We start from the raw sequence: 144,179 nt of genomic DNA on the forward strand, positions 1-144,179 counted from the left end.
CAGGCGTATCCAGGACATGGGCTACAACTGTCGCATTCCTTGTGTCAAGCCACTCTTGAACCAGAGACAACGTCAGAAGCGTCTGATAAAAAGGACTTGACTGTAGTTCAGTGGGCCAACAGGGTTGTTGTTTTTTTTTTCAGATGAAAGTAAATTTTGCATTTCATTTAGAAATCAAGGTCGCAGAGTCTGGAGAGGCTTGAAGTCAAATGTAAAGTTTGCACAGTCAGTGGAAACTTTTACAGTTGGGTCCAAAGTCAGCGCAGCCGTCTACCAGGAAGTTTTAGAACACTTAATGCTTCCCTCTGCTGACCAGCTTTATGGGGATGCTGATTTCATTTTCCTTGGCACCTGCCCACTCTGCAAAGAGTACTAATACCTGGTTTAAGCATATGGTATCGCTGTGCTCGATTGGCCAGCAAACTCGCCTGACCTAAACCCAATAGAGAATCTAAGGGGCATTGTGAAGAGGAAGATCACGATACCTACAGTAACAACGCAGAAGAGCTGAAGGCTGCTATCAGAGCAACTTGGGCTTTCATAACACCTCAACAGTGTTATAGACTGATCACCTCCATGCAACGCCGCATTGCTGCAGTAATTCATACCAAGAGAGCCCAGACCAAGTACTGGGTGTTGTACATGTTCATACTTTTCAGTAGATCAACATTTGTGTTAAAAATATTTTTTCTAAACTGAATTTTGGCCTCTCATTAGCTGTAAGTCATACTTATCAAAATGAAAAGAAATAAACACTTAATAAATATCAGTCTGTGTGTAATGAATCTATAAAATGAGGTACATTTTTTGACTGAAATAAATAAACTTTTCAATTAGATTCTAATTTATTAAGATGCACCAGTCCATAAATATCTTTTATTTAAAAAAAAAAATCTAAGAGCTTCAACAAAATAAAAACAAGAAATGTCTTTTCAATTATTGGAGGCATTCTTTTTCAGAATATAGGCAATATGGACAATTTTTTTTTAATTGCTTGGATAAAATTAGCAGGATTACTTTCTTAAAGTCTTGTTTTCTGTCAGTGTTGGAGGTTAACATTTTATCCATGCACTACTAGATTTAAATGGAACGTACCTGTACCATCAGGTAAGAAAAACTCATCATAACACTGTCTCCAGAGGCTAGTACAGTGGTCACTAATCATAATGGATGCATCGCTTCATGCACTTCTTACCCCGATGGGCTCATCACTCTGATATAGGGTAAATCCTTACTTACCAGGCCACTTGATCTTTTTCCATCGCTCCAAAGACCAGTCTTTATGCTGCTTAGCAAACCGTGCAAAATGTGCTAAATGTATTTTTAGTGTCAAACAAGTTTCCTTTATTTACGAAAAAATGCAGAAAGGGTTGTCCTGTGCATTTCTCTTTGAAAATCGAAGTAAAATGGGTTGTCCAGACATTGTTCAGAAGAATAGCGTACTTTGATTTAATAGTTGATTAGAGATGGGAAAACATACAAAGAAGTGCAGATAATAAAAGGCTGCTCTGCTAAAATGATACCAAATAATTTTTAAGCTTGAAAATGGAGACCAAAACCAGAAAGACGTGAAAGAAAACGGAAAACTACCATTCGAATGGATCGAAGAATAACAAAATTGACTCAAAGAACATCTAAAGTTACCTGTTAGTACTGGTACTTTTAGAAGACGGCTATGGGAAGCCAAGCTATCAGCAAGAAGCCCCATTGTTTAAAAAAAAAGACACGTCCTGAAGAGGTTACAGTTTACAAAAGAACACACTGACTGGCCTAAAGAGAAATGTTTTGTGGACTGATAAAAGCAAGATTGTTCTTGTTGGGTCTAGAGGCCGCAGACAGTTTGTCAGGCGACCCCCCAAACATTGAATTGCATGGAGGCACAAGCATCATGACATGGGAATGCTTCTCGTACTATGGTGTTGGGCATATTTATTACATTTCAGGGATCATGGATGAATTTGAGTACATCAGAAAACTTCAGGTCATGTTGCTTTATGCCGAAGAGGAAATGCCCTTGAAATGGGTGTTTCAACAAGACAACGACCCCAAACACACCAGTGAGCGAGTAGCATCTTGGTTCCAGACCAACAAGATTAACGTTGTGGAGTGGCCACCCCAATCCCCAGACCTTAATCCAATAGAACACCTGTGGGCTGACATTAAAAATGCTGTTTCTGAGGCAAAACCAAGAAATGCAGAGGAATTGTGGCGTGTACAGTAGTACAATAGTTACAGATGTGAAAATGTGTTAAACTTCAAGCATTTTTGTTTAAACGGTAAATTCATCACTTTGTAAAGATGAGTGATGACAGTGCTATTTTTTTGAACAGACTAATATTTGTTTTTCTTCACTTACATTAAATTAATAATACATTTAGCAACTTTTTTTCATGTTGTGATTCAGAATAGAATGTGCAGGGTGTTTATGCATTATGTGATTTAAATTATTTATCATATGGATATGAAACTTTACTCACTTCTTTCAACACACTGCTATTGTTTTTAACGTCACTGTGTGTGTGTGTATATATATATATATATATATATATATATATATATATAGTGGTGTGAAAAACTATTTGCCCCCTTCCTGATTTCTTATTCTTTTGCATGTTTGTCACACAAAATGTTTCTGATCATCAAACACATTTAACCATTAGTCAAAGATAACACAAGTAAACACAAAATGCAGTTTTTAAATGATGGTTTTTATTATTTAGGGAGAAAAAAAATCCAAACCTACATGGCCCTGTGTGAAAAAGTAATTGCCCCCTGAACTTAATAACTGGTTGGGCCACCCTTAGCAGCAATAACGGCATTTTGTTTTTCTACAGCCATTCAGAGCTGGATTTGCTGGTGTGTTTTGGGTCATTGTCCTGCTGCAGCACCCAAGATCGCTTCAGCTTGAGTTGACGAACAGATGGCCGGACATTCTCCTTCAGGATTTTTTGGTAGACAGTAGAATTCATGGTTCCATCTATCACAGCAAGCCTTCCAGGTCCTAAAGCAGCAAAACAACCCCAGACCATCACACTACCACCACCATATTTTACTGTTGGTATGATGTTCTTTTTCTGAAATCCTGTGTTACTTTCACGCCAGATGTAACGGGACAGGCACCTTCCAAAAAGTTCAACTTTTGTCTCGTCGGTCCACAAGGTATTTTCCCAAAAGTCTTGGCAATCATTGAGATGTTTTTTAGCAAAATTGAGATGAGCCTTAATGTTCTTTTTGCTTAAAAGTGGTTTGCGCCTTGGAAATCTGCCATGCAGGCCGTTTTTGCCCAGTCTCTTTCTTATGGTGGAGTCATGAACATTGACCTTAATTGAGGCAAGTGAGGCCTGCAGTTCTTTAGATGTTGTCCTGGGGTCTTTTGTGGCCTCTCGGATGAGTTGTCTCTGCGCTCTTGGGGTAATTTTGGTCGGTCGACCACTCCTGGGAAGGTTCACGACTGTTCCATGTTTTTGCCATTTGTGGATAATGGCTCTCACTGTGGTTCGCTGGAGTCCCAAAGCTTTAGAAATGGCTTTAGACTGATAGACTGATAGATCTCAATTACTTTTGTTCTCATTTGTTCCTGAATTTCTTTGGATCTTGGCAAGATGTCTAGCTTTTGAGGAGCTTTTGGTCTACTTCTCTGTGTCAGGTAGCTCCTATTTAAGTGATTTCTTGATTGAAACAGGTGTGGCAGTAATCAGGCCTGGGGGTGACTACAGAAATTTAACTCAGGCGTGATACACCACAGTTAAGTTATTTTTTAACAAGGGGGGTAATCACTTTTTCACACAGGGCCATGTAGATTTTGAGTTTTTTTCCTCCCTTAATAACATAAACCTTCATTTAAAAACTGCATTTTGTGTTCAATTATGTTATCTTTGACTAATAGTTAACGGTTTTTGATGATCAGAAACATTTAAGTGTGACAAACATGCAAAAGAATAAGAAATCAGGAAGGAGGCAAATAGTTTTTCACACCACTATATATATATATACAATGGTTGGGCAACGAAATTGTCTGGTTTTAAACCACAATAATTCATTGGTATGGTGTAGGGCCTCTGCCCGGCCATGTACATTGACCCCGTGGAGCTCCCGACGAACAGTTTTGGTGAAAACAGGAGAGTTGAGGTGCACATTTAATTCTGCAGTAAGTTGGGCAGCCGTGGTTTTGCGTTTTTTGGAAACAATTAGGGTTAGCACTCGGACATCCCTTTTAGACAGCTTCCTCTTGTGTCCACTGTTACTCCTGTTGGATGAGGTTCCTCCTTCTTGGTGGTATGCTGACATCACCCTGGATACCGTGGCTCTTGATACATCACAAAGACTTGCTGTCTTGGTCACAGATGCGCTAGGGAGACGCGCACCAACAATTTGTCCTCTTTTGAACTCTAATATGGCACTTATAATGTTGTGTGCATTGCAATATTTTAAGCAAAACTGTGCTATTACTCTGCTAATTAAACCTTCACACTCTGTTCTTACTGGTGAAATGTACAATCATTGAAATTTGGCCACCAAGTTTTTTTTTTTTTTTACATGTATTTATTATTTTTCCCTGGAAATTTTTTATATTATGTAATATTTACTTTATGTATGTATGTATTTTAATTTACTTATGTGGAGAAAAAAATGCAAATACCTACCAGCATGTTTATAAACACCTTTACAGTGTAGTCCTCTGATCCTGCTATGAAATATTTTCTAAATATACTGTCATAATCAACAGTCATGATTTACTAATGAATGTCTATACATTATCCAGCTGTTTGAGACTAACACATTTTTTATTATGGGTCATTCACTTATTTATTAATTATTATTATTATTATTATTATTAATAATAATTATAATAATAGATTTGCATACATTTGGTGGATAAGTGTTATTAATCCTGCTAATGTTTCGAAAGTGACAGCACAGGAAAAAATATTGAGCTTTATAATTTACTTAGTTCTTCATTTATTTTAATCACTTTTGGCTTCTTCATCACTCACAATACAGTCAGCTTTAAGACACTGAAATATAGAATAAACATCACACAAAATATTTAATAGCACATTTTATACAAAAATCTAAATCTTTCTCTTTTTTATTTATAAAACATGTAGACATAATCTAAATGTATTTAATACAGTCAATCTCCTGGCAAAATATTCACTGAGAAGAAGGAAAACACTTGTTAAAATACATATATATTAATTCTCTCCAATATATTATTAAATTTTTTTATATTTAATCACAAAAACACACAAAAGGGATTTTCTCCTATGATTATGGATTATATATTATTCTCTCTCTCTCTCTCTCTCTCTCTCTCTCCTGTTTTCCAGTACCATACACACCCTCGTCAATGTCCCCTCAGGAAGAGACTGCTTCTTTGAAATCACATACAATTGGCCACTTGCTCAATGCTTAGGAATGGTACCATACTAATGGTTTTTTTTTTACTTCAAAATAATCATTTTCATGAGATGCTGAAAAAATAATGTAAGAACTGAAGCACCTATAGGGGACCTCCATCTTTTCTTGCATATAATGACATTTACATGTACGGCAACCTATTCTCACTTATAAGGAGCCTATAGGGCACTTAATAAAATTTTTCGTTTATGTGGGAAACCAAGAGCCATGAGTGCACTTCATTTCACTTTCTTGCATGCAAGGAAGTTTACCAGTCACACTGTTTTATTTTCTTACATGCAAAGGAGACTTCAGGGCACTTTATCTCCGTCATTCTCTGGGATGCAAGGATATTTAAAGGTTACTACATCTTCCTCATTCCTTGAATGTAGGGATGGTTTGGAGGGCATGCCATCTATTTTCTTACATGTAGGGAGTCTATAGGGCATTTACCTCTCTTTTTCTTACATCCAGATTAAACTATAGTGCATTTCAGATGATTATCTTGCATGTAGGGAAGTTAAAAGAGCACTTAGTCTCATTATGTTTCATGTAGAACAGCTTATAGGGAACTCCATCTTATTTTCTTGCATGTAGGGGTGTTTACAGGGCATAATCTATTTTGTTACATGTAGAGACATGTAAGGATGTTTGCAGGCTGTCATCCCATTTTCCAGGGCAGTTTACAGGGCATGGCATTTATTTTGTTATGTAGGGAAACCTTTAGGGCACTTTGTCTTATTTGCTCACAGGTAGTTTGTTGCATAGCCTGTAGGGAACTCCATTTAATTTTCTTGTGTGTAGAGAAATTTACAGAGCACAACATCTAATTTTGACACTCGTAAGTAGGTGTAGATCTTATAGGGCAATTATTTTCTTATAAGGAAGTTAAGAGAGCATGTTGTCTTATTTTAGGGCACCTCAAGTCATTTTGTCATGTGGGGGAGCTCATTGCCAATTCTTCTTATTTTCTCCCTTGCCAGTGCACCATAGTTTGCATTTAAATGTATAACAACACCTTGTCATAGAGTGCATGCTATCATGTTTTATCCACCATAGGGTACATTTTATCTGCCATAATAGGCACTTTCACTTCCGTTATGTGACGTGTGAGACGACGGCTGTACGAAACCCAATTTCAGGAGCAAATTAAATATAAATTATTATCTTATTGTTTTATGGGGGGCTTTGTGGGGAAAAAGTCATGTTGACTCTCATGTTGATTAGATCTTTCCAACACCTCAGCGCTCGTCTAACAAATTTCACCCCTGATAATAAGGTGCTAGAACAGATGGGAAGAAAATCATATGGGGAAATGATGAGGGGTAGTACTGGAACACAGCCATGCTCATTGTCACTCTTTCTTCCTTCTTCCTGTACTTTTAATGCTTTTTACTCTATTTATAAAATGTCACTATGATTCTCTGTATTTGATGGCTTCGACTAAAAACATATAGTGCTTTTTTTTGTAAGGGAAATATTGGGTTGAAAAGAAAAGATCAGGCAACAACAAAATTTAGGACACTTGGATGCCATGTGCAAACACGGTAGAGCAGTTTCATCATACCAAGCAATAAATCATGTGCAATTGTTGATGGAGAGCAACATCTCTATAACCTATAACAGTATTAAAATACCTATTAAAATAGTAATAACAATAATAATTATTTAAAAAATTGGACCCTTCATCATACTGTAATTGGTTTGTACAAGGCACCTTTAGATGCTTCGAAGAACATTTTCATCTCTGAGGTAAACGCACAAAAGTGACAGTGTTCAGTGTGTTTAATACTACAGATGACATACAACCATATATCTCAAGAAATGGCTTCACCATCATGTATGTCATATTATCATCAATTTGTCAAATTTAAACCTTCAGACTCTGGACATGCTCGTCTCTGTGTTTTTTAACATCTAATCCAATCCCCAAGGCTATCGATTTGTGTGGAAACAACAGACAATTGTCTATTCAATCATCGTTTCACTTGCTCATTATATACAGCACTGCTGAATTCTTAAATCTGACTGGGCAGGAGTTTTTTTTTTTTTATGCGCATCATCTAAAATGTTGCCATTTCTATAATAACTGCTTAACCGCAGGGAATAATAACTGAATTTAATGTTTGTATTTAAATAGCCGATTTTTTCTTAGAAGTTGTTTAACATTCAACATCTGTAACTGTCAGAAAGTTGGTTGTGTTTTTTCCCCATATTAGTAATACTTTTTAACTTTATAGGAGAGAAACAAAACCCTAAATGTATCCATAAAGAATGACATGTTAATTTATATATATATATATATATATATATATATATATATATATATATATATATATATATATATAAAAAAATTCAAATTGTTCTTAAATTGCTGTGGTATGAATAAAATAAATTGCATCAGGCTGTGGTGTTTTAGGAAAATAATCAACATTGAGGTTTTTCCACGTTTCTGAATTTTATCCCAAGTTGGTGCAATTTTGAGAAGTTTACAGTAGCAGTTAAATAAAAATTTAATTGCTGCAGGTCTAATTTATAGTGGGTTTTTTTTTTTAGCACTTATTGGTGCTTATTGTCTCTTTGTAATGGATTGTAGAGTCCAATAAAATACAGAATTCCTTGCTTGGAGCTGCTACTACTATAGCACTTGTAATCACCTCTTGAGAGTTTTTCCTTGCCACCGTCACCCTTGGCTTGCTCATGAGGGACAATCTGATAATTATAATTTAAACATATTTTCTCACATCTTTTACATTTTTTTCCAGATTTTTGGAAATGTACATATAAATAAAATTTAATCGAATTGAATAGATACTAATCGCATGGCTAAGTTTCACCCTGTGCACTGAAATACTAAATAGCACACTCTATTAGATATTAGATATTACAGAGTGTATGGGGAGGTTTATTACAAAAGTGTGCTGCAGGTTAGTAGCATCTGTGGTCACAGGTCTCTAAATCCTGGTGGCTGGTAGCAGGTGAGAAATTACAGCAGGACTTGACATTTTGTAGTGTAGTAGACACTTTACCTAGGTCAAAAGTGTTAAGCCAGGTTGTGAGAGTTCAGCATGAGTTTTGCAGGATTTGTAGTGGAGTTATACCATTTCATAACTAATTCGTAGCCAATTTGAAGGTAATTTAGGGCATGTGAGACAAGCAACCAAATGAGAAGAGAAATAATATTGGAAATCCCACTGACTAGACTTCTTTACATAAGCCTGTTGTTGATTATTCACCTACAATCGCACATGTCCTGTGTTTCACCTGACTTATTTTATACATGATTACTGATTTGCATTCTGGAAACCTTGTCTTTAACATCTGTAACAAAAATTTTATTTAACCCTGATATGAGTTTTTGAATTTGAAAAAAATTTAAAAAGAAAAGAAAAATCTAGACATCTACTGATATTATTTAATTTTAACTTTTAAATCTTTGAGAACATGTCCCTGTATAACTGCGACAGACTTTCCAAGTTTCTCATGAGCATAAAATTTGTTTACAATTAAAGGAAAACTCCACCCTGGTCCATGTTTAATGTGTAAACTTCTTTCTTTCTTTCTTTCTATCTATCTATCTATCTATCTATCTATCTATCTATCTATCTATCTATCTATCTATCTATCTATCTATCTATCTATCTATCTATCTATCTATCTATCTATCTATCTATCTATCTATCTATCTATCTATCTACATTATATTGAAATATTGGCATTGTGGGTAAACCATTAACAAACATGAAAACAGATCAACATGTCAACAAAAAAACTGTAAATATCAAAAGAAAAAACAAATAAGCTTTCAGAATTTAATTCTAAAATTAATTTGGGCTTCATTTGTAGATTATATTAATTACAGATATGATTATACATGTTCTTTGGGGTGGATTTGTCCTTTAATTGATTTTATACCATGATACTGTATTTCTTTATTTTTTTAATGGTCATAAATATGATCCAAGTAACTTTTAAGATAAGTGTTAAGATTTTTATAAGATTTTTTTTTTTTTTTTTTTGTCTTTACAGTTTGAGATATGAGTGTTGAGGGAGCACAACAGGGAGCTACGAGTAATCAGCTATTCTTTTGTCCAATTCACTTAATCAACAGTGAATTGATTTAACTTCAGTCAGCTGTGAGTGTGTGTCCAGTGTGTGCTAAAGTAAGGAGGTTTTGGGATACAGCTGGGCAGTTTGCTCAGATTTACAGCCATTTTCTTCATTGTGATGATCTTCCTCCTCCATATATCAGCTGTTAGAATATACTTTGTCGGCGGTTCTTTCCCCGACCTAAAATGGCAAGAAAAAAAAGAAGTTAAATCGCCATGTACTGTATCAGTGTACTGTATTGTTCTTTCTCAGAGGTTCTTTGTAGCTGGTAGGGAGACAATGGTGGGTTTCCATGCTCTCCTGACATTTTAAAGGACCTGATGACATTAAAAGAATTTCTGGAATAATTTCTAATTTCTCACCATCATTATTGCGTGGCACTTCTTAACAGTACCAGCTTCATCACTTTTACGCTTGCTTTCGGACATCCTGGAAGATTTAAAGCTCTGAGCCTTTTGTTAGGTGGCAAGAGCAGACATGTGGGCGAAGCGATACTACACACTCCAAGAACTTCAAGGCGAGTTACCTGAATAAGCCATTTGATCACTGTATGGCTAAAAATGTGGCTAAAGGACTGCATGCGCTGCCACAGCACTTTCTCTGTGCCAAGCACTAACTTTTGTGATCCAGTCACCAACAAGGAAGGCACTGTGTTCACTATTAAGGCCCCTTCCCAGTCGGAGAAGAGCTCACGTTGAGGCCAAGTGTGCTGTTGACCTACAGGGTGCCGGTGGAAATTGGGCTACTGTTGGTCAAAAAAGGAGAGGAGCAAGGCGTGTTAAAAAGTGGAGAGAGAAAAGGAAAGGCAAGAGTTTAGAAGTGATAGTAGGGACTATGACAGGAAGGGGCAAGAGAATTGGTTGATATGATGCAGAGAAGGAAGGTGGATATACTGTGCGTCCAGGAGACCAGGTGGAAAGGTAGCAAGGGCTAGAAGCTTAGAAGCTTAGGATCAAGGTCCAAATTGTTTTACCATAGTGTGGATAAGAAAAAAAGGAGTAGGAGTTATACTGAAAGAGGAGTTTGTTAGAAATGTTCTAGAGGTAAAAAGAGTATCAGACAGGTTGATGAGTATGAAGCTGGATATTGAAGGGATGATGTTAAATGTTGTTAGTGGCTATGCCCCACAGGTAGGATGTGAGTTAAAAGAGAAGGAGACATTCTGGAATGAGTAAGATGAAGTGATGCAGAGCATCCCCAGAGGTGAGAGAGTGGTGATTGGTGCAGACTTCAATGGACATGTTGGGGAAGAGAACAGAGGTGATGAAAATGTGATGGGCAGGTTTGGTCTTAAGGACAGGAATGTAGAAGGACAGATGGTGGTGCACTTTGCAAATAAGGTGGAAATGGCAGTAGTAAATACTTTTTTCCGGAAGAGGCAGGAACATATAGAGGGTGACATATAAGAGTGGAGGCAGAAGCCCTCAGGTAAACTACACCTTGTGTCGACGTTGTAATCTGAAAGAGATTAGTGACTGCAAAGTGTTGGTAGGGGAGAGTGTAGCCAGACAACACAGAATGGTGGTGTGTAAAATAACCCTGGTGGTGAGGAAGGTGAAGAGGACAAAGTGGTGGAAGCTAAGAAAGGAAGAATGTTGTGTAGTCATTAGGGTTATGGCTATGCGCATCACACACTTGCTTCAAGGGGATGCCTCTTGCAGAGCAATCAATGAGGCAAGCCCCCTGGTTGAATGGGCCCTAATTACTAGAGGCGAAGTCTTCCACGCGCCTCATAGGGCAATAACATCTCTCACCAATGTGACAGAATTTGTCCAGTGGCCGCCGCCCTACAGCTGCGGTCCCCACATTGTATAAAAACCTGCTCTGATTTACATCACTGGCTAGTGCAGTGGATGTACTGTAAATCTGAAGAGCACAGTGGAGTGAAGTCTTTACTGCTTCAGAGCTGTAAAGGCGGAGGAAAGAGGCTTTAAGAACAACTGGGTGCATAGTCGAAAATGGAACCTTCGGAAGATGGTTGGGGTGAGGATGCTGAATAGCTTTGACCAGCCTAGGGGCCAAGACCCGACAAGCTGAAATAGCGGCTATGTACATTCTGAGAATACTAGGGCATGAGCCCAAAGTCAATTTTCTTGTAGGAACTCCAGCACTAAAACAATTTGGCAGTGGACTGGGTCTACATCTTTTGCTGTGCACCAATTTTTAATACATTCCATTTGAGGGCATAACTTCTTCTAGAGGATTGACTACTTCGGGGTGGGGTTTCCAAACACTGTGTGTCACAGCTTGCCTGAACAGAAAGTCTGCTCCCATATTCATCTGCCCTGGAATGTAAATCATCCTGAGGGGCAGGAACTTGTCCTGTGCCCCAAAGCAGAATCTTGGCGGCGCGAGCACAGTCACTAGGACATGGTAGCCTCTTAACTGCTGGAGGGAGTATTTCAGGGCCAGAAATAGAGTCATCGTTTCAAGGCAATTGATGTGCCATGTGAGAAGATGACCCCTCCAGATCCCTTGGGCTGGACGGCCATCTAAGACCGCATCCCAGCCTGTGAGGTAAGCGTCTGTCATTAGCAGCTTGCGACGACAACACGGACCTAGAGTGGGACCCAGAGTCAAGGACGAGGGTCTGAACCACATAGAAAGGGTACGAAGCTCTCGGCGCGTAACCCATATTGCCTCTGGGGATTGGCCCTTGGATGAAATCCCCTGGCTTTTAGCCACGACTGAAGCAATCTCATCTGCAGAACGTCCAAGGGTATTACCGTGGAAACAGCTGCCATGAGACCGAACACTCTCTGAAAGTAGTAAATTTACTTTCTGGCCTAGCTTGATCTCCTTTAGGGTATTGAGAATGGATTCGACACAATCAGGAGACAGCTGTGCCCGCATTGCGGCCGAATCTTATATGACTCCCATAATATGTTGTGCTTGAGCAGGAAAGAAATTGCTTTCTGTGGCGTTGAATCTCAATCCTAAGAATTGAAGTGAGCTAGGATGACATCTCGATGTCGAAGCGCTAGCTGCTAAGACTGAGCCAGAATCGGCCAGTCGTCTGGGTAATTCAGGATACAGGTGCCCTGGAATCATAGAAATGGAAGGACCCAATACCGGTAGGCTTCGCCCGAAAGCGAACCTCAGGAACTTCCTGTGTTGTGGCAATAAAAATATGCATCCTTCAGGTGGATTGTCACAAAACCAAAGCTCTGGTTGTATTTGAGAAACAATCATTTTGGCTGTCAACATTTTTATATTCAGCCAACAAAATGTAAAATTGGACGCAACCCCCCGTGTCCAAGAAATACTGACTATAATAGCCTGATTCTCTGTCTGGCAGGGGAACATGTTCTACCTAACATTTCGCTGGAGACCACTGCTCCCCGAAACACCAGTGGTGGCGAAGATTGAACCATGGCCTCCCTGAAACGGACTGCGAGGGGCGGCGAGTCCCGCCCCAATCTACAAGTGGGTGCTTGGCTCGGCCAACCCTATGCGCTTCACGCCTGGCGCGAACCGGACCTGGTCAGGACTGGGTGGCCGACAGTTCTGACCCCTTGAGCACGGCAGGGAGAAACCTCTCAAAGGCCTGCTCACAGAGCTTTGAAAAAGCCCGGAAGGCAAGATGGTGGCATCAAGGAGGAAGATACGATCCCTGTCCTTGATGTCTGTGAGGTTAGGTGACAGCTGTCTCTCCGTGGCGACCATGGCAGCCATAGAATGGCCGATAGCACAGGCCGTCTGATCAAAGAAATAATCTGTGGTTCGGCGTAGTTCTGCAAACGCCGCATCATCGACAGACCCGTCTGTGCTCAGATCTATCAGTAGGTCAGCCTGGTATGCCTGCAAAGTGGGCATACACAGGCTTGTGTGCAGGGCAGCACCAGCCCTACCCGCTGCCTGAAAAAGCTTTTCCCACCATCGAAGATGTTAGTCTGCACGGCTTGGTGGGGAGTGTGGATTTTTTTTTCAGGAAGGATGAGCTCCCAGGAGTGAGATAGCCTGCAAGCGTCTCTTCAATCTGGAGCATCATCATAAAAAAAACGCGCTTTTTCGCATCAACGACAATCGAACAAATCAATGTCGATAGCACAAAACACGGGATGAATACGACTTATTCCATGGAACAGTTAACTTATCATGGAAGGCGCCAAGAAGGGGAGGGGCAATCGTTGAGGCCCCTCCTCCGGCCGGCCAACAGAAACCTGTCGTCTAACTTTGAGCGTTTGCTGGATCTTATTATTTATTTATTTATTAATTTTATATATATATATATATATATATATATATATATATATATATATGTATATCGAGGTGTACGCGTTAGACCGCGCGTGTTATCACCTCTAACAACAACTAATACCCTCGCTCATCATTAGAGGAGTGCTCTGAAGTGATAGTTTCCATTTCCGCAGAAGCGAGAAAGACAGTTCTTCCCCCCTTCACAAGAAGCGCCGAAGCACGCTTGAGAAGTGGACGGTAAAAGGCTCATTATTCAAATGCGCCGCGGCTCGCGGTTTCGTTTTAAAGACGTCGAGCCGAGCGCGAGGGACTTTAATCGGGAGAAATCGCAATACTTACCTGCTCCCTGAAGCCCGAGGATAGCGTGCTCTTCCCCCAACACTGAAAACAGAAACGTGGAGATCGCTTTTAGCGAGATATTCTTCTACACAGAGGGACGGACTTGTGTCTAACTCTGCCATCTTTCTGGTGAGTAATAAGACACTTTTTATTTTCACTTTCTTTTTGAAAAAGTGCTTGCACACACACACAAACACAACAATGCAGTCCTGAAGACAAAAAGACCTGAGGATGTTTCCGGTTCATGCCTATTTATAACCTTTTGGTGCACCCAATCAAATGACGTCACCTGACCACGGTTATAAAGTATATGCCAAAATCTTTGAAGTGTTTGACACACATGCTTCAACAACCAGTCACACGGAGAGTGTTCCCATAGCGTTTGTGAAACTTCAGCTTCACACGCACACAAGTCTGTTGGGAAACTTCTTTAACAAAGACTTCGTGGTCTATTAAGTTAAAATTCATTAAAAAAAATTGTCTGTCTTGCAAAACGCTCGCAGACCAAGTTACTCGCAATTCAAGGTTCCACTGTATTATAATTATTTATGTTAGGGTTTCTCTGCCTGTCTCCTACTCTCTCCATCTGTTTCTCTGCCCATCTGCCGCTCTCTCCTTCTCTCTCCGTTCGTATTTCTCCTGCTCACTTGTCTCTTATTGTATCGCTCCGTCACTTGCCTCTTCCTAATCGGCCTGTAGTGTTTTTGCCACCTGAGATGCACAGATTTATTTGGCTGTGTAGAATCACGTGAACTGGCTTTACTTGCATTCAACTGGTTTCCGGGTCCACTAAACCAGTACTGTAAAAACAGGAAAAGCTGCAGCGGTTTAAAATGGAGCGCCTCATTAAACGATTAATTATAGGTCCGGGTCTGTACAGGAAGCCATCTGGATCTGGACCGCGGTCCGCCTGTTAGTGACCCATACAGTATAGTATAGTATAGTATAGTATAGTATAGTATAGTATAGTATGCAAAATGTATTTTTTTGTCTTTTTTTTTTTTTTTTACATTACTCAAACCCCCACCCCAAGAATATTCGGTTCTGGTGTTCTCTGAAGGTGCGTGGCTCAACAGTAGCTTATTTACAGTACACAGACACCAGGCAGAGAAGGAGTGAAACAGAGGGAGGTCGAGGTATGAAAAAAATGCTCCCGGGGGTATTTCATCTGGAGTATTAACACGCCCACTTTGTGGGAGCATTGAGTTTTACATTTTTAACATTTTTATTTTTATTTTTTTTTACATTTTAAAGCTTTAAGAAAATTTTGATTTAGATGTAAATTTAGCCATTCTGTCTGAACATCTGGAGAACATAGAATACATAAACATATAACCCAAATAACTTCTAATCATGCAACATTACTGGGGGTTTGTTAGCAAACTGAAACTTTAAGATCCATTTTTCCAGCATAATAGAAATGCCTATAAATAGCCTCATCTTCTTCTTTGTCTTTCGGCTGTTCCCTTTCAGGGGTCGCCACAGCGAATCATTTGCCTCCATCTAACCCTATTCTCTTCATCCTCTTCTCTCACACCAACTAACTTCATGTCCTCTCTCACTGCATCCATAAATCTCCTCTTTGGTCTTCCTCTAGACCTCCTGCCTGCAGTTCCAACCTCAGCATCCTTCTACCGATATATAAAAAGCCTCATCCTATATTTTATATATGCTATGATATTGCATATAACTACACTAATCAGAATGTTTCTGTCATGATTGAGTTTGTCCAATGAATAGTTTGCACTGTTTAGATCTCCACCCAGGAAACCAGAAAACCACATGTCATGAGATTATGGATATTCCACCAAACCCGACACTTTCCAGTTGAAAGCTGTGCCAAAACTAATGAGACAGGGATTTTAGCAATGTTAAACGAATTCACAAGGTAACATCAACTGTCTGAGTTATTAAAATGTAAACTGCACTACCTGGATGAAAAACTGAGCTCCGGTGGCCGGGATCCTTCTGAAGCTGCACCTCCTTTAGTGAGAACACTGAAGAAGCTGCATAAAGAAAAAAAAAGGAAAAAAAAAAGTTAAATGATATACAGAGACCAAACTGAATATTTAATAGCTGTAGTGTAGTAAAAAAAAAATAATAATGAAGTGACTCACTGTCTGATAAGGAATGAATGTTCTCTCCCAGACTGAGGAAGTATGTGTGTCTTAGAGACGTCTCGGCAGAGATCCTTTTTTTGGTGTCGTACTACAATCAGACAGAGAAATCCAAAGACTTAATGAACCAAAGACATCCTTAGAAAAAATAAATAAAGAGAGAAGAAATTGAGCCTCGATCATTAAATGTGCCTCTAAATGGTTAGACAAAAAGAGTTACAATGTTTTGGATTGGAAATAAAAAATTTGCTAATGGTGATTGTTTTTTTCACAAGTCAATAATGTCTTTGACAAGATGCAACTTAAAGTCTCAGCAAACAGTGCCTAAATTATTAAGCATTGAGTCAGACGTAATCCTTATGAAACATTTTATGGTGGTTATTGTATACTAGATTGAATTTCAAAGGACAAATTGCACCATCTCAGATCAAAGCAGATTAAACTCTTACATTAAATATAGAAAAAATTCAGAAGCACCAAAAAAATTCATACACACACACACACACACACACACACACACACACACACACACACACACACACAAAATGTGACAAGATCAGAATACACACTGGTTTTATTTCCAGATTATAACATTTACTAATGAAACAATAGACATTGGAGAACATTAGCTAAGGATGGTTTGTCCTAACTTTTAACAATAGCTAGCATGATAATAAGGTGATACCTAGCTAAATGCTTATAGATAGGTACTAGATATAGGAGGTGGTATCGAAACGTTTGTGCACTACAGATCTGGTTGGTTTTGCCGTACGTCCTCCCTTAGATGCCTTAAAACCTAGCAGTGGAATTTGCTATTGATTGTCTAGCCCCTGGTGATGGATTGCTGATGCACAATGCCGCGAATTTCCATAAAAAAAAGTTGATAAGCGGACCTGCCTTGCCTTTTTCAGTTGTGACGATGCATCCAAGTTTCGTCACTCGTAATGATCCTCTACATGAGGAACAGGTCATCCAGGGCATGCTGACAGAGTTCTTGGCAGATTTCAATGCAATGTTCCTTTTGCCCCTGGGTCAGCAGCCTGAGGATGAACTTGGCAGCAGCAACATGGTGTATATTCAAATTACACGTGAGGATTACCTGGACTGGTATGGACTTGTTTCACACAGAATTTCAATGTCACTCTTTGTTCCAACTTGCTGTCCATGATAAAATCTCAGAGGTAGTAACACGTGATTATAATAGCACCAGTTGCACAGCTTCTGAGATACATAGGGCAATTTTGGCACACTGACTTATGAAGGCTGGTGCTCCCTGTGATTGTGCGTGCAGCCTTGTGCTGCCATCTGTTCAGACCAAAACTTTTTGATACCACCTCGTTCTGTTGTGATACAATGCGGTCTCTTTTCGATACGGTCATCAACAAGATCATGATCATTATCTTATAGATCATGAAATAACCTAGTCAGGTCCCAAGCTTGATTGCATTTTCGGAATCCCGGTCCAGGATTTGTTTCAAAGTCTCAACGGTTCTGTTTTTATTCTGGATTTCTTTTACAATGCGAAACCATCTATCAACAAAGAAACACTACGCACGTTGCAGTTATTTTACCGTGAACATATTAAACATTTTTCAAGGTGGAGATTTTCTGTAAGGTTTTGCATTCCTGTTTCCAAGTCTGAAACAAGCTACAGGTTTGAATGAAGAAGTGTTTCTGAGGCTGTGTTTAACACACTTCTTTCCTCAGGTTTGTGTTAACAAGCTCCAGCACTGCGGATCTTCCTCCTAGTGCCGCTCTTCATTACCAGCCGGACGGTAGAGTTAGCCTAAGCACGTCGACCCGATCAATCCCTCCGCCATGCAAATGAATGCAACAGAAAATGAAGCGGCCGTCACGCAGCTGTCATGTTTCACGAGGTATAAAATTGGCTCGCGTTAGAGCAATCGTCTGCTGCGCCAACGCTCGGCGGGGTTTGATGAGAAACAGGTGCGAGGTTTGGACTCATTAAGGGCGCCGTCTCTGGTAACAGATCGCGCGCTCGGCGGCACGCGCACGGTCCTTTATCACCGTGACAGGTCACCTTTCTCTCTCGCTGCATGTGGTGAAAAAAGAAGAGGAGAAAGAGAGAGATGGAGAGGGAACTAGAAAAGAGGAGATGAGGAAGGGACGAGAAGAGAAGAGCAGGAAAGAGGGAGGGAAACAAGACAATATGTTGATAGGAAAATGAAAGAAGAGAAGAGAGGAATGGAGAACGAGATAAGATGGGCAGATAGTAAAGGACAGAAGAAAGGAGGGAAAAATAAGAATAGAGGAGAGGAAAGGAAATGAGACATGAAAGAAAGACAAGAGAGGAGGAAAGAAGTAAGAGTAAAATAAGAAAAGAAAAGCAAGAGGAGGTGAAAAGAAGGAGAGAAAGTGAAAGCAGGAGAGTGAATGAAGAAGCATGGGCTAGAAGAAGAAGTTGTGAAAGTTTGTGAAAGTGGCAGAAGTGATAGAAGATTAAAAATGGAAAGGGGAGAAGGTAAAAAGAGAAGAGAAGTAAGGGAGCACATAAAGAGGAGAAGCAGGAGGTGAATAAAAGGAGAAGATGAGGACAAGCTCTTGGACTTGAGGAAGGCCCTTAGCTCTCAACTGCTCAGATGTATAACAAAATAAATTATAATTGGCTCTGGATAGGGCCATCTGCCAAATGCCCTAAATGTAAAGACAGAGGATGGAAGAGAGAGAAAATGAGTTGAGAAAGGAGATGGGTGCAGCCGGAAGGGGATGGAAGAGAAGAGAAGAACAAGGTGAGAGAAAAAAAAGCATAAAGGAGTAAAGAAGAGAGAATAGAAGGTGAGACAGGAAATGAAGGAGGTGAGAGAGAAGGTAAAGGGCCCCTGACTACACTGGGTCATCTGCATGGGGATATCAGTAGAAGTAAAATTGAGAGAGTATAAATTCTTCAGTATTCAGGACATGAGATGGAGGATGTGCAGAGTGAAGTGACCTTTCCCCAGCATAATCCCCGGGTACCGTCCTCAGCACAGCACACACAATGCTGGGCCTGTCATAGCACATCCATCCATCCATCCATCCATCCATCCATCCATCCATCCATCCATTCATCTATCCATCCATCCATCCATCCTTTTGTCTGTCTAATGCTACCATATTCAGTAATATCATCACTGATGTTTTTCTTTACTTTTTCAGGAAGTTGATCATCTCCTCTCTTCATCTTTAGAGATGAACACTTGACTTTACATGAGGCAGTGATGCTGCTCCATGGGATAATTATTTATTTATTTTTTTTACCTAAATGATCATTTTCAGTAAAACACCTCAAATTAAAGTGAGTATACCATGTGTCAGGTAAAGCATTATGCAGGATGCGTTTTTTGTTCACTTCTGTGCACTTTATTAACATGTGAGCTTGTGCACCATGGCTCAAAGCAGAAATCAGAAACTGCCTAATAACATCTTCTCCCTTCATTCTTCCAGCACACGTGTCTCATTAATAACTGTGGTATTAATAACAGCAGCTCCACCACAGTGCTGAGGGCTGAGGGACCCACGGCGTCGTAAAGTACATGGAATCTTTTTTTTTTTTTGCTGTTGCAGATTAGAACTTCCTGCTTGCTTAAGGTCTTTAAAAACTTGCCTGCTTTGATCATTTGCTGAGATAAACAGCTCACACTCTTTAAATCTGTCTAAATCAAGCAACGCACTGTAGCGCTCTTCAAACGGCTTAACTCGCAGCAGTGGTTTTCCTGATTTCACTCTCTTTCACTAAACTCACACACTCGAAATCAAAATACATCTCGGTGTATTGCATGATGTCTCTTTTTTAATTGGGCTCAGTTGGTCGCTAGCCTCCAGGCTGATGAATAAAGTGTGTAATTGATGTACTCTGATGTAGAAGCTGTGGGAACCAGACTGTATTCCCTTCCCGGGTAACTTTTACTCAAATGTAGCCAGTTTATGGCCATTAGGAACTAGTTGCGTGTCATTTGGTCATGTAACGTAATGACTTCATCCATGTGTCAAGTATAAATATAGTAATATTTATCTCCTGGATGGGGTACCAGGCCATTGCTGGGCACACTCATACAATTTGGAAATGGCATTTAACCTAATCTGCATGTCTTTGGACTGTTGGAGGAAACCCACCAAGTATGAGGAGACCAGGTAAACTTCATGCACACAGACCCGAGGCAGGAATCGAATCCAGACCCTGGAGAGGTGTGCAGACACAGTGCTAACCAGTGCTGCCTTGAATACTATATATTTTTCAGGTCATGTGAAAAGTATAAAAAAAATTTAAATAAATTTTCACCATTATGATTTTTTAAAATTAGATTATAGTTTTTATATATACAATTTTTCTTTTTGTTGTTTTCCTTTACTTTTCTCCTCTATTCTTTCCTTCTCGAATGCAAATTAAAATTTTTGTTTGTCACGTACACAACCATACACTGTATAATACGCAGTGAAATGCTTATATAGCTTTTTTTTTTTCGTTTATTTACTTTTAATTTAAAATTTTAAAGAATTGGGGATGAATTTACAATCTACAAATTTACAGGTTTATAAGTTACAATAAAATAAAAGTAAAATGAAAATATATATATAAAATTTATGAATTATTTTTGTTTTCTTTTTACTTTTCTTTGGGTTTCTTTTCTTTATAAATATTGTGAATATTAGCAATGAAAATGTCAGATTGTCAGAATAATAGCATATGTATTTGAATCAGAAAAGAAATTTCATGGATGTTTTATTAGTTTATTAGTTAAATTAGTTGCAGTTTTATTATATTTAATACAGATGTATTTATGCTATAACTGGGCTAAAAGGGAGGGGAAGATAATAATAATAATAATAATAATAATAATAATTATTATGATTATTATTATTATTATTATTATTATTATTATTATTATTACTATTATTATTATTAATAATAATAATAATAATAATAATAATAATAATGAACTTTTTATTTATTTGATTTAATATAGCACATCACCCTGCAGTAATTAATCTTTAAAAAAGCTTTTAAACAGGTCTGAAAAAGTTTTTTTTTTTTGAGCAGAGGCAAAGCTACTGTACAGCACAGATAAAGTTTGGAAGCTTTAAGCTCTTGAGCTAGCATGTGGAACTCTTGTGCTATATTTTATTTGGATTGTTAAACATTTCAGAGTGAGGAAAAAGCAGAAAGAGGATGAAAAGAGGAGGCAAAAGAGTGATAAGTATATCAAAGATGAGAACTGTAAGCTGAGCTGTAAAGTACAGTAGCACTAGCTAAAAATCAGTTTGCATAAAAGCTAGCTAATGTGTCATAGTGAAATATATACTGTAACGTTTTTATAATTTTGCATTTGGCTCAATATGTCTTAGAGTCTATACAGAGTGTAAAAGCTAACATTTTACCAGAGGTGTTTGTGTGATATAATGCTGGTTTATTTAATTAGGAAGATAGTTCTAGAACTGCATCTCGCACACAGAGAACAACGCTAACACCCTCACATTACACGGTCACTGCTTTGCTGAAGAATAACATAAAAAAACTGAGATCCATTATATACAAATTATATCCACAGGATTAAATACTGAGCTTCAAAAGGAGACAGCTCAGTGGTTATGTACATACGCAGGATTAATTATTATAACACTTTCAAGGGACAACTCCATCCAGGACACAAGCATACATACACTTACGCACCCAATCATACACTAATCTACAATGCCATGACTTTGGAACCTGAGGCAAGATGGCGACAAGATGGCGACAAGATGGGCCAAGATGGCGGCGCACACTGTTGCAGTGGCACAGTGCTACTCTAGGTGCTTGTACGGTTTGTGTTTTTTTTCAAGTACATCCTGTTGGGCAAAAAACATCTACAGCCGGCATGATCTTCTTAAGATAGAAGTCCATTGCAGCCGAGTTTCTACACTCACACAAGATCCCAATGGACGTAGTGAGAAGCCCCAGCTGTCCATGGATTACCATCCCCGCGGTGAGGGGGCGAAGGCAGCACAGTGAGAGAAAGCAGAAGCGAGGCTGCAGGGCCAGCGCGCTAGCTAGGCTACGGAGCCAGCCACACAGACCACCGCTTCCTAGCTGGCGAACGCCAGATCACTTACCAACAAGATGGATGAACTGTGGTTACAGATGGCATCTAATAACATTGTGAAGGACAACTGTATTGTATTAATTACAGAGACCTCGCTTCATCCACTCATCCTGGACTCTGCTATCAAGCTAGCAGGCTACACAACACAGCTTCATGACAGAACAAGGGACAGGAGCAGGGGGGGGGCTCTGTGTTTCTGTCAATTACGGCTGTAGACACTGCTCCCTAGACCTGGAGTATGTGACTGTTAAATCCAGGCCCATTTACTTACCGAGAGTGTTTAACGTGGTCATGATAACTAGTGTTTATATTTCACTGGATGCTTATGCTAGCTCGGCTATAGGACATTTATATAGTAGCATTAGCAGGTGGCAGAGCATGTATCCTGATGCTGTACACATCATAGCAGGAGACTTTTATCAGGCAGACCTAAAATCAGTGCTTCCCAAATTTCACCAGCATGTAAAATGTTCTACTATAGGAGCAAACACACTGGACAATATATACTCAAACATCAAGCTAGGCTATAAGGAAAGACCACTACCACACTAACTGCTCTTATAATCACAAAGACTGTAACAACATGGCCTGTTGGAGCCTCTCAGCAGCTACAGGACTGTTTTAACAGAACAAAATGGGATGTCTTTGAAGATCCAGACCCGGAGGTGTTCACGGACAGTGTTCTGTGTTGCATTAAGAACTGCATAGACACTATCACAGTGGACAAATGGGTATGGAAAGCCCAGGATGAACAAGGAGGTCCGACCGCTCCTGAAGAAGAGGAACACCTCCTTCAAGTCTGGCGAAAGGGCTATCTACAGCACAGCCCGAGCCATCCTAAAGAGAAGCATCAGAGAGGCTAAGTTGAAGTACAGGGAAATCGAGGACCATCTGGACAGTAACAGCAGCAGGCAGGTGTGGCAGGGAGTCCAGCATCTTACCAACTTCAAGACCAACGTTGTTGTTGCTGATGGTGATGCCTCGCTGGGAGAGGAGATGAACTACTTCTTTGCCCGTGTTGAGGTGGATCAACCAGATGCACCCATACTTACACTGGGCATTTATGGAGCATGGACAGTAGAAGAGTGGGAGGTGAGGCGTATCCTGCAGAGAGGCTGCTGGACCGGATGGTGTCTCTGGAAGGGTGCTCACAAGGACTATGTGGACCAGCTGGCTGGAGTCCTCACCAGGATTTGCAATCAGTCCTTGTCTCAGTCCACTGTTCCACCCTGCCTAAAGTCCTCGACTATAGTCCCCCTGCCTAAAAAAATCACAAATTAACAGTTTCAGTGATTACTGGGAAGTGGCTCTCACTCCTGTGGTGATAAAGTGCTTCGAAAAGCTGGTACAAAGTCACATCATTTCATTTCTCCCACCAAGCTCTCCAGGCTGCACTTTCCCATTTGGAGCACCTGCGAAGCTACCTATGGCTACTTTTTGCGTTTAATACCATCCTCCCCCACAAACTGATAGACAAACTAGGGGACCTGGGACTTCCATATTCATCTGCGTATGGATTGGGAGCTTTCTGTGTGGACTCAGTCAGAGGGTGCGAGTGGGCCCCACATACATCGCCGGCCATCAGCCTCAGCACCAGGTCACCACAGGGCTGTGATTTGAGCCCTCTGCTCTACACCCTGTACACTTACGACTGTACAACTGTCCAGCATAGTAACACCCTTGTCAAATTTGCAGATGGCACAACAATATTAGGGGTCCTCTTTGGGGCGGATGAGTCTGCCTACAGGTATGAGGTGGAACGGCTCACAGCCTGGTGTGGAGAAAATAATCTGCTCCTCAACACCTCTAAGACCAAGGAGGTCATCATGGATTTTAGGAGGAAAAAAATGGACATTTCACCACGGTTCATCAGCAGGGACTGCGTGGAGAGGGTTCCGTTTTTCCACTTTTTGGGAGTACACGTTGAGTGTAAACGGATGCAGCTTTCATGATTTCTATCCACATTATCGTGGAAAAAAAGAAAGTGTTTTAAGTAGTATATCTTAATCAGTGAATTTAGACAAATTTAACAAAATTTTGACAAAGTTAAAAAAAAAATTCAGTTAACCAAGAAAAACAAAGACATGCTCGGTTAGTGATGAGCGCTGTTGCCTCCTACCTACAGGACTCGAGGTTCGAATCTCCCCACTGGTCTGCATGCATTTAAAGTGTGAATGTTCTCCCTGTTTTTTGTAAGTTTTCTCCAGAATAGAATAGAATAGAATAGTCTTTATTGTCATTGCAACAAGTACAATTAAATTTAAAGTGCCATCCCTCAATGCAAAAAATAAAAAATCAAACACACACACACTCCCACAAAACATACATTCCGTTATTACATGATCCACAATAATGCATTTTTTGCATTAATTACATAAAGCAGAAAAATGCATAAATATTTGAATCTAATTGCACATTATTTGCATTTTTTTTAGCAGTATTCAGTACACTTATTGCAATAGGATAAAAACTATTTTTCTTTTTTTCTATGATAATGTGGATGAATCTACAGAAATCATGAAAGTTGCATCCATTTACACTTAAAATAAAACTTCATTTAATAGTGTTTTATTTCTGAAGGTTTGCATCACTATCGACTTTAATGAGTTAACTTTTATTAAAACGAGGCTCATTAAAATGTCTGATGACTAAAACAGGCCGGATGTGTTTAATCTTTAATTCCAAGTTAAGACATGAAATTCAAATAGGATCAGACTGTCCATTCAGTGCAAGCAGTTAGGAGTTGGTATGCAACGTCAGCCATCAGGATATAAAATGGAAAATATTGACCTTTTAGAGAGCTGTAGAGCTGGAGATGGGGATACAAAAATAGTTATAAAAAAAAAAATGTTTATAGAGAACATAGTGACACCAAAGCAAGAAGAATAAAAGCTCAGATACAGAGTGTATTAGGAATAAAATTGTGCTGTTATGGAGAAATATATAGAAAACCACAGCCTTAAGTGTTTCATTCCTTTTATGTATTTTTTAACGCATTTAGTGCTACATGTAATGTCATGTAATGTGATACTGTAAGTTATATCTTTTGACAGTCTTTTCATTCTCAGCTTAACTTTTCTTTTCATTCTTGATGTTAAAAAGACAAAAAAGAGACGGAGAGGAAGAGGAACACCACAAAACCGGAACCCTTTTGGGCTTTGACTCCTGTACTGACCCAGGAGACTTCTTTCACACATGCTTTCATGCTGTAATTTGTCCATTTTAAACAGCAGCGATATATTTATCACAAGCCTTATACCGAGCACCTGCTGCTAGAGGGAACATCTAATTGAGATTTTATGTTTTAAAGTGAGGGTGTGCAAACGTTTGCACTCAATTGCACACCTCTATAAAGGTTTAAATCATATGTGTAGATGTGGTTAATTTGTCTTAGCAAACACAAAGATGAAGGATTTACTCTGGAGCATCACCTGCCAGGTAATTGCTCGTACCATATGTAGCGGCGTATTAACATCAGTCAGCACGCCGTGGATTTCAGTGTTTGTGTGTGTGTGTAAGAGAGAGAGAGAAGAGAGAGAGAGAGAGAGAGATTTCTCTAAAGTTGTTGTAACTGTAGCTATCCGCATTATCTCTCAGGAGGTATTTGGAGATGGATGTCTATCGCTATGACTCCTAATTAGTCTATGCATTCATCTGAGGAAATAGCGCAGATGCCGCAGCTTAGTTATGGATTAAAAGGAATTTTCAATAGACGAGTTGAAGAGCTGGACCAGTTCGGGGTCATTTTTAAATGCCTGCGTACTTTGCCCATGAAGTTTTGGAATAAATTTAAAAATGTTATTTATATGCCGATTATAGTTCAGTAAAAAAAAGAAAAAAAAAAAAAGTTTGAAGACCCTTAGGATAAGATAAAGGAGTTTAATTATCCTTAATGTGAGCGTGTTAGGTTTCAAAAAAGTTCCCCTTCTTATCAGAAGTTGCAGAAAATATCTGTAATATTAAAATTTATATATACCGAAACTCGTGATTAAATTTCTTGTGAATGAAGGCATAAAAGTGACTGATAATTACAAAAGACTTCAATCACAGTATGGTTATGAGACTCTTCGCTGCAGTAAAACATTTAAATGGTGCAGATGTTTTAAAGAAGATTCGCTACGGTACGTTTATCCTGGCTGGGGTGGCTCAGAGCCCACTGCAATCATTCCCGTGAACGTTCACGGAGTGGAATGCAAGATCCTTGAAAAACGTCAAAAATATCTTCTCGCCAACTTGTGGGACAGGCTCATTTGTCTTTGGGAACTGTACAGACAATCATTCATCAACACCACTTGCACATTACAGAAACTCGATTGGGAGTTACTGCCACATGTACATAAAGTCATGACCTCGCTACAAGCCATCTCCACATGTTTGGGCCATAAAAAAGATTCCGGGTGGCCATATGTGAAGCAGGCAGTCTGATCATGGCTCTGGTGTACTGAGGAAACTTTCTATCTTGATGGTATCCAAGCACGAGAGAAGGCTGGGATGAGTGCATTAGTGTAACAGGGGATTCTAAAGAGAAATAAAAGTATTTTTAACTCTTATAATTTTGTTCTGTTATTCTGCGCAATTAAAAGTTCTGCTTTGACTTGAAAGTAATCAAATAGTAAAAATGAAAAAAAAAAAGATGTATGTATGTATTACTTTTTGTCAGTTTTAGAAAGTCTGCAGACGAACAGTGCTATGGTCCCAGAGATGCTTAGCAAACCTCAGCAGCTAATGTTCTCGTAAAGCTGCCAGGAGCATCTACCTAAGACTCATGATGCGTAACAAACAATTTTAAATCGATTTTAAGGCTGTATACTGTTTAGTACTCATTCTAGTACATTTTTTTATGTATAAAATATTTATTCCATTAGTTTTAAAGGCATCTTTTAAGATTTTTTAATATGTAATGTACTACTTCAGTTGATGTTTGTGGCAAAAACAAATTTTCTATTACTTTCCGACACCACATAAACCAAGGCGAGGAAAACTTTGATTGATAAATTAAAAAAGTTTACATTGTTATAAATGGATTTAAGGAATTACAGATGCAAAGAATCTATCTGCTTTCATTGGTAAAAAAAAAAACTTGCTTCATAAAAGGTCGATTGTTTTGTAAAGCTTTGAACTCACAAGCAGAAGAGCTGAAAGAAGATCGATGCCCTCAGTGTCCAGTCTAAAAAGAAAGGAAGAAAAGGATTTCTGTTGCTTTTCCAAACACATCATGTCCTTTTCTGATAATGGAAAAGCCTTACACATGGGGGGAACAAAAAGAAGAAGATATATAACAGATAATTATCTTACAGATAATCTCACAAATACTAACAATGTGTTACGATAGATACACAGACAGACAGACAGACAGACAGACAGACAGACAGATAGATAGATAGATAGATAGATAGATAGATACAGTGGTGTGAAAAACTATTTGCCCCCTTCCTGATTTCTTATTCTTTTGCATGTTTGTCACACTTAAATGTTTCTGCTCATCAAAAACCGTTAACTATTAGTCAAAGATAACATAATTGAACACAAAATGCAGTTTTTAAATGAAGATTATGTTATTAAGGGAGAAAAAAAACTCCAAATCTACATGGCCCTGTGTGAAAAAGTAATTGCCCCCCCTTGTTAAAAAATAACTTAACTGTGGTTTATCACAGTTAAAAGTTCAATTTCTGTAGTCACCCCCAGGCCTGATTACTGCCACACCTGTTTCAATCAAAAAATCACTTAAATAGGAGCTACCTGACACAGAGAAGTAGACCTAAAGCACCTCAAAAGCTAGACATTATGCCAAGATCCAAAGAAATTCAGAAAAAAATGAGAACAAAAGTAATTGAGATCTATCAGGCTGGTAAAGGTTATAAAGCCATTTCCAAAGCCTTGGGACTCCAGCGAACCACAGTGAGAGCCATCATCCACAAATGGCAAAAACATGGAACAGTGGTGAACCTTCCCAGGAGTGGCCAGCCGACCAAAATTACCCCAAGAGCGCAGAGACAACTCATCCGAGAGGCCACAAAAGACCCCAGGACAACAACTAAAGAACTGCAGGCCTCACTTGCCTCAATTAAGGTTAGTGTTCACGACTCCACCATAAGAAAGAGACTGGGCAAAAACGGCCTGCATGGCAGATTTCCAAGGCGCAAACCACTTAAGCAAAAAGAACATCAAGGCTCGTCTCAATTTTGCTAAAAAACATCTCAATGATTGGCAAGACTTTTGGGAAAATACCTTGTGGACCGACGAGACAAAAGTTTAACTTTTTGGAAGGTGCGTGTCCCGTTACATCTGGCGTAAAAGTAACACAGCATTTCAGAAAAAGAACACCATACCAACAGTAAAATATGGTGGTGGTAGTGTGATGGTCTGGGGTTGTTTTGCTGCTTCAGGACCTGGATGGCTTGCTGTGATAGATGGAACCATGAATTCTACTGTCTACCAAAAAATCCTGAAGGAGAATGTCCGGCCATCTGTTCGTCAACTCAAGCTGAAGCGATCTTGGGTGCTGCAGCAGGACAATGACCCAAAACACACCAGCAAATCCACCTCTGAATGGCTGAAGAAAAACAAAATGAAGACTTTGGAGTGGCCCAGTCAAAGTCCTGACCTGAATCCTATTGAGATGTTGTGGCATGACCTTAAAAAGGCGGTTCATGCTAGAAAACTCTCAAATAAAGCTGAATTACAACAATTCTGCAAAGATGAGTGGGCCAAAATTCCTCCAGAGCGCTGTAAAAGACTCGTTGCAAGTTATCGCAAACACTTGATTGCAGTTATTGCTGCTTAGGGTGGCCCAATCAGTTATTAGGTTCAGGGGGCAATTACTTTTTCACACAGGGCCATGTAAGTTTGGATTTTTTTTCTCCCTAAATAATAAAAACCATCAATTAAAAACTGCATTTTGTGTTCAATTATGTTATCTTTGACTAATAGTTAACGGTTTTTGATGAGCAGAAACATTTAAGTGTGACAAACATGCAAAAGAATAAGAAATCAGGAAGGGGGCAAATAGTTTTTCACACCACTGTAGATAGCAAGCACAGCCAAGGACTTGATAAAGATTAATGTCTCTAGCAGAGTGCCAGGAAGCGAGTGCAAAAGCAAATATTACGTGTAAGAGTGACAATTACTTAGAAAAAAAAAAAAACAACAACATAGTACTACTTCTGAAACATTGCTCATGGTTTGAAATCAAACCCATGTTCTTGGTAGATTGGAACAATGCCACAGCCAGAAAACAGAGACACAGAACTGGCCTGCTCACCCGGTGGGAGGGACATAATCACTCTACTGTACATCAGAGCAATCCTATGTACTGTAATCATGTGCATCTGTTGCTTTATAAAAGCCAGACTTTCTTGTATTGTTAATATTGTGTTGAGGAATAGTTCTCCTTCCAGAAGGAGGGCTTTTTAATGTCTCTGGCCCTGCACCTGACCAAGTACAGACCACCATTAAAAAAAAATAAATAAATAAATTGTATCGTTAGGCCCTGTGCAGCCTGTCACAGTAAAACATTTGTTCTCATTTCTTTAATTGCATCTTTGTTCTTTTTAGGCCGTACTTGTTTTGTCATTTTCTAATTGAGCATTGCATGGTTTGGCCTTGGGATGAATATACTGGGATATCCACTCATGGGGAGATTGGCAGCTGTCTTGAATGCTTTCTACTTGTGAATCTTTCTCACTGTACATTATTAAACTCCAAATTGTTTGGAAATGGTTTTTATAACCCTTTCCCTTAAGACCATTGTCTTGTGGTAAGACACACCTGAATTTATTGTTTTTATGATTTCTCACCCCAACCCCTGTCTAATTTATTACTCTTTTCCTTTCTTCATAAAAAAAGGTTAAGCAACTGTAACCAGGGCAAAGCAATTTCCTTATGTGGTTAATAATGTTCCTTGAATCTTGAATCTTAAATGTTTAAGACCAGCGAATGTCTGCTTTTATAGAGGTCTGCAGACTAGCTGATGATCAAATAACCAGGGGCTGATTAGCAACGCCTGGCTACTGATAAAAAAATACTGTGTAATCACACATTTTCCATTACAGTATATACTGTAAGAAATGTTAATACTTTATATATTCAATTCAACACATTTTTTTAAAGGGTGACAATAATTCTGGAGTTTACTACTGTATAAGTGACAAAATACAGAGACCAGACTATTGTGTTACCTGGGAACATGGTTTATCAGCGCCTGGGCCCTATACAGAGGGAACATGTACGACTTGAACTCCTCGTTAGTTGAAATCCCAGGCCAGGTCTCTTCAGTCGGGGTTCCTTGTTAAAAAAAACACAAAGAAAATAATATTCAGTTAGAAATAACGATCAGAACACAAGGTTACTTCTCAAATTGCTAAACAAATAAGATCCTATGGGGAAACTAGGCTGGTGCTCTTCAGAGCTTTGGAGCTTTTTGTACAACATATGACACGTCTTAGAGTAAAAAAAAAAAGATTTTTTTTTTTTTTTTTTATTGTAGTTGTCAAAACCTAAACTTACCCATGAGACGAAAAACCAGGTGCAGCTCCTCTTTGACAGTCGAGCCTGGGAACATGGGGCGTCCCGTTGCCAATTCATACAAAATACACCCTACGCCCCTGAACGAGAGACAAATAATGCAGACACTCTGCCTAATTACATTATATTTCAGGCAAAAAAACAACAACATTCATTTTAAAATAAATGAATAAGTATTTGACATTTAAGCACAGCAGGGATAATTCGCATGAAAGAATGGATTTGAACAGATTTTCCGGCTCGTTTTTTCTTCTTCTTCTCCTTCTTCTTCTTCTTCTTTTTTTGGTTAGGGCGAATTAGAGGACGGCTCCCGCGGCCCATGTTTTGATTTCTTGTCATTTGGATGGCGGCCATGGGATGTCTGTGAGCTGGAGATATCGAGAGGAGACATGCGGCTGCCGTCATGCATGGATTGATTAGGCTACTGGGCTAATCCCCTGGATTACCGCCACACAGGGGTTTTTATTGAACACTACAGCCCAAGTAAAGAAAAAAAAACATTTCTGACACCGAATCAAAACTGGAGTGCTCTGAGGCATAAAAGTCAGTTTATTGTGTGGGAGAGAAATGTGAGAAAAACAAATGGATATTTGAGATGTAAGGTCTGAAAGTTGGTCAAAACAGGAAGTTTTTTTTTTCTTTTTTTCTTTAAATCCATAGGTACTGTAACGTGAGAGTGCACTTGCTTGTTTGGTCTCCCTAAATAAGTGTTTCAGGCTCATAGGGGAATCTTCTGTTGACTCTACACCTGATCCACTTCATCGAGAGCCCTGTTCATACTGGATTAGTGTTACATGGGGATTTTAGTCCAGAGAAGCCTGTGTGATCATTTTACAGAGCAACTACATACCATTAATGAAGGATTTCTCCTTTTTCTACTAGACACTTTACCACCGTTGGACACAGCCTTTTGTCTTGTTAGTTGTTATGCAATCAGTGATGTAGGAAGAACTCCTTTATACTTTATGTTATGGAATGTAAAGTTTACTATAATTGACTATAGTACATGCAATAATACTCCAGACATTACCATGGTAGGCATTATGTGACTACTGTATATAGTGCACCAGGGTAGGTACTATGGCACTGTACTGGTACTATGGTGTGTAGATGTTGATCAATTCCTAAGGAAGCATTCCTTACACTGTAATGTAACTGTGGAAATCCTGTTATGAGAAAAGATGAGAAAAGATGTACCGCAAGCATGAAACTATTCATTTAAAAAAAAGAATCCTCCCAGGACGATTAACATTTCCCTCGACACTTTATGGTTTAATTGTAGTGAAAATACTGTTATGAGGAAGATGTGTGATATAAAGGGCAAGACCTGGCTGGAACAGTTTACCTTTCTATTTTTCTTACATTCTTTCAATTTAATGTTGTAGTGATAATAAAATAAGATTCGTATTATTACACTTTTTTCAGATGTGATGATATATGTATATATATATATATATATATATATATATATATATATATATATATATATATATATATAAATATTTTGTACAGCTTCAATTAGACTATAATTTAATTTAGCGCTAGTATAAATTTGAAATCTTATGGGGTAAGCTATATTGGAAAACATATACGTTATGCCCTAACTGCAGAATTTTTTTTTTTAACTGCAGAACTGCTGAATGGTATTAAAAAAAAAAAAAAAAAAAAAAAAAAAACCCTTTATAGTCAATTTTTTCAATGTTCCAACAGTGCAGCCAAGAACATTACCCAAGAGGCGGCTGTGTCACCCATGCTTGGAAATAAAGTCTAAATACAGGAAATAGAGTTTAAATATAGCATGATTAGCATCAGATAATTAGTTGGCTATCTCTTATAATTTATATTGCTTTATTTATATGGCTAAGGTAAAGCATTTTTTCCCCTTTATCACCGTCGAAGGAATTGTAGAGGAAGAAACTGTCACTGTCCCCTACGGCTTAGGTTGTTAGCACATAAAAGCAAGTGTTTGGATCAGCAAGTCCATACCACATGTCTATATGAGTCGAGTATTCTGTGGAACCCAGCAGGACGTCTGGAGGACGGTACCATAAAGTTACCACCTCATTTGAGTAGGTTTTCGTCGGCACAGATTTCGCTCTTGCCAGACCTAAGAAGCCAGAGAGAGAGAGAGAGAGAGAAAGACACAATAAACATTATTCATCTGAGGAAGAAACGTTGCCTGGTAACCCGGTAATTGGCGTAGCGCCATGTTGAGATTTATATCATTTGAAGTTACTAAGTCGTGCTGTTGCTGAGGGGAAAAGAATAAGGGATCTGTGTTATGGAGTTTGAGATCAGATGAAAGAAAGCCTCGTCTGGTGTAACGTTCTGAAAGAGTCTCACCAAAGTCAGCTAACTTCAGTTCTCCCTTCTCGTTGATGAGCAGATTCTGTGGCTTGAGGTCCCTGTGTAGAATCTTTCTCTTATGACAATAAGATAAACCACGCAGAAGCTGGAACATAAATATCTACAAGGAGAGAATGTGAGATCGTTATTTCTTTATTACAAAATTGGAATTGGATTTTTTTTTCAGCTTGGAAAGATCAATGAGGCACCTTCACGTTGTGCATGCTCATGAGGTTTCCACAGTTGTCTAGGTACTGCTTCAAATCGCTGTCCTGCAAAACCAGAATACATTTAGAAAAAAAGAAACAGCGAACATATTTTCAAGTTGAACATCTAAGGTTGCTCATATACATGTCTAATACTGTATGCTGACATTTCTGTAGTAGCAGCTGGCACAAGGATATGTTTGGTGGTTGTGAAATAGAGTTGTTTGGTGGATATGTATGAGAGTTGATAAGGTAAAGGTTTCTTTAAGAAGAAATGCATTTGACATTTACAGAAGGAGTATCCAGATTAATTGTTGGCAAACTGCTGTGGTATAATAACACTACATAAAAACACTACATGTTGTTATAGCATAGTAATCAAATTTCAATTTCTGGGTAAATTACACTACTTCATTAAAGATTAATTTTCTATAAAATGGTATGATGCAGATTGTTCTATTCTTTCCTATTCGGCACCGTTCTTGGTATCTCTTAAAAATCAAGCTTCTGCATACGCCACCCGTCTAAACTAGTTAGATCTCTAATAGAACTGGCTGTGGGCCACAGCTGGACTGTACTGATGGAGGTCAGCAGTGGTAGATTTGATGATGCCTCCACACTTCCCCCATCCCCATCATCCATATGTAGCTCAAGCCTTGGAAAAAACACCTATTTTGTAGAATTATGAATTCATCAAGCAGAAGGTAAGAAATCTTACCAGATATTCGAAGACCAGAGTGAGGCAGCGGTCAGTATGGATGATGTCATGCAGAGTCACAATGTTGGCATGTTTCAGGTTTTTCAGCAGCGAAACTACAGCAGCACAAACACAAAATGAATGAAAATAATTACACTCTTAAACAGTCTTATAAATAAGGGCCCGTAAAGGGTTAGTGGGAGGTTATCAAGGCTTGCTACTTACAGTACGAACCTACCTGCACTGGTTTATAATGATGCCTTATGGATCCTTAGTAGGTTAAAAAAGGCTTTTAAGCAACAATTAAAAAAATGTTTTGCTACAATTTTAATATAATTTTCAGCCATTTTGATATAATTTTTCTAAATCATTAAAAAAATTTATTATTTTTTTTTTTTACAATTTTTAATTAAAGAATTGCTACAGTTTTAATATACTTTTTCACAATTTTGATTTCATTTTTTAAGTGTTAGTGAGAAGTCACTGCATCAACTTCCCTAAATTATTTTGCCACAGCAAAAACAAATTTGTTTAAGGGTTTATATTCATTTTGCTATGATTTTAAAACAATTTTGCAAATATTAAATTTTTTTTTTTTGATACGATTTGTTTCACAATTTTATTTTATTTTGCTGCTTCAATTAAAAATGTTGCTACAGTTAAATGTTGCTATGTTGCTAAAATGAAAATTTTGTTAACAATTTTGGCAACAATAAAAATAACAAAGTAATTATCTTTATGTTTCTGTATCCCTGTTTAATAAGCATTTTCATTGTAAAAAGCTGTAACAAAATGCACAGTTTGCCAATGCAGTTTGGTAGTGTGTAAGGGGAAACGATGCATGATAGATTACTTGCTAATTTTTTCAGGTAAGCTTTCTGACAATGAAAAATGTCATTGGACATCAGGCCGTGTGAGCTTGTTAAAAGTTAACACTGTGAATAAACATCTATCTGTGACTTTTCTATCCTCGTTGTAACCATAGTAACAGTATTAATGAGAAAGCAGCTTGTTTCCCAGATTTAAAAATGCACAGGTAACGGACAGATGTGTCATAACATTGGAGACACCCTATTCAGTGCCCCTGTTCTTTGCCATCTCTTTCCATTTTGGGTTTTGATGCGTAAAGCTGTGCAAACTGAGCGCTGCCTGCTTGTCACTAGCCTCGCATTCACACTGAAGTGACTGCTGGCATCGTTGGCATTTAGGTTTTGATAGTTGTGTGATGCAAGCACCTGCCACGTGAGGGATTGTTACAGCGTGAAGCACATTTATGATGTGATTCTCACTGCCGTGTCAAGAGATCGAGGTGTACAGCTTGAGCGGTAGACGGATAACAAGATTTCTCCCGCTGTACAGCTTTAGGCGGCTACCTGGGAGGGTTTTTTCATCACATAATAATTCTGCAGTTAATGGAAATTTGACAATTTAACACAGACTGCATTTAAATCTTTTTTTAACACAGCCTCGTTAAGTTCCCAAAGTCATTTAGCATGCAGACTAATCTAGCGCTCACGAGAATGATACTAGCCTCTATTACTATCAGTACTTAATATGCGGCGGATTCTGCCAGAGCAGGATCAAGTACCTCTTACATTTGGAGTTATTTACATGGATATGACACATCTGCAGCTTTATTTATTTATTTATTTGCTTCATGGAATATCTTCCTTTCAAAAATTCAACCGACCCATTTCAACGACACTCAGCTGGTAAATGTTAATTATAGAATACTCATGTAATCAGCCGACCAAGAATTTTGGAAAGGGTGGAAAAGCCAGCTGACATTGTTGTAATATGGGCTGTTGGACTGACTGTTACTGGGTGTAAATTTTTCCTTTCCTCTCCTGCTGCTGGATCTCAGCTATGTTCCAGTATCCCATATTTTACACTGTTTTTCATACTGCTATTATTTGTCCATACAGTATGTTTTGTTCCTAAGTAGTTCTCAGGGATGTATTCATGCCAATTCCAGTGCTTCATACTACTGCTTCTTCTCCTACATCAAACCCAGCAAGCCCACTGGGTGGCAGCCTTGCTTCATGGTGACACTCCCTTTTTAGCCATTCTTGTCACGTCCACGTTCTCTCATTTAGGAGAGAGATTTAAGCCCGGGGGAGAGGAAGCCTGCAGCTCACTAGTCTAGGATTTGCACTCCCGACCACAAATCTGGAGTTTTAACAACCGGGGAGCTTAAAAATGGCCAGTTATTGTGAAGTTGTTCTAGAGACGGACACTACCTTCCCTGATGGCGGTGCAAGGGGCGCCTTCTTCATGCTCGAGCCGGATCTCTTTCAGGGCCACCAGGTTTTCTGTCAGCTTGCTGCGCCCCTTGAATACTGTAGCATAAGTTCCCTGGTGTAGAAACAAAGATGACATGGTTCTAGGTTTTAAAACAGTGAAGAAAATTTACTTTAAAAAGTTATATTTAATACAGAAATAAACAGTGATGCATCCAACTGCCTAACCTGTGAGAATGTATAAATATTCCATGATATTTTTTATTTTTTGTATTTACATACATCATTTAATAAAGCTTATTTTACAGGGATGATGACTAACATACATACATACATACATACATACATACATACATACATACATACATACATACATACATACATACATACATACTTGTATAGTGTGCTCAAATTAAAGTGGGACTTTGGGTTACACAGAATAACACTGAGAGTAACAGCTCTAAAAGTATAAACTCCCTTTATTCCTGTGCATAATTATATATGTATAATAATGCACTCATCCCAGTATTTCACTAGTACTTGGATATCATCAAGATAGAAAGTTTTCTCAGTACACCGAAGCCAAGATCAGACTCCCTGCTTGAAGGAGGTCAGGATGTTGTATAGGAGATGTTGTTTTAACTCCCAGACGAGTTTTTATAATTTGCAAGTGGTGTTGGTGAATGATTGTGTGTACAGTTCCCACAGACAGAAGTGTCTCTTTTTCCAGTTGGCAACAAATTATTAGTCGATTTTTAAGGATCAGACGTTTCACTCACTGAATGTTACAGGAACAACTGCAATGTGCGTCGTTCCCTTCGGCTGAAATCGTCATTCACGGATGTACAGCATTCTTTAAAACACTTGCACCATTCAGATGTTTTACTGCGGGTAAGAATCTCATCACCCTACTGTACTTAAAGTCTTCTGTAAATGTCAAATCACTTTTATGCTTTCTTTCACCAGTTTCATCACAAGTCCTGTTTGAATTTGAACGCCCCTCAGGACTTCCCGATTTCACAGTAGCCTGACAGGCTCCATTGTTTTTTTGTTGTCGTTATTGCCTACTGTAATTAGTTTTAAGTTATAAAAAAGACTCATGGTGAGAAAAGACTGTGTTAATAATTTGATAAATGAATAAAAATTGCAAATTTTAGTAATGGCTTAAACATTGCAATCACTGGCAAACTGCTGCTGTGCAAAAGGAATAAAACACTCCAGGACAATTATTATAGGAAAATAATCAGCTTCAGGGTAGGAATGGCAACTTGTTATGTATTATATTCCCATATCAGCATGTCCCCAGGTGTTTTATTCTTTAAATTTTTCATTTGTTTAGCTCAGATACTCCTACTCTGATAAAGGAAGGGTAAAAAAAAAAAACCTTCATTAAATAATAAATCTATAATACATTAAAGTCCTTGCTCAGATTTAGTATTCACTTTGGCACTCTTCTGCTTGCTTGTTAGTGCCTCTCAGATTTTTCCACAGAGTCTTTTCTTTTTTTTGGGGGGGTATCCCTCAGGGCTGTATGCTGGATACATTGTGTATGTTTTTTCCCCCAATAGTGTGTGTGTGTGTGTGTGTGTGTGTGTGTGTGTTTTTTACAGTTAATGGAAAATGTTCATATTCTGTGTAGCATAGCTTTGAGAAGTATCAGATCACTGAGCTTTCTCAGAACTTCTCAGAGTTCCAGCTAGAATCAGGACACAACAACAATGCTGCTGTTTATAGTAATCACAGAGTCTGCATCAATCCTGTTTTTAATTTCAAGATTGTGGAATGTGCTTGCAGTCATGCTGCAATGAAAAAAACATGAGATATCTTAAACTTACCTCTCCTAATTTGCCCAGTTTCACGTACGTCTCCAGCTTCCCAAAACCGATGTCAGACTGAAGATGAAAGACATTAAATTGTGTTTCATTTCTCAGTTCATTGTGTTTTATGGCCTTGTTAAACCATTCTTGTCTGTAATATTTTCGAAAGCATACAACTAATAGAAAAACTTAAAGTGTGACTAAAATCAAAACTCGTCTGTTACGAATCATTAATTTTAAACTTTGTATGTTTTCTGGAATTATTTAATTAATCCACCTTATTATCATTTTTTTTTTTGCAAAGTGACAAGTTTCTTTTGGACATTTTATGTCATTTGCACAATTTATAGCATGCTTATGCCCTTGATTTGGATTGGTGTTGATTAATTTTCTGTAACAGCAGCTCCAACAGTAGTTGCAGCTTTACATGATTATATTAATGCAACTTTTTCTATAACATCAGAGCAATCACAGGGGACTAATACTTTTGTGTTTTATATAAATAATTTTTTTTGGTGCTGTTTCCCACATCCTTAAGAAATCTCCATTGTCAGTGCTTTGTAACAGTCAATCAGGTTGCTATCTTCAAGACAGAAGATTTTTTGTCTTTGTTTTTAATTTTTTTTTGCCTGATTAACTTTAAAAAAGAGAAACAACAACAACAATCTTGTAAGGCAACAACTAATCATATCATGCTTCATATAATAAAGTAAATTTAAATATACATACAAATTGAAACATTGCTGATGTATAAGATAATTCCGCCACTTTTTGATGTCGTAACAGAAATGTCTCAATCAATTTAAAATCAATTTAAAGGTGATAATTCTGCTTTATTACACTACCCCCAAAGTTCATTTCTTTTTATTAACAGCACAAAGCAGTGTATTCTATATTTTTCAGCAACAGTACTGTGCAAAAGTCCTGCAAAAGCAGTAAACAGTAATTAAAGAAATAAAGTCAACAATTGATATGACAAGCCTTTGTTTAAAATTTAGTCTCAGGTGCAGTTTGTGCCGTTTTATATGGAAATGAGCTGCTTAGTCTTACTGAACTTCATGCAGATCCAGCCACAGTCCTTCTAAGGACTTTGTTGCACCAGCTTCTTTGTTCATGCATAAAAACCCAGAAGAGTTATTTTTGTTTATTTGTCTGAAAAGTGCCTTTTTACCTAACATACTGCTTTTTTTTTTTGGACATACCGTACCAACATACCAATGTTTAGAAATCAGAATTTGTATGGTAATAAAATGGATAATAATGAAGTCATAAAACTAACATGTTTAACAGTTTGTACAAAAGAAAAAAAAACTCCGGACGCCACAAGAGTTTTGTACAGTACTTATGACGTATTAAGTTTGGTTTGAATCATTTTGGTGTGAAAAATGTGTCATATTCTCATCTGCATTTAAAGATAAAGTGGACATTCCAGAGGATATCAATATCAAATATGTGTGTGTGTGTGTGTCTGACCAGTGAGGCTCGTCTGGACATGCGGCTGAGTGGTTTGCATGAGTCTGGGCTCTCCATCTGCAACTTCTTTAGAAACTCTGGTGGCAAACGAATGTCCATGGGCAGAGCCATCCTCTTACTGACATCCTGCTCACACACACACACACACACAAACAAAACACAAGTTATTTAGCTAATCCTATCCTCATGTGGATCTCGAGTAAAAAATAAAAACATCCATCCATGCTCAGGATGATCAGGAAAAAAAATTCCCCACAAAATCATCATGGAATAGATCTCACGGCATCCTAACAATATTTTTTGTTCTGTAAGACGTGTTTGATTCAGCTCTGAGAGCCTAACACATTTTGTCATTTCATAACTGTGAAAAAGAAATCAAAGAACAGAAGTCTGCAGGAAAACAAGGATCGCGGCATACTTGTGGTGAAACCTGTCTCGTGTAAACTCCGTCCTTCAGGGTTTAATGTCAAACTGCAAAAAAAAAAAAAAAAGCAGCTGTTATGATTTTAAGGAAATGCTGGAAGCTTTGTAAATGTAGACTAACCTTTACTTTAATGCTGAACCGAGGCTTGAATTCGGAGGAATATCTGTCCCACTGCTTCTTAAGTACGGTTTTATATAGTTGTGCAATAAACCTATCTAGCAATTTAAAGCGAAAAAGGCTTTTCTGCTCATGCTTTCCCTTGAGCCTGGCTGCTGAGACTGAAATAAAGGTGCACGTGGCCGATAAAAGCTTCAAGAGGCCAGAAAGGAACCCAATGGATTTGAAAATGGAGAGGGCATTCAGTGCAATTTTCCTCCTCGAGATGCATTGCTGCTGAACATGAGGTCTGACAGCGGGGCTTGGGAGAACTCTGGACGCACTGCGATATGAAGCCCGACTTAAAAATAACCCGTCGGCTGTGTTTAGCCAAGGCCTCCATCTTTTAGCCGGGTCTCTGGCAAGAGTGACACGGAGGAGAGGGCTGGAATAGGAGGCTGGTATTTGTCCTTCACACATAATCAGGGCTTGGGGGACAGGCGAGTAATGGTGGGGTTGAGAGAGAGAGAGAGAGAGAGCACGAAAGAAAGGGAAACGAGTCAGTGGTGGCGATGATGATGGCGGCTACTGCTGTTCTGCGAGACTTTGATTAATCTCTTATTTCCCCCCCAGGGGTCCATTTTCCGTGAGTTTGTTTGGGTCCGGTTTGTTTTCTACGAGATGAAAGTCACCCTGAGAAAGACGTTGACATTTACGACACTCGGTCCTTCGGGTCCACTGTCACGTCTACAGGATTTCAAGCAATAACTCATGACTGGATTCTGCACATTACTCGCATACGTCTACTTGTTTCTGTGCTGGGTTCCATGAGTTGATGTCTTCATGCATCACCAGTGTTCTCTTTAACCATGTTAAACATTCCATTTATACAATACCAATACTTTATAGTATTAAACTAGTAAACCATATTTATGCGATTAAACTTTTAATGTCCACTGAAACACTATTTCCCATTTTATTAGAACACACAGAACCAACCCTGGAACTCTGGTATCCTGAAAAAGGTTTAAAAAAATAATAGTCATATAAACATCAAAGAATACCGGAATACAACATCTGAGTCAGAGCTCAGTACAGTACATACACCCACTGTGATTCCACTCTATTATTTCTACACACACTCTGATGTAACTGGAATACTCTGGGATCCTAACAGATTTCCCATAACAGTATAATAAAAACTATACTACTATGAAAAAAGAGTTCTCAACAGTAGAATAAATAATAGTTACCTTATTTAAAAATAGCTATCAACCATATCAATGAAAAAATGTGGAATGGTGCCAGGTAGAGCCTTCACAGGTCCTCTCGGCTGAGTTATAGAGGTTAGTGAGGAATTTCACCTAAAAAAAAAAAAAAAAGAAGAAATTTGAGGTTCCTCGTACCTCCATGGAGAAGCGGCGGTGCTGGACTTTGCTGTGGTAGTGCAGCTGGGTGGGAGACGGAGCCTGATGCTCGGAGGCCAGCGGACTCGCTGATGGGTGGAGAGCGTGCAAGCCCAGGGTATTCGGCACCAGATCTGCAGAATTGACAGAAAAAATATATTTTTGCCTTTTTTTGCACTGAAAAAAAAAAAAAAAAAAAACGAGAGAGCGCGCGAGAGAGAGAGAAAAAGGGAAAGATTAATGTATCTATATATCAATATATTTCAATTAACAACAAACATGTAAGTTGAACAAAAATAAAAAGTAAATTAAATAGAATTAGGTAAATTTATTTTAGAAGAAATTGACATATTGTAAGATCAATATGTACTGTAAAAGCTGCACAAAGCCAAAATCATTATTTTGAGTGCTGTGGCCGGCGAGAAAGCAAAAAACTAAACAAAAAAAAAATCAATGGAGGAAATAGTACAAGAGCTAAACTCACATATTTAGCACAAATCTATGTTATTGTCTTATAAAAATGACTAATTACGATAAACCAAGTATGTAATCGCTATCAGCACCTAGATTCTAATCACGTGTATAGTTCAGCTGGAGTACTACAGGACAAGCCAAAAACAGGACATGACAAACAAACAGCTAACAAACAGCTGTCTTGCTGTCCATCACATTCCTATAAGGTAAGTGGAAAAAAATTAACTTCTCGACAGTGCACTTTAATCCAATCCGAGCGAAGCAGCTGACGTCCCCCGGTCCCCCCGGTTTCTACCTCGCTCCCTCCTCCCTCTCTCCTTCCCTCTCTGATTGGCCTGCTAACTCAATAACCGTGAGGTCAACTTTGCCATATGCTGGTGACAGGAGGCGCCATTAATCACGCAGGCCATAATTACGGAACTCAACGCAATTAGTGTGCACCGTGCCGAGTTTCATGCATTTATGATGTGGCTATCTAAATGCATGTCAATCCAAGGCACCCCAATTAATATATCCCGTGTCAACAGACTGTCAGCGCAAATCTAATTATGCCTCTATGATGCGGAGCGCTGACGCCGTGGCCCAACCTTGGCCGGAATCGGTGGTGGGCCCCGCTGTTTTTTGCCGCGCCTAGGCTTCGCTTCGGAGGTGAGACCGAAAAAATCAAAGTGGCTTTTCTGCTCCATCAGTTCAATTTGGACAAGAGGGCTTGAAGGGCCTCGTGAGGCGTAGTAGCAGAAGCCCCCTGGTCCATTTCACAGCGGCGCAGAGGCATAATTGAGATCCACCTCATTATCGGACCAAGGCTGGCTGTGGAATGAGAAATTGGACGCCAAGTCCATCTTTTCTCATCTGCTGGGTTCATCGTCCTCTGGGCCGTGAAGTAGAAATCTCTATCTGGAACAGTTTAGACCATCCCTGCTCCAGAAGGTCATCAATACAGGTTTCGTTTCGTTATAGCGTGGCCGAGACAGCTTTTTCAGGGAGTCCGACGATTCTGGAAGTTCATTGAAGATGACTAAATAAAGGCTACCAAGACAATTAGACAAATAACCCCAAATGTTTTGATAATTTGATGCAAAAAATGTGGAAAACATGGCATGGTGTGAAGTATAAGCTGATTGCATTAAATTAAGATTAGATTTAATTGTTATAAGTAACTTTGTCTTTTGTGGACAAAGTCCACCCATGTGCGTACCCTTGAGCCTAAGTCTGTAGTTGTATTCATGAACTGAAGCTTTGTTTAGCTTATATTTACTCAGCAACAAATTATATTTAAATGAGAATATCTTAAATCTAGCGAAATAAAAAAAAAATTTAAATCTAAGGTTAAAACAGACCCCAAATATAAGTTTAATATGCCTATTTACTATTTACTATATAGACACATTCTATAAAGTTTTTAAGCATATTATTTTAAAACCTGCCTTAAGAAATAAATGCTTAAAACTAGCAAAATATATAAATGATAACTAAATATATGATTTTCTAATAGAGCAAGAAATTTAAACGGAAAACAATCACAAAATTTGTCTCTAAATAGTCTTATATTCGGGTTGTAATCATATATTAAGTAATTGCACATTATTTGATCAGATTCCAGATCTTTCCACCTGATTTTTCCAGATAGAACGCTCACTTTGTTGCACATAACTTGGCCAGTTTTTTGGACTGTTATCAGACAAACTTGTTCTTGAAGGGCAGCGAGGACGCAGTCTGAGTTTTCTCCGTGATAAAGAAATGCTCAGAAATTGGATCTGAGCAACTCGATCATATCAAAGCTCATCTCATCAGATCCGGGGCAGCTCGGTGATGAAAGAGGAGAGATGACCACCTGCACTAGGCTCGGATGGCTATGTGAGCCTCCACTGGCAAAGCACTCAGATCTGAGCTGGCTTTGATATGATTAGAGCCGGATCTCACGCGGGACATTTTAGCATTCGTTAGAGAGAGTTAGAGAGAGAGCGAGTATGAAATGGCGATGAATGTAACCTTCTGAGGAACTTAGTGCAAATTGGTCACAGATACAGGTGGTAGAGGTGCTATGCCAGGTTCCTAGCACAGCTCTGTCTGGGTTCTGATCGGTAAGAAGGTTCAGGGAATATGTGTGTTCGAATAAAGCGCTTTAAATAAACAGACAAAGGAAAAACAATGTGTATCTTAATGCTGAAATTATCATGTTGCCGCATAAATTATGAAATTTTAGTAAAGAATAGGCAAGGCAAGGCAAGTTCATTTGTATAGCACATTTCATACACAATGGTAATTCAAAGTGCTTTACATGGAAGAAAAGAAAACAATCATAAAATGTAATAAAAGATAATAGCAATAAAACTTTTTAACGAAAACTTTTAAAATTCATTTAAAATAAAAATAAAAACAGTTTGCAATAAAACTTTAAACTAATTTAAATTTCATTTAAAATAAAAATAGAAGACTAATTAAAACATCATTTAAAATAAAAATAAAACAGTTTAAGAAATTAGGTAAACATAAAATAATGCAGTCGGTTCGGACGTAGCACTGTGCTCATTAAATAAATGCACAGCTGAACAGATGAGTTTTAAGTCTAGATTTAAATGTGACTAATGTTTTAGCACATCTGATCTCTTCTGGAAGCTGGTTCCAACTGCGGGCAGCATAATGGCTAAAGGCGGATTCCCCTTGTTTTGTGTGAACCCTTGGTATTTCTAACTGACTCGATCCTGACGATCTGAGTGGTCTGTTAGGTTTATATTCAATGAGCACATCTGTAATGTATGTAGGTCATAGGCCATTTAGTGATTTATAAACAAGTAAAAATACTTTAAAATCTATCCTAAATGTTACAGGAAGCCAGTGTAAGGACCTGAGAACTGGTGTGAAGTGATCAGATTTTCTAGTTTTAGTCAGAATCTTGGCAGCAGCGTTCTGGATGAGCTGCAGCTGTCTAATGGTCTTCTTGGGAAGGCCGGTGAGGAGACCATTACAATAATCCACCCTGCTGGTGATAAAGGCATGGACAAGATACTCCAAGTCTTGATCGGAAACAAAACATCTAATTCTTGCAAAGTTTTTAAGATGATAGTATACTGTAGTATATGACTTGATTTTTAGTTATCTGACCCCTAGAGTGAAGGTATGCATTCACCTTTAGAGCTTCATCTTTGTTTCCATCTTTAAATATTTTGTTTTTATTGAATTCAAAAAAGAAAAAATAAAGAATATCTCCATCATTAACTCTATTTCATCTTTGATTATTCCCTTATAACACCACAGCACCTAATCCCTAACTTCTCAAAAATACAGAACAAAATGCAGAAATGTTACAGGTTTCATTCGCATCAATCTGACATTAATATAAAAATAACTGTTGAACAACTGTTGTTTAAAAATTGTGTAGCTTTGAAAAACATGTCATGAATATCCAAATCACTTTTGCGCCTCGAATTTTGCATTAAATTTGTGCATATTTAAAAAAAAAAAAAAAGTTGATACAGCACTCATAGCAAATTATTTTGCTCTCTTTATTTTATTTTATTTTATTTTATTTTATTTTGTGATGTAGTCCACATCCAGGCATGACATAAGCATTTATGTTAAAAGATTCACTGCTGCTTGCTGATGATATTGGTTTCCTTAAAATGGCTGCTTGTCCATGAGATACGTTATTTCTCTTATTGTTGTCAGCCCTGCGAAGGAGCAGTCGTTTCACACACACCAGTTTGTACGCCTTAGGGTGCGTGCACACACTGCACGAGCTGTGAATCTCACCCTCGCCCTCGCCTTCGACTCCCTGCTTCACGTGCACCCTGCACACGATGCTCAATGGCTAGCTTTTTACAAATAAACCTTTTATTGGGAGTTTGAAATCCATATCAGTTTCATTTCTGGTGCAAACCGCAAATGTATTGTTTTAATCTTTTAACACATTTCAGGCAGAGTAAAAATCTTCTGTCAGATGACATTTTAAAGAATATTTGTGCAGAAAACTGAGATATTAATATTCAAGATCTTTCTGAAGGATGTATGAATATAGGAACTATTTATACGACTTGTGGTTTTTAACCTTATAACTCTTAAATTTCCTCAACTAAACATTTACTTAAATAAAAGAAAGATTTTGTCTGTACAACTCGCTCTTTCAATAATATCGTTACATTTCATTAGGAGAATCCAAAACTCATTTCTGTCTGACTGTTCATCTGTATGTACTGTATGTCTTTCCCTATGCCTGAGGTTAAGGCCTGCACCATAAAGGAAATCAAAATGTTAAGTACAGTAGAAGTGAAGTTATTAGCAGTTGTGTGCCAGATTATAAACCTTATATTTTGACAGCCGACTGCGCATGCGTCAAACTGTGGGTGTGTCTTAAATTGACCAAGGGACAAAATTTACTTAGAAAAAGCCTGAAACTCTGCCTAAGGATTTAATCTGCACCATGAGTGAAATCAACATGTTTCGTAAAAGCGATGTTATTAAGAGTTATGTGCCAGATTCAATAATCTATTTTAAAATAGCTACTAATAAGCTACCTGCTCAATGTAAAGAAAATTGTGCACCAATACATATTAATTAGAAAAGCTAAACTGAATATTTTTACTAGGATTAAATCATATTTTAACTTCTGAAATAACAGCGCAATAGTGGAATAACTGAATTTTAACACGCTTTTACCCAGTAAAAAACATAATCCTTATCTGATCTACTTTTGATTCACTCTCCAATTACTGAACAGGAAGTGTACTTGGCTGACGATGAAAGAAGTACAACTTAGTGTAAACAATTATAATATCCTTAATTACATTAAAGCTGATCAGTTTATTTTTAGCTTTAACCTTACTATTTAACCTAACTATTTCTACTAACTCTTTTTCCATCACCGACGGGTATTAACTTTAGTATCCTATATATATATCTCTATATACAGACTTTAGATCCTCTTATCCTCATATGACGATACAGTTCTAATTGTTTTAGCTAACTTCTGCCATGTGTCCAAATAAGACAAGAGAAGAGCATACGTTTCAATGAACAAATGTTTTTCTAAGTAACATCTGCCTGCCCAATCATCTGCTAATTCCTGACTACAATATATTAAAGCCATGTTGCCCAGTGAGGGTTAATCTCTCTTACTTAAACCTGCTAAAGGAGCCCATAGAAGCTGGGCGAATCACGAGCCACAACTGAGCATCTGTTGTTGTTCTTGTGGATGCTCACAACAATCCCTCCGATCCGCACATTTATATTTTGGCACAAGTTCTGCCTCATGCAATCCCCTCTATTGTTTTAAGCAGGCTTGGAACCAGTTAAGGACCCAGTGGCTGGGTGTGGGGCATTAGTTCGGGACACCTATGAATTCCACATGGCAGATGAGAGGCCTATGACTGAACCATCAATGCATCACAGCTGAGCTTCTAAATTGCATAAATTTAAATAAGTTCGTTTAATAGTTAGGTGAAAATTTCTCTTAACGTTTTCTTCTTCTGTTTTTAAATTTTTCAATTTATTTATGCATTTAAAGTGATTAAGTCCAGGTGCACTTTTTATTGCATTTGTAGCCTAAATATTATTTTACAGTATTTTCCGTCCTGTGTGCTTCCTGTGAGAGCAGTGCCTTTAAGCAATCCTAAAAGCATTATTTCTATGAACATTGTGACCGAACGGAAGAATGAAAGCTGAGCATGCTCTACCAGGAAAACCTGACCATTCTATGTCAGTGTCAAAAATGAAAAGAGGTTTGAGGCAATGAAAACATTAAAGAATTAATTTCACCGAGGCCTCAATAAGAAAAAGCCAGTTCTGCTCTGTGTTTTATTTTTGTTCATTCCCTCTTTATGAGCATAAAGGATATCTCTTTATATCTCTTTATTTTCATTTTTGTGAGCCTGGAAAGCATGACTAGACCTCGGCAGCTGAACAAAAATCCTCCCTCTCTCCGCGCTTCATGTGACTAATCCTCAGCCCTGCAGCACTTATTTGTTAATATTTTGGACGGCCGTTAGTCGGCTGAGTTGCACAGATGATTCATCGGTTCTCCACAGCACTATTTGACATTTCAGGTATTAAGTGCAGAGTATCCTTGTCATCCTCCACAAACCCTTTTTTTTTTTTTACATCTATTCAAGTGATTTTCTTTTTATTGGAGGTTATGAGTAATGGGATTATAACTGTGCAGACTCTTGAATGAGTTGAACAGAAAAGACAGAATGCTGATCGTTCTGGAGAAACCATACATTTCATCATTCACTCACACACTCACACACACACACACACACACACTGCATGCAGTCTGTTTCTGTCCATTTATATGATAAACACTGTCTTGAAAGAGTTGTTAATGATAAGCTGTTTTCTGTGAGTTCTATGTTGGAAAGTGTCCTACTTCCTTTTTTTGGAAATGAAGAACTCATCCACTGAACCGACTAAAGAATCCACTGAAGCCCCTAAAAAGAGCTTTATTATCCACTGAACCCATTAAAGAACCCATTCCCATTCACCAAACCCACTTTTCTCATTCACTTAACCCTGTAAAAAGGACCCTTCCTATTCACTTAACTCACTAAAAAGCCATTTATTATCTATTAAACCCTGGGTATTGACCGAGGATGGTTCCACTTTACTATGAAGAAGGTCCAGCCCTCCATTTGTGACTGGAGTTACCCATAGCTCAGAACTGATATTCCCTCCAGTCTACTGTACCTCAGCCTCCAATAATGAACTGGACTCCATATTAACTTAAAGATCAACTGTTATATCAAACTCTCATCTGCCTAACACACAATATGACTGTAAAACTATTTCTGCTATGAAGATGTGTTCCCTTGTTGAGTCTCATTCCTCTCAAGGTTTCTTCCTATTGACATCTCAGGGAGTTTTTCTGTGCACCGTTGCCCTCGGCGTGCTCCTCAGGGACAATCTGATCATTTTGATTTATTCACATTTTCTCACATTTCATACACATTTCCATCATTTTCTTTTGATCCTGTAAAGATGTTTTGCAACAATGACCATTGTTAAAAACGCTTAACAAATTAAATTGTATTCAATTGAACAGTTATTAATGGTAAATAATTAAACTCAAGGTAACAAATTAATAAATAGCTTTACTACTGACTGTTACAAAGCACTAACACTGGACACTTCTTCCATGAATGTTCAATAAAACATCTTATCAAAAGCAAAATTCATCATATCAGTTATTAAACATTTTCAATATGAAAAATCCGTTATATTTTACAAGGTTGTGTTACGACAACATGGTGGCTTAGTAATTATCACTGTCACCTTGGACCTCCATGGTTGGGGGTTCAAATCTCAACCTCTTGTCTAAGAGTGGAGTTCGCATGATTCTGAACAATTGGATGGGTCAGTGCTCTTGTGGCCTGTGATGAGTTGGCATCTGGAGCCCCAAAGCTATCTGAGATAGGGGAGTTCTGGTGTGAGCGATACTATACTACTATATACTATACCAACTATATACTATATACTATTATACTACTTCTAATTACTATAAAATGCTAATATAGATTATTATAAGCAGGTGATGTACAGCTGTATGGCTGTCATCACCGCTGTTATACCGTACAAAACCAATCAACTTTACCATATTTAACTGAAATTTATTTTCTTTATTCATGGTTATCAAGTATTTGAAAGTTGCAGTTAACAAATGAGTGTCTCAGTGTATGTAATGTATGATGTAGATTTTTCATTTTACTTCTCCATGCTGAAAGTAACATCTCTGAAAGGAAACTTGCAGATAAACCTCATTAAGTCTGCTGTTTATTTTCACACATTTAGTTTTTCCCCTCGTCCGATTAAGGTCTGGCGGAGTTCCCTTATCGTTGCCAGGCTCCGCCGATCTCGACACGTCTCTGATGTTCAAAGGTATTCTGCCGTTTAATTGCCAGTTTCCATGGCGACCGGGCTGCTTAACAAAGGCATTGTGGGATCTGGATTACAAGAGATTCGCTCAGTCTCTCAGGTAGCCATCTGAATCATCAATATTTATACCTCCGCCTCCGTTTCATTAGATCTGTAACTCAATATCAGCTTGGCCCCACACACACACACACACACACACACACGGGCTGCACCAGCTGTGATTCATTCCAGTTCTCACACTCTTCATTGATCTCTCTATCTCAGGTATGGTTCTGACCTTTCAGATTTGGGGGGTTTCAGGGAGAATGTTATTCTGCTCAGGCAGTTCAGGCTGAGGAAACCACTTGCTGTCATGTCTTAATGGTGATGGAGAGAGAGAGAGAGAGAGAGAGAGAGAGAGAGAGAGAGAACCTGTGAAACATCCTGTCTCATTAATATGCTGAGGTAGACAAGGGAGAGCTGGAGCTCTGCTCTTTTTCATGCATTGCACAAAGGAAAAGAGAGAGAGAGAGAGAGAGAGAGAGAGAGAGAGGATGTGTTCTCTTCTTTATTTGCCAATATGGAAAGAGGAGGCCTTTTGCAAGCTCATTTAAATATCACAGCAGCAGCGAGCACTTTGATCTCCCTGGTGGTAATTGGGGTCATAACAGATGAGTCATTTCTCTCTCTCTCTCTCTCTCTCTCTCTCTCTCTCTCTCTGTATGCGTTTCTATCTGTCTATCTGCCTTACAATCACTGTTTTCTGTCTATCTATCACAATCACTATCTATCTGTCTTACCCTCTTCTCTCTCTTTCTCTCTCTGTTTCTCAGATCTGTCTCTCTGCCTCTCTTTATTTTACTGTCTTTGTGTTTGTATTTTTGCCCGTTTTCTTTTATTATTTCTTTTTGTTTCTCTTTTTTGCTGTCTCCGAAGTTTCTAGATGTCTAATTGCCTCTGTTTCTCTTTTCACCATGACCTTATATGACCCTCTTTATCTCTCTTTGCCTTTCAATCACTCTCTTCCATCCCCTCTCTCTGTGTGTTTTTGGCTGTCTATCTGCTTTGTAGTCTCTCTCTTCTTTCTCTCACACTCTTTCTCTGTTATCTGTCTATTGCTACACCTCCCCTTTGTGTTTCTATCAGTCTCTTCGCCTTTTATTCACTTACTCTTCTCTGTCTGTCTGTCTGTCTGTCTCTCTCTCTCTCTCTCTCTCTCTCTCTCTCTCTCTCTCTGTATGCGTTTCTATCTGTCTATCTGCCTTACAATCACTGTTTTCTGTCTATCTATCACAATCACTATCTATCTGTCTTACCCTCTTCTCTCTCTTTCTCTCTCTGTTTCTCAGATCTGTCTCTCTGCCTCTCTTTATTTTACTGTCTTTGTGTTTGTATTTTTGCCCGTTTTCTTTTATTATTTCTTTTTGTTTCTCTTTTTTGCTGTCTCCGAAGTTTCTAGATGTCTAATTGCCTCTGTTTCTCTTTTCACCATGACCTTATATGACCCTCTTTATCCCTCTTTGCCTTTCAATCACTCTCTTCCAGCCCCTCTCTCTGTGTTTTTGGCTGTCTATCTGCTTTGTAGTCTCTCTCTTCTTTGTCTGCCTCTCTCTCCCTCTTTCTTTCACACTCTTTCTCTGTTATCTGTCTATTGCTACACCTCCTCTTTGTGTTTCTATCAGTCTCTTCGCCTTTTATTCACTTACTCTTCTCTGTCTGTCTGTCTGTCTCTCTCTCTCTCTCTCTCTCTCTCTCTCTCTCTCTCTCTCTCTCTCTCTATTAGCTGGACTGTTCACATGCATCAGTTTTGCCAAAGTCAACAGAATACAATTATCTACAGTATCTATGTATTTCAATACATTATCTATCATATCTATGTGTAAAAATACAATCTTGACATGGCCGGTAACAACCCAGGCTTTATGATTAAGAATTGTTGTTTATATACAGTATTATACATAAATACACACATTTCTCCTTGAAATCTAAAATGCCTAATATTACTGGCTAACTTTATTCGCCAGCTAATTGCCAGCAAACCTAGAAATGCTTTAAAGCCACAGCAGTTACGACTCGTGACTCATTAGCCAAGTAAGTTTGTGCATCTGAAAGTTTTTGCTTCTCTCCTTTACTTTCTCTCCGCTTCACATTACAGCTCTTTTAGCTTCACACTTCCACACGTCTCTGCTAAACTTCACTCGCACAACATGTTGACCCAAGCAGCAGCACATTAAGCTCCATTGATCACCGCTGCACTCGTTTATCAAGTGAAAGCGCGGGTCCAGGTCCGGCGTCGACTTAATCGTGTTAGTAACGACCTATGAAGCTGAAACCGATCTGGAATCAGTGGTGTTGCTTTGAGAGGTGCGATGGCCGTGACCCAGCGTGAACGATGGCTTGCTGTGAGCAGTGAAACACCTCAGCGGAGGGAGAAGACAGCGGACTCAGTGAAAGGACAATCCAATAACTGGGCCACTGAGAGTCAATTCTTTTTTTGTTTAGTTTTTAAACACTTTGGTGATGGAGAAACTGAAAATGCTATTTTTATTTATCATAAATGTGAAGCCAATATTTGTAGGATACGGAGGCTATAGTTGCTGGAGATGAAGTGATACCTTTACAGAGAGGAAAATACAAGCACTCGGGATTACAGTATTACAGATAAGGTATTACAGTTTCTGACTTTTTATTGATCATTAATTGTAATTTTGTTTCTTTTCAGGGAATCACAACAATCGACTCAGACGACTCGTGGGTTCTTTATGTTACTCAAAGTCTTTGATCTGCTGTTCTTTATTTCTACATTATTAAAACTTTAACATCCTTACTAAGAAAAAATCATAGGATGTCTTTAAGGCAACCCTAACAATTATTATAGGTCTCATCCAAATGGTTGCCTTACTATACATAGTACACTATTTTTCATGCCATGCTATGAGGCAACTGAACAAGCATACTACCCGCAGACAGAGCAAATATCTAGTGAATATTTAGGTATAGCATAATACCAAACCTGAACAGTAGGGATGGCTCAATCAGGCTGAGTTTAACACATTTTTCTTTAAGATATATTGACTCAAAATGTGCTCCACCAAATAGTTAAGCAGAACAGTCAGCAGCTCACATGTTGATATTAATACATTTTTGTTTTTACACATTAGTAACATCTTATTCATAGGGACTGCTACTGTGGATGTGCCACATAATCCAAGACTAACCTTGAACAAATTTTTACATTTTATTTAACATGTAAAAAATGTAAATATAAAATGTTGTCTTCAGGACATGCGCAGTACATTTTTTTCTGTTTTGGCTTTTAGGCTTAAAATTAAGTTTTTTGATAAACAAACTTGGTCTGAACGTCCTAGACGTTTATGTTGCCTTTTGTAGTGGCGCTTGATTGACTTATAAAATTGTAGTTTGTGTGTTAACCTGTGGGGGCAGTGTCGGGAACTGGATATGAAAGCCCGCCGCTATCGGGTTCACTCTCTGACTGCACAACGTCGGATTAAAGGAATTTTTTTTTGTGGTTTATGAAGAAATGCGAACATTTCAGCGTAATTTTTTCAACAATTATTTTTTATTTTGCCCTTTTCCGCATTCCCCTATGTATAGCATGTAGGATCATGGGATATATCCGGTCCTCCGAAGCGTAAAATGAACGTGAAGAAAACGCACTAGAAGCGTTTTCCTTGCGTTCGTTGGGTTTTGAACGCCAAAAGAAAAAGCTGCATGCAACGTTTTTTTTTAATGCCGTATAAACGTGCAGCCGGACAAACGCACGTCACCAGAGCCTGTGTGAACACTCTCACTGACTCCTACGTGTAGAAAACACTCTGCGCTTGATCCGCGCTCACCGGACGCTACGAACGCAAGAAAAACGCTCGATTTTAACGCCCGTGTGAACAAGGCCTTAGTGTTCAGAGAGAAAACAAAAAGAGATGCTGGTGAGAAAACAGGAGTTTATATCTATAACAGAACATAACATAACTTTAATTGGAAATATAAGTGTATAAAAGTGTTTGTCAAAATATAATCCCTATCAAATTTCTGGTAAATAACATGAATAGAACACTGCCATGTCACTTTGTCATTTTTCTTTAATAGTACATAAAGGAAAGTCAAATGTTGATTAATGAATTAGATTGCAATAAGTCTCTGCTAATCTGTATTTTACATGTTTAACAAAAAAATGTATTAAGAAATCTCAATGCATCCATTTAAAGAGTTGATTCACCGACAAATGACACATCACTGTTATTAAAGTTTTGTTTCATTGGTTGGTTCGATAAACTGCTGCAAGATAGACAGTTTAGAGGAAAAAATAAGTGCACAGATACTGTATGTTATATGAAAAGAAAGATATGAAATCAAAGTCTGTGGGGGACGAATTCTTATGATAGATGAGGTATCAATGTTTTAATTTTGATCTAGCAAAACTTTAAAATAACCAGACAACAAAGCATTATGGGTTTTATAAAGCCACTAGGGTACATAATTTTTGCAATAGATATCACATTGCGTTGTGGGTATTTTTTTTATATGTTATGAGACATCATTAGAAAACAGAGTGTGGAATAATGTACTATACACTGGTCAACCATAACATTTATAACACCACAGGGTGGATAACATTACGTAATTATCAAGTATATATTGGCAAACTGGTCACAGGATCATGGGCAACCAAGGCCCATCTACCCACAGAAAAGCCAATGCAGCACAAACCACCATAAAAAGCCAATGTTAGCCATGACAAAAAGCCAACGAAACCCCCAGTTCATCATGCTGCGAATGGGGATTAGCAGGAAAAGAATTCAAAGTTGTTGACCCAACCTCCAAATTCCCCAGAGCTCAATCCAATTAACCATTTATAGGATGCACCAGACAAAACAAGACAGATACATGGACGCCTAACCCCACAACCCACAGCAACTATTGGCCTAGTATTAGACATCACATCATACTGTACTCCCAGATATCCTGTGAAGCCATGCCCTGAGGGGTCAGATTCATCCTGGCAGTACAGAAGACCCCAAAACCCAGCTGGTTTTGAAGTTATGGCTTCAACACATTAAACAGGATGGTATCTGAATATTATGAAATGCTAGCAAGTCCTGGTGCTCTCTTTTTGAATCTTTGTTTATCTCGGCACTGTTATGTGAGGGCAAAAACAAGCAACTGATCTAAATGTTTCTCTCTTGTCCACTTAAGCTCACAGTGGTACAGTCTGAGCCTCTCATTCATCGAGCCAGCCTTTGATGTTGCATAACATGCAGGTTTTTACAGGATCTCACAGCCCTTAAACAGAGAACCGATGGATATTCAAGTGAATGAGTTTCAGCTCGGCAATGTCAGAGAAAAAACCTGCCTCTCGTTGTATCTCGAATCAGCGTATCCGTCTTTACCTACTGTAGGAAACCTCGCCCAAGATCCCTTTGGGATTTCAATGTACTGTAGGAGGAAATCCTTCTGTCCTGGAGCAAGGTGGTGATTAGAGCTGCAGGTGATCGGAGATTCACTTGGGAACTGTCCGCATCGGTTCGTTTGGGAATAACCCTGGCCGTGTTGATAAGCTGAGTGTCTTAAGTTTGCGACCTTTGTCAATTAATTGATTAGTTGTTTAGTTAAGACATCAGTGTTCCTTTAGGATTCTTTCACTGTTGGAAGATGGAGGGCTTAAATCTGAAGATTATCAGGATTATAACCCTATAACTGTCCATCCCAAACCTTTTGTTTAAAATACCTTATATTTCTTCGCCTGTAAGTATCATTTCCTATGACGAAAATATTTGGAAGTTTCATTTGTGGTTTTAGCAGCCTGGCGCTTTCATTAGGAATGCAGGCACATTTCATTCACGCCTGTCTGACAGGCTTGATAGCGCAACACAACAGCTGGTAATTACGGAAATGCAAGGGAGAGAGACATAAAACGAGGCGCTCCAGCAGTTTCTTTTAGTAGTACACACATTTAGGCTGCGGTGCTACAGATCGGTCATTCAGCCTTAGAAGTGTTATGAAGGATTCATAAGAGTATGTATGTGTGTGAGAGAGAGAGATAGCAAATTAAGTTATTTCTTAATGGAATCTTTTTCTCTTAGAAATCTCAAAGGCATTAGCTATTAAAGATGACTTGTATTTCTCTGGGAATAAAAGAAAAAAACATTGCAAACAAAGTAATGGGCTACAACATTTACATGATTGCTCAATCGTGCATTTTTTGCTCTACGAAAAAACAGCTATGTTGCGACGTGAATTGCCAATCCATCGCAACGATAATGAGAATTAGAGCAGACATACAGACAGGCAGACTAATATAAAACGGCATTCCCTGAAGTGAATCTCGTCGTTATCCGAGTAGAACGCTGCATTAGCTCTAGAGTAATTGAGTTCTAAAAAATGTACAGTATTGGACCAAATTGAACTGATGGATCTTCTATCTCAGGTCACTCTCGGGCATCACGGTCTCTCTCTCTCTCTCCATGACTCTGTCTTTGCAGACTTTGTCTCCTGCTTTTGCAGCTCGGGGTTAGGACAGAATGTAAATGTGGGCAAGCTACACTTTCTTCTCCCAGCATAGATTTTGTTCTCCCCCAGATCTCTTCATCAACAGCATCTAACTGGGTTGCGAAAGCAGGAGCACATCTTCTCCAGTGCGAGCTTTATCACAGAGGAATCTCAGGGCTGGAAGAACACTTGTTGCCCCAAATCCTACATCAATTTTAATCTGTTTTTTTGGCAAAGTTGAAGAAAAATGCTCTTTATCACTATGTTGAGGCATCTTAAAAGTTTTTGATTAGAGGATCTACTTCCTCTCTGGTTTCCTACTGTAGTATTACTTGATGTTGTGGTGGTACAATCATTTGGAAAGTGTCTTTATACTAATCGTTATATACAGGTAATGCACTTTTAAACCTCATTTGATGCACATAACACATTTCAGGGGGTATTCCCACCACTCAACATTCCCAAGATACTCCATGTCCCTGTCCAAAATAAAAGTTTTTTTTAACCTACCCACCAAAAACTGCTGGTAGGAGGACTGAGGTCTCCAAATTGTCCCAGCAATGAACCAGTCTCCAAAAGTTTGTGTGTACCTTACATGCTGCCCTGTAAGGAACCGCTCTATATTCCAAGCTCATACCCAGTATTCCCAGGATGTATCATGAAACCAGACCAGGACAACATGTTTACTAAAGATGAATAAATGAATGCTATTGTTTATTATTATTGTTGTATCATATAGCCTTTTCAAAATCTTGTTAAAAATAGTCTGTATCTTTGGCTTTACGACAAGTTAAGGTTTAGTTTAGTATCTCCTTTCTTTACTAAATCGAAAACCAAGGTTTCTAAAATCATCTGCCGATGATCACATGGTTTTGATGCACTGTGAAGCATATTCTTCCCGATCGATAACATGTTACATCGCAGACATGTCAAATTGATTTGACTTCAAATTGGCTCATCCTCACGCAAGATAAGAGGTATGAATGAGGCACGAGTGTCTCTCGTATCAAATTCTTTCACTCTGCACCTGTCTCCTTTAAAATAATTTAATTTAGTACTGACTGACTAGATGAAAGTGGACGGCAGAAGCAGATGGCACTGTAACGCTTAAGTATTACATCAGCAATAAGAGTGCAGACACCAGGCTGATGGCCCTCGTCTCCAAGTTGACAAAAGGAAGATTTGGGCATGTCCTGCTCCTTGAGGGTCAAGGTTTCATAGTCTCATCAATTCTTCTACGAATAGCTCTTAATCTTCAGGTCTACCGAGACCTGCCAAAATGCCGGCTGAGCATCTTGCACTTTTCCATCTCACTAAAAGATTACCAAACTGGTTCAGACCCTTTTTCTCTAATCTCATCTTCATTACAAATGAAACAAGAATGCTGGATGTTCCCTCAACTGACCAAGACGCATAAATCTCTGGCCTCACTAAAACATTTCATATTAAATCCAGAAACCATCTTAAAATCGAAAAGATCAGAAGGTTGAACACAAAACACCAACCTCTTGTATAATTATACAGTGCTTTAATTACATTAGATGTCAGAATGGGGAATTTGGGATCAGTGTCATTATAATCCTTGATCCTATTTCTCACCTGGATATTTTATGCACTGCATATACATCTGGATTATTCTTTTATAATATTTTACCAAGATTTGTCATATCTTTAATTATCCCCGTTAAAATTCAGTTTTTGTGTAACATGCAAATAAGCTCTTAACACATTTTAGAGACTTGGACACTCTTCAAAACATGGCTTCCTGTGTTTTTTTCTAATTTGCAGTTGTTTTCCACCAGATATCTTAAAATTTATATAAAAGTCAGAGAACAAAAATCTCTATCCTAAACCCCGGGCCCTATGTTGCCACTTTGGCCTTTTATTCATAGGTCCATTATTATGGACTCCTTTGCACATTTTGATTTGAAGCTATGTTTCTGTAGAACATACACAAGCACAGGTATGTGATTGATGCACCTTTAGACTCTAACTACACAGTCAATGAACTAACAAACTAATCATATGCTATTATATTGCAATGGGTGTTCAAGTCAAACTGGGAAGTGATTGACATTTAAAAAAGACTTCAAAGCACAATGCATTATGAGACACTGAGTCGCAGTAAGACATTTGAATTGTGCAAACATTTGAAAAAAGTCTGTACATCCGCTAATGACGATTTTGGCTAAGGTGGCTTAAAAAATGATGCAGACGCTCCAGTGAACATTTAGCGAGTAGAACTTGTTAAAGAGACACATCCATCTGTGGGAACTGTACACAATTATTTAACAACCTCAATTGCTCATTGCAAGAACTAGGCTGGAAGTTATTGTCACATCCCCGTCCTGATCTCACTCCAAGCCATTTCTACATGTTTGGGCCTTAACGGAGTTCCTGGGAGGCCAGTGTTTTAGACATGAAGCAGGCTGTCTAATTATGGCTCCGGCACACTGAGAAAACGTTTTACCTTGATGGTGTAGTGTAGCAGAAGATCGCACAGAAAAATGAAGGGAGTTTTTACTCTCATAACTCTATTCTGTTATTCTTTACAATCAATACCATGCTTTGACTGGAACACCCCTTACATTTAACTTACTACATTTTTTACCCAGTCAGAAACCTGGTTTCCTAAATCTAGCCAGAACACATGACATATGGTTTTATAATTACTGAAACCATTTTTTTGGGGATTTTTCACAGATTTTTCTCCCTTATTTAGTCGTATCATTCCGACACTCTGTCACTAGGGGGCTCCCACATTAAGACTACTACCACCAGACAGGAAGTGCCAAAAACTATCATGTGTTTCATCTGAACCACGGCACACCAGCTAAACACCTGGAATCTCTCAAGCAATGAGAAACTATAGTTTGTATTTAAAATGTACTGTACATATTACTGGAAATGTACATATAGTGTACATTTAATAATATTAATATGAGGCACATACAGTGGTGTGAAAAACTATTTGCCCCCTTCCTGATTTCTTATTTTTTTGCATGTTTGTCACACAAAATGTTTTGGATCATCAAACACATTTAACTATCAGTCAAAGCTAACACAAGTAAACACAAAATGCAGTTTTTAAATGATGGTTTTTATTATTTAGGGAGAAAAAAAATCCAAACCTACATGGCTCTGTGTGAAAAAGTAATTGCCCCCTGAACCTAATAACTGGTTGGGCCACCCTTAGCAGCAATAACTGCAATCAAGCGTTTGCGATAACTTGCAACGAGTCTTTTACAGCGCTCTGGAGGAATTTTGGCCCACTCATCTTGGGACGAATTGTTGTAATTTAGCTTTATTTGAGGGTTTTCTAGCATGAACCGCCTTTTTAAGCTCATGCCACAACATCTCAATAGGATTCAGGTCAGGACTTTGACTAGGGCACTCCAAAGTCTTCATTTTGTTTTTCTACAGCCATTCAGAGGTGGATTTGCTGGTGTGTTTTGAGTCATTGTCCTGCTGCAGCACCCAAGATCGCTTCAGCTTGAGTTGACGAACAGATGGCCTGACATTCTACTTCAGGATTTTTTGGTAGACAGTAAAATTCATGGTTCCATCTATCACAGCAAGCCTTCCAGGTCCTGAAGCAGCAAAACAGCCCCAGACCATCACACTACCACCACCATATTTTACTGTTGGTATGGTGTTCTTTTTCTGAAATGCTGTGTTACTTTTACGCCAGATGTAACGGGACACGCACCTTCCAAAAAGTTCAACTTTTGTCTCGTCGGTCCACAAGGTATTTTCCCCAAAGTCTTGGCATTAATTAAGATGTTTTTTAGCAAAATTGAGACGAGCCTTAATGTTCTTTTTGCTTAAAAGTGGTTTGCGCCTTGGAAATCTGCCATGCAGGCCGTTTTTGCCCAGTCTCTTTCTTATGGTGGAGTCGTGAACACTGACCTTAATTGAGGCAAGTGAGGCCTGCAGTTCTTTAGATGTTGTCCTGGGGTCTTTTGTGGCCTCTCGGATGAGTTGTCTCTGCGCTCTTGGGGTAATTTTGGTCGGCCGGCCACTCCTGGGAAGGTTCACCACTGTTCCATGTTTTTGCCATTTATGGATAATGGCTCTCACTGTGGTTCGCTGGAGTCCCAAAGCTTTAGAAATGGCTTTATAACCTTTATCAGACTGATAGATCTCAATTACTTTTGTTCTCATTTTTTTCTGAATTTCTTTGGATCTTGGCATAATGTCTAGCTTTTGAGGTGCTTTTGGTCTACTTCTCTGTGTCAGGTAGCTCCTATTTAAGTGATTTCTTGATTGAAACAGGTGTGGCAGTAATCAGGCCTGGGGGTGACTACAGAAATTTAACTCAGGTGTGATAAACCACAGTTAAGTTATTTTTTTAACAAGGGGGGCAATCACTTTTTCACACAGGGCCATGTAGATTTAGAGTTTTTTTTCTCCCTTAATAACGTAAACTTTATTTAAAAACTGCATTTTGTGTTAAATTATGTTATCTTTGACTAATAGTTAACGGTTTTTGATGAGCAGAAACATTTACGTGTGACAAACATGCAAAAGAATAAGAAATCAGGAAGGGGGCAAATAGTTTTTCACACCACTGTATACTATATTGCCAAAAGTATTTGCTCGCCTGCCTTTACATGTATATCAATTTGAGTAGCATCGCATTCCTAATCCATACAGTTTAATATGGTGTTGGCCCATCCTCGGCAGCTACAACAGCTTCATCTCTTCTGTGAAGGCTTTTTACAAGGTTTACAACTGTGTTTATAAGAATTTTTAACCATTCTTCCAGAAGTGCATTTGTGAGGTCAGACACTGATGTTGGACAAAAATGTCCCTAATCCAAAGGAGTTCTATCGTATTTAGATCAGGACTTTGTGCCATCTACACCAAACTCGCTCATCCATGTCTTTATGGACCTTGCTTTGTGCACTGGTGTACAGTCATGTGGGAACTGGTGTGGGGTTGTTTTTCTGTCATTGGTCTAAGCCCCTTACTTCCTGTGAAACTCTTAATACTTTACAATACCAAGACATTTTAGACAATTTCATGCTCCCAACTTGGACAGTTTGGGGATGAAAGCCTTCTCAGAAGACTTGAAGCTGTTATAGATGCAAAGGGTGGAAAAACATCATATTAAAACCTATGGATTCATTGAATTGTGTTACTCAAGTTCAAATGCATTTGAAGCCAGGCAAGTGAATATTTGTAGCAAAAAATAAAACAAATATGATTTTCTGATCAGATTTTACCAAGTAAGCCACTTTCGTATGCTATGTTAGATTGGATACATATCCCATAAGTGGTTGTGCGACTTAAACAAGAATGGCCAGAATGGAATAAACGTGGCTTTGTGCACAATCATTGTCACTATTGTGGCAAAACAACAATAGAGGACATAGACAGATGGGACTACTGCTGATGCCAAACACCCTTAAAGGCTTTTTTTCTGGCATTTTGCCCTCATTTTCTCCTTTTTTTAGTCACAGCCAATTCCCATCTATCAGGCAGTTTTCTGCTATCACACCGTAGATACCAACCAGGGATGATCACCTGCTTCCTTTGAGGGATGTAAAGACGAACTGCTGTACACGCAACATCTGGGGGACGCAAATCTAAGTGCTATCCACCCACTTCTGCATGCCTGAGCTTTCACAAACACAGACAGTATGATTGGATAATGTCATGTCTGGCAACACATGCTACATCTAAGTTACTGGTGATCCTGACTTCATCTAAATCTGCATAGTCCATTCTGGTTGGTGCCTCGAACACCTAAAAATCACTTTCTGCTTCTGTTGCTGAGGGTAGCACCATAAGGATGGCTGTGGATGTTCTTTTTAATCCAGATAGCAACTGCTCAGAACTATTTAATTGATTTATAATTCGATGTTACCCGGATGGGTATGAGTTCCCTTTTAAGTCTGGTTTCCCTCAAGGTTTCTTCCCCACATCATCTGATATAGTTTTTTCCTCACTAAAGTTGGCTCTGCCTTTCACTAAATTGGTGATTTGATCATTTAAAATATGTGTATGCAAGGAATGTTGGGAGCCAGGTACTGTAGAGCTCGGGTAAAAGGCAAATTAGTGGTATCTGATCTGATCTTACCCTCATTGTGCTGGATGTTGAGCTGGTTTATCTGCTCGGTGAACTCGTTCTCCTCAATTGTCTCTGTTCTTGGCACGGACAGTGAGAAGCGGCGCTTGAAGTTCTTCATTTTGTTCATTTCTCAGTGCCCCGAACTCCTAAAAAGACAAGAACAAAAGGGCTTTTGAATCATTCCTGCTGAACAGCATGGTGATGGACCTTCTCTGACCTTTTTTTGTCTCTGATGTCAGATTGTACTTATTATAAACAAAGTTTTAATGCAGCCTACATTTTTTCTTTTTTTTTTTTCCATTTTTTTTTCTTTCTGCCTCTCCTTCACTTTCCAACGAATAAAAAGTTTTCCTGAACCCGAGGCAAAGGTCTCATAATGCTGAGGTGAACATGTTCTCTGGGATGGAGATAGACTTTGATTTCCTCATGGCTATGAGCTGCATCCAGCGGGAGGTGGAATAACTGAACACCTGAATACAGTAAGTGGTATGACCCTATACTACTGCTAAGAAGCCAGTATAAAACACAAGTTAAGTAATTCCTCTTTCCTTATTTTTTTTCCTTTGGCTTTTTTTTTTACCTCCTTGATGTTATGTGGCAGAGTCGAGCATGGGCCGAGCAGCTAGAACTTTCTTCTCTGTTAAATTCTTGGCACAAGTCTTGTGGTTTGCTTAAGTAATTATTCTGATATCAAACCGAGACTTACAGGAACTGCTTTTTATAGCCAATTAGTGTCACATAACTACACTAAAATATGTGACGTTAACTATCACTTTAAATCATTTCTATCCCTCCAATTACTCCCTAAAATAATAACCCATGGCAAAACCTAATGTCTATCTGTCTCTCCTATCTTTTCATCTCTCTGTGTCCATTTGGAAAATATTATCCACATCGTTCTAATCACATGACACTACCACTTCCTTCTTTAATCACATTGTAAGGCTTTACATGGCCAGTGTAGAGTCTCAGCTCCTTTTCACTGTATGACACGGTAACATGATTATTTTCGCCCAGTACCAAAATCATGATTTTTAACACTATTATAAAATTACTTGTATTTAATGTATTTATGATGTATTTATTGCATTTAAAACAGTTGACTTTGACAGTGGACTTTTAGTGAGGGGCACAAGTGTAAAGCAAATGCAGTATTTGTAACACAAAGTGAGAATATGTTCCCCTAGGTACTTGAGTTTCCATCCACAGTCTAAAAATATTGCCATTCCCAAATTGGCCATAGTGTGTAAATGCTCATGTAAATGTTAACTGGAGGTCCTACCACGGTTCAAAAATAGGAAAAAAATACAATGGTAGTCACTACTGTCCTCCACGGTCCCTAGTTGGACTACAAAGGTTCCTAGATGGATGGAACCAAATGTAAATAAAAAAATTTAATAAACTTCTGAAAACTAATTTTTGAAAATTTATTAAAAATTTAAAAATAGAGAAAGCCCATGTACAAAAGTATTCACAGGCTTTGCCATGAAGCTCAAAATTGAGCTCAGACCCATCCTGTTTCCCCTGATCATCCTGTTTCCCCTGATCATCCTTGAGATGTTTCTGCAGCTTAATTGGAGTCCACCTGTGGTAAATTCAGTTGATTGGACATGATTTGGAAAGGCACACACCTGTCTATATGAGGTCCCACAGTTGACAGTTCATGACTAATTCTATGATATCCCTTAAACACCATAATCATCCATTGCTTTCCATTTACTGTACATCTGTCAGTCAAAATACCCATTCATTATGACACAATTGGGGCACCTCGAAAAAACAAACAAAAACAAACACGAGTGCCTCTAGATGGCTTTGAGGCACCAGAGGCAAAGTGACTCATTGAGATGATTTTCTCATTGGCGGTATTCTATTAATAAGGCATGTAGTGAGCCAAATAGACTGGTGGCATATGGAAGATGACTATGGAGTGTGTTCACAATGTGGGAAGCTTTGATTCGAGACAGACTGAGACGCTGGTCTCCAGAGACCTAGAAGTAGCAGAACAAGATGCAGAAAAGCTGGAGAGTCTGAAAAGTAATCCAAGAAGAAGGTTTAAGGAAAGAAACAAACTAAGAGTATTTTTGTGCTTATTTGAAAAATTTGCATTTAATGCTATGTGTAAAATCTTTGGTGAGAGCATGTAAAAAAAAAGTCTCTTAAAAATCATTTTGATTGTTTTAAACATTTTTATGCTTTATTTATAAAGATAATACATATAATTAGTATGCAGTTATACTGTCTGTACTTTGAGTTAGTAATCAATGCAATAATATGGATTAACACTGATTATCAATTATATACCAGTATGCCATAGTGGGGAAAATTGCTGAAAAGAGCCAAAGTTGCCAATGATAGAAAGGCACCAGTACACATAGTGCTCACAGTATGCATAATCCCCTGTGAACATCCTGGTACCAGACATCACAGCGCACCCATAGGGGTCTTGTAGAGTCATGCCCCAGTGGCATTCTAACTATTAGTTCAAACCAACTACAAACCTTTTAGCCACACAACATGCATGCTAATCTAGCTGCTATTAAACTTTGCTAGATTAATAACAACCTGAAGCTTATTGCATATTATGAGCCAAAGGTATGGCTATAAAGCTATATAAATTAGCAAGAATATCACACGACAAAACTCATAATGAAGTCCAACTTATAGTGACCCATTTTAAAATATCTAACTAGCCAGCTAACTTATTGCTAGTCATAGCTAAACAGTGGTGTAAAGTATTTAAGTAAACGGACTTCGTTACTGTACTTAAGTATTTTTTTGTACTACTTTGTACTTGTACTGAGTATCAAAAATATAAGCACCTTTTACTCTCTACTCGACTAGATTTTTGATTGAATTTATGTACCCTTTACTTCAGTACATTTGAACGGACATTAACCGTTACTCATTACATTGTGATTGTGCGTGACAAGTCGGCATCTTTATCTGCCATGGCTAATTGCTTGGGCGAAAGAGGAGATATCACTTTTTAGCAGTGCTGACCTCATTTTCAGTCCAAAAAGAGCTAGAATAAGTTCCAAAAACTTTGGGAACTAGCTTTTGGTGAAGTTGAATAAAAATATTGCCCCCCTCTGAGTAAAGGGGGGCAATATTTTAAGACTGAGAGGTAAATTAAATCAAAGTCCGGTCTGATTTTTTTTTTTTTTTTGTCCATTGTAGACTGAAAATACCTTTTTTTTTTTTTTAGGAATTTTTTTTCTTTTTTGTGCCTGTTTTGAGCCTTGAGCTTGACTGAGACTGACTTTTGTTCTGCCATTTTGAAATATTGAAGTGGTAAATTTCATTTCTATATTAGGAAATAAAACCTCATCAAAAACGTTTCTTGTTTTTCACATTTCTTGGTGTTCTTTGAGTCTACATTCAGAACGAGTAAAATACTTAAGTTATTTTTAAATCGGATACTTTAAGACTTTTTCTTAAGTCTTATTGGAATTGGTGACTTGTAACTTGTAATGGAGTAATTTTTACAGTATGGTATCTGTACTTTTACTCAACTATGGTTTTCAGGTACTCTTTACACCTCTGTACCTAAAGTATTATGGAGTAAATTTTCCATAATAGGTTTGCTAATAACAACTTTCTGGTTTGATAGATCCAAAATTGGTGATTACGTGTCTCATCCGCTAATCAGATTTTGGCTGGGGGACTTTTTGTATTTTATTCGTTGATAGTGTAAATAAAATTATTATGAAAACAATTACATCTTGTGTACTAGGATCTTAGTATACGGCTAGTGTTTTAATATAAATCTGTGATTTGGAGTTGCACTTATTGTTCATGCTGGTGTTATAAAAAAATTAATCAACAACTGCTGAGTAAAGTCAAAACATTCAGTGATCTAAAATGCCATGATCAGAACTACTTTAATCACTCGGGCATTTGTTTAGCCATTTTCTGCAGCACTGATTCCTGAAAAAAAAGTAAATGCGCTGAGCGTAGCAGTTTACAGGAACACTGCTTTATATTCGCCATCTGACCACACTCTCAGGCTCAGCAGCAATAAATGATGCGTTTAATTGAAAATCCTGCTGTATCTCTTGCTTTACTGGAATCTCTTCCTGCTCTTCATGTTGTTGTTAACAGGAACTGATATGGCGAGTCGGTACACTTTATCAGAAAATTGACCAGCCGGGCTTTCCAGAGTCCAAAACCACACAGAGTGTTGTGACAAACCAAGCAACAATTGGTAGGTAATGAAAAATCTAAAATTAGTCTTGCCAGTGTTGGCTTAGTGCAAATATCGCTTTCTGATAATGAGGCACTGACCCGTAAACGAGGCAATGAGGTGAGGACGAGGCGAGACAAAGGAAGTCCTGTGGGTCCAAACACAGCTGTGCTGTTCGCCTGCACAAATAAACCTCCTGGATGAATTTCCATCTCATCTAAATGAGGGACTTGGATCATAATCAGATCATATTTCCGAAGATGCATCATTTGCTCTTTCTGAATAGTCAGGATTTAACGCACATTCTGTATATATTCAGATATCAGTCTGAAGTGTTAGACAGACATTTTGAGAGAAAAAAAAAACAAAGGTGTGTCAAAGAAACTCACTATTCTGACCTTGGACTAAAGTAGACATCAGAATCATATTCGATGTTTAATATTGAAAGTAAGAGCATTTGCATAAGCACACAATGTGATGAGAACTCACAGGATTGGGACTAAACAGCTGAGTGCATAAGAAAACCACTTTAGTGGTTTATTAGAAAACACATTAGTGGGACTCATCATAACAAAGCCTTTAGTTTGCTAGTAAGCATGAAGATTGGATTTTGGAGCAATGAAAAAAGGTCATGTAATCTGATGAGCTCAGACTGACCCTAGTCCAGAGTGATGGGTGTTAGGGTAAGAAGTGAAGCACATGAAGCGATGTACCCATCAATGTCCACTGTACAAACCTCTGGAGGCAGTGTTATAATCTGGGTTTGCTTTAGTTGCTCAGGTCTAGTCTCAGCAATGTTATGTGGCAATAAAATGAAGTCAGCTGACAACCTGAGTGTACTGAATGTAACCGCTCAATGGTTCACGTGAATGCAGTTTTTTCTTCCCTGATGGCACAGCCATCATAAGTGTGAAAGAGTGGTTCTGGGATTCATTTTCACGCATGAACCGTGTGCCGAGGACCAAATCATGTGAATTATAAGTTTAATTTTATTGGCTAAATTATGCAAATAACCAGTTAACTTATTCACATTTAATTAGCTTTGTACAATGGCAGAATGACAATAGAGCTAAAACTAATCTAAATAACAGAATGCTCTCACTCTGGATCTATATTTATGCAGCAATGAATAGGAAACCTGTCTAACAGACTCCTAGTAGATTTATTTGAATACAGTCTGGGAAGCTTGGAGGCCTGGGCTGTACGCAATTAATTCACATAAACTGAAAGGGACTCTTAAGTAAAATGGGCACTTAATATATGTATTTTATTTTTAAATAAAATACAATCAGCGTGTGTATGTAACCCATTCCTAAATAGTAGCAACTGGAGTGTACAATGAAGTGTACACTTGGTGTCAATATTTTAAAACAAAAAAAGGCCTACATGAAAAAGATGCCATGTTGTTTTGCACAATGGTCCATTTTATCAGCTCTGACTCCCCCCTCCCCTTCCCCTCCTTTTTTAGGCCAAAGCAGTCTAACTGCTGATCGGCAGGAACGCCTTCCAAATCACGATGCACCCCATTTGTCTTGTTTACCGACTACAGACACAGCTCGGCATGGAGCAAAGAGCGCACCGGGGCACCGTTCCACCGCTCAAAGAGCCAGCAAGCAAAAAGCACAAAGACCTACATGTGCAGGGTAAAGACTTCCTCACCACATGCAGGACACATACAAAGAACTCCAGCTGAAGAAAAAGTCACGCTAATGCTGTTTACTTCGCAGGCTGCGGGGCTCGCACGCCGCAGGACATGGTCGCACTGATTGGAAACATGACGCCGCACATGAAAGGGAGTAAGAAAAATAATGAGATGGTTCTGATCTCTCTGACAGTGCCTGGCTGGCCATCTCTGCTTTGCTGTCATCAAATGGCATCTGCTCTCCTACTGTTGCCAGACCAGCCTGGCCCTGGGCTACAGAAGAGAAAATCTACAGTTTGGCATGAAGAAGCCCTTGATGCTACAACACTGATGTTTCAAGCTGCTTTTTCTATAATTTCTTGCTTTCTTTCTCTCTTTTTTTTCCCTCCTCATCCTTTGCTGTGGATGGAGTTGAGGTTTCAGATGGCTCTGCTCATTAAAAGCTACATTTTGGGGTCATTTGTGTGTCTTAGCAGATTGTGTCTGATGTCTATATGACCCCCCTATTTTCCCCATGTGGTTAATAAACAGCTCTAAGGAAATGGTGCTACAGATGATGATAAAGCATTGTACAAAGCAGCCATAGTCAAAGACCAAGAGAAGGACTATGGAATGATTAAGAAATTACACGACATTAATCTAATGCATGTGACGGAGTTAGTTAGAGAACCATTTCTTGTTTATTATAGTTTTCAAACACATATTTGATGATGGTTATGATAACGCACCTACAGTGCAGATAATTATATTCGCACGGAATTACACTATTATGCGCTGTAATCAGGCTATAATGATGTTTGAAAGATTAACGAACAAAAGTTTTTGCTCTCATTATCTCCATCCACATGAGAATCTACAAACAAAACACTCACATAAACACAAGCGACTTGCAGTGTGTAAATCAAATTTTCCGATAAATTTGATTCATCATTATGTTTATTGACTTATCTCAAGAAACTACATTTCTTATATGTTTTAGGTTATTAAAATCTACTATAAGTATTTAATAAACCTGTGTAACTTGTAATGTAATGACTTTTACAAAGCGATAATTTTTTTTCTTCTGCTTCATACTCCAGTTCAGTAGGTGGCGGCGGTATTGCAGCAACCGCGCATAAACCTTAAAAAAGAAGAAGAAGCACTGATATTGTCACATACCTTGAGAATAAAAGTGGTTTGTATTTTTTGCAATATCTGTGGTGTTTCTTTAAGGAATTAGTCATTTTTTAGAGCATTTATTGCTAGATGTTTAACTAAATTATTGAAATAGTTTCAATCAACTTTGAATCAGAAATTGACCCAGTGATTTAATGAAGAGTCTTTTTTTCAACAAGAATATAACACAAACAGTTTGGAGACCAAAAAGCAAAGCTGTTTAAAATAGAGTGTAAGCTTATAGACCTTTAACATTAGTCATATGGCAGAAATATGAATAAATAACATGACAATTCCCGCTACTGCAAATACGATCCATCTAAACTGCAAAAGCGTGCTAATACATTTAATTTCCCAGATCACACAGGTGTTTTATTTCACAAATATCTTCATTCCTGCCTAAATATAATCATCTGTTCGTGAGGGCTCGAGGATCCATAATCTCACGTCTCGACACACAACCTTTCGTCTGGCCACTAAAAGCCACTGCTTGAGCTTTTTCAAGTGCTTTCACAGCAAACACATTTGAGTACATAAGGACAGATGTCATCCAATGCTGGAAGCTAATTCCATTTAGCTAATAACAGCAAGCGCGTCTGACATTTGCCTTTGCTAAGGGTGACTCAATGTCCTACAGGGACCGCTCATGCAACCTTACTTTCCAGGTTCATCGATACTCTGGGATCCAGGGGCTTGGCTAAAACACTACAGCAGTTGTTTAAGTGCTAGTTTTTTGTCCCGGCAGCAGGTCATGCAGAGAGCGATCACGCAGAGAGACACCTGATGTGCAGCAAAAACAACAACACAACACAAAAAAAAAAAAAAAAAAAAACAGTACACAGCTTGGTGTAGATTATAGAATAACCTATTTTTGTTCTGTTTAGGAACATAGCATGGTAGGAGAGCGAGCCTGGCCATGATGATGAGATTTCTCACTATGATGTCCATGTATACATCTGTTTACTATGAAGATTAAATCTACACTGTTGAATAACAAACCATGCTCTCTCATTTATAAAATAATACATTTATAGGTAAATTGCTCCCAGAGGCTTTTACACAAGAACTGTGGGGCTCAAAATCCTCGTAGTTCATATTCGGTGATTTGCCGAAATTTATGTAGAAGTCGTTGCATAGTTTCAAATAAAACACAAATTAATCTTATATACTGTGTACATGAGTTGACTGTATGTTGTACAATCTATGTGGTATATTATACAACAGTTAGCTCACCACATAATCTGATTGAACAAGAGCTTTCTATTTAACGCTACTCAGGATTTAAACCTAGAAGTTAATGGATCTGATATATCTGATACAGGATTGCCCACCACCTCCATGGTTTATTCCTCTCCAGGACATAAAAAAGATTGGATGAATAACTTTCTTTTACTAAATTCAGATAAGACAGAGAATTACTTATTGGCCCAAACACTAGTACACAACAGCTCTTACAATTCAGCCTGCATTTAGAAGGATGTACTGTTACTACCAGCTCAACACCAAAAGACCTGGGCAAAATATTAGACAGTAACTTGTCCTTTGAAAATCATATTTCCAATATCACAAAAACAGCCTTTTTCCATCTTAGAAATGTTGCCAAGCTTAGGAACATCTTATCTGTATCTGATGCAGAAAATCTAGTTCATGCATTCATGACCTCTGGACTATTGTAATGCCTTATTAGGTGGTTGTCCTGCATCCTCAATAAACAAGCTTCAGTTAGTCCGAAAGGCAGGGATCATATAACCCCAATATTATCATCCCCGCACTGGCTAACTGTTCAGTTTAGAATTAATTACAAAATAGTATTACTTACATACAAGGCTTTAAATGGTTCAGCTCCCACATACAGTACCTAACCAGTCTTCTGATACGCTATAATCCACCACGCTCCTTAAGATCACAAAACTTCGGACTTCTGGTAGTTCCCAGAATATCAAAATCTACAAAAGGGGGTAGGGCTTTTTCATATTTAGCTCCAAAGCTTTGGAATAGCCTTCCAGACACTGTTCGGGGCTCAGACACAGTTTCCCAGTTTAAAAGTAGACTCAAGCTGCATCTCTTTTATCTGGCATACGCGTAACTCATCCCATAACCTTATACTCCAGTACATCTATCCTGAATTGCAACTAGGCTAATTCTTTCCACCTGTTCTTTATTTTTCTACCCATCCCGAGGCATCTGGAGATTGTGCCAGCCTCAGTAGACAAAGGCCAACCCTGCGAGGATCGTGAGGTATCCAGAGAAGGACCAGCTCCAGCTTGATCCTGCTTCATGTTGGTTTGGAGCTACACATCCTTCTCCTGTGCTCCCAGTGATTCAGACCTCATCTGCCCTCTGCATCTGTTGACTTATCCCTGTGCTGAACTGGACTTTATGTTTAATTTATATAACTTCTGATTCTGTTGATCTTTCAGCTGCATAACACACATGATGTTATATAATTTCTATCCGTTATCACCAGATGGGTTCTCTGTTGAGTCTAGTTCCTCTTAAGGGTTTCTTCCTATTGCCATCACAGGGAGTTTTTCCTTGCCACTGTCGCCGTCACCATTGGCTTGCTTATGGGGGACAATCTCATTATTATCTAGACACTCACTCACACATACACACTTCCATAAACTTTCTTTTCAATTTTTTTTCTATTTTTGTGAAGCTGCTTTGAGAAATGATCATTGGTAAAAGCGCTACATAAATAAAATTAAATTTATATTGAAATTGAACACATACTGCTTTCAGGAGGTGCTTTTTTTCTTGTTTTTATTTAATCATTTATTTTTATTTCAGACTATGTAAGCATTGCCAAGGAGAAAACAGCTGTACCTTCAATACACTCTGTAATTTGTGACTGACTCGTCCTTATCAACATTTGCTCATGGAAAAAAAATAATCTAGAAATTTGTTAATAAAGCTAATTTTTGTACTGTATAAAGAGATGTACATACAATATATGTAGAAAATCAGAAACAAATTAACTAACACATCAACCAGAAACCCAGGATAGGAATCAAGACAAGCCCATGCTCGACCCCAATGCATTTTGTCTGTGTACATTATGTCAGAAAAATCGAAAGAAATAATTTTTAGAGATCAAATTTATTCAATTATTCTAATTAATTTTTTGCAGCCTACATCATTATTTATGGGTGTTTATTGAGACAGAACCCAACAGCTTGGTTTCATTTATTCCTCTTATGTACTAAGGTCCGTGGTGGATTTTTAGCCTATCCTAAGAACAGACAGAGTGTGATGTGGGAAAGTGCCCTAAATAAGACCATAGTCCATTATAGCACACCACACACACATCCACACACACATACAGACACATACACACACACATACACATACATACATACATGCATCCAGGTGTGCTTTAATGTAGCCTCTAGGTATATTAATTTCTGCTTGTTTTCATGAAGGGTGCCAATATTTCTGGAATTGAGTTTACATTTGATATCAAACTCAACTATACCTTCAATTTTGTGTGAGATAGGAAAGACATCCACCATGTTTTGTTTGAAATGACTATCATTTACTTCCCGGGGCTGTGAGACAGAATGGAGTGATTCATCCTGAAGGAAAAACGTGTACAGAATATTATGTTTTTGTCATGGACTTGTTATATCAGAGAGATATCAGTGAAACTAACAAGTCTAATAGTGTCTACTGCCACAAAATGATGCACACTAGGTAATGGGAGAACAGAAGCTGTGTCTAGTGTTATTCATGCCGCATCGAGTGCATAGGTGAAAATCTACTTGTGAAATTTGCAAATGTCCTGCAATGTCCCATAAAAATCAATAAATGAAAGGAAAAAAAAAATTAAAAAGGAATTAATCGTATGAGGGGAAAAATCAAGTGGAAAAAATTCACTTATAAAACAAAAAAAATAATGAAAATTATGAATATGAAATGTTAAATGTGAAAAATAAACATGCTAAGATGTACTGTAGGAAGAACCAGATGAAAAAATTATATATTAATGCATAAAAATATCAAACATGTAATTAATTATAGGAAAAAAAATATTACATGTAAGTAAAAAAAATATCACATGAAAACTGTTATGAATTGTGGTGGGAAAAACTCGATATATATATATATATATATATATATATATATATATATATATATATATATATATATATATATATATATATTAATGCATAAAAATATCAAACATGAAATCAATTATATGAAAAAAATTATTACATGTGGGTAATAATTGTTGTTAAGAACATTTGTGAAAACAATGTAATCATGCAAAATAAATAAGTGCAAAAATGTGTTAAACAATGTGAAGTTTATTCCAACAGTGTGTGATAATATCACATGTGAATCATGCGTTTATAAGAGGACTAAAGCCTGTGTAAGAGTTTTCTCTAAGGCCATGACCAAATCATGAATTCAGTAATCATGTGAGCCTTGTTCATTTGTGAAGCCAATTTTTAGTCCAAATTCTTGCTCCTGGCAAACGAGCCAAGCGTATCGAGCAGTGAGAGAGAGCTCTCACCCTCAAGCTCTCCGTCAAGCAGATCTGCCAAGGAGAAGCGAGTTAACTACCAAAGCAGTGTATCAGGAAGCACATTCTCCTATCGGATTTACTTTGGAAGGATGTGTACGGTCCTTGCTTCAAGAAATGAGGGTGGGAATTTGATTTTGTTACGACTGCACAGGCCTTGAAGATGTTTCACACTTTGATGAAAAAAAGTAATGGTGAGGTTTCTGGGTTAAATAAATAAATAAGAACCCTTTACAGTTTTGCCTTAGAATGAATGAAACTGGTCATGTCGAAGAAAAGTAAAAATGATGCTGAAATGAGATGTGTTCAACCTTATAAGGTTAATGAATAAATCCAGGAAAAAAGTCATGTTTTTATTAGAAATGGCATAATACTACATTTCTGATATACTGTATCTGATGCTACTTATAATTGTCCAAGAGTTAGTTCTGACCAAGTAATCTAATTGGATTAGAGAGGACGTTTAACTATATGTTATCACTGTGTCACATGTGTTCCACAATCATTAATTACACTAACTGTTGGTGGCAGCATGGTTGTAAGGTCTGTACTGTATGGAAAGTAGGTCTGTACGGTCTGCAACATTAAGGAGAGAGCAGCTGCCTCCTTCGTAGAAGCACTTTCATCAAGAAAACATATCTGATAACGTTATGTTATCTTAAATGACACTTGGTCTTTTTGATTATTGCTTCTGAATAGCCTCCGAACCATCTGTGTTGATCTGTTCTTAACATTCAACAAAGTTAACTTGAAGTTTAAAGCTAGCTTCTAACACAAGGGTAAATCCCAAATCCCTCCTAAACCCTGATCAAGGGCACTACATGATGTGTGGAACAATATATTGTACACACTACATAGTGCACTAGCTTACAATTTAATGCTATTTGGAATTTAACCCCAGAACCTAGAAGTTAACTAATATTCTAAAGTGGAATAAATGGAAATATTAACTAAATATTTCCTGTTTTTTCAGGACGGTCCACCCCCTGATTTATTCTCCTGATCTTTTAGCTACATAGCACTCATAAGAATTTACAGTAAAACTACTTTTACCTTTGTTAATAACATCTGTCAGGAGCTAACTATTGGTCGACAGCTTCACCAGTCCAGGTTAGTTAATTTCACCAGTCGTGAAGGGGTTTGTGTTGGCGCAACAAAATAACTGGTTAAATAAAGAAATAATTCATAATTTGTTGATTTTAAATAGTGTTTGTGGAACTGTCGTATAAAACGAATCACACACATAGCTACACAGCTCAACAGCACAACCTCAAGTGTGCTATTGCCTAAATAAGATTTTTTCTTTCTTTAAACCTTACAAGACCTGATCTTTTTATATTTATCGAAAGAAAATCCATAGCTAGAACCATATCCAAATCACATGAAAAGACACAATTTTGAAAATTCTTACACTTTTACTTATATATGTATGCAACTAATAGGATTGATAACTTTTTAAATACCATAAAAATGAATCCTTACAGAAAAAGTACATCATGTACTTTATCTTTTTTTTAAATCCGGTTATTTTCCATTTTTCCAGGGTCGGATTAAGTTCTCTTTTTCCTCCAAATATAGATTCCACCATTTTCTGCTTCAATCAGTCCTGACACAACCCCAGGTATCACATCAATGTCATTACCATTATTTATTATCTCTGAAATTTTTATTTCAAATAAAAAAAAAAAAAACACCTTCCCAGATCTTTCTTGTTTTTTGCATCACTTTCACTAGTTCTGGCCATGGAGAGCTGAAACTCAGGAGCAGCCGGGGGTCCAGACAGATTAATGAGCACGAGAGTCACCTTCCCCTGGCCTCCCCGCCCTTCCTTCACTCATGACAAGAAGATTAAAAGGCTATTTTTTCTCCCTCGCTGTACCCTGGATAATGAATCATATGCAACCCTAATGCAGCTCTTGTTTACTCAGTATTAGAATATCACAAAGCCAGCTGTGGCCCAATGCCTGAATATGCTTCAGCTCTCTGAATGACTCATGGTTTTTTTCTCAAATATTATGTCACATGTAATGTATGCAATAGCCTGTATGTTATTTCCAGCATCCCTAATTAATGATGCTGAATTCTTTTTTTCTCATTGGTCATGTAACAGCTGCTCTAACAGAAGTTTATTGCAATATTTTAGCATTACTATGGTATCTTGCAAAGTGCAGATCATTCTATGCAATTCTATCAGGATCTTATCTTTCATATAGTGGATTAAGATGAAAAAGACTAAATCCAACTTTCTACTAAACAACCACCCAACTGAACTACTAAATAGTATGCTCTAATAAATACTAAATTCACAGCTAAATCCCACCCTGTGAACTAAATTACTAATGAGTACGCTCTGATAAATACTACATTCCACCCTGTGCACTAAACTCCTTAATAGTACACTTTAATAGATTTTAAATCCACGGGTATATCCAACCCTCTGCATTACAATTACTAAAAAGTACTCTTTAATAGATACTAAATCACTTTCGTCACACACAATGTATGCAATACAATATCCTGTATGTTATATCCATCATCCTTAAGAAAAATAAGAGTCCACTGCAATTTACTCCAGAAAACTGGAAGGTCATTAAAGCTGAGCTGTTTTTATCTTTTTTTTTTTTTTTAAAAAGAGTGGTATAAAGTTCCCCAACAGCAATGTGGAAAAACTGGTGGGGGGCATACCGAAATGCATGAAAGCAATACCGAATTACAAATCTGGGTTATCCCTGCAAATACTGATTTCTTAGTTATTTAGTCAAAGCATTAACGCAATTTGTTCACAAATTATTAGCATTTTGTTTTATTTGAGGTATTAAAGCTCTGCAAACACTGCATGACCTTGGGTTATTTTTGATGTGTTGTTCCATAGTTAAATTTAGAATTTAGGAGAAATATTGTCAGCAGTTCGCAAAAAATAAAACAAAACTGGTCATCTTACCTATACATGCACCTGTAAAAAAAAAAAAAAAAAAAAGCAAAACATAAACGGACTATTTTGCAGTTGTCTCCGTTTCCCCCAGAGCTGTATTAGCATTATTATGGTCTTGTACAGTGCAGATCATTCTACTGTATGTATTTTTATCAGGATCTTATTTTCCATATGGTGGATTTCTGAAGAGAAAATCTGAAGAGACTAAATCCAACCTTCCAAACTAAACTACTAAATAGTACACACTAATAGATACTAAATCCACAGCTAAGTCCACTTTTTTTTCCTTCATGTAAAAATAAACGTACTCAAACCTAGCTCCACCCATCTGCCCTTATTTACACACACTCCGTGTCTAGCACACTTAATAAACGATGAACCATGAAGCACTTCTGTTTCACAGGTGTTTAAGTAGGGATTATACTGTATGTGTGAAGGTACAGTAAGAGCGTGCTAATACAGTAATAGCTGTTTTTACAGGAGGTTAGCAGAGCTTCGGGTGGCATCTTGCCTCAGCACCATAACTGACGCAGCTCTCCATACTACAAGGTCGTAGTAGCTGGAAAATTAAGACGTCTCCGCAGAAGACGAATGGTCATTCTCACTTAAGTGTTCCCTCAATGCAATATTCTAGCCTGTCAGATTGTAATCTGAGCAGCTAAAGCAAGACAAATGAGCAACGCGGATGCGGGAACAACTTAATATTACGCCCTGGTTATGGATGACGGCGTGAGAAGGCGATTTGTCATTTCTGTCGCCTTACTGCGTGTGGTGGACACGAATAAACATGTGAAATGTTCATTTGTCTTCTCGGATGCCGGACAGTGCTAGGCGCCATGTGCAATTTTCCCCTCTGGCTTTATCAGGATGCTATTTGTTCCCTATTTTGTCATATGTCCAATAGAAGATGTATATAATTATTCAAGTGTCATGGTGTCGCATCTTTCCTTCCCATCTTAACATGAATAGTTGCATTTTGATTTTATATATATTTATACATATTTTATGTCATCATGCTAGGATAACTACACCATAAAAGGCAATTTGTCATTTTTTAATATGAATATAAAAGACATAAAAGAGAAATCTGTATTTCTGAAGGCTGGGTAAAGCCTGTTGTGGGGCAACCCCCTTACCATCTCCCCCAACCCAACCTTTTAAATGTGAGCAATTTTGCCATTTTGTTACATGTGCCAAATAATTACCCAAAACTACATGGTGTCAACATGCAATCAAATCAAATTATCGTTTTTAATAACCATAGAGTTTTACAGAACTGTATGATTTGACTTAATGTTTTGTTAATTGATTCGATTGTTGGGTCAGTTTTCTGATTTTTTTCCCCTGAATTTAAAAAACATTTTTAAATTTTTTACATTAACAAAGGTTAAATTCCCTAAAATTGACAGATTTTCAAAAAATATTTCAAAAAAGTTTTACTTCTACTTCTAGTTTATGGGTGGTCGTTGTAATCCGCCACCTGCTGGAATGGAGCATAAAGAAGAAGATTAACAGAGAGAAAAAAAATTATCATTTAATATAATTTAATATTATATATAATATGGCTGCTTAAGACAAAATTAGACAATAAACATCAGTGCTATCAAATTGAACTAAATCGAAAAATGCAATGCAAATTGGATTGAATCAAAGGTCTAGCTCTGATTCACAGCTTCAACAGGTTCATGTTGGACTTGAACTCAACTCGATGTGGCCGTTGGAATGATGCCACAAAAGACCAACAAATTCAACTGGGGATTGGTTTATTCCAAATAAAAAAATATATTATTTGTTAATCCATATGTAAAAAAGGAGTAAACAAGAAGTTACATGAAAACCAAATTATAAAGCCAATATCTTTTTTATAATATTTTTTAAAATACTTTTTTAAATATTATCCAACACAAAAATTAATAATCATACAAGAAAATTATGAACTAATGTACAGAATATGTGCTGTGCAGTATCTATAAAAAATAAAACAAATGCAATCAAGTAAAGAAAATATGGAAGTAGCAATTCTAAAAAAGAAAAAATAACATGCCTTATTATTACATCACTGACATACAGTAAACTAAAAACAGTAAATTACACCCACAAGATCCTATGGTGCAGTTTACTTACTTTCCAAACTCAACCATAAGCTTTATACACTCCCCGATAGGCCAAACACACCAGGGGAACTCGTATAGCTTGCACATGCTACATGAATATCAACATATCGCTTAATAATTATGTTTCTAAACTCATCTTAGAGGAAAAAAACCCACACATAACACATTTGCTGCATTTTAAAACTAAGACCACTGACCTGATGCATTAGCTGGCACTATGCCTACAGTGACACCTAGACACCTTGCATCCCCCCAACATCCAGGAAAAAAAACATGGTTTCAAGAAATTTGCAATAATATCCAAATTGCACATGCAATGATGTCACCAAGCATAAAGAACCCCTGTATGTATTCTCACCAGATAGGCACACAATTAATGCCCCCTTTACTACCACCCTGTTACAACAATATTAGACTTGCCCTACAAAGCACATTCTAAGATGACATTCCTGTCATGTTTTACTTGTCTGTTCTATCATTTTCACCCCCCGCTCTCATCTGTACTGTAAGTTTTTTCTCTTATGTTGTCACATGTTCGATGTTAAATCCACATGTTCCTCGAGCATCATGATGACACACACTGCATTCATTCTTTCCTCCACAGTTGTTACATGACCCATTGTTTTATTATCCTGAACATTTTAGTTACCCGTGGCAGGGACGTCTCTTAAGTCGACAAGAAGCGCTTTGTTTGCCTGATGTGTATCAGGATTAAACAAGGACTTCAGTGTTTAAAGCAAAACAAACCTCTAACGCTAAGTGAATCTAAGTGTCCTAACAACGTTCCTCCTTTTTAACAACGATTATGATCTATATAAGTGTCACAAGGATAAATTTATAATTTTCCAGCAGGATAAAGTCAGATTTAAATTTATTTATGTTTTAGCATTCTGGTTATGACAAGTCATCAGAAATCATTGTATTTTGACTTCCATGTCTGAAAGTTTTATGGACAAACAAATCCATAGACTCACTCCATTTAAGTCAAACTGAAAATATTGGGACTACGATTGTGGGATAGGCTCACAGGAAAAGCATGGATTGTAACTTTGCGGACGATGACACTGGAGACTTATTCCCAAAGTATCCAATGTCACTAATGACGCCTTCTTGAATTAACCCATTAATCCGACACAAATGAGCTCTTTAACATAAACCAAAGTGATTTGCGGCTTCACTCCTGCCCAGATCTGTCATCACCTTCTGACTAATCAGAATACAGATTTCAGCAGTCAATCACAAGTCTCCCATATTTCTCGTCAGCCATAAAGCAGAGAGCGCAGAGGCATCTGAAAGCTCAGGTCTCCTTCTGACAGCAGCCGTGGACAAATTTTACGAGCTATAAACGGCCTCAACAAGATATGATTTAGAGAAACATAATCTGTGTTGACAGTTTAACGAGCAGCTCCAATGCTCTGTGTACAGCTCTGTTTGCACTCGGGTGTGACTGTTAGCACACACACACACACACACACACACATGCACATGCTCTCCCTGATGTCCTCACACAGCCTGGCACTGCTGGTCTAGGAACAGCTCTCCAGGCCCTTGCTGTGTGCCGTGTAATGGAAACTGCGCTGAGATTAAAAAAAAGAGACATGGTTGCTTTGAAATAAATCATTAGAAACGTGTAGGTGATTCACCACTTTAACACTAATACACAATACATGACTTATTATAATTATTTTTTCAAAGATACTTGTTTGACTGTCACTTAGGCAACAGTCTAAAATAATTCTAAAAAATGCAAATGGATGAAAAATTATAAAAATGCATTGCGATATAAAATACCCTAAAAGTGTAGGGTATACAAGAAGTATGTATACGCTTTGTCAGCATAAATGTGGGTAATTGCCTCACGTGCTCGGTCTCAGTGTGCATGCATCATTCGTATGGTCACCATCTGTGCTCGCATATACTGTTTATTATTACATTATACCCACATGTGGGTACACGTAAAGTTTTTTTATTTATTTTGTGTTCAAGTGAAGTGACTGTTCTTTACTAACTGTACTGCAACAACGGCCTCTGGGAAGAAAAAAAAGTTTAAAAAAAAGGCTGTAACAATGCAGGAGATAAATCTGTTTAAAGACAATGCAATGTCACATCTCGGCGAAATTCTCAAAAAGGAGGCAAAGCAAGTGTCATTAGATAACAATTTTTTTTGTGAGCCAAGAGACAGCAGTGATTCTGTTTGTGGGTGTAGCCTTGTTCCTTCACCTACTACCCTCACCCCCCCCCCCCCCCTCACACCAGCGACGATTCTTTTCAAAAGTGCACATTAATTTGTTTCATTCTTACTTAACTTTTTGTATTAATTATTGTTATATGAATATTTTGGAGTGTGGAATAAATCATAAGCGTTTCCATTATTTTTAATGGGGAAATTCACTTTGATATATGAGTACATTGGATTACAAGCACATTTTCAGAACATATTATGCTTGCAATTCAAGGTTTAACTGTAAAGTAAGTCATCCATGATCAATAATGCTAACAATGCATCAATAGTAATGATTAAACCATGATCAATAATGCTAACACTAGAAACACTAACTCCACAATGTTTTAAACCTTGAATTTGTTAATGTTGCAGTTTGCCTGTTAGCTAAGGGTAACTTATTTATTTTAAAACTCAAGTAACTATTGCTTCATTAAAAATTGCGTGAACCATTAAAGCTATTTTAGAGTTGTAGAAACGTTATTATAGAGTTGTAAAATTGCTGTAAAATTTGTGCTAAACTCTTTAGCATAACTATCTTTTTTTTAGCTTTTTAATGTTCTGCTTGTTGAGGTGTTTGCTTGGTTTTGTTAAACAAAAGCATGTCAAAACTTGAGTTTTCTAACCTGTTAAACAGTCTGTCCATCTTTTAGTCAATCAATAATGTCACCATCAAGGAAATGCCACATAAATTAGCTCATCTGTGTTTAAACCATTTGCTTCACTTGCTAGCCTTTAGCTGTTGAGCTGCTACAGTGTGTATGTTGATAAAACCAGGAAATGTTTACACCTAGAATTTATAAGGAGAAAATTAAGAAGATTAAGCATGAGGATATTTTTGTTGTTGTTGTTGTTGTTGTTGACTCCATTAATGACTCTAGTTAGCACAAAAAGTCTTGATTTGGCACTAAAGACCTGTTCTTTTCTTAAATGGTGTCTCATTGGTAAGCAGTATCATTTTTTTCCCCTTCTACATTACTCAAAGTCTTTCTTAACACATGCTGAGTAACAAGGTGAAAAATAACAGAAGTATTACATAACTGAACTTAAGTTTTCAGCGTACAGAAAGCTTGGGTGCACTTATGTCTCAAACAATCAAAATCAAGAATTTAACCAATTTAAAATCCAACAGAAACTCATCCCAGCAGAAAGCCTAATGCTGAATAAACGTTGTAATATAGTTGTAATGATGTTGTAATGATGTTGTAATAGGGTTGTTTTTGAAAGTTACAATGACTTTAACAAAATAACATGTTTTCTTAAATTATCATTTTAAGTTGCATTGTAAAATAGCAGTTAAATAATGTCAAATCCTGGCAGTTAAGAAGGTAGTATGTGTTATTTTACAGTAACTGTAAAGTATTTAAATAACATTTTACTAAAGACTGGATTACAGTATTTTACTGTAATTATACAATATATGCCAGCATGTTACTGTTTGTATCCAACGTGTAATAAACTCTCCTGCTTTTATGTTTAATTCATATTTTCACAGGTGATGGATAAGGACAGAAACTGTAACTAGGATAATAACTGGAAAACCAACGGAAAACAACTGATGTCACAACAGAAATCCTACAAAAAGGTAAAAAGTTGTATATCGTGGTATATATCTTATTTACTGTATAAAACCTTTTAATAAAAATCTATGAAAAATCTGTGTATATTTACTGTATTTCATTAGCTTATATTTGTTTAATAAAATTTTGCATTTTGCAATAAATTTAGGTAAATAAACCATAGGATTACCTCAATCTAACAGTACAAAGCTCTAAAACAGCACCTTAATGCTGACATTTAACAAGCTACATAAGCTCTTAGCTAGCCAACTAGCGGCATTGAATATTGCTTGAGGTACAGAGCTTCTTCTGTGAATTTTAGTCACACATACACCAATGAAACGTTATTAATAAATAAATAAACTGATTAATAAAAAGGTGTTGCAGTAAAACAGAAACATAAGCCTATAATCATCAGTAGGATGAATTGATGAATAGTGACTGGACTCAAGGGGTGGAAGTGCATAGTCCCACAGTTAAAAAAAAAAAAGAAGAAGCTTGTTTTATGCTGACTAAATTACAGCTATCTATTTTTATTGGTTAACCGACCACAGTTACCGGTCCTTTACCTGGCATGATTCCAATTTTAACAGTATTCTACAATTATTAGAGCTAGTCCCTAGAAATACAGTATGATACTGTTGTAAATCCACTGCAGATTTACAGTAATTTATAACAGTGTTGTGTTCCTGTGATTAGCTGGAGCTTCATCACTCGGGTCTTCAGTTTGGTATTAATTAGAGATGTTCCGAGTACTGATCCGATACCTGGGTGTGTATCTGTATATACAGCTGTAGCTACTACTTGCCCTGTATTAATTGACAGAATTATTTTATGCTGTGCTTTAGATTTATCCCTTAATAAAACATGAACAAGTACATATAGTGAACTAGAGTGTTTTTATTATCTGACATACATCTAACAGTATTACTTATTTTTGAAAAAGAAACTGAACTTCAACATCTGTTCAACAACACAATTTTAACACTGTAAAATGAAAAAGGTATTTTAGTACTTTTACAATATAACTGTATAAAAACAGTGGAACAAATAAATCTAGGAATATAATGATATCGGATCGGGACTTGGACTCAGATACTCGCGATACCGATGGCAGATTTTTTTGTGGTATCAGCAGCATTTCCGATACTGGTATCGGAATCGGAACAACCCTAGTATTAATATTGCCTTGAAGTCACTAATTCGTCATTTGTCTATTGTCATGTACAGTTCCAATCAAAAGTGTTCGCCCACTCCTTATTTCTTCATATTTTGCTTTCAAAGAGCCAGACTTTCTTCTATTTCTGATGTAATCTTGTGGAATAGTTTTCCAGGCTTCCTGAAGGACTTTTGTTCCCAGAAGGCATTTTCACTTCAGTCCCCGAACCTGGACAGTATTAGAGCAGTGTAAAAAAAAACATCTTCTTAAGGAACTAATGAGGTGAAAAGGATGACAAATGATCAGGCCGGTGATTAGTATACTGGTGATGCTGAATGCTAAGTGGTTGGAACAGACAAGAGGGAAAATGAGGTTGCTGCTGAGGTTGTTACATTAACATGTTACTTAAAAAAAATTATCTTTAGCAAATGTTTTACAGCTTATCGCAGTAAAACAGTTGTCCCATTTCTTTAATGTAATCTAAACTATTTTATTTAATATGAAAAAAATGGGTGGTCAAGATTTTTGCACAATACTGTAGTCAACTTTGTTTGGACTTCATTTCATCAAAGTACTCCTAAATTTTAAAAACAACCTAATACTACTGTAGTGTTCTCCCAACATCCATAACAGTCCAAAATTAATGGCAACACAACTAAAAGTTTCTGCTGGAATGAATGCTGGTTGGTTATGGTTTATTTTATGAATTATTTTCTTATCATTTTTAAAATGTTTAACCAACAACATTGGCTTAGGATTATTGGTCGGAATCATACCGTACAAGGTGCTGTGTAGAAGAATCAGGAAATACAGTAACTTCGTGCCAGCTGCACTGTGTCAGGCACACAGAGTTTGCACACTGTTTACACACCATAAGCGCAATTTAAAATACACGTGACATCTGTGTCAGTTATCAATAAATATATATACATGTTTTTGTATAAAGTTGAATACTTCTTCCAGAAACCTCACCTTCTCTGTTTAATAAAAACACACACTCCCACACACACACACACACACCTGCCTACAGTACGTGTGCACATAAGCACACGTCATAACCTCTCCCTGGCTAAACAAGCGAAAACAATACACTCGTCTCAGGTTTGTTTGTTATCTCGCTCTGACTCAATGTAAGAGCATTAAAGCAGCGCATTAATTTGCACCCAGAGAAACATTTTGTGAAATTTCTCAACAGCTCTTAGCATTTTGCGCATTTTCATCTTTTTCATCATTTCCTCAAAACCTCATCTAAACCTGCTATCAAAACCTCAAATATAGTTTTTGCTAAATAAATCTATTTCAGCTCTAAGTTCAATTCCACGTCTCAGAAATCACGCCCAATCCTTGTAAACCATGAAAGAATAACCAAATGGATTAAGCAGAGATCATTTGATTACATCTATAATCTACTGTAGATGTTTCTGTATATGCTATTAACAAAGTAAAAAAAAAGGAAAGATTTGAGAAGAAAAGATCAGAGTGTGTGGATTCATAAATCATCCCCACGCTCATGTGATTTTTCACTTCAGCCATGAGTGTATCAAATTACTAAGTAATCATCAGTACTTTATTTCCCTTCTTATTACCTTAAAGGTGTTTTATGATATGATCAGATGTTTAAATATTACATACAGTATATAAACACGACATATTAATTTCTATTAATTGACGCAAAAGTATTTCAACAGAATAATGAGGATGTTAAGGCCAGACATTTTCTAGATATAGAACTAAGCTAATTGCAAAAATCACTCTAATTATTTACTTAAGACTCCACATACTGTATGTATGTTTGTTTTATGGTTTAATACTAGTGCTTTTTATGTCTTTTATTTATAATTTGTCAATGATGATGTCTTTTATTGGCTTGTGGCCTCAGTTAAATTTAGAAAAAAATGGAAAGTTTTTCTTGTTTAATTGCTTATTCTGATTTGTTCAGATTTGGTCAGTGGTAAAAAAAACATAAGTGATGTTTTTGGAAAATAATCAACAGCTGTATTGTATAATGAAGCCAAGTTGTAAATATTTTACTCAGTAAAAATAGTAGCAAAAAAAGTAAAAATAGTAGTTTACTCAGTAGCAGTAATTTAATAATAATAATAATAATAATAATAATAATAATAATAATAATATTAATAAATATGACAGCCCTTCCCATTCCGGTCAGTAGTTGAATACGAGAAAGAGATGCGGCACAATATTAACTTCCTATAATTAGACAGCACACATATACTGTAGAAAGCGCAGATGGAGCAGAAGCAGGATTATGACATGAGTTTCAGGTGGGCAACCATGTCCTGCTGCTGTCCCTAGTACCCCTCATAAGTTTTGGTCCGGTACCAAGGGGCCCTTCACTGTAGACCACAGACTGGGGTAAGTGAAAAAGGATTGAGCTGTATCACGTAAACTTAAAAAAATGTAAAAAAGTTGGATTTAGCCTATACCATGCACCTCAGCATGTGAGGAACTGTCGCCCATGCAGAATCAGGAACTGAGTGAGCTGGTGGAACAGTTCTGGGATGTGTTCTACACTGAACCGGAGTTGTTATACCATGACATATCGTCCGTCATTGCCCGTACTATGCCCAAAAAAGCCCGATGTTGTGCCATAAATGATGAAAAAGCATGCTCCGACATGGCATCATCGAGGAGTCAACAAGCCCCTGGTCATAGGTACGGTGCCTTTACCTGTTGGGACGATCAGGCTATGTAACGACTTCAACTGAATGCCATTTCAGCATTTCAACACTCTTGATCTGACCAAGGGCTCCTGACAGGAGACTCTCACTCAACTGTTTTCCCATCCCCTGGAACCATACCTTTGACTGCACTTTAGTGGTCCGCATGGACACGAGCTCAGAACTTCCTGTCTCAAAAGTTTAATGGTGAAGAACACCCCATTCTGTATTTAAGTAGGAAATTCTCATCTGCAGAACGTAACTATGCGACGATAGAGAGTGAGGCTATTGCCATTAAGTGGATAATAGAGGAGCTGAGATCTCTAGATATTATCTAGATCGGTGACACTTTACCCTAATAACAGATTATACTCCGCTCGAGTGGCTGGCAAGAGCTGAAAACACTAACCGCAGAATAACACACTGGTTCAGTGCCCATCCCTTGGTAAGGAAAATAGCTATTGCTTGTCCTAAAAGTCACTAGAAGTCACTAAATGATATCATCACCTACTTTGCATAATTGTCAATTTGCTTGCAATTGTAATGGACACTGTTGAAGGAAGGAATAGCATTGTGGGAGAGCTAAAAAATAGGTAAAAGACACTTTATATATATTTAGAACTGTAAATGAGCTATTTTCAGTTCATTATTTGTCAATTAGATTTTTTTTTTTGGCACAGAGAAACACACAAAGTGGACAAGGTGCATAAGTGACGAGACTATGAGTCAAATGTTGCCAATAATTTATTTTAGAGTGACAGTAAAACCTGCTCTGTAAACCAAGATGGGCTTGGTGGCGACTTTACCCATTTGCAGTGTAAAAGCCATTTGCTGCGACCGGGGGCTAACAGTCAGTGCTCATATATCGAAACAAGCTTCTTATTTGAGCCTCTTACGCACACAGCATAACCTAAACCACCCTATCTGCAGGAGATGTGTGTTTAAGAAGTGGGCAAGGCCAACTAATTCACCTTAGCTGGAAGACTTTGCTTCAACCTGTGGACCTGTGACTTTCACCTACGTGCCACCAAAGCCACAGTGACACCCAAGTGGCCCAGTGATAAAGTGCTCACCCTGTCAATCCCTGGGTGATGCAGTAGCCTCTCTTAGCCTAGGGCCTAGAGAGAGTTGATTGGCCTAGCGCTCTGAGTGGGTGGGATGGGAGGCACATAGTGCAGGAAACATCTCACAAGTCCTGTTGCTGGGCCTAACTGTGATGACTACACAACTGCATCAGATGAAACTACAAAACTGCAGAAATTCCTAAAATCCTCTTCCCTTCAATGAATCAGAACTGACACCTCCATGCTTTACCTTTTACTGATTGTTCATTCATCAAATACCAGTGTTAATCTACATACTCTGTAAACTCGAATAAATTGGCGAAACTCAAAAAAATTTGGGTAATCAGTTACATCAAATGTTTTAAGTAACTGTTTCTAGTTTTAAGGAGAAAAATTAACGGAAACATTTTTTATGGAACTGTGAGTTTGTTGTACTAATTTTTTTTTGTTGTTGCAAATTAAACAAATTGTTGTTGGTCTTCCAGCTGCTCCCAGCAATGGCTCACACAAGCTTGGCACAGGTTTTACACCAGATTCCTAACACAATCCACCCATTTTATCCGGCTTGGGTCAGGCACTTCATCCAGTTGTTGGGAATCGAACCCGGGCCTTTCGCATGGCAGGCGAAACACCTACCACTGAGCCACCAGTGCCCTATTGCTCTGATAACTTTAAGGTGACAGTTACTGTTACTTAAGTACTTACAGATACTTAAAATATTAATATCAAATTTGTACAGCTAACTTGAATAGTCTCATTTTTACAAACTCATAAATACCAAAAAGTTCTAAGTACTCAGAAATGTCTATTAATTTGAACTAATTGTAATTATTTAAGTTAACAGTACTCAATATGTTTAATTACTTTGAGCATTAGGGTTAACAGTGATATGGAAAGAATTCTCTTTCTGTCATTTCCACTACAGTAAATGAAACTCAATTCATGTCCCCAAATTTGAGCATACAAAGTTCTGAAGACACCTGTCTGAACTGAAGACACCTGTCTGAACTGAAGACACCTGTCCAAAACAAACATTCTGTGGATTTGTATTGAATGTCTATCAGAGCTGTTTGTGATAATGGACTTTAGCATTGTGCACTTTGTGTAACTGGGACATTAGGACACAGGAACATGAACAGTGAAAGACATGACAACACATAAGTGAAATCAGCAATAAGCAATATCCAGCTCTGCTTTGCACTCAGATAACGATGTTGGTTTAGAATGACCTCATGTCCTCTGTTGGTTCTAATTAAAGTGAGTGCATGTAAATGAGTAAAATTGTCAGTCTTCTCTGTGAAGGGGCATACTCTCTCTCTCTCTCTCCTGTCAATTACAGCAACACTACTTAATACTTGTCTAGTCACTAGTGAGCTCATGTATGTGGAACGTTGCCGATACAGTAGCACTTTCTTTTAAGTGAGTTAGAATCCCATGTTAGCCCTCACCTGTAGTAGCTGTTGTTTAAAAGCTGACTAAAAATAGAGAAGCAAATATACATGAACGTCCTGTTTCTTGGACCAGAAGAAGAAATAAAGAAAGGTACGTTTTCAAGCCAAAGTTCTTTTCACTCCTGAGCTTCTCAGCCCCCAGACATGAAATGAAAATGACATTTCATAAGAGGTATTTGAAATGTCAAGGAGAGTGAGGAGGTTTTGCTCAAGCAATATCAGAGCATAAGAACACCTGTAAGTCAAGGCATAATAAGACTGGAAGTTATTAAAGAATATTTATAAGACATAAAAAATGGGAGATCTTCATTTTCTCTAGCTATGAATATCTTCTCAATTTGTATATTTTTTCGTGCTCAGAATGGTGAAGGAATTAAATCCTTGTTCTCATAGTCGTGTCCAATATATCCACATATACTCTGAGCTACTCCTTCTTTTAGCCTCACAAAATGCTGGTTGGGGTGACCATCAATTATCTGAATAATATTTTTTTATTATGAAGTTATAAACCATAACCCAATCAAGACAGAAAGGGGTTCATCTAACTTCAGCTGTAATAAACCCAGGAAGTTAAGATGATCCACAGTGGTCTGAATTTACTTCTAGGTGAATAAACTTAAAATCTCTAAAAGCTGGAAACATGTGTTGTGGTTCTTAACATTGGACCATGTCACAACAACAAAATGCACCGTGGTCTTAAGAGGTCCTTAGAAATACTTTGCCCTAAGAAGTATTGAGAACTGTTTTCTTTGGTAGTGCAAATTATGAGGGACAGGAATTTACAAAGTAAAATTGTGACTTGTGACTGATTGGTGAATGAAGGTGCAAAAGCAATTGACATTTACTGCAGACTTCAATCACAGTATGCAGTTAAACACTTAAGCGTGCAAACATTTTAAAGAGGGCCATATGTCTATGGAACACAATCCTGGCTGAAGTGACTCAGACCCGATGCAGTTATTCCTGCATTCGTTATACATTTGGCGAGTGGAAGATATGGTTCTTGAAAATCATTTGTAACTTGTTGCCAACTTGTGGAAGAGCCACATCTGTCTGTGGGAACTGTTCACACATCACTCAGCAAAACATTTACATTTAGGCATTTGGCAGACGCTCTTATCCAGAGCGACTTACATTTTTATCTCATTATACATCTGAGCAGTTGAAGGTTAAAGGCCTTGCTCAAGGGCCCAACAGTGGCAACTTGGTGGTTGTGGGGTTTGAACCTGGAATCTTCCGAACCGTAGTCCAATGCCTTAACCACTGAGCTACCCCTGACAAAACCACTTGGACATTACAAGAACTCAGTTAGGAGTACTACCACATCCTGTATACAGTCCTGACCTCACTCCATTTCCACATGTTTGGGCCATTAAAGGAGTTCCTGGAAGGCCAGCATTTCAGACATGAAGCAGGCAGTCTAATCATGGCTCCGGCTTCAACATTAAACTCTGCCCACAAGTCAACTCATATAGTAGGTGGCTTTTGGTCACCCTGTTCATTCAGTTCTCCAAAATATTCTTCACTCAACATCACTTCAAAATCCTGATTGGGTTTGAGGTTGCTTTCCTGATATCACCCCTGATTTGGCACCCATGGAGAAAATTGAACTTTCCTTTCCAATATTGTGTTGTAAAAAATCTCACGACTTCCGCATTTCTACCAAGATATTTAAGCTCCACAAAGTTCGAGCACAGTTCTTTTCATAGTGTTGTGTTTTGCCAGACTGGATTGCAATAATTGGCTCTCAGAAGCCATGCTCGCTTTTTCTTTTTTTCCCCCCCATGCCTTATTTGCCCATTTCATCTCTCTCAGGTAATTTCTCCCACACTCCAATTTTACTCCAAGAGGCAATAATGCCTCTTATTTGTCTCCGTTCAATGAAACTCAACTGAGCAATTATCAGCAATCACCTTCTCTGTGAGAAGCACCAACTTAGACGCTGAGGTGAATTATTATGGTATGAGTCACAGGGACGGTGAAAGCAAATATTAAATACGAGAAAGAGAAATTTGAGCTCGTGTAATATTTCGCAGATTAGTCTGGATATAAAAATAACTAAAGTTGGTTCAATATTCAGTGCAATTAATTGTAATTATCACAATTTAGAGATTTCTTTGCTTGTAGATAAATGTTTACAATTTGACTTATGATACACTGTGTGTTGAGTTGAATCTACAGAGCTGAAAGACTATGGCTGAGTATCAAGTATCTTTCTTTCAAGGAGTGAAAAAACTTGAGAATTGTTGGGAATTGTTCATAGTCGTTAGTAAAGCAGCGGGATGATTTGAGTAAAACTTTGTGTACTTAAAATTGTGATATTTCTAATACAAACTGTCATGCTGTTATGTGGTAACTGTAATTTAATAAATATTAAAAAAGAATATATTAAATTATCATTAAGAAAATGGAATAAGTCATGTAAAAATTTAACAACTGTTTTCTATTTCGATTGAGATAAAAAAAGGTAACAATGACATATATCATGATGTCTCAAAAAAAGTCCATTGTGACACAACTGACCAGTATTGCTTGACCATCATAAGAAATTAGTACTTGCACTTGCGTATTATCATTTTAGATACTAAACTAGTCATAAACAATAATAAACTAGTCTTTCTTTCAACGATCTAATGTGTACAGTAGATAGTTAAATTTTTTATATATATATATATATATATATATATATATATATATATATATATATATATATATATATATATATATATATATATATACTGTATATCAATGGAACAGGCGTGTTTTAATTGTAGTCCTGATTCCACACTTCAACTTGTAACATCTCAAAACATCTCCTTGAGTTACGTCCTTCTGTTTTAACTAAGAAATATTTTAATACATTACTGTATCTACTCTGAACTTACACAAGATTTACTTGAACTTTTCCAAAATGCCTCTTTCTCCTTCTTCTTTTACTTTTCGTTTTGTTTTCTCACACTTTCTGTCACTCTAAGCTTTTTTCTTCTGAACTGTGAGAAGTTTGGCGAGTATTAGTTCAGGACATTAAAACTAGCTGGTCATCAAAGAAACTCTTGTCCGGGTGATTTCTAGCTTTCTATTTACTTTTATTTGTTTAATTAGGTCATGTGGTATTCATGAAGAAGGAACGTCAGTGAAACTCAAAAGCCTAAATATCCTTTTGAAGAATGGGCTTACTGTAATCCTATTGGGCTCAATTTACATTATTTTAATACAAGAGTTGGGATTTATGGGTGGGAACCTATTGTAATTTATTTAGAATGACAGAAATGTGTAGCAACATATGCCTTGTTTTGACGTGGAAAAATATATTTTTGCAGCTTTTATAATAAAAAAAAGAAAGATGTACAAAGTTTAATTTTAGCTATAGAGTTCAGTAGAAGGTCCTCATAATTATATTATACAAAAAAAGTTTTCTTGTTTTATGCAGTTTGACTCATTAAGTGTAAAGTATACAAGGTTCATTAAACTTTCTTGAGTGCATGATAAAAAAAAATATTATTATTATTATTATTATTATTACACAAACCCCAGCTAAACAGATTAAATTTATTAATATAAGACAATGTTATAAATAAAATTTAAATATAAAAATAAGTTATTTACGCAAATGTCCACAATATTATTTCGCTATATACTGTATGAAACCTTTTTTAAATATATATATTCCTTACTGTTTCACCAAAATATTTCATCAGACATATTAATTGTGTGTCCTGTTTTTGAGTTTTCCAGTCCAAGAGTACTAACTATTAAACAATGCAATATAATAAGTCTAAATAATCAATTAAACCCCTTACCCCATAACCACTGACCTAAAGTCAAATTACAATATATATAGTGTTGTGTGTGTGTGTGTGTGTGTGTGTGTGTGTGTGTGTGTTTGTGTGTGTGTGTGAATAAGTAAGTAACAAACAATCCACTGAAGTACCAAAGTTTGAGTTAAAAAAGCTTTACTTTTGGCTTTTGATGATTTTCAACCACTTAATCACCTCTACACACACAGAAAGCTTAATGAATCAGTCAACAATCAACAGAAACACACACACACACACACACACACTTTGTGACCTCTTCCAGCCCGGCGCTCTTGAGCATGACTAGCCTGTAAATCACAGCAACAAGTTCCTGTTTCCGAATCACAGCTCGTATGTTTTGGCACTGCAGTTGATATACTCACAGGAGTGGACGAGGACCGTGTGTGTCCCTGATGCTGCTGCTGCTGCTGCTGCTGCTCAGGACGAGGAGGAGGACAACACAAGGCCCTCCAGCTTCTTTGGCAACACTAATAAATCCACAGCTGGAGGATGTGTGCGTGCCCGTAAGAGTGTATGTGTGTGTGTGTGTATGTGTGTGTGTTGGAGTGTGATAGAGGTGGACAAACACACACAGGCTGTCCCTGTCTCCACAGGCTGCTCCTGCACTGCCTTGCCTTCTGCTGCTTTTCATGCAAGGCCCTCCTCCCCCCCCCCCCTGCCGTCGAGAGACAGAGAGAAAGAGAGAGAGAGAGAGAGAGAGAGAGAGAGAGGAAAAAAATAGCAACAACTGAAAATATGAAAGGAAAAAAAAAATACAGGAAGCAAATGTGTCTCTGTGAAGGATTTTATAATCAGACTCAGTCTCCACCTCCGCTTGCCTCCCCGCCCCTATTGTTATGGCAACGGCCAATAGCGCCAGCCTGTGATCCTCTCACATGAGGCTAATGCAATATGGTTATGTATATGGGAAGCGTATGTGTGTGTGTGTGTGTGTGTGTGTGTGTGTGTGTGTGCATAGTGACTGTGGTTTCTCTAAATAGCAAATATGGGTAGTGGAGGTTGAACTGAATGGTGTAGGCTCTATACACACACACGCACACACACACACACACACACGCACACACACACACACCATAGTGCAGTTATATAATAACATTTCTGCTGAATCCTCACTTCTGATTGGTCATTAATTCTCTACAACAGTAACTCTGAGAGCAGTACAGGTTTATGTCACCACTCCTGTTTCGATATCTTATCGTTTCTATAGCAACAGCCTCTTCCTTGTACTTAAAAATATGTGTAATTACTGATATGGGGAAGGTTTCTGTAAGGAGAGATTCATTTAAAATAACTGGAAAACCTCAGCGCTTGTAACACACAGAGCTAAAGCCATGGGTAAGTTTCTACTTTGACCACATGGCAAGCTGCGGTTCTCATGAGAGAGAGAGAAAAGAGGAAACAAGCTTGAGAAGGTGAGGCAATACATTTTTACAGCTGTTATAACGGAACTGAGAACAGGAATTCTTGTTCTGGTTGAAAAATTTAAATCAGTTTTATTTTTTGCAGCACCTCCTGCAGTCCTGGAGTACTCATAGCACAAACACAGAGGTCCACCCTAGTTTTCCAGATGTTCCACAACATTAATCATAACCATAAATAGATTAAAGGTCTGACGTATCATTCTTCAAATAATCAAAAATTTAATTAATGAGCAAATTTTACTGTGTATGAACAATACAACGTTTCATGAAACATTAAAATAGAAGAGTTAAATAAGCTGTAATGTAATTATTCTAAATTGATATTAAAATAAAAAAAAGTAAAAAAAAAAAAACAGCTTGTATCCTTTTTTTAGTCAAATGATTTCATTCTGAAAAAGCGAGTCTTGGTCAGATTTCATAAAGCGAAAGCCAGCCTCTCTAGTGAAATCTTGGCTTTGAGTAAATAGAGTATAGTAGTTGAGTGCAAAGTCCACAAAGCTAAATGAATAAAAATATTAATAATAAAAAAAGGAACGTTTCAAATTCCTTTTAAAAAGCTATTTAAAACACTTTTTATTTACCATAAATAAAAATGTAAAAAGTAAATATTTCATATCTTGAATATTCAATATTAATGTACCATTTCTAGATCACAAGCAAATATGCTACATTAATCAAATAAATTCCTTTGTACAAAAGGTGATTCCGTAGCCTCTTGCAGCCGCGAGCCTGCCGGGGGCTTGGCCAATCAGTGCTCACGCAGAGGGGTGGAATAGAAGTCACTTAGCGCTCTCACATCAATCACGACTCTACAGCCAATCATGGGGAGGGAGTGGATAGCGTTGTCCTCGGGGTGTGTTACACCGCCTCTAACAGTGTGTGAACAAGCAGTTTAAAATTATATGGTTGGCTGCTGTCATGTGGTTTGGAGGAAGTCTTCAGTTCTCCCTGACTCGTGGTGGGAGCCCCCTAGCAACAGGTGGAATCAGATACGGAAAAAAAAAAAGATTTACCTTTTTTTAGACTCTTATCCTTTCTGTTTATGCACATGTTCAGATGACACTCTGATGGATTTGTAATAAATCATTTTTGGAATTCTTGTGGAAGGTATACAGTACATACTATAGGAAATAAGAAATTCTGAAACTCATGCACATATTTCTAAAGTTGTTAGAAACCAGTTTTAAACTACAGTAGAAAGCTAGTGGCCTTAGAGTTTTGGATGACACTTTGACTTTGATCTCCCATTTACAGAAAGAGAAAGTAAAAAGTGGGTAAAAAGTAAAATGTGGGCATCTTGCAAAAGAACAAGAAGAAAAACCATTGAAACAAAATACCACTAGAAAACAGCCAAGCTACACTAAAGACTTAGAGACAGCTGATCTGGGGAACCATGGTATCGGCTACAATAAAGGACTGGGTCGAATTAAGGGACAACATGCCGAGAAGATTATCCAGGCTTTTCTATCCCCAACCACAGACATAACTCCTGTTACTGTATAATATAAACTTTCTAGTAGGTCCTTAGTCTGATCCAGGGCCTCTGTCCAGTCATATCCAATACATCACTTTCTAAAGCACATTTATTGTAAGGACCAGAGGGTTTACTCCAAGATTGCTGAGCTCCTCATTCTGGAATTCTGAATCTCTGGCATTCCTCATTCCTCAAAATACACCAAGAAGAACCTGATTTCTACCATTGGTATTTAAAAACGTATTGTTTTTATGTCTTCCCACAGCTCGTAGGGAATGATACCCCATTTTTGTTAATTGTAATAATGGAGGAACATTGTGGAATCAAATTATAGATTAATCTCTGATCAAGGGTTTGCATCCCTCTGGAGAAATATATGTTTTTTTTTCAGTCTGACAAGCTTGGAAAGCTGAAGACATCGTGATGACTTCTCAAAATATCATCAAAAAGAAATAAAACTACATGTTGGTGGTTGTGATAATTGAAAGCGTGTGCTTACCCATCTGCTTCTTATTAAGCATTTTGTCTTTTCTCTGCAATGCTTTAAGCACAGTAGAAACCGAACCCCGAAGTCCAGTGACCTGCTGAGGTCCGAAAGCCAAAGCTTTAATAAGGGACGAAGGCAGCCAAGCATGTACAGAAATAACAGGAGAAGTGAGGAGGGAGAAGTCAAAGGGAGTACAGCAACTGCTTTCATCCAAGGACAGCACAGAGCGCCTAATTGAGGCTGGAACTCAGTGGAGAATGGGGCGAAGAGGTGGAGGGGGGTGGTTGTGTAGGCAGGGAGGAGGTCGAGCGAGGGGTGATGAATGTCCTTGGTGCTTTGAGGGTGGCTATTAGAGCGCATGGTGTAACAAGTTTGTGCCAAGTTGCAATTCTCTGAAGGCTCCGACAAAAACACCAGCACAGTTTGCATCATTAAATGTGATGTTATTCTACAAGTGGAGCATCCACGACTGAGCATTTTTTTGTCCAGCGACACAGCAAAAGCTTTAAGGTTCTTATATGTACACTGTACAGTGTATACACCCCCTTCAATTATGTTATACTGTATGTTAGTATTGTTACAACCTGGAACAGAAATGAGCTTCAATTGTGCAATCACCTAAACTATTACATAATGCACACAATGGGACAAAAATTACCTTGGTGGCTGATATTAATTGTTTTTAGACCAGGCCACAAAAAATATTTCAAGAATGCAATGACGACTCATCCAGGAGCTCATAAAAGAACCCAGAAAAACATCTAAAGAACTGCAGGCTTCACTTGCCTCAGTTTGTCATGAGCAGGCTGTCTGTGTCGGTGTTGTGGCATAGTTGCAGAGGCTGAGACGAGACCTTCCAGATAAACTCTTTCATTTATATATTCAAACAAAACAAAAAGCTCTTTTCCAAAAGCACTTAGGAATCTTTAATAGAACGTCTTACTGAAAATAACCAACACAAAACAACCATAACAAATGTTACACGCCTGACTAAGCTTTAGTCAGGCTATTTATAACTTAACTAATGACTGACCTGGATCAGGTGCATGCTTCCATCACCTGACCCAGGTGCCCTATGGGAAATGAAGTCCTTTTCACACAAACTACAAAACACAACAAACAAACAGAGTCTTTGGGCGCTTTGGCGCCCTCTAGGGGTTAACCCTTACAGTACCCCCCCCTCAAAAACGCTCCTCCGGAGCGCTAACGGAGGCCCGGGACTCCCTCCCCAATGTTCAAAGTCTGACCTTCTGACCCGGAGGCTGTAGCCCTTGTCCCCTGGGCCGGGCTGCATGGCCAGCAGGACAGGTTTCCCAGAGCCGGGCTGCAAAGCGGGCATGCCGATCTTGGAGGCACTTGGAGGCAGTGGAGCTGAAGCGACGTACGTGAGACTCGGCGGCTGCTGAGCTGGAGCGACGCTCGCTGCGTCCGGCGGCTGAGGAGCTGGAGCGACGCTCGCTGCGTCCGGCGGCTGAGGAGCTGGAGCGACGCTCGCTGCGTCCGGCGGCTGAGGAGCTGGAGCGACGCTCGCTGCGTCCGGCGGCTGAGGAGCTGGAGCGACGCTCGCTGCGTCCGGCGGCTGAGGAGCTGGAGCGACGCTCGGCGCGCTTGCCGGCTGAGGAGCTAGAGCGACGTCCGCTGCACTGGACTGAGGCTTGGGCATGACGTCCTCAAAGCCTGGCGGCGGAGGAAGAAGAAGTGTGAAGTCCTCGCTGTCCAGCAGAGGATGCGCGACGTCCTCATTGTCGAGGAGCGTCGGCGAAGGAGGAAGAAGCGCGAAGTCCTCGCTGTCCAGCGGAGGCTGCGCGACGTCCTCACTGTCGAGGAGCGGCGGCGGAGGAGGAAGAAGCGCGAAGTCCTCGCTGTCCAGCGGAGGATGCGCGACGTCCTCACTGTCGAGGAGCGGCGGCAGAGGAGGAAGAAGCGCGAAGTCCTCGCTGTCCAGCGGAGGATGCGCGACGTCCTCACTGTCGAGGAGCGGCGGCGGAGGAGGAAGAAGCGCGAAGTCCTCGCTGTCCAGCGGAGGATGCGCGACGTCCTCACTGTCGAGGAGCGGCGGCGGAGGAGGAAGAAGCGCGAAGTCCTCGCTGTCCAGCGGAGGATGCGCGACGTCCTCACTGTCGGACGAAGGAGGAGGAAGAAGATCGGAGCCCTCTGCGTGGCTCCCGTAAAATTCAGAGCCCGTTCCGCGGCTCTCGTGAATTTGGACGAGCAGGTTTTGGAGCTGTTCTACCTGCTCCCGCAGGTTCAGTATCCGCTCCTGATTCTGCTCCGCCCAAAACATGCAGAGATTTCTTGTTCCTCTCTCTCTCCATTGCCGCACCGTTTGAGGTTCTTCTTCCCTCTCGCCACCGCCGTACCTGACCTTCTTGGTTCGTACTTCCTGGTCGGTGCAGGGAAGTCTGTCACCTCGAGCTGCGTCACTCTTAAACGGTGTTCGCCGGATGGCAAGCCTGCAGCCTTCCCAGCTCTGCAGCGCCCTTTGCTCACTTTGCTCTCGGCCCTTTCTGTGCTCCACGATATCGCCCAGCCAGTCCGCTCGCTCCGGCTCCATCGTTATTGCTCCCCCCCAAAAAACATTTAGGGGAGACACCTCTGCTATGCCACTTTTATGGTGTAACATTCTGTCCTGAGCAGGCTGTCTGTGTCGGTGTTGTGGCATAGTTGCAGAGGCTGAGACGAGACCTTCCAGATAAACTCTTTCATTTATATATTCAAACAAAACAAAAAGCTCTTTTCCAAAAGCACTTAGGAATCTTTAATAGAACGTCTTACTGAAAATAACCAACACAAAACAACCATAACAAATGTTACACGCCTGACTAAGCTTTAGTCAGGCTATTTATAACTTAACTAATGACTGACCTGGATCAGGTGCATGCTTCCATCACCTGACCCAGGTGCCCTATGGGAAATGAAGTCCTTTTCACACAAACTACAAAACACAACAAACAAACAGAGTCTTTGGGCGCTTTGGCGCCCTCTAGGGGTTAACCCTTACACAGTTAAGGTCTGTGTTTATGATATAACAATAAGTAGGAAAATGGACAAAAAAGGCATTACTGGTAAGGTTCCAAATCAATTCAATTTTATTTGTATAGCGCTTTTAACGATTTACATCATCACAAAGCAGCTTTACACAATCAAAAGAACTAAGTTTGTATGAAATGTGAATGTGTATGAATCAAAATGATATGATTGTCCCTGATTGTCCTTGATGAGCAAGCCTAGGACGACGGCGACAGTGGCAAGGAAAAACTCCCTGAGATGGTAATAGGAAGAAACCTTAAGAGGAACCAGACTCAACAGGGAACCCATCCTCATCTGGGTAAAAACAGATAGCAGGGATTGATGTGCATAATAATATGCGAGACTGGAAGTTCAATATAAGAGGAGATGTGTAAGATTAAAGTCCAGTTTGTTCCTGGAGGCTCAGGAAGACTGTGAAAAATTTCAGTCCTGAACTATTGAGCGACTGAAGTCACAGGTCCTCAGAGAACAGCAGTCTGCATCAGTCGAGGACAGGACCACCTTCATGGAAAAGTGGAACCAACCCCAGTCACCACACGCATTCCAGGCAGACCACACGGGGGCATCCATGTGATAAGATCTCCAACCAGAAGCAGGACTCCAGGATGAGTTAGAGAGGTCCAGCGGGCAGAGGGGGTCTGGATCACTGGCAGCTCAGGAGCGACATGTATAGCTCGACAGAGAGATAGGTAGAGGAAATAGGAGAGAGGGAGAGAGAAAGAGAGAGGAGAGAGCAGAAAAGGAGAGAGCAAAGAGATGGAGAAATAACAGTTAGGTATGGTCACAGTTGAACAATGTAAAAAGTAAATGTATACTGTATTTAGTGCAGAGTGCAAGCAGAGACTCCGGCAGGACTAACTATGACAGCATAACTAAAAAGGGAGAGCCAGAAGGAAACACAAACATGAGGGCTTCCAGAGATGTAAGGCAACCAATCACCTCACCGTCAACAAACCTGAGTGATCAATGAGAGTGGGGAAAACAGCATCCAAACATACCAGTTCACCTAATACTCTACGTCCATGAGTCCCCCAGATCTGCTCCTTTACCTAAGGATAATCTATTTATAAAAATGCTTGGCTAAATAAATAGGTTTTTAGCCTGGACTTAAACACTGAGACTGTGTCTGAGTCCCGAACACTATTTGGAAGACTATTCCATAACTTTGGGGCATTGTAAGAAAAAGCTCTGCCCCCAGCTGTAGTTTTAATAATACGCGGTACTGACAAGCAGCCTGCATCCTTTGATCGAAGTAGGCGTGGCGGATTGTAAGACACTAGCAGTTCACTCAGATACTGCGGCGCGAGACCATTTAATGCTTTATACGTCAAGAGTAGTATTTTAAAATCGATGCGAAATTTCACAGGAAGCCAATGCAATGTAGATAAGATAGGGGTTATGTGCTCATATCTTCTGGTTCGAGTGAGGACTCTCGCTGCTGCATTCTGGACTAATTGAAGCTTGTTTAAGCACCTAGTTGAACAACCAGACAGTAAGGCGTTACAATAATCCAACCTAGACGTGATAAAAGCATGAACTAGTTTTTCTGCATCGTTTAGTGACAATATATTTCTTATCTTGGCAATATTTCTGAGGTGAAAGAATGCTATCCTGGTAATATTATCTACATGTGCTTCAAATGAAAGGCTTGAATCTATAATCACACCGAGGTCTTTTACTGTTGCACTTGATGGAACAGAAAGGCCATTTAAAATCACATTGTGATCAGAAAGCTTATTTCTAGCTGCTTGTGGTCCTATGACTAGAACTTCTGTCTTATCAGGATTAAGCAGAAGGAAATTAATTAGCATCCAATCTCTTATGTCCTGCACACATTGCTCAACTTTAGTAAGCTGGTTTTTCTCATCTGGTTTTGCTGAAACGTATACTTGTGTGTCATCAGCATAACAATGAAAACTAATACCATGTTTACGAATTATGTTGCCTAGAGGAAGCATGTAAAGGGAAAAAAGCATTGGGCCTAAAACAGAACCCTGTGGAACACCAAACTCAACTTGAGAACATGAGGAATGGTCACCATCTAAATCTACAAACTGATAACGATCAGTCAAATAGGATCTGAGCCACAAGAGGGCCGTTCCCTTAATTCCTACTACATTTTCTAATCTGTAAAGGAGAATATTATGATCAATAGTGTCAAAAGCTGCACTGAGGACGAGTAACACAAGTATAGTGACACAACCCTGATCAGAGGCCACTAGGAGTTCATTTACTACTTTAACAAGTGCTGTCTCTGTGCTGTGAGGTAAAAGGGTAAGGGTAAGGGTGCTGTGAGGCTTCCAAGGTAAAAGACACTGCTGATCAAAAATAAAACAAAGGCTCATCTCACGATTGCCAAAAAACATCTTGATTATCCCCAACACTTTTGGGCAAATATTCTGTGTACTTTTTACATCTGGAGTAAAACTAACACAGCATTTCATAAAAAACAAAACAAAAAAAACCCATCATACCAACAGTCAAACATGGTGGTGGTAGTGTGATGGACTGGGCCTTTGCAGTTTTAGGACCTGCGGTTTGCGATAATTGATGGAACCATGAATTCTGCACTGTATTAGTTATTAAGATTATGAAGCAATTACTTTTTCACATAGGGCCAAGTAGGTTTGGACAGTTTTTTTTCCTTTAATAAAATAAATCATTATTTAAAAACAGCATTTGTATTTTTGGGGCTTTTTACATTTTGTATTTAATCTTTGTGTTATATAAAATTTAATTTAATGATCTCAAACATTTAAGTGTGACAAATTTTGAAAAAATAATCAGGAAGCAAATACTTTTTATTGCACTGTATTTTTGTTGATAATAACATTTGAGTTGTAGTTTGGAACTGAAAAAAATTGATTACCTGACAGGCATCTTTTTTTGCCTGATGCTTTGTTACACAGATAAAACAATAATCGAGCAATCGATAGCTTCTGTTCTGCTGATATGCAGTGTGTTGTAACTTACTTCATACTGTATTTTATTCAAAAGAGGAACAAGTGTGTAAAAATGGGTGAAGAAGGTAATAAGGATATTAATTTCCACAAGTTTAATTTATCATAATGTGATTACCTTGGATTCTGTACAAATATGTGATTATGTCTGGATTTGGTGGTGTTTGCTGGTGTTAGTATTAATTCATTCAGTGCTTCCGTTGCAAATAAGATGATTCTATGGAATATACTATCCATTACACTTCATGAAAATGATATGCAGTGACATTAACTAATACTGACATTTAAGCTTTTTAATTAATAGCTAAATAACTAAGACAGCATGTTGTCTGGCTGAAAGTGCTTCAGTAACTGGTTTTGAATGTGGGTTTTAGCACTGGCTTATGGTAATTTACATCCCTTTTGCTGAATAGAAGTGGGCTGGACCATGTTGTGACATCAGGTGCAACAGGTCTATAGTGACTCAAATAACCACCTTATTTACACCTATGGTGATTTGAAAAGCATTACAGAACAAGTTGAACCTCAAGAGAGATTAGACTAGAATCAGTGTTCGAGGTCTGCCAATTCCTTTAATCTGAAGCTACAGTATAATGGGTCCAGGTTCACATAATCCCAGACAATTTGTCATTAAAAAAAAAAAAAAAATAGGAAGAAGAGAAAGCAAAAGAAGTAAGTGTGGGGAAAATAAATGTTGTTGTAAATTTATTTTACAGACTCATAAAAACATTCTTATTTAGTACAGTGGCTAAACTAACAAAACCTAAAATATTTGCAGAGAGCACAGTATTTCATCACACTTTAGTAGTGATTTTTTTTTTATTTTTATGAAGTAGTATCAGGATCAAAATAATGAATGTTCAACCTCTGACAGCATCTCGTGATCCAGTCCAGTCTAAAGCTCCACATCTAGATTTTCAATGCATTACATGTATAGAAGAGGAAGAGATGCACAAACTTATCACCACAACTAAAAACTAAACTAAAGTTTGTTAATTTGATTGATCCAATCACAACTAGATTTCTAAAAGAATTGATACATACAGCTGGAGAGCTGCTTCTAAACATTATTAATTCTTCACTTTATTTAGGTCATGTCCCCAAATCTCTCTAGTTGGCAGAAGCCTTTTCTTAAAAAAAACTAATTTAGACCCTAATGAAATAACAAATTACAAACTGATTTCAAAAATAATATTTTTAAAAAAATGTTAGAAAACATAGTGTCAGCTTAAATACGTGCCTTCTTGCAAAAAAAAACAAAAAACTTCAAATGACTTTTAGCTTTTAGGGATTAGTTTCCATTACTATGCTGATAATACCCAGTTATATATCTCATCAAAATCAGATGAAATATCCAATTAGTCTAGATTAACTGACTGTGTCCAAGATATAAAAGATTGGATGACCTATAACTTTGTCAGACTAAATTTAGATAAGACAGAAGCATAACTTATTGGTCCAAAAACCAGTACACAAAAGCTCTTACAATTCAGCTTGTATTTGGAAGGATGTATTACTAGCTCGACAGAGAAAGACCTCTGTGTAATATTAGACAGCAACTTGTCCCCTGAAAATCACATTTACAATATTACAGAAACAGCCTTATTCCCCCTTGAAAATATTTTCAAGCTTAGGAACATTTTATCTGTATCTGATGCAGAAAAGCTAGCTCCGGCATTCATGACCACCAGACTGGACTATTGTAATGCATTATTAGAGAGTTGTCTGGCATCCTTGATAAACAAACTATTCAATTCAATTAAATTTTATTGGCCTCCGAGTGGCGCAGTGGTAAAGCGCTCGCCCTATCATCCGGAGATCGCTGGATCGAACCCCGGGTGATGCTGTTTTCCTCTCACAGCCGGAGGCACAGAGAGAGCTGATTGGCCGAGCTCTCTCAGGGGGGAGGGATGAGAGGTACTTGTGCTCCCACATTAGTCACTGCGCTACAGCCAATCAGGGGCGTCTGTGAGCTCGCGCACACGGAAGGAGCGGCTAGCGCTTTCCTCCGAGTGTGTTACTCCGCCCCTAACGGTGCGTGAGCGAGCAGTTCGAAAAGATGCGGTCGGCTCGCGTCACGTGGTTCGGAGGAAACACGGGATAGCTTTCGTCCTCCCGACTGAGTGGTTGTAGTAGCCTTGATGTGTGTGGGAGCCCCCTAGTGACGGGGAGTAATTGGCCACGACTAGATTGGGTAGAAAATCGGGGAAAAAGAATTGGACAGGACTAAATTTATTAAAAAAATAAAATAAAATGAAAAATAATTTTATTTGTATAGCGCTTTTAACAATTGGCATTGTCCCAAAGCAGCTTTACACAATCAAAAGAATTATTTAAGTTTGTATGGAATTTAAATGTGTATGAATCAAAATGGTCAGATAGTCAGATAGGTAAACAAGCCAGTGACAAGGAAAAATTCCCTGAGATAGTAGTAGGAAGAAACCTTGAGAGGAACCAGATTAACAGGGAACCCATCCTCATTTGGGTGAAACTGGAATTGATCTGCATTCATACTGTGTGTTAGTTGGCAGGCAGGTCAGCATAACAGTTTATGTTAATTGATGTTAATATGGAGTCCAGGTATTTATTAAAAACTCAGGTAGACTTGTATAAAGTTCCAGTCCTGAACTATTGAATAGTCAAGTCCTCAGAGAAACAGCTGCCAACACCAGTCGAGGCCAGAACCGTCTTCTAGGTAGAGAGAACCATCCCCAGACACGTGACGCATCCCAAAGAGACACACGGGGCATCCATGTGACAGGTCAGACAGGTCCAGAGGGCAGAGGGAGTCTGGATCACTGGCAGCTCAGGAACGACATGTGTAGCTCGACAGAGAGGGAAGGAGAGAGGGGGGGAGAGAGGGAAGAGAAAGAGCAGGAGAGAGAACAGAAGAGAAGAGATAACAGTTAGGTCTGGTCACAGTCATATAATGTATAATTTCAATGTATATTTACATGCAGGACTAACTATGTCAGCATAACTAAAAGGGAGATGTAAAGCAACCAATCACCTCACCGTCAACAAACCTGAGTGATCAATGAGAGTGGGGAGGACAGCGTCTAAACATACCAGTTCACCATAATACTCTACGTCCATGAGTCCCCCAGATCTGCTCCTTTACCTAAGGCAAATCTATTTATAAAATGCTTGATTAAATAAATAGGTTTTTAGCCTGGACTTAAACACTGAGACTGTGTCTGAGTCCCGAACACTATTTGGAAGACTATTCCATAATTTTGGTGCTTTGTAAGATAAAGCTGTAGTTTTCATGATACGCAGTATTGATAAGCAGCCTGCATCCTTTGATTGAAGTGGATGTGGCGGATCGTAAGACACTAGCAAGTCACTCAGATACTGCGGTGCAAGACCCTTTAATGCTTTATATGTCAAAAGTAGTAGTTTAAAATCAATGCGAAATTTCACAGGGAGCCAATGAAGTGAAGATAAGATAGGTGTGATGTGCTCATATCTTCTGGTTCTAGTGAGGACTCTCGCTGCTGCATTCTGGACTAGCTGAAGCTTATTTATGCACCTGGTTAAACAACCAGACAGTAAGGCATTACAATAGTCCAACCTAGAGGTAATAAAATCATGAACTAGTTTTTCTGCATCGTTTAGCGACAATATATTTCTTATCTTGGCAATATTTCTGAGGTGAAAGAATGCTATCCTGGTAATATTATCTACATGAGCTTCAAACGAAAGGCTGGAATCTATAATCACACCCAGGTCATTTACTGTTGCACTTGATGGAACAGAAAGGCCATCTAAAGTTACAGAGTGATCTAGAATCTTACTTCTATGACTAGAACTTCTGTCTTATCTGGGTTAAGCAGAAGGAAGTTAATTAGCATCCATTTTCTTATGTCCTGCACACATTGCTCAACTTTAATAAGCTGGTTTATCTCATCAGGTTTTGCTGAGATATATAACTGTGTGTCATCAGCATGACAGTAAAAACTAATACCATGCTTACGGATTATGTTGCCCAGAGAAAGCATGTAAAGGGAAAAAAGCAGTGGGCCTAAAACTGAACCCTGTGGAACGCCAAACTTCACTAGAGAACATGCAGAATAATCACCATTTAAGTCTACATACTGATACCGATCGGTTTAATAGGATCTGAGCCAGGATAGGGCTGTACCCTTAATTCCTAATACATTTTCTAATCTGTGAAGAAGAATACTATGATCAAAAAAGGTGTCAAAAGCTGCACTGAGGTCGAGTAATACAAGCATGGTTACACAACCTTGATTAGAGGCCAATAGGAGGTATTTTACTACTTTAACAAGTGCTGTCTTTGTGCTGTGATGAGGCCTAAATCCTGACTGATACAGTTCATGTATGCCATTTCAATGTAGATATGAGCATAGCTGCTCCGCTACTACTGTATCTTTTCTAGAATCTTAGAGATAAAGGGGAGGTTGATATAGGCCTGTAATTGGACAGCTGGCAGGGGTCAAAGTCAGGTTTCTTTATAATCGGTTTAATAACTGCTAATTTACAGTAAAAGATTTTGGAACATACCCAATGCTGAGTAAAGAATTTATTATTCTCAACAGGGGTTCTGTTATTGCTAGTACTATCTGTTTAAGAAAATGTGTCGGTACAGGATCTAATATACAGGTTGATGAATTTGCAGAAGAGATGAGTGAAATTAGTTTATTCTCTTCAAGGGGAGTAAAGTATTCCGATCTGACATGGCTAGTTTAACATCTGCATAACTTACATTGTTTGGTTTTAAAGCCTCAATTTTATGCCTAATATTTACAATTTTATTATTAAAAAAGTTCAAAAAAGTTATTATTAAGTAATTAAGTAATTATTAAAAAAGTCCTCACTATTGCACAATGCTGTTGTGGAGATTTCTGCAGTGGTCTTATTTCTGGTTAATTTGGCTACGGTATTAAATAAAAATCTAGGATTATTTTAGTTATCTAGCTACACTAAGAGCTTTTCTATAGTTCAGGATGCTCTCCTTCCATGCTATTTGAAATACTAACAATTTACTGTAGTTTGACGACATTTACGTTCTAATTTCCGAGCGGTCTGTTTTAAAGAGCGTGCATGATTGTTATACCAGGGAGCGAGTTTCTTATCTCTAATAATGTTTCTTTTAACGTCGACTCTAAATATTCAGTCGCCTGATCGAGTTCTGTGGGGTCAGACGGTGATCTAATCAAAGTTGGTAACTATGGGAGATTACTGATAAAACTCTGTGTGGTAGTTGATGTGAATGTACGTTTAGTACGGTAGCGCGGGGCAGTGCGTACGTTATTACTACGACACACTTGAATTGAGACAAGATAGTGATCTGAGATAACTTCAGACAGTGGACTTGTAAATAAATTTCTTATATGTAATCCAAAAAATATTATTCAATCTAAAGTGTGACCTGCTTTATGAGTGGGTCCTACTACACACTGATTAACTCCTACTGAGTCTAGTATGGACACATTTACATTTAGGCATTTGGCAGACGCTCTTATCCAGAGCGACTTACAAAAAATGCTTTACGCACAGGGTCTTCTGGATTCTCAAAATGAATATTAAAATCTGCAGCAATTAACACCTTGTCTACAGAAACTAGACTAGGTTTGAGAGGAAATCTGCAAATTCACTAAGAAATTCAGAGTACGGCCCTGGAGGTCTGTAAATAACAATTAGTGGAATCGACCGAGCTGACTTAATATTTGTAGCTATAGAGAACTTCAAATGATATAATTTGTGTCTGTGTTTTTGTATAATAGTCAGATTATCATTGTGAATAACTGCGATACCTCCTCCTCTACCAGATAGCCGAGGCTGGTGTATGTAGCTGTATCCAGGAGGACTAGCTTCATTTAGAGCTACATACTCGTCCTGTTTAATCCAGGTTTCTGTTAAACTGAGTATATCAAATTCCTGATCCGTGATAATTTCATTAACGATAACTGCCTTAGATGCGAGAGATCTAATATTTAACAGTCCTAGCTTCTGATCAGAGGTGCCGGCTGCGCATTCAGTATGATCCAAGTTTGTGGTATCTATGTTAATTAAATTACTAAAACAGACTTTCTGGGTCTTTCTACATTTTTGCTTAGCTCGGGGAACAGACATAGTCTAAATATAGTAAACCCTGGGTGACGACTTTAGCAGACGGTTGGTTTAGCCTGTCTGTCTGCTCCCTGGCCTGGGCTCTGGATTGTCACTGATTAACTAGGCCTCTTCTGAGACTATAAGCTATACTACAGGAAATAAAAGCAGCACCTTCCCGAGTGGGATGGACAACGTCCCGCCCTAACAGGCCAGTTAGTCCAAAATGCAGCCACCAGAATTCTCACCAAATCAAGAAAAAAAGATCATATAACTTGGCTACTTAACTTGGTTAAGTTTAGAATTGATTACAATCTAGGATTACTTATGCACAAGTCCCTAAATGGTTTAGCTCCCACATATCTAGCCGGTCTTCTGACACATTACAATCCACCACACTCTGTAGTTTCCAGAATATCGAAATCTACAAAAGAGGTAGAGCATTTTCGTATTTAGTTCCTAAGCTTTGGAATAGCCTTCCAGACAGTGTTCAGGACTCAGACACAGTCTCCCAGTTTAAAAGTTGACTTAAGACACATCTCGATAACCTGGCATACACATAATTCATCCCATAACCTAATATTCCAGTACATTTAAATGCACACTCTCATCTAGTGCTGCTAATATAATAAACAGCAGCAATGCTAATTCTTTCCCACCTGTTCTTTCTTTTTCTACCCATCCTGAGGCATCTGGAGATTGTTCCAGCTCCAGTAGACACAGGCTAACCATGCGAGTATCCTAAGGCATCCACCTCAAGCTGGATTCTGCTTTGTGATGGTTTTGAGCTACACATGCTGCTCCTGAGCTCCCAGTGATCCCGACCCCCCTCTGTCCTCTGCACCTGTCTGACTCATTCTGGTGCCATCCTGATGCCGAACTGATGCCGCATGTGCCAACAAAAGTTTCTGCATCTTTCTCTAATTTTGCGGAATGCCCATAAATCCATGCTGCTACTAGTGGGATCTTGCTGTTAGTGTACAGTACAATCATGAGGTAAGTATAGAATGCTTTTTTTATGTTTTGTGATTATATGTTAACTTTAATTGTACATATAATGTTACTTTAATAGTCTATGAATATATAAGTACAGTGGTGTGAAAAACTATTTGCCCCCTTCCTGATTTCTTATTCTTTTGCATGTTTGTCACACAAAATGTTTCTGATCATCAAACACATTTAACTATTAGTCAAAGATAACACAAGTAAACACAAACTGCAGTTTTAAATTGATGGTTTTTATTATTTAGGGAGAAAAAAAATCCAAACCTACATGGCCCTGTGTGAAAAAGTAATTGCCCCCTGAACCTAATAACTGGTTGGGCCACCCTTAGCAGCAATCAAGCGTTTGCGATAACTTGCAACGAGTCTTTTACAGCGCTCTGGAGGAATTTTGGCCCACTCATCTTTGCAGAAAATTGTTGTAATTCAGCTTTATTTGAGGTTTTTCTAAAATGAACCGCCTTTTTAAGGTCATGCCACAACATCTCAATAGGATTCAGGTCAGGACTTTGACTAGGTCACTCCAAAGTCTGGATTTTGTTTTTCTTCAGCCATTCAGAGGTGGATTTGCTGGTGTGTTTTGGGTCATTGTCCTGCTGCAGCACCCAAGATCGCTTCAGCTTGAGTTGACGAACAGATGGCCGGACATTCTCCTTCAAGATTTTTTGGTAGACAGTAGAATTCATGGTTCCATCTATCACAGCAAGCCTTCCAGGTCCTGAAGCAGCAAAACAACCCCAGACCATCACACTACCACCACCATATTTTACTGTTGGTATGATGTTCTTTTTCTGAAATGCTGTGTTACTTTTACGCCAGATGTAACGGGACACGCACCTTCCAAAAAGTTCAACTTTTGTCTCGTCGGTCCACAAGGTATTTTCCCAAAAGTCTTGGCAATCATTGAGATGTTTTTTAGCAAAATTGAGACGAGCCTTAATGTTCTTTTTGCTTAAAAGTGGTTTGCGCCTTGGAAATCTGCCATGCAGGCCGTTTTTGCCCAGTCTCTTTCTTATGGTGAAGGCCTGCAGTTCTTTAGATGTTGTCCTGGGGTCTTTTGTGGCCTCTCGGATGAGTTGTCTCTGCGCTCTTGGGGTAATTTTGGTCGGCCGGCCACTCCTGGGAAGGTTTACCACTGTTCCATGTTTTTGCCATTTGTGGATAATGGCTCTCACTGTGGTTCACTGGAGTCCCAAAGCTTTAGAAATGGCTTTATAACCTTTACCAGACTGATAGATCTCAATTACTTTTGTTCTCATTTGTTTCTGAATTTCTTTGGATCTTGGCATGATGTCTAGCTTTTGAGGTGCTTCTGGTCTACTTCTCTGTGTCAGGTAGCTCCTATTTAAGTGATTTCTTGATTGAAACAGGTGTGGCAGTAATCAGGCCTGGGGGTGACTACAGAAATTAAACTCAGGGGTGATAAACCACAGTTAAGTTATTTTTTAACAAGGGGGGCAATCACTTTTTCACACAGGGCCATGTAGATTTGGAGTTTTTAATATATATATATATATATATATATATATATATATATATATATATATATACACACACTTAGCTAAAGGATTATTAGGAACACCTGTTCAATTTCTCATTAATGCAATTATCTAATCAACCAATCACATGGCAGTTGTTTCAATGCATTTAGGGGTGTGGTCCTGGTCAAAACAATCTCCTGAACTCCAAACTGAATGTCAGAATGGGAAAGAAAGGTGATTTAAGCAATTTTGAGCATGGCATGGTTGTTGGTGACAGACGGGCTGGTCTGAATATTTCATTATCTGCCCAGTTACTGGGATTTTCAGACACAACCATTTCTAGAGTTTACAAAGAACGGTGTGAAAAAAGTAAAAACATCCAGTATGCGGCAGTCCTGTGGGCGAAAATGCCTTGTTGATGCTAGAGGTCAGAGGAGAATGGGTCGACTGATTCAAGCTGATAGAAGAGCAGCCTTGACTGAAATAACCACTCGTTACAACGGAGAGATGCAGCAAAGCATTTGTGAAGCCACAACACGCACAACCTACAACAGCAGAAGACCCCACCGGGTACCACTCATCTCCACTATAAATAGGAAAAAGAGGCTACAATTTGCACAAGCTCACCAAAATTAGACAGTTGAAGACTGGAAAAATGTTGCCTGGTCTGATAAGTCTCGATTTCTGTTGAGACATTTAAATGGTAGAGTCAGAATTTAGCGTAAACAGAATGAGAACATGGATCCATCATGCCTTGTTACCACTGTGCAGGCTGCTGGTGGTGGTGTAATGGTGTGGGGGATGTTTTCTTGGCACACTTTAGGCCCCTTAGTGCCCATTGGGCATCGTTAAAAGCCACGGGCTACCTGAGCATTGTTTCTGACCATGTCCATCCCTTTATGACCACCATGTACCCATCCTCTGATGGCTACTTCCAGCAGGATAATGCACCATGTCACAAAGCTCAAATCATTTTAAATTTGTTTCTTGAACATGACAATGAGTTCACTGTACTAAAATGTCCCCCACAGTCACCAGATCTCAACCCAATAGAGCATGTTTAGGATGTGGTGGAACGGGAGCTTCATCCCACAAATCTCCATCAACTGCAAGATGCTATCCTATCAATATGGGCCAATATTTCTAAAGAATGCTTTCAGCACCTTGTTGAATCAATGCCACGTAGAATTAAGGCAGTTCTGAACGCGAAAGGGGGTCAAACACCGTATTAGTATGGTGTTCCTAATAATCCTTTAGGTGAGTGTATGTATATATATATATATATATATATATATATATATATATATATATATATAGCAAAGCAGCTTTACACAATCAAAAGAATTATATATATATATATATATATATATATATATATATATATATAATTATAATTATAATTTCCAGAAAAAAATATTTAGACCTTGTTACTCAGTACTTTAGTCTTTTAACCGAATACTTTTTTTTTTACTTCTACTTGAGTAATACTGTATTATACAGTGGTGTGAAAAACTATTTGCCCCCTTCCTGATTTCTTATTCTTTTGCATGTTTGTCACACTTAAATGTTTCTGATCATCAAACACATTTAACTATTAGTCAAAGATAACACAAGTAAACACAAAATGCAGTTTTTAAATGATGGTTTTTATTATTTAGGGAGAAAAAAAATCCAAACTTACATGGCCCTGTGTGAAAAAGTAATTGCCCCCCGAACCTAATAACTGATTGGGCCACCCTTAGCAGCAATAACTGCAATCAAGTGTTTGCGATAACTTGCAACGAGTCTTTTACAGAGCTCTGGAGGAATTTTGGCCCACTCATCTTTGCAGAATTGTTGTAATTCAGCTTTATTTGAGAGTTTTCTAGCATGAACCACCTTTTTAAGGTCATGCCACAACATCTCAATAGGATTCAGGTCAGGACTTTGACTGGGCCACTCCAAAGTCTTCATTTTGTTTTTCTTCAGCCATTCAGAGGTGGATTTGCTGGTGTGTTATGGGTCATTGTCCTGCTGCAGCCTCCAAGATCGCTTCAGCTTGAGTTGATGAACAGATGGCCGGACATTCTCCTTTAGGATTTTTTGGTAGACAGTAGAATTCATGGTTCCATCTATCACAGCAAGCCTTCCAGGTCCTGAAGCAGCAAAACAACCCCAGACCATCACACTACCACCCCCATATTTTACTGTTGGTATGGTGTTCTTTTTCTGAAATGCTGTGTTACTTTTACGCCAGATGTAACGGGACACGCACCTTCCAAAAAGTTCAACTTTTGTCTCGTCGGTCCACAAGGTATTTTCCCAAAAGTCTTGGCAATCATTGAGATGTTTTTTAGCAAAATTGAGACGAGCCTTGATGTTCTTTTTGCTTAAGTGGTTTGCGCCTTGGAAATCTGCCATGCAGGCCGTTTTTGCCCAGTCTCTTTCTTTTGGTGGAGTCGTGAACACTGACCTTAATTGAGGCAAGTGAGGCCTGCAGTTCTTTAGATGTTGTCCTGGGGTCTTTTGTGGCCTCTCGGATGAGTTGTCTCTGCGCTCTTGGGGTAATTTTGGTCGGCTGGCCACTCCTGGGAAGGTTCACCACTGTTCCATGTTTTTGCCATTTGTGGATGATGGCTCTCACTGTGGTTCGCTGGAGTCCCAAGGCTTTGGAAATGGCTTTATAACCTTTACCAGCCTGATAGATCTCAATTACTTTTGTTCTCATTTTTTTCTGAATTTCTTTGGATCTTGGCATAATGTCTAGCTTTTGAGGTGCTTTTGGTCCACTTCTCTGTGTCAGGTAGCTCCTATTTAAGTGATTTTTTGATTGAAACAGGTGTGGCAGTAATCAGGCCTGGGGGTGACTACAGAAATTGAACTTTTAACTGTGATAAACCACAGTTAAGTTATTTTTTAACAAGGGGGGGCAATTACTATTTCACACAGGGCCATGTAGATTTGGAGTTTTTTTTCTCCCTTAATAACATAATCTTCATTTAAAAACTGCATTTTGTGTTCAATTATGTTATCTTTGACTAATAGTTAACGGTTTTTGATGAGCAGAAACATTTAAGTGTGACAAACATGCAAAAGAATAAGAAATTAGGAAGGGGGCAAATAGTTTTTCACACCACTGTATATTATAGTACAGCTACTCTTACTTGAGTAAATTTTTGGCTACTCTAACCACCTCTGGTTCACAATACTTATGCAAGTTACTGTGGGTATTCATTTGTTATCCATACTGCTTATTCTGTGTAGGGGCACAGGCAGCCTGCAACCTATCCCAAAGAGCACAAAGGTGAAGTACATCCTGGATGGGGTACCAACCCCTCACAGGGCACAAGCACACACACTCACACAGACTCTGTCATACACTACGAGCAATTTGGAAACGACTCCAGAATAAAAATAAAGCTAAAATAAAACTCTTATAACATTACTTGTTCCTTTAGAAACAAGGTGGCATGTCCTGCTTATGTAACTAGAGGACAAATACGTACTGTATGTGATGATTAAAAAAAAATAGAATAAAAAACACTACTGAAGTAATAATAATACTGAATAATGAAGTGCAAATACTGTTATTACTCTAAATTTATCTTATAGAGAGATTGTCTCTTATTCCTTTTAGTCAAATTGTTTGTCATCCTTAAAAAAATAACCGTTTTTTTTAAAAAAATATTTTATCCATTCCAAGTTATGCTACAGAGCATAAAAAAATACATTCTTGTTTGCACTTGTTATAGCAGCTATAAACAATCCTTCCATACCAAGTCTCAGGTTTTTATTCTCTTGAGGTTAGTAAGACAGGAAATTATGGCTTGTCACTGTACCAGAAAGAGCACCTCGGTATAAACTTTTAAGATTTGCTTCGAACACAATCCAGAATTCAATAGCCATAAATGATGAATAATTGAAAAGTTCAGTATTATTTTGTGGCTTTTGTGAGTTTGCAATTTTGCGTTTACTCAGAGAAGGAAAGTGAGTCAACACCATTCAGAGAGTGATTAAAAAAAATAAAAAAGTTCTCTCTCTAGGCAACATGCTGAGATCTGATTATATCAGTAATGCCCTTCAGCGTGGACCGAGTGCGGCCAAACAAACGCTTCCACAAAATGAAAATCTATTTCAGGAGGGAGTTGGCACGGCACGGCTAGGTTAATATTTAATGAACAAACAGGAATGCGGTACGGAGGCAGGTTTTAGCGGCCTGCCATGTTTACACAGGAGCAATCTGCAGCTTTTTAAAAAAGGAGCCAGATTTGATTTATGGTGCAGAGTGAGAATGAGGAAGGGACACCCCGGGTAGGAGAGAGAGAGAGAGAGAGAGAGAGAAACCTCTCACGTTGAGCTCTTTGCCAGAGAAAACACGGAGTCAGCACATCGACTGGATAACAAGACACTTCATCACGCAAGCGCTCTCTTAGAGAGAGAGAGTGTATCCGTATCGAATCCATTCTACGCACAATGCTTTGGGGAGTGGCGCTTCTGTACAGCGGTGTGTTTGCTTTTTTATGACTTGCCATATGGAGTACAAGGCGCACTAGTAACTCATTTTGGAAATGGCAAGAAATAAGGATGTGCTAAACACTTTGCGTCTATTTCAACAGTTTGCCTGTGGTTATTTTTAGACCCGTGTAGGTGGTGAGGGAAAAACCTTTCTGAAATGTTCTGTAAGGAATAAAACACTTAACAACACATGCATGCGGTTTGAGGAAAACACTCAACAATAAATTGGTGTGATGTAGCAGATTTACCGTTCCCACGTCCTCTTCTTATACTGCAGCAACAATTACATTTGCATTAAATACAATACAGTAACAGGAGGAACGGTACGTGGTTTAGTAGTTACTGTAGCTCTATCACCTCTGCTCCACGTTTGGGGGTTCAAATTTGGCCTTGAGAGAGAGAGTGTGTGTATGTGTGTGTGTGTGCAGTTTACATCTTCTTTATGAGTTTCCTCCTACAGGAGCACCTTTTGCTTTAATTATGGCACACAATTGCTATGGCATCATTTCAATAAGCTTATGCACTGTCACAGCACTTATTTCCACCCAGAGTCTTATAAATTTCTTTTCAAGATCTTGTATTGTAATGGGAGAGTCAAACTCCTACGTAAATACTTCTCCAGCACATCCCAAAGACTCTCAGTGGGGTTGAGTCTGTGGTGGCCAATCCATGATAAACTAAACTACTATTTTACAATTTGTGGCCAATGAATCCTGTCATCGTCATCTTGGAACATGCCAGTGCCATCCGGGAAGAAAATCCATTGATTAAAAACCAGATCATTCAGTACATTCAGGTTGTCAGCTGACTTCGACTAAGCCTAGACCTGAGCAATTGAAGCAACCCCAGATCATCACACTGCTCCCCAGGCTTGTACAGTAGGCTCTTACGCATGATGAGATCTGCCTCTCTTACCCTGATGATCTGGGATAGGGTCGATCTGGACTCATCAGACCACATGACCTTTTTACATTCTTCCACCATCCATTATTTATGCATCCTAGCAGATTGAACTCTGTATAGCAAAGAATTTTAGAGGCAAATGTGAATCTCTCAGACAGCTAAGGCTTGGTCGAAATTGTGTCATGCACACAGGACAAATGCCTGAAACATACCATCTGAAATGCTGTGGTGGGTCTTTAGGAGAGCAGTTCATAAGTGAATGCACAAAACCCTGCTGTAAAGAAGAATGGCCTGACAAAACAATGCCAAAAACCGATGGTCATACTGGTAACTTCTTTTACTAGTTTACTGGTAACTTCTGATTACATCTAGTTATTGCTGCTAAAGGTTTTTGTTAAATAAATAAAGTCACTGTGAAAAAAGTTTTATCTTGGTGTTCATACAGTCTGAGGTTGCATTTATCTAATGCTGAGAACCGGCATTATTAGATCTTTTATTATGTTTGTACACAAAAAATTGTTTTTTAAAGAATTTTTAAAAAGGGGGTATTGACCTTTGAACCTTACCGTAGCTCCAATCTCTTGGGGACCTTCATCATTGTGCCTGTGAAAATGCTCTTTATTATTATTATTATTATTATTATTATTATTATCAAATATAGACATGAATTCTCCTGTTGTTTTTTTATGATTTGTCTTCACCAAACATTTAAGTAATTTCTGATCATTTAAATTTGAATTTAAAGATGATGGTTCGCCACTATCCTTCCAGGTTTTAACAATGCGTTAGTCAGTACTTAACCCAAGTTTAATAGATTCAGCAATCTCCTAATGCAGGACAATAATTCTGAACGAGCCTTCTGAAAGAGTCTTTTGCCATGACCACAGGATATGTCTTCTAACATAGTTATTTAAGAAATGAGAAGCTATTCGCTGCATCAGTTAGGGTTAAGTCACCTGTTGCAGCTTAACCATATTTATAACTACAGTAATTCTCCAATGGAAGTAATTCGACATGTAAGTTGATCCTTTTGAAACAGATTAATATCTTTGCCATGACCACAGGTATGTCTTCTTACATGGTTGTTTAACCCTCATGTTGTGTTCGTTGTGGCTCACACTCATGATGTTCCCAGTCACTTTTGACCAGAGCATTATATTTCATTATAAATCCACAATAACACAACATTATATGAAAATACATGTGTTATATCTTTTTTTTATCAACTGCAGCTCTTGTAAACATTACAACTTTTAAACTTCTATTTGCTGTGCAGGCCTCATTTACTTGCGCTCATACGTACCACTCATTTTTGTAGGGTAAAAAAAAACATTACATGAACATATGTACAATTTTTAAATAGCCCTAGTGTCATTCCTAGGACCACCCCACCTCCCCTGTTTTTCTTACCATCAGCCAGTTTGCCTGTGTACACTTGTATGTTCCAGGTGTAACATGTTTTCACATCACATGCTGCCCATATCTTTATACTGTACTTAGATGGTTTGTTTGGCATATACTGTACTGCTTAAATGTTCCCTATAACCGACGAGATGCTTATCAACAGTGATGTCAGGGCCTGTTTTGTTAATGATTGGCAAGCGCGCTACCCACTACTGCCAAACTTCCCAGCTTGTCTCATTGACTTCAGGCTGCTCTTACAGTATGTGTTGGTCATCAAAGCGAATCACACATGCCAGGATGTGCAAGGTCTGCGAAGACATCGTAGTGTAAAAAATGGCCTGACCAGTGTCCGCATCCCATAAGCTGGATGCAGATCCGTTAGACACCACACAAAATCAACACACCCATGTAGGCCTCAATATTCACCGGGTCTACCTCTTTTCAGCTGTTTCCATAAACCCTTCTCCCCTCCAGGTTTGTCATGTTTATGACAATGGTTACAATTGAGTCAGCGTGGAAAAGTTAAAAAACAAGACTTGATGTTATTCACTCAGGATATGGCATATAGGGTTAAGGTCAGGGTTTGGTTCCATTTTTTGACCAAAAGAAGACAACAACTTCAGCTGGGTCTTCTTCCTTATCAGAGACAAAGTCTTCCTCCTCGGGTTATACTCTGTGTCATCCTCGCCCTCTGACTCTTACTCCTTTAAACCTCTAGAAATGCCCTTGAACTCTGTTTTATACATTTATTGTAGTCTTACCTATTCGTTTACAATGTCCAGTTATTTTTCACTGGGAACACCATGAATGTATAAAAGTTCCATAAAACACACTAAGGTTTAATAAAATAATTTTCATTCATTTTGTTTGTTCAAGTGCCATGTGCGAACAAAGTCATTAAACCTTATGAGAAATGGGTAATATTTACTGTACTTTTTTCTTTTAAAGAGGAAACGGGATTTGACTGGAACACAGCATAAGGGTTAAGATATGAACAGATACTCACTGCATCAGTTAGGGTTCAATAACTTGTTGCAGCCCGACCATATTACAGTAATAACTGCAGTAATGATCCACTGGGAGGCTCTTAACTATTTGCTAAGTTAAATCCAGGTGGTGACTTGGCTGAGCGGTGTATACAGTATGCTTGTGCCCTGCAATAAGTTTGCACCCTGTCCACAATGTGCCTTTTCCCTCTACAGAGGATAAACAGTATACTGTAGATGATGGATGGATAGACTTACATTTATCTGTTCAGGTTTATATTACAGCAGCTATATAAGGTACATTATTTCCCTCACCAGTCTTTATTAGTTCTCTTCCTGTAAGATGGGTGCTAAATGGACAGTGTAGGGTACCGTATCACAAGCTGTACTCACATGAATATTACCAATTTGATTGGTTTAATGTCTTATTCAGTTTGCACTTCTGGGGAAGCCTTAACATTTCTAAAACAGTATAACATAGTGTGTGAAGTACTTCTCTATCAGAAAAGGATTTTTAGGCAGCTAAAACCTCTTAGACATTTAAGTACTGTACTCTTGAGAATGCGTTGGTGGTGCTCCATCTCATAGTGTACTACTTCATCTGCCCAGCTCCCTGTTAAGGTACTGTCAGTTAAGGGCATTTCCTTGGCAAAATGTAAAAATAAATAAAAAAAAATTACATTGTAAAACAATGCTGAAGATATCCAAATTATGCAATAATCTCCTTTGAGCACTATATATTGAGATGTGTCTGCTGCTTATCCTGTGTAGTGCCTTAATATTCTATATAATATTCTAGAATGTCGAAAATAAATCCAAACTTGTGTCCAAACTTTTGACTAGTGCTATGGCTTGCAATCTTGCTCAATATGGCTGGACACCATGTGCAGTTCACTTTGCAGGGAACTGCGAAGCAATGATATGGTATGGTTTGTCTCAGGCCCATTATACGCAATGGCCTCATTCCTGACTAGGACGTAAGGATGTGTTTTCAACCTACCTGTTGTTAATTCCTACAGACCAAAACGCTTTCTCTCACACAGCAGAGCCAGATCTCCCAGAAAGTTCATCTACCCTCCATTGCTGTCACACTCTTCTGCACTAGTGGTACTGTACAGTAGGTGTGCTCTTGAACCGCCAATCTGCTGTAAAGAAGGATGATTTTATTTCAGCCTAAGTTGCCAAATACTCTTTTGATTTTTTGGCACTAAGTGAGACGTGGATATCTCCTCAGAACTCAGCTACACCGGCTGCCCTATCCTCTGCCTATGCATTCACTCACTTTTCACAAAAAACTGGTAGAGGTGGTGTTGTCTAAGAGATGGTCCTTCACACCTCTTCCCCTGTCTCATCTCAGTTTTTCATCATTTGAATTCCATGCTGTTCAGGTAACCTCTCCCATTGACCTCCACATCCTTGTTATCTACCTCCCTCCTGGTCTTCTGGAAAACTTTCTTGATAAAATGGGCATGCTTCTTAGCCTTTTCCTTTCTGATAACACTCCTCTCACTGTTCACTGAGATTTCAACCTCCCCTTCTCATCAACATTACACAGCAGCCCTGCCAGAGTGGGAAGACTCAGCAGAACCTCAGAACCCTCCCTTATCTCCCTTAGCACAATCTCCCAACATGACAACTGATGAGATTCAGGGCACCATCTCATTCTCCAATCTCACCACCTGTTTATTAGACCCAATTCCTTCTAAAATGCTGCAGGACATCTCACGAGACCTCCTACCCTTTATCTAATTATCCTCAACCATTCCACTGACCACTGGCCATGTTCCTGCTGCTTTTAAGGGGGCAAGGGTTACTGTATTTTCATTCTCAAGATTCCCTGCCTGGATCCAGCGGACATCAGAAACTATTGCCTGGTATCATATCTCTCTTTTCTTTCTAAAATTGTTAAACGCAATTCGCCCAGTTCTTTCTACACAGACTACTCAGGTGATTGTTCAGTCTCTTGTTATTTCAAAACTAGACTACTGCAAGTCACTCCTGGCAGGTCTGTCCACCATGCCCTGCAGCTGATCCAGAATGCAGCTGCAAGTCTCATTTTCATCCTTCTCAAGTTCTTCCACACCACGCCACTTCTCCGCTCCCTCCAATGGTTACCTGTACTTGTCTGCATCAAATTCAAAGCTAAAAACGCCAAGCATCTACTTACCTCATAGCTCTAATCACACCCCATGCTGCAATATGTTCACTCCAAACCTACAGCACTGCCCAGCTGGTCCCATCATCTCTGAGAGATTGAGGAAGACATGCATTTAAAGTAGAATGTTTTCTGTTTTGTCACCTTGGTAGTGAAATGATATTCCTTTAGATCTCTGTAGAGCTGAGTCTCTGGCAATCTTTTAACGACAACTTAAGACCCATTTTCAAAATAGGTTTATAGGGTTAATCCCCCCAACCACCACCACCACCACCACCAAAAATAAATAAATAAATCTTCGCAAAGTTTTTTGACTGAAGGTACTTAGTGATCTAATAACCTAGTGTAAGGACCTATACAATGACAAAAACCAAAGCACTTTTGTAAGTCGCTCTGAATAAGAGAGTGTCTGCCTAATGCCCATGTGTAAAGGGTGGGGTGTAAATGTATGGTATGGTATAATACACAATAAAGCTTACATGGATCATCCACAAGACAAGCCAGTTCCTGTTATCTTTGGCTACTTAACATATTTCTGTTTCTAATGTCAGGAAATGACACTATATAGTATATACTTCTTCAATACACATATGTTACATAAAGATCATCCCATCACTACAACAACCTACTATAGAAATGACTATTGTATAAACCTGCTTAGTTGTTTGAGATTAATTTATTTACATCTTCTGATTTCTATTCTACGTCAGGGCACGGTGTTATAAAAACAATAATACATGACTTTTGATTGTGCAGAATAAAATAGCATGGTGCTGAGAGTAAAAACTCCCTTTATTTGTCTTCATAATCCCCTGATACACTAGTGCACTTATTCAAGCAGTTTACTAGTGCTCAAGTACCATCAAAGTAGAAAGTTTTCTCAGTATGCTGAAGCCATGATCAGGTTGCTTGCTTCATGTCTGAAACACTCAGGAACTCCCAGGAACTCCTTTAATGGCCCAAAATATGTGGAAATAGAATTGGAAACGACTACAGGCTCTGAGCCACCTTGGCCGAGATTATCATTTATGTATGTACTGCTTTTATTTAAATATTTTACTGCCACTTAAAGTCACATTATTATAAATGTCAATCACCTTCATTCACCAGCAATTTAATCACAAGTCCCAGTTTGACTTGAACACCCCTTGAATATAGAGGTATTTAATCTTTTTAACCTTCTTTTGTTGTCATGGTAACCCGATACCAACTTTAATAATTAGTAATATCTGTACTATTAGAGGCTATAATCAAGCATTCGTGAAGGTTTCCTGTATAAATCTTAACAGCTAAATTTTTACTTACAAAGGACAATCCTAAAAACTTAAAAAGTCACATCTATAAGAATACTACTTATTCTGCATGTGACAACATTCATTTATGAGAGAATAATTATACTGTAGGTGAAAAAAGAAAAAAAATACCATCCAGAGGATTTTTCTCCCCCTGGGAATCCCATCAGTTGCCTACTGTGTGCGAGGAGGTGAGTGCGGAACACACTGTTCTCTCAAGATTTTTTCCGTTCTCATGGTTTGCAGGACAGATCTTGTCAAGTATATATCCAGATTACCGGCATGCAAGCTGCGAGCATGCACAGTCCCCTGAAGAAAAATTATTATTATGACCTTGGAGCCAATAAAAGGGTCTTTATCAGAGTGTGATGTCATCGCTCAGTCACACAGCGTGAGTCTAATAAATCGACTCGCTCCACAACAATGCCGATGTCCCATCCTGGGTCTGCGTTTATGAAAAATAAAGTTAAGTCAGTGTTTCTCTGCAAATTAAAAGGAATATAAGAGTGCAGTTGGCTTTAAGAGGCTTTAAAGCTGTTTAGATCGATCTTCTTATATAGGAGGTCACATCAGGGGGGAAATCTAAATAATTTATTTAAAATATAATACAAAACATGATAAAAAAAAATGGTTGGACACCAACTTAAACATACTGTAAAGACAGGACTAAAATGTGAATTCTTAACTTTAACTACACTTAAAAAAATTTAATTGGTTACCTGTTTAATGTACTTAAATGTAATATGTGTTTTGTACATAATTTCATGTTTCCAAGATGAACATGAATAAATTATGTTGTATTTGCATGAAATTCAACAACTGAACATGTATTAGATTCAATCATGTTGAGATAAACCAAAGAGATCTTGTTACTATGAAAACCGGAAATAGCAAAACCGGAAATATCGCGAGAAGACATGGCAGTTTGTTGAGAAGACAAACGTTTGGCGGGCGTGTGAAAAAGGTAAGCAGGAATTAATTTCCATTTTTCTAAATAGAAACCAAATACTGAACATAAATGTCACCTGCTGTTTAGCGATGTTTAGTCACGTTATTTTGGTTTAAGCTATTTCTTGTATTTTTAATCACACTTGAAATACCGACGGTTATATGCGCGTGCTTAATCTGCGGTTCGGTTCTGGTTTCCGTCTGTTCTCATGAGTTGTGAAGCGAGAGGAAGAAAGTATAAATATTGGTCATTTGATAAATGAAGTATCATGAATTTTAATTGAATCTATCTCTATATTTTTTCTCAGTTTTATCCCGTTTGTCTTATGCTTCATTCCTTCACAGAATTCTGTTGACCAGGGCTTGAAATTTAAATTTACTTGAGTTGGATCAACTTAATTTACAACTGAAAAATTTGTTGTACCAACGCTATTCATTTATTTCGCAGTTTTAGTAAATAAGTTAAATGAACCTAATAAAATTTATTTGATAAAATTTTTTTAAATAAAAATTACATTAAACATTTGAATAATAAAAGCACTAAGAAATTGTTAGACTTTTTAATGATAATGGGGTATCATAGACATAATTCAATTCTATTACAATTGCATAATCAATTGCTATTACAGTAAATGATAAAGATTATGTTAAGTCAACATGATTCTTTCACACAAGTTTAACATGAATGAAATACTTTGGTTTAGCAGGCAAAGATTGTGTAATTTGGCCACATTTTGATAATGTGGGACCGATGTACACATTAAAATCTAGTAAACTCAAAGCATTCTTTTTTTCAGTGCACTTGAGCCATCACTGCATCACATTAAATAATAATTTACACAAATGCAAAAATGAGAGAACTCTATTCTCAATGTTTTCATGTCTAATGTCATTTTGCAAACATCATTTATCATGGGCGTTACTTTATGGCTTGTAATTCTTGTTCTTCTTCATGTGGAGAAGACAGAATATAATTGATAGTCACGTATCTCTACATGTTAGAGAGCTAAGGTCAGGACATGCCCGCCATTTTGGCATCTCTAACACTCAGTACAGTCCACGTTCTGGATTTTGGAGAAATCGAGAAAAAGACCAGAAGAAGTCCATAAATATTTTCTCTGTTGCAGTAATTTCAATAAAAGTAACTAAACTGTTTTTCAACCTCTTTTAGCTCCAACTGCAACAAGATCCACCACTGTTTGTATAGCATCATAAATCTTAACAGAAAGTGGCAAAGAAACTCAGCAGAGTGGCATTAAAACCACGCTCACAAAACCATACGCTACTCATGTGTAGGCTCTGATTAAATTTGATGCAGACGCATGAGTCAACATTTTTATCTGGACAATATTTTGAAATAAGTTTCGTGTTAATGTGTTTGTGATGTGTTTTGAACAAAGTTTTGAAAAATATCATTATAAATCAAATGAAAGAATCTAGATTTTAAGAACCCAATTCAAACATCTTTCGCCATCTCCTTTCCGCTGTCCTTTCTTTTAAGTATTCCTCTTATCTTTATTATGAAGCCAGACAGCATAGTGTGAAAGTCAGAACATCTTGCAGTCTGCCGCTCAAGGATTGTGTCCCTTAATCACGATCGTGACTCCGAGCTCCTGCGTCTTTGCTCTGTTCTCCGCTGACAGCTCGTCGGATAAAAGCTAGGAGCTCTGGCAGGCTGCCTTGACAAGGGTGTCAGCTGTGCTTTGAATTTATTCACGTTCAAGCCTTAATAACAGGGCTTGGAATTGATCCTTTAAAGAAAAAGTAGAAGATGATGATGACGAAAAAGACAAAGGCCAGAACGAGATGAAAGGAGACGCGGCTCCTGTGAAGAACGAGGTCTATTCATGCATCGCTCCGCCATTAAATACTGTGGTGATCGTTCAGAGGTGGCGTCTTCACCGATTAGCAGAGGGATGGTACACAGACATGCACACATCGTGTGATGGGAAAATCTTGATTTATGGTCAATGCAGAATTATTGGCACCATTCAAGAGAGATGGTAATAGTAGACACTTAACACCTCACTTTTAAAACTGTTAAATGCTACCTTCATACAAAAACAACTTCTTCGTTTTACCAAGCCTCACTAGAATCAACTTTTGTAGGAAGACACCTAATCTTCGTTGCATTTACAAGGAGGTTAGAGCTGGGTTTATATGTAAGTATGTTTATATGCTGCCATGTGTATCTCTTTTTAAAGAGTTGTACTGTACATACAGTTTGGATAACAATAAGTGCATTATAGTGATGTACAACAGACATGTAGATGGTTTTGATACAAACCAGTTAATGGCTAAAAACCTCTCATATCTAGTTTGTGGATCTTTCAGATTAGAAAAACCCTTTGGTTTTAAGGTTGAAGTCCGCAATTTGATTATGATTCTTGCGAAAAGTTTTAGGGTTAGTCCACACGAAGCCGGTGCGTTCCCTATCCGATAATTTTTTTTTTTCGTAAACACTGCGTCGTCTCAAGAAATATCTGCGTACACACGAAATCACTAAAAACGGTGTAGTATATATGCCAGACCTGTATGGGGCGCTGTAATTCTGCCATAGAGATACACTATACACGGAGAAGAAGATTTTGAGCATGCGCATAACCTTCGCGCTGTATACGAACCAAGATGGTGTTGTCCATTATCGCTTGTTGCTCATAACAGTTGCATAGAAACAATAGATTTTGCTGTAATAAAGCTAGTAGGCTTTGTAGCAACACGAACACAATCATGTAGTCCGCCATTATTGTTGTTGCTGTTACGTGTGACGCAGCCGACACATGATGTGATGACATCATCGTTTCACAAAATATACGGATTGGCTGTACACACGAAACCGGAAGGGTGTTGTTTTCAGATTTATCCACTTTGGGACCCGGTTTAAAAAAATAGCGGTTTTAGTCTCCTAAAACGCCGGATCCATGTGGACAAAACGCCAATACGATAAAAAATGTATACAGCGAAACACGTCTCTGTGTGGACAGGCCCTAAAGACTAGCAAAAAAAAACCCTGTCCAATAAAGCCAGAAGGTGTTGTTCCAAAAGCATGCTTGTAAGTCAAAACACTCATATATTAAAGCGGATTTCCCTATTAGAAATAATAGAAATTTCGGCGATTTATTCCACAACCCGAAAATATTTTATATAAAAATAATTAGTACAAAATATGAAGTAAAAATAAAAGAAATTAACCTGCATTTTACCTTTGAAAAGCATTGTGACTGTAGTGATTGAGAACAGAGAGAGGAAAGGAGGAGCAAGGGGGCTACTGTGTAGGACGACTTTCACACAAACACTCATGCGCACACGCACACATACCAATTTACCAATAGAGACTCACACTTACTTTACCGATAAAGAGTCACACTCACACAAGCTAACATTTAGAAGGAGGGTTTGTCTCTCTCATGCCCTCTAGTGGACATCTTTTTTTATTTCTCCTAATCTATATAAAGTACGCAGGCAAGTATAGCAGGTGTAGAGTTTGCACAAAAAAAAAGTTCATAAATAAATCAACTTAATTGTCTGCATGCACAACTTCAGGAATACAAAGCTGATTAAACTGTTCTCCATGGACGAGATAACAAAATTATCTACAAATTTGTTTAACATTGTTTAAGCTTCAGTGCTATTCCTCTTCCCCGAGAAGATTCATCAGCAGAGTGTTGAGAATAATTTTAAAAGCAGTATTCTGCAGAAAATCTGCACTTTAGGTCAAAGTGTTCAAACTTTTTTTCCTCATGAGGCCAAGTTTCCAGTTTTCAGAGAACCTGCCGGGTGCAAAGCCAAGAAAGAGCATATTTAACGACGTTCTTGCTGTAGATAGCATTAACATTATTAATATTATTAATATTATTATTAACCTTGAGGAAAAGCAATGGTAGTGCATTTGAACAACTTTTGTGCACTGCAAGCATGAATATAACTACTGTGAATTGCAGGAGGTGACAAAGACACTATTGCCTTGCATCTCCAGGGTCGAGGGGTGCTTCCCGCCTCTGGTCTGTGTGCATGGAGTTTGCTTGGTGGGTTTTCTCCGGGTACTCTGGTTTCCTGCGACTGTTCAAAGACATGCAGATTAAGCTATTTGGCATTGGCAAATTGCCCATGGTGTGTAAATGAGTGTGTGCGCACGCATGTGTGTGTGTGTGTGTGTGTGTGCCCTGCGATGGATTGGTACCCTGTCTAGGGTGTACTTTGCCTCTCGGGATAGACTCCAGTCCCCCCCTCAATCCTCAATAAAGGATTACATACTTTTTTTTTTTTTTTATCATGTCTCTTGCAGGATTTGACATTTGGAATATTCCTGTATGATACCTGATGTTTAAATAATAAAACGCCAACCCTGGATCTTAAAGTACTGTATGTCGGTAATATTGGTTATACTGTATAATTTTTTTTTTTTTATATTACTATGCAAGTCAAAAAGTATAACTATAAATGTTGTAACAAAAAAAAAAGTACTACTGCACATTTAATATGCACAAATATCACTGGCTTATGTGCCATTTTTATTGTGAAAAAACCCAACAACTTTCTTTTAGAGTATTTTAGAAGCCATTCCATGAGGGGAAAATTTAAATACAAGTCTTGTAGGGAATATTTTCGTTCTGGCAAAAAGATCCGGAGAGACGTGATATCCCGTGCTGCTAAATTTACTGAGTGAAATTGTCTTCTTTCTTTCAACCGAGACATTTTTATGCAAATCACAATGACAGGAATCGAAACCTAAATGCACAATGATGAAAAAGATTCCAGTCTTGCTCCAGTCATCCTTGAGAACAACCTGCCAAGTTGTAACATTGGAGACGCTACCAATAAACTAGCGCTTAAGTATGTCTGTATGTAACGTGATGTCATTTACTTTTGTACATTTTGAATGTATATAAATAACTCAGCATAAAGCATAAAGACCAAGATTACGCACACTTAGGCATGATTTAAAGTAATTGCTAGGAGCTGTTATGTAATTTCTTTTTATAATGCTTGCTGCGGTGCTAAAAGCTACTGTAGCTAGTCATCTCACAGCGCTTTGCAAAGATAACATCCTGCACTCGGTGTCTGGGTTCTGCCATCGTGATGCCGCATTTGGCTGCATCGGTGGCTCTAATTAAAGCCACCCTAACTTGTGCCTTATTATAGCATGTTTGCTGCTGTATGTCTGCGTGTAGCGTGAAAATGGACCAAACGGCTGAGATAATTATTACCATCTTCTCTGGAACACTCCTTTACTGGTTTATCAGCTGGAAGAAAAGATGAAACACCGCCGTTGGAGACAGCGAGGCACTTAAATACATCTGCAGAAAGTTTTTGGCAGTTGTATACCGAGATAATGTAGCTCAAGCATGAATAGTGTGAGGCTTCATGGAAGGGAAATGTTTTAATTAGTTTGTTTATTTATTTATTTATTCATTTTGTGTGAGCTATAATTTCCCACTTCAACCATAATATTATTTCTATTTTAGCTCAACAATTCATTTTTGGTTGTTTTGTTTAACAGTTTTAGAATAATAATTTTAATGTATAAATAAATAAATAAATAAATAAATAAATAAATTGCTCCGTCCAAAACTACACCCAAACTATTACTACTATTTTACCTTAAGGATTTAAGGTAAAATAATTTTGGTTGCTGTATTTATCATTTTTACAAATAATACTTTTCTCCCCCTTTTTCTCCTTATAATATTAATTTATATACATCTTTATTCATTTATAATTTTCATTTACTTCCTGAACTTCATCTTGTTATTAACATGATTATTATTATTATTATTATTATTATTATTATTATTATTATTATTATTTACATTTTTTTTTGAAAATATTTGCAATTTTTCTTTCTTATTTTTTGTTTTCCATTTTATAATGATGTACTTTTTCTTATATTTTATATTTACGTGTTTGTCTAGTTGGTTATTTGGTTGTCTATCTATCTATCTATCTATCTATCTATCTATCTATCTATCTATCTATCTATCTATCTATCTGTCTGTCTGTCTGTGTATCTATTTTTCATGGGAAAAGAGTTTGTAGAAATAGTTAACAGGTTTCAGCTAAAAATAAGCTGATCAGCTTTATTGTAATCAGTGTAAGTTCAGGTTGAAGCCCCGTACATGTCTGCATCTGTTTTTTGTAAGGCAAAACTCTCTAAAAGAAAAAGAAATACAATTTTGTACGGTTGAGTATCTTACACCTTGTTTATGCTAAGTTAAACTTCTAACTTTTATTGTTATTTTAATGTATAAATTAATCAATCAATAACACTTTGCAATGTACAGATCTCCACTCTAATTGCCATTAATATTTTGTCTTAAGAATTTAATTTTGGTTGCTTTATTTATATATTTTTACAAATAATACTTTTTTTCCCCTTTCCCCTCTCATAACAATATAAATTCATTTACTTACAAATTTATTTATTTAGCTGCCACTTCCACGTATACTCAACTTGTTATTACTACTGTATAGTATCTTAAGTGTTTGTTTTTTGGTTGTTTTATGTGATGATCCTAAATATTATTACTATTATATATATTTCTATTTCCTGTTTTTTTTCTCATTTGTTATTTTCTTCCTTATAATTCTCTTTTCTAAGAAATTATTCTTATGCACTTTTCCTTACAAATTATATTTATTTGTTTGTCATGTTGGTTATCTATCTATCTATCTATCTATCTATCTGTCTGTCTGTCTGTCTGTCTGTCTGTCTGTCTGTCTGTGTATTTATTTTTCACTACTGTTAGTACCCGTTGTTGATTAGTAAAGAGTTTGTAGAAATAGTTAAAAGATTTAAGGTAATAATCAGCTGACCAGCTTTAATGTAATCAGTGATATTATTATTTTAGGTTGAAGCCTCTGTACATGACTGCCTGTCTTTCTGTACTGCACAACTCTCTGCCTAACTTAATACAAAGAAATAAAAGTTTGTAAGGCTGATTATCTTGGTTGTACTACAGTGCTTTTATTTTCAGCCAAGTACTCTCCCTGCTTGATAAATAGAGAGTGAATCACAAGTGAGAAATAAAAAAAGGAGATCGAAGAAAGACTAGGTTTTGTCTTAAAATGACTTACTCCATCATGGTAAAATTCATTTATACCACTTCTGTTATTGCAGTGAAGAAAATATTAAGTAATCCCAGTAAAAAAATTAGTTTAGCTTTTCTAATTAATATTTATTGGTGTTGTTTTGTTTTTTCTTTACATTGAGCAAGTGGTTTATTAGTAGCTTATTTTAAAGTAGATTATTAAATCTGCCACACAACTCTTCATAATATCGCTTTAACTAAAAAAAAATAATTTCACTTAAACTTTAGGCAGATATCTAAGAACTGCCAAAGTTCCATTATATTTTGTTTATGTAATAAAATGATGTTTTAATCAGTATTACTGTGTAGGGGGGCAATCCGTGTCCCACCTTTTAGCATGTTTAATACTTGGCTTTTAGTTTGGATGCTGCTGTGGATATGTTCGCTCTAGTTACATGTTTTTTACATTTCTACTTAAAGCTTCCCGCAAGAAAAATAAATATACATTCTGTAACTTAATTTTTGAAGGTTTATTTTTATAGTGTACTTGCCTTTTTTGGAGTAAGCTATGCTGTGTTGCACTTTTGTTTCTGTTTCTTGAGGATTTTTTATGTCTTCTACATATTCTGTGTATATCAGTAACCTGCGACGTTGATTGGCTCTGTCTTCTCTTGATTGGCTTTCATGTGCCGACACATATTACCATGCCCACCTCAAGGGAAAAAGCGCTAAATTAGAAAAAGATGCTAGATGCTGTGACATAATCTGGCACATAACTACTCATACCTTCACTTCTAACCAACATTTTTATTTCACTTATGGCAGAGGTTTAACTTCAGGCAAATACCTAAGTACTGGCAAAGTTTCATTACATTTTCTTAAGCCAGTTTTGTGTGATACTGTGACAGACAGTCATTCTTCTGAGGTCGTCCAATTTTTCTCCCAAGCTGTTTTGCCTTATAATTATATACTATTATTTATACCTCATTTATTTATTTATCGTTCATTTATTTTTGCTCAAGATACACTCACCTAAAGGATTATTTCTCATTAATGCAATTATCTAATCAACCAATCACATGGCAGTTGCTTCAATTCATTTAGGTGTGTGGTCCTGGTCAAGACAATCTCCTGAACTCCAAACTGAATGTCAGAATGGGAAAGAAAGGTGATTTAAGCAATTTTGAGCGTGGCATGGTTGTTGGTGCCAGACGGGCCGGTCTGAGTATTTCACAATCTGCTCAGTTACTGGGATTTTCACGCACAACCATTTCTAGAGTTTACAAAGAATGGTGTGAAAAGGGAAAAACATCCAGTATGCGGCAGTCCTGTGGGCGAAAATGCCTTGTTGATGCTAGAGGTCGGAGGGGAATGGGCCGACTGATTCAAGCTGTTAGAAGAGCAACTTTGACTGAAATAACCACTCGTTACAACCGAGGTCTGCAGCATAGCATTTGTGAAGCCACAACAGGTTTGGTCAGGAGGCGGATGGGCTACAACAGCAGAAGACCCCACCGGGTACCACTCATATCCACTACAAATAGGAAAAAGAGGCTACAATTTGCACGAGCTCACCAAAATATGGACAGTTGAAGACTGGAAAAATGTTGCCTGGTCTAATGAGTCTCGATTTCTGTTGAGACATTCAAATGGTAGAGTCAGAATTTGGTGTAAACAGAATGAGAACATGGATCCATCATGCCTTGTTACCACTGTGCAGGCTGGTGGTGGTGGTGTAATGGTGTGGGGGATGTTTTCTTGGCACACTTTAGGCCCCTTAGTGCCAATTGGGCATCGTTTAAATTCCACGGGCTACCTGAGCTTTGTTTCTGACCATGTCCATCCCTTTATGACCACCATGTACCCATCCTCTGATGGCTACTTCCAGCAGGATAATGCACCATGTCACAAAGCTCAAATCATTTCAAATTGGTTTCTTGAACATGACAATGAGGTTACTGTACTAAAATGGCCCCCACAGTCACCAGATCTCAACCCAATAGAGCATCTTTAGGATGTGGTGGAACGAGAGCTTCATCCCACAAATCTCCATCAACTGCAAGATGCTATCCTATCGATATGGGCCAACATTTTTAAAGAATGCTTTCAGCACCTTGTTGAATCAATGCCACGTAGAATTAAGGCAGTTTTGAAGGCGAAAGGGGGTCAAACACCGTATTAGTATGGTGGTCCTAATAATCCTTCAGGTGAGTATATATTACACTAACGATATTCTCTTTAAATTTTTGTAGGATTTAAACCTATCATTCCTACATGAACAATTACACATTACAAGCCATGCTGTAATAGGAAAATAATCAACAATGAGTGGTTTGATAAGGCTCATGAGTTGGTGTGATATTGTATAATTAAAGTGGAGGGTTTTCTAATAAAAATACATTTAGAAGTGTGTCATTCATATTTGAAATCTATTTCCAGTTATATTTAATGTTCAATGCAGAAGATTAATTAAGTTAGAACTCATGTGGAAGCAAAACCAGCCTGTTTAGAAGCAAAATAAACATTTTTATCCCGTTACTGAGGAACCACAAACCCATACTCTACAGTAGACTATTAGAAACTATTAGAAAGTTTTGATAATTGATACTACTTCCATGAATGTTACATGATCAGCCATACGATTATGACCACTGACAGGTGAACAGCTATACACCAGCAATCTGGTGGCACGAGAAATCATGAAAACCCAATGCTAACCCTTGGAGAAAAAGAAATGCATCACAAATCATTGGCACCAAAACACCCAGTCCACCTCAGCTCACTGGACACAGGGTCCAGCATGAAAAATGCCCATGTCCCCGACCCAGGCTTCAAACTTCCCAGAGGCCCTGTGGAGCCACAACCTGCGGAGCTAGAGCCACCTTGGTGGTGCAAGGCAAGCCCGAAACCTATCGGTTTTAATGTTAATGTTTTTAATGTTCTGGATGATCGGAGTAACATCTCCTTAGAGAAAAATCCACATGTGCACAAGTATACCATCGATGTCTATGTAAATGAGCTGCTACTATACCTGTGATTTGCATAGTACTTTCAAAGCAATCAGAAACATTTGTTACAGATCGAGTTTTATTTCTGCATTAATTAGACTCTTATATTAATCAGGAGTATTCCTTAATGTATAAAGGAGACGCATCTGTGTTCATATCTCATTAAATGTTAATTATGTTACACTAAGTGTCATTTGCTCTGTCTTTTAGAATGCAGTGTGTTGTTCAGAGTTGTTTTTACAGACTATAGGTTGTATGCCCAGAGGCACTCTGAGGATAGGATAATGAATCAGCCAGGCATTATGCATGCGCCTCTGTTGCTTCGGTGTATGCGAAGCTTCCAGGGAGGGCCTATTTGATGAAGGGGAATAAAGTGAAAGACCTCACTCTTAAACACACCTCCCTGTGTCTTTCATGCATCACTGGCCTTTGAGCTCTTTCTCATTTTCTCGCTATCTCCATCTCTTTCTCCTCTCGTCTCTCACGTCTATCCGACGCAAACCCAATCAACAGCCGAAGCTGTTTGCGAGCTTGCTAGCAAAATGCCTGACCTCTGAGCACAATAAAGAGAAAGCAAGAGACGACGGGAAGGATGAATGACAGAAAAGAGGCATGGGGTCAGACGGAGACGGAACACAAAGTGAGACGATGGAGGGTTTAGGCAAATGATGTTGCCGGGAAAAAAAGTAGAACGTTTTAAGAAATAAGGAAAATACAGTAAAGAGAAGACACAAAGTTTTTTGCTTTTGCTTGAGCACTGGATAAACTCACGGCTGTATAAATAGTAGCACAGATGTTTGTGAAAACTTTGTGTGTTACAAAAAGTGACTTAAAAAAAAAAGAAAGCAAGCATATTTCAGGTATTTCATCTGTTCCATTATCTGGCTGTCATAATGAGATCAGGGATTTTCAGACCAGACACCTATTTTCAATTTTCAGCTCCCTGAGTACGACGCCATCGATTTCACACTATAACCTGAGCATAGAAAAAAAAAAAATCCACTTTAAGAGTAGAGCCTTTGCCTCAGGTAGACTTTTTTTTTTTCCTTCACGATAATCCAGATTTGCTCAACTCAAACATGCCTGTTCTTCTAACAAAAATATAACTTTCATCCCTTTTTTCAAAACTGACACCAAGCTGCTAAACACTTTCTTTTTCTGCTCGAGCCTGATGGAATTCTTTCTCCATTTTTCATGTGAACACGTCTCACCTTTCAAAGTTCTTGCAATGAATTCAATTTCCGCAGTTCCCCTCCCCTCTCTCTCCCTCCTCGTCAGAAAGGCCCTCGCTCCCCATGGGGAATTAAAGTTTTTTTTTTTTTTTTTTTTTTTTCCCGATGGTGGCTTCTTTGTGCGACAAGAACACGGCATCATCACCCCACTCCTTTAACAAAACGCTCCTTTGTGTCGGAACTGAAAGCCGGTTGTGAAAGGATCTCCACTAGATGGCATGGCAGTGTCGTGTGCCATCTCTCCAGCAGGATCTCACACACCTGCCCTGGAAAAGAGCAAGGAACAATAGGAAGGACAAAATATACCCCGCTCATACACCAGATGAGGATTTATACAAAACTACCGAAATTTCTTTCTGCATTTGATACAGTCAGAGACAGTATATGGTATGGATATAGAAAAAAGTCTTTATGCAGTATATATATTTATATACACTATATTGCCAAAAGTATTTGCTCGCCTGCCTTCACATGCATATAACCTTGAGTAACATTCAATTCTTAATCCATAGGGTTTAATATGATGTTGACCCACCATAACAGCTTCAAATCACCTGGGAAGGCTTTGACCATACTTCCAAAAGCGCGGGTCAGACACGGATGTTGGAAGAGAAGGCCTGGCAGTCTCTACACTAATTTATAACAAAGGTATTCTACTGGGTTGAGGTCGGGACTCAAGTCAAGTGCTTCCACGGGACACACATTTCTTTATGGACCTTGCTTTGTGCACTCATATGCAGTCATGTTGGAACAGGAAGGTGCCATCCCCAAACTTGGGAGCATAAAATTGTCCAAAATGTCCTGCTATGCTGAAGTATGAATGAGTATGAGTTACTTTCACTGGAAGTAACCCCACACCTGTTCCAACATGACTGCACAACAGTGCACAAAGCAAGGTCCATAAAGGCATGGAGGAGCGAGTTTGGTGTGATTAATATATTGTTAGTTCAGATGAACACATTCATGAATTGTTTGTAAAACTAATCAGGAATCATAAAAAATAATAATAAGAAGAAGAATTTTTTTTTACCTATGTAAAATTAAATGTATGGATCATGCTTAAAAAAAAGAAATAAAGAAAAAATTAATTGTTAACATAACTGACTAATAAAGATTTTTTTTTAAAGGATTTAGGTGTAAAAGTTTAGATATAAAGGTACAGTATTACATAAAAATAAGAATAATCCCAAAACATAAATCATTAAAAATAAAGAAAATTAAACATTTAAAGAGAAAGAGTTACAACAATAAAATAATTATCAACCAAAAAATGAAGGATTTAAAAAAAAAGAAATAATAATATAATCAATCATAAAAAAGAATATACTATATTAAATTTTATGTTATATACTATAAATACTATATACTGTACTATAAAGCAATAATAACTAGAAATAATAACAAATATTCAATAGTTTATTATAGTCATCGTCAAGCTAAGAAAAATTAAAACAAGAAGAAATTAAATATTAAGTGGAAAAAAACACCTGAAAAAAGAGTGGAAAAATTATGTTTTGATTATTTACACAAAAACAAGTCATGCAAAAATAGAATCAAATAAAAATACAATAAATAATAATCATAATAAATAAAAATATTCATCATAAAAATATTTCATGCATAAATGTGAACTCTAAAATGAAACAGTATAAAATAAAACCGTAATAAAATGTGTAGAAAAAAAGTTAAGTAAAAAGTTTAATAGATGAGTTATATAACAAAAATTGGTGCCAGTGTGCAAAATCATCATATGAATAACGATTGTTCATTATATTAATAAATATTATATAAGTTTTTTGTGGAGTATTATATCTGAAATGTTCCGCATGTCCTTAATGACCCCTGGCCACAAAATGGCTTGAAAAGTGCATTTTTCATTCTGCACATGTTTATGTTCTGCCCAACACTCCTCCTCACATAGCTCTTTGTTGAAAAAGTGTAAACAGACAAATATAAAGTATTCCAAATTATACTCTCTTCCTCATTTTCCATAACCATAACAATCCTGACCTGTCCGTTCGAATCATTCCGGAGAGCTCGGTTTCCGGCTAAAGGCTATTTAATTTCACAGCTTATTCTCTGGTTGGAATTGATTCTGGCGAGGACTCGATCTGTGTGTCAGAATACAAATTCAGGCTTTCCAGCATCGTCAATCGAGTGGCAGCCTAATTTGAGATGAGCCATTTCATTAAAACAAGAAATGTAAAAGAGGAAGAAGAAGAAGAAGAAGAAAGGAAAAAAGCTGGATGCTTGAGCTGCCGTATCTGTAGAGGAGTACTGTGGGATTATTAATGAACGGTTGAGAATTAAGTGTGTGCTGAACTGCAGCAGCAATGATGCTTGTGGTTGTTATTTTAAAATGACCTTCCAGAGCTAACGAGAACCGCTCTGCACCGTGACTGACCGTGAAATATTTTAATAAGTACTCATTGTTTTTTTTTTTTCCTATCTCCTATTCTAGGCTGAATACCATATACACTATTTTTCACACTTGTGTATTTTTAATTGACTCATTTGGGCTAAAAGTTTTGGCATGCGTGGTGAAGTGAGGTGTGAAAGATGTTTTTGAGCTCAGGGCCGGTCCAGAGAATCAATTCCTGCTCCTCTAGCGGTCGCATAGAGGCGTGAAATGCTCTCTGTGCTGCAGGTCAGATCGCAATAACAAGAATGCTTCGATTTGTTGCGCTACTTCCTGTCTTTACTTTTGTCAAGGTTTCTTTCACTGTTTGAGTTTGGGCACCAAAAAGAAAATACCAGGGGGAAAAAAGTCAAACAGACGAATCTACTTTCAATAATGTTGAAAATGTGCACATCCAAAAGTGACATACTCAAAAGGAATTGCACAATCAATCTGCACATTAGAAAAACTATTTTTTGTGAAAGCAAACCTGGATTTATTTTTTTTTCTGCCTCGCCCCTACGCTAGCCTAGAATCGCTCCTGGACACATACCTGGGATTATATACTGTAAAATCCTAGAAGGGTTCCCCTGAACCTTTCAAGTTGTCTGAACTGTTGTATCGCTTTAAACCTGTATCAGTAGTTCCATAAGTGTGATTTTTTAAGCTACGAGTACAAATCAGAGCAGCATTTACACTTTTTGGTTCATTTGCTATTTGGTTTCGTTTCACAGATTAAATCAGCCCCCGAAAAAAAAATTAATAAATAAATTGGCACAGCTGAACATTTATTCATGCAGAAATCAACAAAACTCACTTGAGCATAGCAAACACAGAGCCACTGTTCGATTCAATAAATGAGTGGATAATTATATAAACAAAATGTCTTTTGTGCTGCATCCAGCATTTTTCTTTATTTTTGTTTGTCAGTCGAAATCTCTAGAACATAGCCCCTCTCTTTCGTTGTTTAGCAGCCCACATCTGCGAAAAAAAAAAAAAAAGAAAAGAAAAGAATACAAAAATCACTACAGCACAAAGCACATTGAGGGTTTAATTCACTTGGTGGAATTCAGTCAAATTATAGTCGAATTGCTTAATCGTTCAATTAGGAATGGACAGAGATCGTCTTACTCATTCAGACTTGAGTGTGATCACTGTGTTCTTACCTGCTTAAAAAAACAACACTACTGCTTCATTTAACCAACATTTAAAAAACAAGGTAAAACTCTGATACACTTGTTTTGTGTATCAAAACTGAATGTATAGACATGGCCGGAATAGCAAACCTTCAACACTGTAGCATAAAGTTGAAGAGCCCTGCTAGGTACAGTAGAAAGAGGAGAGAACAACAACGCCATTTAGATTTTTTTTTTGTGTGTATTAGCAAACTAAATGACGTGTAATATTTCTGCGGTCATCCTTTAAGGCCTTTAGTGTCTGCACTTCTGCATTGTCTTTAATTTAATAGAATGAATCCTTTGCTACTGGATTTACAGAACCTTTGCCTATAAGTACACATCTGGTGTAACCACTGACTCATTATCCAAGCATTCTCCGTTAGCCCTCCTCGCATTCACCGCTCGGTATTGGCCATAAAGAAATAAAAAGATTTAAAGTGAAACACATTTTGTGTGGCGAAACCAGCATTAACCTTTTAATTAACCAATCTGAGCTACAGTAGCTCTTCTGTTGGATCGGACCACACCAGCAAGACTTCACTCCGCAGGTGCATCAACGAGCCGTAGCTGAACATGACCCTGTTGACAGTTCACACTTTTTTCCTCCTTGGACCACTTTTGGTATGTCCTGCCCACCGCAGACCAGAAACATCCCAAAAGAGCTGTGGTACAGTATTAAAGTTGCCCTGATGTAGTCATTTCGGCATCACAATTTGTCCCTTGTCAAATCCATATCTTTGCCAATTTCTTTGTGTCAAACATGTCAAATTCAGGAAAAAAAGGTTCACTTTCTGCCTAATACAGTATAACCCAACTACTTTCAGATGCCATTGCAACAACATGTTGTAACTGTAGTCACTTTGACAAAGTCAATATGTATAGAATAAAACACTTGGAGTTGTGCTATTGATAGAAAAATAATCAATGATGGGATGTGTCCTGACCAAAAAATTATATATATATATATATATATATATATATATATATATATATATATATATTTGCCAATAATTATAGTTTAAATTTTTTTAACATGTGACATGTCATACTGTACATCTGTTCATAGTTACCTTTAATGTTGTGCAAAGTTGTTTTTGTTTACTTTCCCTTTCTTTCATCAAATAGAACTAATAAAAATACAATCACACTTAAAAAAAAAATTGTTATTTATGTTACGAGCAGAACCCGAAAGCTAATCAACACCTTCTGATTCAACAATTCAAAAGCACTGGAGTATAAATTCTGCTATGTATCTCTTCCACATTTACATAAGATATACTGTATATTTACACTGGCTTCCTATTTGGACTCACAAACGCCCATCAGCTCACACCTACACCAACCAGGGAAAACCAGCGCTCCATTTATTTACTCCATGAAAGCCGGTGACATTTGGGCCACGTCATTAACTGATCACCCTCTGTGGGGGCAGGTGGGGGAGAGAGAAGAAAGGAGAGATGAGTGCGGGTCTGACTCACACTGTCAGGGCCATTTTCGCAGCGAGAATTTTAATAAAGCAACTTCTCAATGTGTCACAGCCAGCACTGGCCCTTTTTCCTAATATCGCACTTGCGATGACTTTATGTCCAAACGTCCCCGTCTGGGGTTGTCGCATCAAGATAGTTGGAAGCATTTTATCTACCCTCTAAGGAACTTTTTTTTTTTCTTCCCTTATGAAAAGAACCCAGTCATGGCACGTCCCACAGCGCTTCTCCGCTCAGTGCTCGCTCCAGTTCAAGTGAAAGGAAGAGATGCGCCGAATGACAAGTGTGCGAGGTCAGGGCAAGCGAGATCTGTCATGTCTGAGCCAGCAGGTTCAGCTTAATACTGATTAATGTTGCCCTGCTGCATGGCAGGTTCGGTCAACTTGTGTATGACGGCCTGAGAATAAATGAGAAGTAGAAAAGCGAGTGGTCTGACTGTCGCTTTAGCTCATATCAGTGATTTGATTGATTGCAAATCATTACTAAACCCTACTGGTGGTCCTCCAGGCCACGTTAATAATGCATCAGGATACAAAAGTAGGTCTCCTGAGAGCAAATCGTTTTGCATGCCGGGATGCTCTGATACATTTTATAAGAGTTTTATGTAGATGAATGCCACCTTGATGTATGACTTTATTTATTTTTTTATTTATTTTCTTTTACATAGCATTTAACCCATCAGTTGTAATATTGCTCTGGATGGTTGCAATGGTAGTCTGTGTGTGAAACAAGCAAATCGGATCCTTTAAACAGTTCTTTATCTCATTCTATCATCAAGTATTGAGTTCTTGTCAAAGGAGTCAAAATCGCATGTACTGTATAGAAGCCTGAGGATTATTTCTCTAGCTGTAACAATACATCAATGCATCCAATAAATCCAAGGTGCTGCTCAGTCTTGATAAACTAATGCCAACTGATTTTCAGTAAGTGTTTAATGATCTTTCTGCATATCAGACAAGCACCAGAAAAGCAGATCATACACTCAATAAACACCTGCTAGTCCAATAAGCTGCAATCTACTAAACTGCCAATCGCTATTAAAAAATAACTAGACTCCAAGAAAGCTCCATTTTAAATTGGGATTTATTTACAAAATTTTACATTTTGTAATTGTATTTACAAAAAATGTCACATACAACCATACGTTATGTATAAGATGCAGATAAACACTTACTGTATATGACTGTAAGTAACATAAAAATAAAAAACTTCCACAGGAAAATAGAATTACACTACAAATAAAAAATGACATACAAAATACAGTTAAGCTAAAGATTTTATTAAATTGACCCAGGGTGGCTTAGTGTTTAGTGGTTAAACCAGGGTCCGGGTTCAATTCCCAGTCATGTTCGACTGCCGCGGTGTGCATGGAGTTTGCATGTTCTCCCCATGCTCGGTGTGTTTCCTCCAGGCACTCCGGTCCAAAGACATGCGGATTAGGCTAATTGGCGTTCCCAAGTTGCCCGTAGTGTGTGTGCCCTGCGATGGATTGGTACCTTGTCCAGGGTATACCCCACCTTGTGCCACCTTGTCTCCTGGGATAGGCTCCAGGCCTCGCATGACCCTGAATTCATGATAAAGCAGTATAGACAGTGAGTGACCAAAAAAGAAACAGAACTAAATTTGAAATTTGAATTATAAATTATGAAACCTAAACTAAAGTGTATGACATAAGACGTATGTACAGTACTGTTTAAAAGTTTTGACCCCTCCTTATTTCTCCATTTAAAATAAAATAATTATGTAATTATATTGATAAAATTGAAGAAATTGGGGCGGCACGGTGGTGTAGTGGTTAGCACTGTCGCCTTAGCACTGTCGCCTTGCACCTCCAGGGTCAGGGTTCAATTCCCGGCCAGGCAATTTTGCCGTCTTTGTGTGCATGGAGTTTGCACGTTCTCCCAGTGCTTTGTGGGTTTCTTCTGGGTACTCCGGCTTTCCTCCCACAGTCCAAAGATATGCAGGTTAGGCTAATTGGCATTCCCAAATTGCCCATAGTGACTGTGTGTATGTTTGTGTACCCTGCGGTGGATTGGCACCCTGTCCAGGGTGTACCCCGCCTCGTGCCCTAAGCCTCCTGGGATAGGCTCCAGGTCCCTGCAACCCTGAATACAGGATAAAGCGGTATAAAAGATAAGTGAGTGAGTGAGTGAGAATGAGTGAAGAAATAGCCGCAAGTGTTTTACTGCAACAGGCTGCAAAGTGTCTAAAGATACAATTTAAAAACTGGTTGTTTAACTACATTAAAAATACAAGAAGCTCAGAGTCTTTGGAAACAAAATATAAAGAAATAAGTTGCAAAGTACTGTATATACATAAGTATGAAAGTAAAAAGCAGCAGTGTGATTGAAACAGGGAGTATAAAATGATAAAGATGTGTCAGCAGCAATGTGATTATCCATGGAATAATGTGCAAGATAGTCGCCCTTCTTATATGCAAATTAGAAAACGTGTAAACAAGAAATGTGGATCCGAGATCCAAGTCTACAGCTCTGACACACACAAACACACAGTGGTGGCCAAAGTATTAAGACAACATACAGTACAGTATGCCATGCATTATAGTTTTCCCTGTGCACAAACTAGGTGATGTCACTAATTAGTTCTTGTCTGTCCAGCTGAGGACTTGAGGTAATTTACTGAAAAAAAAAAAAAAAAAAAAAAACTATTGTAAAACTGGCTATGTGACGATGGTAATATGGAGACCTGGGTCATCTCCAGACCTAAAGCCACTAGCAAACTGCTGGATAAAGGTTGAAGAAGGCAGGAGCAGTCAAGAAACCATTTTGTACAGGAAGAACTTTTAGGAAGAAATCGAGCGGGCATGGACACACCAGAGTACTCTACACCCAGCCAGATCCAGCATGGTTTAAAGAACAAAGGACTTCATACTAAATATTGATTGTTGTACAGCAATTTCACTGCACAAAACAACACATTATTATCGTTAGGTGTGTACAAAAAGGGGAATTTTATGTTAAGACCTCTAAAAAGCCACAGAAAGTTATTAACCAAGTTTAAGGCATCATCGAGGCTGTACCATTTGAGATATCAAAAACCCTTTGATAATCGTGCATCCTCAATATATTGAGATCACATAGGCTCGGCAAACGACCCGGAATAACTGACTTCCTGTTGAGTGGTGCCCAATTTTATGTGATGTCACTCAACACAATGTCACTCAATATAACATCACATGGAAAGTTATTAACCACTTTTTAACCAATAGTTTATGGCATCATCACAGTTAATCTGTAAAACTGTATTGGCCTTGCAGTATGACTTTTTTTTCTCAACCACCACTTTCTTTAAACATAACTACCTACCTGTACAATTGAGCATTTAAGTATTGTTTAACTCAAAATAAAATGGAAGGAATAATCTTATCTTGACATTACATTACATGTATAGAGACATACTGTAACAAAGGTAAAAAAAAAAAATCTTTAAAGGAAGTAACAAAGGTCATTGATGCCTCTGGAGATGATTGTAGATACAGTAGAACAGCTAGTTTGTTAATTGTTACATAGCTAATACAAAGTCTGGATGTATAAATCAAACAATCAACCAAACAATTGTCATGCTGATTAATGTGGTATTAAATGATGCGTTAATCAGTGTAAAATGATTTGTTTGTTTAATTCCTCTGATGAGTTTATGTACCGTACATACACCATCTTGTGATGCTAATCAGCTAACACAGAAGATAATACAAGGCATACAAAAAACACCCAACTATGTTTAAAATATTTTACCAGATCACAATTGTTTAGCAAACTATAGCAAATCAAAAAAGACTAAATACGAGCAATGATAAGAGTGTGTTAGCGCATGTAAGTGTTTTGGTGTTACTAATAGCATACAGCATACCAGTGGTTTAGAAGCCTACAGTAGTTAAGGTTGGGATGCCTGTCTATCACAAAGCTTGTAGTAACCATGCGGTCAATTTAGGGGAAGCAAATATTAGGAAAAAAAAAAAAAAAAAAAAAAAAATATATATATATATATATATATATATACACTGTATATATTTTCAATTAATTAATTTGTCAGAGAACAAATGGGCATGACAATGTCTACACAATCGATTATACATTTACAAAAAAACTCAATAACAGCTGCAGAAGTGCTTTTAAACAAGTTAGTTTTGACCAACACAAATTGTGATAATTGACGATAACAGCACTGGGATGTTTTAACTATATGTGCTCCAGTCTGTGAAACACCAGTTAAACTAATATTTTTGTCATTTCCTTTTTTTTTTGTTTACATCAATTCTATATACTGTATAATATAGACTTTCCACTTTCTGCCAGTCATGGAAGGATACACATACTGTAGACATATACTGTACATGTACCCATACCCTCGTTTTACACATATCTTAATTTGGTGAAGCAAAACAAGAGGTTAATTAAATAGACAAATCATAATGTGTTGATAAATGGTGTTTGTGGAACTGTTAAGCATAAAAGCAATATCAAGGTCATGCTGTCGTGCTGAATATCAGCACAGCTATGCTATCTTCAAGACAGGCAGTGCTCTTATGTCTATGACCGTATCACAGCCATGCTGACCATCATAACAGCATGACCTTGAGTTCCACAAACCCAATTCATTATCAACAGATTATGATTTGTTTTTTCAGTTAACCAGTTATTTTTAAGAACCCTCCCATGTGATATTGCTTAATATTATAGTCTTGATTGTTCTCTTTTTAAACTCAGGAAGCTTATCACTTCATATATATGGTAATGTAAAACTGACTTGACTGAATCAAGTGTTCCAGCAGTCCATGGTAGGTCTGTGTTTTGGTTGTTCCTTGTTTTTTTCTTGACTATCCAAATCCATTTTTAGCC

At 38.1% G+C, this 144,179-nt stretch overlaps 1 protein-coding gene across 1 annotated transcript; it reads right to left on the reverse strand.

Annotated features, from left to right (window-relative positions):
- Positions 1 to 9,407: 9,407 nt before the first annotated feature.
- Positions 9,408 to 93,570, reverse strand: cdk18 (cyclin dependent kinase 18). The gene is made up of 16 exons (XM_053484334.1): positions 93,243 to 93,570; positions 62,386 to 62,522; positions 41,475 to 41,608; positions 39,549 to 39,674; positions 38,094 to 38,150; positions 36,259 to 36,373; positions 34,040 to 34,134; positions 33,325 to 33,387; positions 33,113 to 33,236; positions 32,756 to 32,876; positions 30,752 to 30,849; positions 30,424 to 30,529; positions 27,371 to 27,413; positions 16,167 to 16,257; positions 15,981 to 16,055; positions 9,408 to 9,690 (listed from the first exon to the last, which is right to left on the reverse strand). The coding sequence occupies exons 2-16, from the start codon at positions 62,501 to 62,503 to the stop codon at positions 9,656 to 9,658; spliced, it is 1,401 nt and encodes a 466-aa protein (XP_053340309.1). The 5' UTR covers positions 62,504 to 62,522; positions 93,243 to 93,570; the 3' UTR covers positions 9,408 to 9,655.
- Positions 93,571 to 144,179: the final 50,609 nt, after the last annotated feature.

This window comes from Clarias gariepinus, chromosome 23 (assembly GCF_024256425.1).
Source record: "Clarias gariepinus isolate MV-2021 ecotype Netherlands chromosome 23, CGAR_prim_01v2, whole genome shotgun sequence".
Lineage (NCBI taxonomy): Eukaryota > Metazoa > Chordata > Actinopteri > Siluriformes > Clariidae > Clarias > Clarias gariepinus.

Excerpts from the sequence above, each read along its gene's own strand:
- cdk18 (XM_053484334.1), bottom strand. The coding sequence starts at position 62,503 with ATGAACAAAATGAAGAACTTCAAGCGCCGCTTCTCACTGTCCGTGCCA. Across the intron at positions 41,609-62,385 it reads CAACATCCAGCACAATGAGG|ATCTGGTGCCGAATACCCTG; the intron begins GTAAGATCAGAT and ends TCAATTCTGCAG. Across the intron at positions 36,374-38,093 it reads AACTGGGCAAATTAGGAGAG|GGAACTTATGCTACAGTATT; the intron begins GTAAGTTTAAGA and ends TTTCTACACCAG.